General features: G+C 39.0%; 1 protein-coding gene and 2 pseudogenes across 1 annotated transcript; all 3 read right to left on the bottom strand.

Moving 5' to 3' along the window:
• Window positions 1-4,090: 4,090 nt before the first annotated feature.
• LOC129773824 (basement membrane-specific heparan sulfate proteoglycan core protein-like) lies at window positions 4,091-73,602 on the bottom strand. Its single transcript, XM_055777477.1, has 9 exons — window positions 73,554-73,602; window positions 73,137-73,334; window positions 18,148-18,769; window positions 17,922-18,084; window positions 17,501-17,655; window positions 6,273-6,302; window positions 5,757-6,110; window positions 5,290-5,421; window positions 4,091-4,248 (listed from the first exon to the last, which is right to left on the bottom strand). The coding sequence occupies exons 2-9, from the start codon at window positions 73,227-73,229 to the stop codon at window positions 4,091-4,093; spliced, it is 1,707 nt and encodes a 568-aa protein (XP_055633452.1). The 5' UTR covers window positions 73,230-73,334; window positions 73,554-73,602.
• Window positions 73,603-83,456: 9,854 nt separating this feature from the next.
• On the bottom strand, window positions 83,457-83,608 carry LOC129780870 (U4 spliceosomal RNA; annotated as a pseudogene).
• Window positions 83,609-91,266: 7,658 nt separating this feature from the next.
• On the bottom strand, window positions 91,267-91,418 carry LOC129780871 (U4 spliceosomal RNA; annotated as a pseudogene).
• Between the last annotated feature and the right edge of the window lie 52,761 nt (window positions 91,419-144,179).

A 144,179-nucleotide genomic window follows, 5' to 3' on the forward strand; every position in this document is an offset into this window, starting at 1 on the left:
TACTCTGACCGTTGGATTTTTAACTTTGCAAGGAAGGTTTGTCCCGACACCGTTCCTGCACAAAACGTTGTACGCGACATTCCACTTCAAAGCGATTATGAGAATTTTTCGATGGTGGAATTCTCAATTGCCCTTCTCTCATGTAACAATTCAGCTCCGGGGTCGGACAAGATTAAATTCAACTTGTTGAAGAATCTTCCCGACTTGGCAAAACAGCGTTTGCTGAACTTGTTCAACAAGTTTCTGGAGCTGAATATTGTCCCGCATGACTGGAGACAAGTGAGAGTGATAGCCATACGGAAACCCAACAAGCCGGCTAGCGATCACAACTCGTATAGGCCGATTTCAATGTTATCCTGTATTCGTAAATTGTTAGAGAAAATGATTCTACTTCGTTTGGACAAGTGGGTCGAAACGAACAATTTGCTGTCAAATACGCAGTTTGGCTTCCGCCGAGGTAAAGGGACAAATGATTGTCTCGCGCTGCTATCTTCCGAAATCCAAATCGCATTTGCTCGCAATGAACAAATGGCTTCCGTTTTTCTCGATATCAAAGGGGCATTTGATTCAGTTTCCATGGAAATTCTCTCAGAGAAGCTTCATAATCGTGGACTTTCACCAATTCTCAATAATTTCCTGTACAATTTACTGTCAGAAAAGCACATGATTTTCTCTCATGGCAGCTCGAAATCTTCTCGTTACAGTTTTATGGGCCTACCACAAGGCTCCTGCCTAAGCCCCCTCTTGTACAGTTTTTACGTCAATGATATGGATGATTGTCTAACTAGAGACTGCACGTTGAGACAACTTGCAGACGATGGAGTTATTTCCATCACGGGTACTAATCCCGTCGTTCTGCAAAAGTCGTTGCAAGATACCCTGAACAATCTGTTCACGTGGGCCCTCAAGCTGGGTATCGAATTCTCTATGGAGAAAACTGAAATGGTCGTTTTTTCTAGGAAGCACGAACCCGCACAATTCCAGCTTCACCTATCCGGCAAAACGATCCAACACTCTATGTTTTTCAAATACCTGGGTGTATATTTTGATTCTAAGTGTACCTGGGGGAGACACATTGCGTATTTGAAACAGAAATGCCAGCAAAGAATCAATTTTCTCCAAACAATTACCGGAACATGGTGGGGTGCCCATCCAGGAGACCTCATTCAGTTGTACAAAACAACGATATTATCAGTGTTAGAATATGGCAGTTTTTGCTTCCGATCAGCTGCCAGGATTCATATTCTCAAGCTGGAGAGAATACAATATCGTTGCTTGCGTATAGCCATGGGGTGTTTGCATTCGACACATACGACAAATCTCGAAGTTTTGGCAGGAGTACCGATATGCGATATGGTGCGATATATTACGCATTAGGGATCATTGAAACATTGCCCATCGACCACTATTTTATATTTTCAGACAGTCTCAGCTCAATAGAGGCAATCCGCTCAATGAAAGTTGATAAATGCTCATCTTATTTCCTAACAAGAATAAGACAACTATTGAGTGTTTTGGTCGAAAAATTATTCAAGATTACCTTAGCATGGGTTCCCACTCATTGCTCGATACCGGGGAATGAGAAAGCGGACTCGCTAGCTAAGGTGGGCGCTTCAGAAGGCACACTTTTTGAAAGGCAAATTGCTTATAATGAATTTTTCCACATTCCTCGTCAGAATACGCTCGTAAGTTGGCAGCGCATGTGGAGTGAAGATGAGTTCGGTCGTTGGTTACACACGATTATCCCTAAGGTCTCGACGAGTGCATGGTTCAAGGGATTGAATGTAGGTCGTGATTTCATTCGCGTGATATCTCGGCTTATGTCCAATCACTACAACCTAAACGCGCATCTCTATCGCATTGGGCTCGCAGCAAACAATCTTTGTGATTGTGGCGATGGCTACCACGACATCGAGCATGTTGTCTGGTCGTGTATCCGGTTCCATGCTGCTCGCTCTCAGCTCTCTAGAGCACTGAGAGCACAAGGCAGACAATCGGATATCCCCGTCCGGGATATCTTAGGTAGCCGTGATCCTGATCTTCTGCTTCATCTATACCTGTTCCTCAGAAACGCCGATGTCAACGTTTAATGATGTTTCCTTCGTTGTGTCCCCGTTTCATATCCCTCCTATCCGATCGATAAACTTTTACTTAGTCGCGGCAATACATACACACACTCTTTACAGATACACGGGCCAAAGGTTGTGCAGTCCACCGATCATTCAACAAGAGCCAAAGGTTGTACCGCTTATGACAACTCTACACGAGCTGATGATTGCGCCGGCTAGTGACCATTCTATCCTGGATTCCTCGAGTCGAGAAAGACGCACCACGCTAGATATGGGGTACAGACTAGGGGGGCGTTGCTGATTAATGGTCAGCTGCGTCCCAATAGCAGGTATCCCGTGTCGGGCACACGTACAGAGCATCGAAGACTGCAACATACCAATTATGAGAACACTTGTAATACTAACCTCGAGCCAACCGCGAGTAATCGGTTACATATTACTAACATAGTTGTAAGCAAACATTGTAGAAAAATTGAACTCCCGGCCCCGTTAGGCTGACGCCATATGAGCCTTAATAAAAATATATATTTTGGATAAAAAAAAAATCAATATAACGCCACCCTACGGTAGAACGATCGCTAACCATGGGTGCGCGAAGAAATAAATTGAACAATAAAATCAGTTGAAAACGGCCACTCATGAAGTCTGGTTTGAATACTAGATAATTAACTTCTGCCGTGTTCTTCATCAATCTCTGTCCCTTGGTTGTCTCGCAGAACAATAATCGATTTTGGAAATAACTTCTTGAAATTTGACATATGAGGCCTTCATTCGGTGTAGTGACTCAGCGTAGTGTGTGCTTCGCTTATGTTTAGACAATTGTACGACCACTCTAGAAGCCAGATCCAGGAAGTAAATGACCCATTCCAACGTGACGTGACAACGTTTTGACTCACTAAAAACAGTTTTTTTTTTCGTTTTTATGTATAAATCATACGATATCCAAATAGTAAACGATATTAAAATAAAATTGAGAAAATATCCTGCAAGAATCTTCAGTTGGAGAGTATTTTACAGATGAATTTGCTTATGTTGGGCTATCAGCCCAATACTTTTGTGACGTGACAACACCTGTCTTTTTGCAGATTCCGACTTTTGAACATTAATGCTGTATTTTCAGTTCCGTTTCAAAACATACAAATAAACTTTGTTCTATGATTTGTCAACAAAATATGCACGTGGATTCCTTTTTATTCAGTTTTCCAAAAAACTCACAAGAACATTGCAAAAATTGGCATGCATTTCATGACGTGACAACGCGCTCTGTGCGAAGAAACAGTCTCCACGAAGCGTTGCCACGTCACACAATCAATAAGTTGTATTAAATAAGAATTTCATCGAATTGTGGCAAGCTCTTTACTATTTTTCATGTTTTTATTACTCTGAATACTTCTCACTTTCCTCTGATATCTTCCCTTCGCCTTTCAAAGGTCCATCCTATAGGGGAACGTGGTCCCAATGCGACCGGTGATCCTACCCCATCTTTGTATCTCAGGAACGGTACTTCCTACCAAATTGTGTCAAATAGTGTCAAATGAAAGATGTCATAACGCTGACAATTTGATAATATGGTGACTTTTTTGTGGCTTTCTTTATTCTAGCGTTTTAGTCCATTTTGCGTTTTCATTGCTTTTAAAACAGAGAACAATATTTTTGTATGCAAAATGAGTTCAATGTTCGTTTAGATTGCGAAACATTACAAAATAAGGCAATTTTATTTGCTTATGGTATGTTCATCAAAATAAGCTGTATAAATAGAATCTACCTGTTACCTGTAGTACAGGGCATTCCGTTATTTGGGAAAAGTCGGGGTGGTCCTGAACCGACCCCCGGGTTTTAACACCGTGATTGTATATACGGTCATTCTGACGCTTTTCATCAATGTCTCACACAAGCCTGGTTCATCAAGTGGGGTTCTCTACCGGGGAAACGCATCTGATTTTGTTACCATATACTTTTGATAAACTCTTCGTTTGCATCCGTGTGCCTGTGTGCTTTAACTGTGACTTTGACATTGACGTTCATTTTGATCGTTGACCGTTGACCATCAGCACTTTCCGGAAAGATGGCCATGGATCCATCATCGAAGTTACCTTTTGCAGTATATGCATAATGATCACCAGGCGATCCGGTATAAAATCGGTGAACGAAATCACGTGATAGTATGAAGGACAACAAGCTGTGAGCGGAAGTGAAAGACGAATACGTTCGACATGGACCTTTTCGTTGAAGCACTTCGTCTAGATAGCAGAGTTTCAGACTGGAGCATAGAAAAGTAGACAGCTCTACTGGTGAGAGCATGAGAAGTCATCAAAACAAAAGCGGAGGGGTGACCGACACTACGCGGTAGTAAAGATCGACGCGTGCAATGCGTTTACTAGCGCTAACTGGGACGCCGTTGCCGAGTCCCTGCACCGTATGAAGGTTCCAGGGTACCTGTAGGAAGCTATTTCCAGAAGTGCATTCTAGTCTACGAGACGAGCAGAGGGCAGGTACCGATAAATATATCGGTCGGAGTACCACAAGATTCTAATCGGTACACGCCTCGACGGGTTAACGGATACTGGCATAGTTATAATGGCACGAAAAAAGAAAGAAAAAAAGAAATAATAACAGGTGAAGTGCATGAGCACAGCATGGGTCTTCAATGGTTTTGTTATTGAGTTTATTTGTATGATTTATATTCTCGTTGTCATGGTCAGTGTCCAGTCTTTACCTGGTTTGCCTGGATCACTATGGTCTCACCATTTTAAGATATCGGCTTTAATTCTGCGCAGGGAATTCTCATATGTTTCTTCGTCTGGTTGTGTACCACTGAAGAGTTGGGAATGACACCTCTTTTGATATTATCGCTCGTTACTAGAATGCCACTTAAGCATTCGGGATAATATAATGGAGGAGCTTAAGTTGCAAATATTTGGCTTTTCTCTGTTTTTTTCATTTGTGCCATTGCACGCACTGTGCTGAGCATACATTGTGCGTGCTCTTAGTACCTTCACCGAGTACATCAATCTGAAGCAAAAAATGTAGGCTCCAACGCGACATACTAACGTGCATAAAAGATTGAAGCATACAGGGAAAGCATCCAGAACATAGAGTAATAAGGTCTTGATGTCCTCTTCCAAACCTACATTCCGCCTAAGAAATTAATATAAAGAATTACAGGGTTTTTTTCGACATTTAATATATTTCATTATCCAAGTTTCACAAGAAGACTTACCTGTTATGGGAGGTAGTGTAGTTGGACAATTTTGTTCGTCAGAACCATCTTCGCAGTCACGGACGTTATCACACAATTTCAATTTAGATATGCACTTGTCTTGGTCACAGCTAAATTCATCATCCCGGCAGTCTGTAAATAGGTGAATCAGGAAAGGAAAAATAGTCAATTCATGACAATACAGTCAATCATTCATCACGGGTTATGGAAAATCTGTTTTTAGTAGGCAAGTAGTATGCGATGCAATGAGATGAAAACCACCACAATCGGACAACTTGTTTTGGTGAACGCAGTTCCCAATACCGACAGTGAGACGGTGAACTTCAAAAACGTTTTACGGGTATTACGCAACCGTTCAAATAGTCGATAAGCAGATATATAAAAAAGCATTTGTATGAAATTAAGCAATAAATGTTAGCCAAAAAAGAAACAAAAGACACACAGTAAAAATCGATGCTTAAACCCACTAGCAGAACAATTAATTTCGTCTTCCCCATTGGGGCAGTCCCGGTGTCCATCACACTTTTGCACCTCGCAGATGAGAACGTTACTGGTTTCGCACCGGAATTTATCGTCGCCACGGCATTTGTCCTCGGTATTTGGCACTTCGTGTGTTGATCTTTCTGTTGGTGCTTCGGTTTCTGTCACTGGCTTTTCTTCGACATCATTTCTGTCCGTTGGTTCACCTATATCGTTCTCATCCTCCGCCAGGTTATCATCGTCTGAATTATTCAAACTGGACAACGTGTAGGCACGCTCAGTGACAAATGACTTTTCGGTAAACGTTTCGAGTGGTTTGTCAGGACCTGCATCATGATAGTCTGGACAGAAAAAAATGTCATTTAATGCTTGGATCTTTGAGGCCACGGAAAGCGTCAAGCTTATTCAATTTTAGTACGCGTATGACATGTCGCTTTGTTAGGGTGCTTTGAATATGAAGTGAACAAAATGAACGACGTTGTGGGACAAGAAATGTTATATACCTGCATCGCCATAATCTTCGTCTGTTGCACCTAAAAATGCCAATAGTTTAAACAACAACGAACATTTTGTTTTTAAATAATACGAAGATTGAGATAATAAAGTATGGATAAAAAATGATACGTGACAAATCGACCAATAAAACAACAAATCACTTTATGTGGGGTTAAAATCTAACAATTTGCTTTTTTGCACCAGATGTCACTACTTTATAGTACATTGTCATTTATCAATTGAACATGATAAAAAGTAGTGTAGCGCGCATCTTTTTTTTTACATCATGAAAAGTTTTGTAAATTGTCGGAAAACAGGATTATTTTTCTTGTAAAGAAACTGCAGCTGAAAGTTTTTGCTTGTTTATGACCCCCAAAAACATTGAGATTCATTAAAAAAAACAGGGAAATTGTGTTCCACATAATTTGAAACTGAGAGACGTCAAAATGGTATGGAACTCTTATTGGTGACAATACGTGACGACAGCCCAATGTGTCAATAATTATGTGGAGAGGAGATCGCAAGCTGAACCCAATCACGTCTGGGTAATGGTTTGTCTCTAGTGGGATCAGAAGAGTGTCTCCCGTTATGAGCTGCTAGAGTCACAGTAAATCGAGGGAATTTTTTTTCGTTAACGAGCGCTGACCGAAAAACTATAGCAAACAGGGTGGACTCGGTTATTTCCTTTTTCCAAATTCATTTCACTGTATATAATCGAGTCAAAAAAATAAGATTTTAAAATTTGTAATTTGTACATATTTTTTTTTGTTTTTTGAATGTAAAAGAAGAATTTAATTTTTGATTCATCGTTGAGTCTCGAATCGTATTTTCTAGGCATTTCACTGAACCCGAATCAAGAGCCTTTGTACAAAATCACTAAAAAGTAGTCACATATCGTGAATCATCCGAAAACAAACAATTTTTTTATATTTACTTATTTGGTAACTGTCAGTACAGTGATCAGCGTTTTTCCAACGAAAAGCTAAACGTCAGTTCCTAGGGACCAACACGGAGCTCAACGTGTTAAAGTCAAAAAATACCTTTCTTACATAAAAAAAAATCCGAATTCTCTCAGGAGGAAATAGAGGATCATATTTTATAAAAAAAACATCCTTTTTCTACGTATATGTACGGATTTCAACAATGATAGAGTTATTTGACTTATTTATTGTTTCGGGCTCTATATGCCTTACACTGGCTCTACTTTGAAAAGGACGCAGATCAATTATGTTGCTTCCATTTGAAAGATAAGAGAATTTATTACAGGATATAGTTGTGGAACATCTGCAAAATAAAGCTCTCTAACTGCCCTACAATTTATCATTTGACACCCTACTTCTATCTTTCTTATTTTCCCTGTAATATAATTTTAAACAATTCCTTGTGATACTCCCATTGGAATCATCAAAAATCACGATTATTGGATTTAAATAACATTTTGGAAGTGAAAAACTTCAAAGTTAGTTGTTTTTAATGTGTTATTATTAATTTTATCCCAAACATTCTTAATAAACATGATTGTTTCTATCAACCAAATTAAAGCCCTCTAAAGGCTCTACAATTTGTCCTTTGACACCATACTTCTATCTTCCTTATCTATCTCTATCCCTGCAATATCACGATCCTTCCATTAAATTCATCCAAAATCGCTATTTTTACTCCACTGTATTTATAACAGCCGAAAACAAATTGATTATTGAAATATATAATGAATCAGTATGTAATCGAGTCCGACCTTTTATAGATTTTCAGGTGGAATGAACAAACTTTCAAAATTAAAAATTATGAATTAAAATTAAGTTTTGCGAATTTAATTAGTATTCTATGTGAAAGATAACCACTTTTTTCCGCAAGTGGTGAAAAAATGTTATACGAAACTTGTGTCTGAAGATAATTTTATATTATAATAGTAGGTTTTAGTGGGAATGACGAACAATTTAGAGAAAACAGGTGAATTTGATGAAATAAATGAAAAATTGACAAATTAAATGACACACTGTACTTTTGTCATCACTGATACTGGCTAATAATATACGAAGCATTATAAACAGTTTTACTGACATTGTATTGCAGCGCAGATCTCGCCCCTGCATACTACAACTTATTATAATCGATGCAGGGCTGTTTCTCTGGGATATGCTCTACTTTAGAAACCATAATCCGTTCACGGCCAAAAAAAAATTAAATATTGTAAGTAAACTTCGGTATGAAATACTTGAAAACAAAAGCTTCTCTATTCTCCCAAAATTGGAGGTTCACAAGCTCATAAGCCATTGATATTAAAATAACGGATGGCAACTAAAAATTTAGAATTTTGGCCGCGATTCGCTATAACGACGGTACGGTGTCGACATCTGGATACGACATTAGTTTGCATGAGGCAAACTATTCTCTATCAGATAAGTCGGCCGCAAAGCAGTTTTAAATTGCTAAAATTTGTATCAATTTTTGGCGTTATTTAATTACTTGAAGTACGTTGTACTGACCCTAATAAATAATAAATAATATTATTTTTAATAAATTTTCAGATATTCTTATTCATAATATAAAATTATCTATAGATACAATTTTTGCAGGCAAACGTGATTGTCATGTACATGGAGTACTTATTTGATTTGAGAAAATAATTTTCATTCATAATTTTTATTTTTAAAGTGTGTTCATTTCTTCTGCAAAACCATATTGTCACGCTCACTCCCTCAATTCGTAATACGAAGCTCAATGCCATCAACGCGAATGCTCAACAATATACTAGCGCCAGAGAGCAATGGGAGTGTGTATGTGTTAGCCCTCTCTCTCTCTTTCTCTCTCTCTCTCTCTCTCTCTCCTCTTTCTGCTAGTATTTTTTGTTTTGTTTATGCTTGCTCAGTTTTGCTCAAAATACTAGAGATGGGCAAAACAGTTCACTTTGATGAACGGTTCACTCATTAACCTTTCATCTAAGTGAACTAGTTTTTTGACGTAGGACTACGTCTTTCATTTCTATACCGGGGTGTAAAATCAAAGTTTCGAAAACGAAAGCGTTACGCCGGAGACCGAGATTTTGAGCGTTAATAGCTCCAAAACAACTGAACGAAATGGTACGATAAACACTTCATTCGAAAGATAAAATGTCTACGCGTTATATACTTGTTACTTTTTGATCCAAAAACTTGTTTCAATAGTCTTAAAATTGCTTTCAAAACAGGTTATTGAAATCACCAATCGGTATATAAGCGAGCGGCGCTCGGAAATCCACTCAGTTCTAATTGAACAGCGATTGGAGCATGTTGTCGCTGTTGCGGTGAAGCTCTTTATTTATCATGAAAGCGCGGATGAACGGTGTCACCAAGAGCCTGTTTGTGCACCCTAGGCCAGAAGGGAATCTATCAGGAGGAGAGTGATGCCACAAACGGTTCCCTGGGAAGACATCGCTACACACACATACACGCGCGGCTATTAACAGGTGGTTATCGAGTTGGCATTAACCACTGGTGGGCTTCCAGTATCGAGGAAAATGTGGAAATATCTAATCGTTACTGAAAATAATCTGCCAGTTCCTCTGGGAATTGTCAAAATATATTCATGTGAAAGAGTTTAATTGAATGTTTTCTATCCATGTAACACTGTGACCAAATACATTTGGTTTTGTGGTTTTTCAATCAATCGCAATTAACAGGATAGCTTCAGAAGATTATTCTTCCCCATCAGTAGGATATTTCCGTATCCAATATTGTATGCGCCCGCAATCGATTATTGCTCATTCGCCGAAAGTTCCGAGCTCAGAGAGTTCATTCCCCTCTAGTTTGCCTTCCAAATTGCCATCGTAAACCACACCTTCTCTCGATTCAATCACATACAAAAAGCATACTTAAGCGATATTCTGGTGGTGAGACACATTCATTTTTCGTGAGGACATCGACAAGACAACATCGTTGCCTAACGTGCTGGAGGAGGTGGACGGCGAAGGATCGACACATACACGCGCAGAACTCTTTCCGTTAGGATGCCATTCAGCATCGAGAAAGTTCCGGAAAGATCTAATCATTGCTGGAAAATAATCTGCCAGTTCCTTTGGGAATTTTCAAAATATATTCATGTGAAAGAGTTTAATTGAATGTTTTCTATCCATGTAACACTGTGACCGAATATATTTCAATCAAGTGCTATTAACAGGTGGTTATCGAGTTGGCATTAACCACTGGTGGGCTTCCAGTATCGAGGAAAATGTGAAAATATCTAATCGTTCCTGAATATAATCTGCCAGTTCCTTTGGGAATTTTCAAAATATATTCATGTGAAAGAGTTTAATTGAATGTTTTCTATCCATGTAACACTGTGACCAAATACATTTGGTTTTGTGGTTTTTCAATCAATTGCAATTAACAGGATAGCTTCAGAAGATTATTCTTCCCCATCAGTAGGATATTTCCGTATCCAATATTGTATGCGCCCGCAATCGATTATTGCTCATTCGCCGAAAGTTCCGAGCTCAGAGAGTTCATTCCCCTCTAGTTTGCCTTCCAAATTGCCATCGTAAACCACACCTTCTCTCGATTCAATCACACACAAAAAGCATACTTAAGCGATATTCTGGTGGTGAGACACATTCATTTTTCGTGAGGACATCGACAAGACAACATCGTTGCTGAGGATGCTGGACGGCGAAGGGTCGAGATCTGCCCTGAAACGCAAGCAGTTTGTTTGAAACTGTGAGGGAGCACAGAGAAACCGATCCTTCAGGAGAAGAGAAGGTGACCATCGAAGCAGCCGCTACACACACATACACGCACGGAATTCTTTCCGTTTAGATGCCATTCAGCATCGAGAATGATCCGGAAAATAATCGGCCAGTTCCTCTGGGAATTTAAAAATACATTCATGTGAAAGAGTTTATTTTAATGTTTTCTATCCATGTAACACTGTGACCAAATATGTTTCAATCAAGTGCTATTAACAGGTGATTATCGAATTAGCATTAACCACTGATGGACTGCCAGTATCGAGGAAAATTTGGAAATATCTAATCGTTGCTGGAAAATAATCTGCCAGTTCCCCTTGGAATTGAAAATTACATTCAAGCGAAAGAGTTTATTTTAATGTTTTCTATCCATAAAATATCCATATAATACATTTGGGTTTGTGATTTGTCAATCAAGTACAGTTAGTAGGAAAGCTTCTGAAGATTATTCTTCAGAACAAGGTTTTTCGTATCCTATATTGGATGCATAAAACCTTGTGCCTCCAACGTAACGCTCTCGTTTTCGAAGTCCCCCAAATATTCATTTATTCATTCATTCAGAATGGATTTAGATTCAACTTCAAACAAATGATCTCTAAATCAACGATAGTCCTACGTCACCCTTGCGGTTATACCATAGATATAACCCACTTCCTGTTTTTTAACCGTTCTTTCGCTCTTTCGTTCAGTGGTATTAAGAACAACATAGAATGTTAGCTGTAACCCAACATCAATAGACAGCTATTAATTAATATCGTTGGATTGGACAGTGTACGCATGGGATTTATATTTTTGAAATTTAGTGGGGAAAGATAGGCTGCTTCTTCTTTAAAAGTCGCAAACTGTATGTGAAAATATGTTTGTCGGTCGACAAAAATTTATGTAATAATTTGATTTGCACAAAATATGTGCAATTTTTCATATTCTCTTTTTGGACAACAAAAATTTTTGGACAAAATCAGCAGCGATTTTCACTAACAATCAATCATACAAACAATCACGATAACGCAACGCACGTATACGCAATAGGCCAAACAATGAATTGAAAGCAACGAAAAAACTTTGCCCTCACTATAAGATTTTATGTTTACCTAATACATGAATCGCCCCAGCTTCCCCCAGATTTTTTTTTCTGATTATCAGGAAAAATATGAATGTTACGCGGAATTGAAATAATACATGTAATTGAAAATATATAGTTTTGCTTTTAAAACTACGAAAATCTAATTTAATTTTTAACACAAAATTGAGTATACATTAACAAAATAAACCCTGCATTAGATGCATTTTGCTTATCATGACAATATCGTTTTATTTTCCTTACAAACGTTCTCGTTATATTTGTCCATTCCGTCCAGCGCAAATCAGTTCAGCTGCACTAGTTCGTTCGCAAACAGTTCGCCCGCAAACACTTCGACCACAAACAGTACGTTCCCAAACAGTTCACTCTCAATCAGTTCTTTCCCATACACTCGCAAACAGTTCGTTCTGAACCAGTTCGATCACAAGCAGTTCACTCTCCACCAGTTCACTCTCAAACAGTTCACTCGCAAACCGTTCTTTCGGAATCAGTTCGTGGGGAGAACTACCGTTCTTTGAAAAAGAACGACCGTTCGTTCACTCTTTTCGGCGAACTAGTTCGTTCGTACCGTTCGTGAACGGTTTGCCCATCTCTACAAAATACCATCGAAACAAGAAGTATTTCGCGAGCGCGTTATACTGTTCTACGAACTGTCCCAACAATTCTTTAAATATTTTGAGGTTAATCACCCACGATGCTCGAAACAAGTCGGTTCGATTGTCGCAGCTGCAGCTTGGCAAACAACATCGACGATATGGTGATTGCGAAGGGGCGTGTGGCGGATGGTTCCACTATGGATGCGTCGAATTCGACGACGGGATGAAACCGACGCACTGCACCTCCAACAATGTGGTTAATAATTCATCAGTGGGAAGCGGTTCAGCAGCGAGTTCTGCTTCAGCGGGAATTCTCCCGATTGGTTCACTGACGTCATCTGCTAACGTTCGCCGACAACGTCTCACGCGATCGGAAAACAAATGAGACTCAACCTCAACCTGCTGGAGAAACAGCATTCCGCTCATTCCTTCCGTCACGTATAACCAGGGAATTGGATCGTCATCGATGCTAGGCACTTTTCCCCAAACAATCGCCCCTACCAACATGAGCACTGCGACGATGTGAATCGAGTAGAGCTAAATGTGTCGACATCTCGTTACGCACGTTATGCCGGAAGACCTTCCTATGTTTGGTGGGAACCCCGAAGAGTGGCTGATATTGTATAGTGCATTTCAGACGTGGACAGAAGCGTGCGGCTACAGCGAAGTGGAGAACCTCGGCCGACTTCAACGCTGCCAGAAGAGCAATGCATTGGAAGCAGTACGAAACCATCTTTTACTTCCCTCTGCAGTACCGTAGCTGGTGCAGACGTTACATCTATTGTACGGACGTCCGGAGAAGATCATCAGTGCTCTTCTTACAGAAGTACGGGATGTTTCTCCGTCGAAAGCAGAAAATTTATGGACATTAGTGGCGTTTGGACTGGCAGTACAGAACTTCTGCGAGCATATAGTTGCAGCGGTTCAAGTGACCAGCCGGGTACTCTTTCAGGAGTTGGTCGACAAGCCCACTGACTTGAAGGACTGATCTTTGTACAAACGGAGGTTTCTGGTGGTGCGGGCATTTGGTGCATTCATGGCAAATCTGGTTTCTGCAGTGGTCGATGTGACTTTGACACTGGACGTTGGTGGATCGAAAGTAGGAAGAGTAGAGAAAGCGAAAGGGTTCATCAATGCTCACTCCAATACATCAGCAGCAACTGAGTCGATGAATCCGCTGCAGCAGTAGGTAGGAAACCGTGCCGATCCCAGATACGCTGTGAGATTCAGGAGTGTCAAATGCGTCACCACCCATTTCAGCAAAATGGTTCGGAGGTTTCGACACCCGTGGTTGGTCCGTCATTCGGCCGCAGTGGCGCAGAATTCGCTTCGAATCAAGTCGAAAGAGTGAACGATTACGTGACGGTCAGGATATGACGCTAATTCGCATTTTGCCAGTGACGATATTCGCGAATGGAAGAAGCGTGGACACGTATACCTTCATTGATGAAGGATCACCTGTCACGCTGTAAGAGCAATCGATTGCAGATGCACTCAATGTCAAGGGTATCAAGAAGAAACATTGCTTATCGTGGACCGGAAACGTCACCCGAGAAGAAAAGAATTCGTATCAAATTACGATCGAGGTTACAGGAAGCAATTCAGATCATAGGTATACACTTGAAGATGTGCGCACTGTAAATTCATTCCTTCCGACGCAGTCTCTGCGATACAATCAGTTAGCTCAGCGATATCAACATCTCCAAAAGCTTTCGGTGACGACAATGTAATGCCGGGAATTATCATCGGAGCTGGACATACTCCACTCATTGCCGCCAAACAACTCCGCTAGGGTCCGAAGGGCGAGCAAATCGATGTGAAAACCACACTTAGATGGGCAGTATACGGATCGGTCCAGGACGGGAGGCAGCGTTCCGGAGGATGTTTGGTTATTGAAGAAGATCGTCGAAGGAGTTGTCAACTCACGACCTTCGTTCCACTGAAGAATGATGCACAGAAGGCACTCACCCTAACCACTGCCTCTTGATCAGTTCCAGAGGCGTAACCCAATCACCCGAGCCTTTGACGGAGCGTACTGAAGCTATGATAAGTCATTGGGAGCTGATGAAGAGCATGGTAGATGAATTTTGGCACCGTTGGGTAAAGGGGTACCTCCCTACCTTACCACCCGAAGTGGACGGGCGAGTCCAAAGAGTTGAAGGAGGGAGATTTGACGCTAATTGTAGACGAGTCCAGTCGAAATGGTTGGCTGCGAGGACGTGTAGTATCCGTGGTGCACGGACGTGACGGAAGGGTTCGCCAGGCGATCGTCAAAACTTAGAGGGGAGTACTCCGCAGACCCGCTACTAAAATAGCTGTGCTGAACATCCAGGACAACACAAACCACCAGTACTTGAGTAACGCTGGACGACGGAGGCTCCTAATGAGCATTACGGGTCGGGGGATGTGGAGGATTCCTTTTCCAAAACACGCACTTTTATACAGGCCACACATTATGATTGACGTTTCCCATTCCCGCAAATTATTGTCATACAAACTCAAATCATTTTTCGCACGATACGAAGAAGATAGAGCTAATAGAAGATAGATAGATATTAGATAGATAGAATAAAATTTGTTAGAAGTTGTTGGAGGATGTTCAGGATTAAATATTATTCCGAAGACCAAAATGTAAATCTGTTACAATTATTATTGGTGTGCTTTATACAGGGTTTTCCATTTCAGGCTTCCGAAAGTATACAGCCCTGCGCTGACAACCGTTTGACATAGCTGTCAACCAAAGCGTCATATCGTTAGTTGAATGTCTACCATTTTACAATATGGATCGTTTTAGCATCGCACAACGTGTTAATTTTGTTAAATTATACTATAAAAATGATGAAAAACCGGCAAATGTTTTTCGAGCATTACGGACGTCATGGACGGCCTACAGAGCACACAATCGCTAATGTAGTACGTAAATACGAACAAACTGGATCCGTAGCGGATATTGTGAAACCGGTGCATCATCGTAATGTGCGTTAGGCCGAAAATATTGCTGCTGTTGCTGCCAGTGTGGAGGATGACCCGAATGTTTCGATTCCACGGCGTACTCAGCAATTGGGCTTGTCAAACACATCATTGTGGCGAATTTTGCATTTGGACTTGCACCTACATCCATATAAAGTCCAACTGGTACAAAAATTAGAGCGTGGTGACCATGGAATGCGTCGGGCATACGTCGATTGGGTGAACGAACAACAGCAGCAAAATGCTGAATTTTCGCATCAAATTTTCTTCAGCGATGAGGCACATTTCGAGCTCGGTGGCTATGTGAACACCCAAAATTTCCGTATATGGGGCTCAGAAAATCCACACGTGATTGTTGAGAGGCCATTGCATCCGCCAAAAGTCACTGTTTGGTGCGTATTATGGTCTGGTGGAGTCATCGGGCCGTATTTCTTTGAAAATGAGGACGGCGAGACGGTAACTGTGAATGGTGAGCGCTATGGCCGCATGTTAACCGATTTTTTTTGCCACAAATTGAAGATATGGATACACGGATGACATGTGGTTTCAGCAGGACGTGCCACACAGCAGGACCGAACATGGCCATATTGCGAACGAAACTTGAGGGACGCATAATTTCGCGTTTTGGTGATGCCAATTGGCCGTCCAGATCATGCGATTTGAACCCGCTAGACTTTTTTTTTGTGGGGTTATGCGAAAGACCGTGTCTATGCCAACTCTCCGCAAACTCTTGAACATTTGAAAGACAGCATTCGTGAAGTTATGAGCGAGATACCGCCCCATATGTGCCGAAAAGTCATCGAAAATTACCTGTTCCAGATCAAGGTGTGCGAGGAAGCACCAGGTGGACATTTGAATGATGTTGTATTTCATACATAATGGCATAAACCAAACTTTAATTTGAAATAAAAGTTTCATCAAAATTCGAATTCTAAGTGTGTTTTATTTCAATTTACTTTCGGAATTTAAAGTTGGAAAACCCTGTATAAATAAGTTTAAATGACCGCTTTTGAGCTAAGCCAGTAAAATCGGTTTGCTGAATCCTGAATCCGCTGAATTCGAAAACTATACACCTGCCCAACAGACATAATAAGCTCTCAATTAAGAACTGCCGAAGGGCACGAAGAACACTAAGCTGAGTGATAGGCAAAGCCCCATAGTATAGTGCACGTCTCATATATTACGAATCTCGCCACTGTTTCACTCAATTAAAATGTGTTTGTAGAGCTAACTTTTTTAGAAATTTTGATAATCAATGTAGGTACCCTCAAGGACTCAAAACCTGCCAAAACGTCAATTTTGATAAAATTGACATTTATGGGGTTTCAAAAACAAACGATTCATTATGTCTGGAGATCGTAGTTCGCCGGCACAAAATCCGCAATATTTAACACAACAAAAAAAAATGTGGCTGCATGAATTGGATATTGTTGATAGATGTCAAAAACATAAAAAAATTACGTTCGATATGACAAATTACGTAACGTGAAGATAATTCGATATCATTTTTCCGTTGCCATTGTCAATGCCAGTCAAAAACCGCAACGAAAAGCAAACTCAACAAATGGAAATGGTTGACTACCCAACTGTCTAATTCTTGGCCGTTTGAATGCTACGGAATGCGATAAATTATTTTCAAATTTGAGTATTTTTTTCAATATTTTCCAAGGCATCCTGCGATTATTTTGATGTTCATCGACATTTAATCTTTTTCTAAAGTTATGTCCCGTGCGCAGGAGTATCTACGGTTTTAAAATTCTCGCTGATGAACCATTCGTAATTTTGATCTCTGTTACATTTCAGATGCAGCGAATATATTTTTTACAATATTTTCAAAGAATATCCAATTCATTTTTTCAAATGAATTACCTTCTGCCGTGAGACTGTATCCCTTGATGTCGAAGTTTTCATATCCATTCTGGATCGCTGAGCGAAGGTAGTTATCAATAACGGCTCTAGTGATGCTTTTGTCGACATTTATTTCAAAAGTGACGAAAGTTTCCCGCGGATTGTTCGAATTTGGTCTGCAAGCAAAAGAAGAAAAGTTACATAAATATGTGAGCTACACTTTCTCTCTCTCTCATTCGTAACATGAGAGAACAAAAGAATTCATCTTTCAAGAATTTTCAAGAATTCACTTTTTTCTCTCTTTCATACAAGATGATTGAGAACCAACATTAAAATATTGTGTGCAAGTAGGATGAACACTGAATAACGAAAGATGACACTCAATTCTTCTGATGCCAGTATCATATCAAGATAAAAAACCTAGCATAGGAATTAGACTTACTCCAGTTTATGTACAGTGATGATAAAGTTTGCATCGTAATCCAAGTCACTGAGCAGAGCGTGCAGTTTCTCTGCAACATCTTTTGCAATTTGTTTGAACAGGTTACTTTCCTTATCTTCAAACTCTGGATCGTATGCTTCAAACACTGTTAAAGTTAATTTATCTAGAAAGAAACGAATGATAATAAATATTAACGATTTCAAACCACTCACAAATGGAAACTCACAGGCGTATTCAAATTCGAACCCATCAGTATGTCCGCCCGATCCTGATATCGTGTCTTCATCGTCGGTCAATCCTTCATACTGTCTTTTCAATCGAAGCATCTTTTGGTGATTCCTTTTTTTATTGTCATCGGTATGTGACACCTTTTTTGGTTTCTTTTCTTTCTTTTCATTTTTCACCTGATTCTCGTGCTTATTTTTACTATTTTTTTCATGTTTTTGTAACTTTTTCTTACCGTTACGTGGTTTTTTAGTTTTTTTCTCTTCATTTTTATGCACTGGAAGTTCACTACCATTGATTAAATTATCGATACTGCGTTTAATTCTATGCACGCTTCGCACCAACCAGCTCTGCCCTTCATCTTTGTGTACCGCGATGGTGGTCCCATCTTCGTTGACCATTTCATCATCATCATCTTGTTCATCGCCGAATGCGTCGATATCGTCATCCTCGACAGCTACGGTATTATCATCGAAGTTTCCCAAATCGAATAGACTATCATCTTCGATATTTCTGTTGATCGTCTTTTTTCTCTGAACTATATGGTGTGCTTGCTGATCACTAGCGCCGCTAGTTGAATTTGAGGAAGAATCATCGAACACTAAGTCTGCATCATGGAAGAGCTGCAAGTAGTCAGAGGAGAAGAATCGCATGTTAATAATTTTCAACTAGATTGTGTACTTTTTGTGATAAATCAAACATCAATATAGATTATAACCAGCTGCGTTTGCGGCTTTGCCTGCGCAGTTGTTCAAACATCCAGCTTGAAAGTTATTCATCGACATTGAGCAAATACTATTTTAATGAATTTTCTACTAACTGAATCATCCATAACACATCCATAACACAACAGTTTTACACTTTATTCGCATCAGACTAACCGCTTTACCGTTAATAGAAACAATTTTTCAATCAAAAATTCTTTCTTTCATAAAAAATCTGTGTGAAATCTTGCCTCAGTAAATTTGCGCTAGAAAATAGTCCAGTAGAAGTTGGAAAATATAACTAAACTATGCAGCAGCTTGAAATTACAATTTTTTTATTCAGATAACTTTTTCTTTCTTCTTTTTCTTTCAGAGGTCCCTTGAAATGTGTCTCAGGATCGGCTTATATTGGGTAATTGGAGGGTCTTCGCGACCAAAGTTAAAAAGTATGCTCGCATCTTTTTTTTAAATGTTTTATTTTTCCTGTTTTGATATTGGTTTCGGCGAGCTGTCCCTTGGTGGCGAGAGAGGAGCGGAGCGGATTATTTTAGGGCTAGGCGTAACGGCGGTTTTCTATGCAGAAGGATGTGCCGATCATCCCGGAGTTTGTCGATGGATCTACGTACAAGCTTTTCAAACAAATGCCTGGCACTACTCCTGAATTTAAAAAAATCTCATTTTTGATGGCGAATTTCTTCTCAAGTATTTGAATAGTTCAACGTTAACTTTACCACATGCTAAGGTGTCGACTCGCCACCATTCTCACCAGATTTCACATGCATGTATCAATTTCGTTTTCTTCCCTACCTAAGAAAAAATATTCACCACTAAAAAAAATTACAAAAAGGTGACAGTATTTATAAAAAAACTCAACAATCAATAAAAAAAAATAAGAAGACTATAACTAACGGTTACACTTTACATTTGCTGTTTTTTGTTTGCTCCATTTAGTTGTGAGTTACAGGGTGTTAACAACGCAAGGCCGCACATTTCCGAGAGCTTGATTGGGATTTTTAAGGATATCCACCATATAGTCCGGACCTGGCACCAAGCGATTACCATCTTTTCCTCGCATAGAAAAATTTCCAGAGTTAAGAAATAAGAAAATTGGAATCAAGAGAAGATTGTAAAAATATATTGCTAGAGTTTTTTTGCCAATAAGAACCAAGACCTCTATGATAGAGACAGTATGAAGCTACCTTTAGAATAGTAACAAATTTTATAACAAAACGGTGCATATTTGACCCAAATCGGGCAATCCAAAGTAATAGGAGTACCGGTAAGTTTCTTGTTTTTTTTTTTAAATTCATGCTTCATTCTGCAAAAATCGTTACAAATTTAATATTCAAAGTATTGCTCATCTCTAGTCACAACTTTTTCCCATCTTTCTGGAAATTCACGGATCCCTTTACGGAAATGATCGACCAGTTTGTCGGCTAACCACGAATCGATCCAATTTTTGACATCATTAAAATTGGAGAAGTGCTGGTCAACCAGACCATATTGCATCGATCGAAAAAAGAGGTAATCGGACGGAGCAATGCCTGGAGAATACGGCGAGTGGGATAGGACCTCCCATTTCTGCGTTTCCAAGTATGTTTCGACTGGTTTCGCGACTCGCGGCCGAGTATTGTCGTGCTGCAAAATAACTTTATCGTGTCTTTGCTCGTATTGTGGCCATTTTTCCTTCAGTGCACGATTCAAACGCATCAATTATCATAGGAAGAGGTCCCCCGTAATAGTTTCATTATGTTATAGCAGCTCATAGCACACCACACCCAGATGGTCCCACCAAATAGACAGCATAACCTTCTGGCCGTGAATATTCCGCGCGGCCGTCGATGTTGATGCATGGCCGGGGTAACCATACGTTGCCCGACGTTTCAGATTGTCGCCACTTTTCATCGCCAGTAAAGATTCGATGCAAAAAAACCTTTCTTCTATGCCGTTGTTCGCACGTGCTGAGCTACTCCAAGTGTATTTGCAAGTTCTAGTTGCGTTTGTGACGGATCTTGATCGAGCAAAGCCTCCAATTCTTCATCTTCAAACTTTTTTGGCGGTCCGGAACGTTCTTCGTCTTCCAAGTGAAAGTTACCACTTTTGAACCGTGCAAACCATGTCTGACACGTTCGCTTAGTTGGAGCATGGTCGCCATAAACTTCCAAAATGCGATGACTTTCCGCAGCTTTTTTCTTCAAATTGAAGTAATGAAGTAACACTCCCCGCAAAAACACTCTCGTTGGTACGAAATTCGACATATTCGAAGTGGCAGAAAACTGTGTTGTTTACGCTTCAACTTTTTGACATATACTGAAAGACGCGCAATGACAATAGCTTTCCAACGAATGTATGGAAATTTGATTCACTGGAATAATAATCAAGTTACGCCATCTGTTGTAAAACAGAAAAAACCTACCGGTACACCTAATACTTTCGTGACAAGACAACACCCGACTTTGGCGGTTTCCTTTGTTCCATGATGTATCAACAATATATGAACGTAAATTCCAATATATTCCGTTTTCAAAAAAAAAATTTTGCGAGAACCTTGCAAATATCGGCATTCATTTCGTGACGTGAAAATACGCTCTGCGCAAAGAATCATGATAATCTTAGACTTAATGCAACGATGTATCAGTTTACTCTATTTCTAAACGAATCTAAAGGGGGTAGTACATTATGGGAACTTGAAAAAATAAAAAATAAAAATTCTGGCTTAAGATGTTCACTGAATGTCTTCTTTACTGTAGTTTTTGTCCCAGATTTGCTCGAGGCTGCGTTCCGAAGTTACAAGCCAATAAGTGAAATGTGCGAAACCATGTTTTGCAAACTGGTGAAACGATCTTGTTGAATTATTTTTTCACAGATTCTGCACTAAATTTCTTGTCGTCGTTCATAGATTTTTTTTATATTTTTAAAAATTAAGTTTTAGTGAATATTTTTGTCTCTATTTTTGAGGCAAAAACGCATTTTTTTTACAAAAAATGTCGCCATTTCGTCAAAAATCAACATTTCGAAAAAAATCTACATACGATGATAGGAAATATATCCAAGATTACGTAAAAAAATGCTTGAAATCGACCCACTAGAAAAACTTGTCGAACTCTATGCCAGTTTACAAGATTTTGGCTGCAAGGGTTCCGGTTGCGGATATTGAGAGGACAGTCCAATTAACACTAATTTATTTGGTTTGTTAAGTAATATATCTATATAAATAAAAATGTAAGGCAAAATCTGTTGGTAAGCGGAAAACCCGAAGAAGTTATGGTCCGATTTTAGCCTCCTGTATTTTGTTGTATTCGTCTCTTCCCGTAGATCAATATAGTGAAGAGAAAAATCGGAAAATTTTCGGAAAATTCTGAAGGAAGGTCGGAAAATTCGGAAAATTTAATTTCCAAATGTTCGAAAATTACATCATAATAAGGGTTGTTAGTCCATTCGATGATTGCGCTATCGAAATTGATCTTTGTTCGTAAGTGGAAATGGATTTTCAGGCGAAATAACGCATTTTCATATCTTATATCTATATAAATAAAAATATAAGGCAAAATCTGTTGGTAAGCGGAAAACCCGAAGAAGTTATGGTCCGATTTTAGCCTCCTATATTTTGTTGTATTCGTCTCTTCCCATAGATCAATATAGTCGGAAAATTTTCGGAAAATCCTGAAGGAAGGTCGGAAAATTCGGAAAATTGAATTCCCACATGTTCGAAAATTACATCATAATAAGCGTTGTTAGTCCATTCGAGATTTGCGCTATACAAATGAAACACAAATTTCTAAATTTCTCTAGAATTAATCAAGCGAATGAAATGAAATTTGCCGTGTGGAGTCTTCATGGTTCAATAAATGATTCTATGGTGGTTAGATACCCCTCCCCCCTCTCTTAGGGGGAGCTGCCATACAAATGAAGCACAAATTTCTGCATTACTCGAGAATTAATCAAGCAAATGAAACCAAATTAAGCATATGGAGGTTTAAGGGTGCAATAAATTATTCTATGGTGGTTAGACACTCCACCCCCCTCTCTAAGGGGGGGCTGCATAAATTTCATAAACATAAATTTCTGCATTACCCGAGAACTAATCAAACAAATGAAATTAAATTTGGCATGTGAAGGTTTTAGGGTGCAATAAACTCCTCCGGGACGGGGCTGGTTCTGCCATACAAATGAAACACAAATTTCTGTATTACTCGAGAATTAATCAAGCAAATAAAACCAAATTTGGCATGTAACGTAACGGAGAAACATGTTATTTGTAAGTAGTTAAAAATCTTGAACGAGAATTGTGTCTGAAAATAATCTGATATTATAATGTTGGGTTTTGGTAGAAGTACTAGGAATTTTATAGTAAAAGGTAATTTTAAAGGGTAGATTAGAAGATCAATCGATGAACAATTCTGCGATTGGACCCATGAACAGCGCTTAGTAAGAAAACGTGGATGTGATAACGAAAAATAAATTTTGGGCGGGACGAAGTTTGCCGGGTCAGCTAGTATCTAATAAAACTGTGATATCAGAATAGTCATACCCGTTTAATGTCTAGTGAACCTGTTCATTGGATAATATGGTATTATAGATAACGGTACTCAGAAATATGCGAGAACGGTACTATGAATTATAGAAAACGGTATTCAGTATAAATAAAAGATTATTTGCGTGGAAAGATGCTGAGTAGCTACGATACATCGGACAAAACAACTATAGTAAAAAGAATGAAGCGAGCCGGCACCGTTTACGTTAGCAAACCAAATTTTAATCTAAATTACTATATAAATGTGGGAGGAGTACGAAAATTATTGTGGAAAGTCTTATAGGTGATTCTCGTGTTATATACATGGAGGTGGATTATGAAATATATCGTGTATTTAAAACACATAAAAGCACGTTCTTCAGTAAATACATATCTAAATTTTACAAAAAATAAACAGATCTTAGCTTTCATAAAGTTACATGATACATGCAATGAAACATGTTCTTTCAAGGGAAATTAATTCCGACCAGTACGACACTAATAGACGGATTTCGCGCCAACTCGACCAGATGTTGGCATGACCCTCTCAGAACTCAATTAGAAACTTTTTGAGCGTGAAGACCTTACCTAATTAAGCAACTTGGCATACTTAGTTTTCGAAAATTTATCTAGAATGATATTTGGGAAAAGATGAATATTTTTGATCATTTTTCATAAAAAATTTTTACTAAAAAATGGTAACTTCTACGAAAAAGTGATCTATGGAAGATTTTTAGGAAAAAAAATCATTTTTCAAAAAAAAAATACTGAAAAAATATTTTTTTGAAATTCTACACTGTAAAAAAATCAGTTTCAAAAACTAAAACTCGATTTTCTCAAAATAGTCATCTCAGATTTTGATTAAATGGTAGATAAATTGTAGATAAATATGTGCCCTACAACTCTTCCATACATCTCAACTTGTACATATTTAAGGCAAAAAAGTCCTAACAAAAAATTTTTCAAGATTTTTTCTTGAAATTTTTCGATTTTTTTCCGTACAGCTATAGAAAAAATCAACAACAGATAAAAATGGATTTATGGTGACCCTTGGATGCTAAAGTACAGTTTTCATCTTGTTTTTGTAGTCAAATATATATTTCAATTCAGAGAGCAACGACAGCTCTCAAGCAATAGCCGTCTGCCAAAAATCTCTTGATCGCTCAGTCTGGTATCGAATAGATGTTGTAGATTTATACATATATCTATTAAGAGTCACTGTAAGTCACTGTATATATAATAAATGGATCGTATAGATACCTGAAGGATGAATAAAATGGCTCTGCTAAGCAACTTGGCATACTTAGTTTTCCGAAAATTTATCTAGACTGACATTTGGAAAGGGCTAAATATTTTTGATCATTTTTTTATAATTTTTTTTTACTAGAAAATGGTAAGTCCTATAAAAAAGTGATCTATGGAAGAGTTTTAGGAAAAAAGAATTCAGAAAAAATATATTGAAAAAAATATTTTTTGAAATTCTACACTGAAAAAAAATCGATTGACCGGCAGCAAATGTAAAGTGACGGAAAGGAAATGCATTATTTCGTTTCTGCATAGTTATCAGAATTCAACAAAGTGTGACATTATTTAGCAACATGAGTCAATTGCAAATGCAGTGCTGATATTAACCCCCTCCCGTATTATTTAATACGTCACACATCAAGTGATTTCACTACTCTGCTGAGCGTTCTAGCGCCGGGAAAGGGTTAGCAACTCCAAGTGTAACCGTAATAAACTACGTCGGTTAACATTAACAGTAATAGAGGAAATACGTTTACTGAGATATACCCATTCGATGGATGATAAAATGCGAATTTGTGAAACTTGTTTGGTAGTGATTTAGAACAATAGGTGTGTTCCAAAGAAAAAACGACATATAGATGAGAATAAAACTAACCAAAAAATTGAAGATTCACAAGCTCCATCAAATGGTCTGGGGTTCTATAATTCATACGTGTGGTAGTGTTGGCAATAGTTAGAAAATGCATCTGTTTTGGCTCAGTATACTGGAGTGTGCCAAAACTGATACCATTGTACTTATGAGAATGGTGCTAATGCTGATGCACTTGCCAATACTATCACACCTATCCTATATTGATTTTACTTCCTAACAGTAACCGTACAACTCAATATAACTTACTTATTATTCAATGTTATATTTCAGAAGTGGTATTGTCCATGCAAAGTCTTCAAAATCTTCAACCATCGACAAGTAACCGTGTAAATACACAGATCATTTGATGGGGCTTGTGAACCTTCAATATTTTGGTTAGTGTTATCATCTATACGTCGTTTTTTCTTTTGAACACACCTATAGTGCCAAAACATTGCCAAACAAGATTCACAAATTCGCATTGTAGCATCCAACGGATGGATACATCCCAGAAAACGTATTTTCTCTATTTATGTTAACCGACGTACGACGTTACGGTTACACTTGGGGTTGTTAATATCAGCACTGCATTTGTAATCCTTGCAAATCCTGGAGATCACGGCTTGACTTATGTTGCTAAACAATGTCAATGACATTGTTTGACTTTGTTAGAATAAAGATTATATTTTCCGAACACCAACATTGATAACTTTGGTTAAATTCTCAAACACAAAGGAAGGTATTCTGCGTGGTATGTAAAATACGTAATCTCCTTGTTCGCGGAAAATCTTACATAAGTCAGTAAATGTTTTAAATATGAAATAATAATAGAATAGTTTTTGTCTACTTTGTACAAGTACGTTTACCTGGTCCCCAAGAATTTTTTTCTTCGATTATTTCGAAAACTTCAATTTGAAATATTTTGTTTATGATAGAGTTTGGTTTGTATTAGGCTGTCAAAAATGTCCTGCGGTATTTTTTTTAAATTTTCATTTGTTCATAAAATTAGTTACAATCATCTGTTTTAAGTCAAATATGCGTCGTTTTGTTCGGTGACTTGTTCCCAACGAGATGCCAACTACATAATACCCTTGTTATAGAAGCTCGTTTCCTTATTGGCAAAAAACTCGGATAGTCAATTTTCACAGGCCTCTTTTGTGGCTAACTTCTGACTACCTAGCTCGTTCGCCATGGACAAAAACAGGTGGTAGTCACTTGGTGCAAGTTCCGGACTATACGGCGGATGCAAAAGAACCTCCCATTCGAGCTCCCGGAGCTTCTGGCGCCTCACCAAAGAAGTGTGTGGCCTGGTGTTGTCCTGATGGAAGACAATGCGGCCTCTGTTTATCAAAGATGGCCTCTTCTTCATGAGTGCTACCTTCAAGCGGTCCAGTTGTTGGCAGTACAGGTCCGAATTGAGCGTTTGGCCATAGGGAAGCAGCTCATAATAGATTATTCCTTGACAATCCCACCAAACACACAGCAGAACCTTCCTGGCCGTTAATGAGGGCTTGGCCACCGTCTGAGCCGCTTCAGCGGGCTTCGACCACGACCGTTTGCGCTTCACGTTGTTGTAAGTGACCCACTTTTCATCGCCAGTCACCATCCGCTTCAGAAACGGGTCGATTTTGTTGCGATTCAGCAGCGATTCACATGCGTCGATACGGTCAAAGATGTTTTTTTGCGTCAACGTGTGTGGTACCCATACATCGAGCTTCTTTGTGAATCCAAGCTTCTTCAAATGGTTAATAACGGTTTGATGACTTATCCCCAGCTCTTGGCCGATGCTACGGCTGCTACTATGCCGGTCTTTCTCGGCTAATTCAGCGATTTTGTCGCAATTTTCGACGACAGGCCTTCCGGAGCGTGGCGCATCTTCGACGACCTCTACACCATAACGAAAACGTTGAAACCATCGTTGTGCGGTGGAAATGGCAACTGTATCGGATCCATAAACTGCACAAATTTTATTGGCAGCTTGAGATGCATTTTTGCCTTTGTCATAGTAGTACTGTAAAATATGTCGGATTTTCTCTTTATTTTGCTCCATATTTGCGACACTATAACTCACGAACGACTTAACCAAACAAAACACTGTCAAGGACTATATTATAGCGCGCAAAAATACCTTTCCAACAAGCTATAGTATGACTCGATACAATGAATACAATTAGAACTACGCGCTTACAACGACACCTCGCGGAAATACCGCAGGACTTTTTTGACAGCCTAATATCACACCGACTACTGAGTGAAGCGTTACACAAAAAACAAGGCTGTTGTTTGAATAATGTAATTCTATGATAAGTAGATACGTCTCTTTTATATGAATGAGTATAGGAACGATAAATTTAGTATCGGAGAGAATAGAACGTTAGAACCATATTACCTTTATCTGGAGTGTTACCCGAACGATTGGCACTTCGTTCTGCATGCAGGCAAATCACTCCACTATCATGCAGCTCGACATCAGATAACGAACGAGACTGGGCTGAAGCTGGTTTCACGGCCTGTTAGCTTCAAATTGATTTTGTCTACACGGTCCATTATCGTCCAATAAAATTGTGGGAAGCGAAAATTGGAAAATTATAGTATGCAGGTTCGAACAAGAGCTTCGTAGGCTTTGTGCATCCACCTTTCGCATACTTTTCATTTTTTTCTCGCTTGTGAACTTCTTCTCAATTTAATTGAAGACAATTTTCCAATTACTACTGGTACAAAAGAGTTATTAGAAATATTCCAAAGTAACAGTCACAACAGACCCTCTCCTCCTTCCATTGCTTGAAATGACAAGAAGTAAATAACACATCACGTTCGCCGCGAACTCATCTCCACCACAATTCAAACATATACAAATCGTTTCACACCTCTTCTCACAAGGTCTGAGCCATTCATTCTCGCATCATTTAGAAAAATAAAAAGAAGCTCAACGATGGTTCGACTGGGTTTAGCTTGTCCAACTTGAAATATTTTGCCGTATATGAACAACTAACACTTAATCAAATATTCCAGACACACGTTGGCAATTTCAACCGCTCATCATCATAGCTTTTAAGGTGGGGTTTGCAGTCTCTCTGGTCTGTTTATCTGCCACACTGCTCCGTCTCGTTTGCCAGCTAGCTTCCATAACACGGAGGGGATATCGTTTATAGGTAAGAATACACTGATTTTCGTCTCAATTTTCTTATATCTGGGAAAAAGTATAATATTAAAAGTGGATGTAGGGAAGAAACCTTAACGACGTGCAGTTGTGTCTACAAACAACGAATATTGGAAAAAACACAATAAAATTGTAGGTATTATTTCGATTATGAATCAATCCATAGTGCTGTGTTGATACGAATTATGTTCAATAATATGTTTCCGCTATTGATGGGGTATAAAAGGACTAATTTATTCATGGCTTTTATTCATTCTAAAATGTGATATTTCTAAGTAAGATCAAAGACATATACTGAGTAATTGCATTTTCGCAAATCCGTTCATTGTTTCCTAATATAATAAGGTAAATGATTTTGGTTTGTCCAGTCAAAAATATGATCATGGTTTGTCCACTATTTGAAATGCTTTAATTCACCCCACCTGTGTTAAATCAGGTATTCGAATGTTTCCAAACATATGAATAAACTTGTCTTTTTCATGATTCACAGTAGTTTTATAGCATATTTTTACGGATTCACATGTTTTAAAGAATTATAAAATCCACCTTCTATTGGTGTCAATGCGCCCCTCATTTGAGCTAACTTTCATTCAATCACCAGATGATTATTTGGCACGTATTCAGATCTTTTCTGGATTTTAGCACTTACAAATATTGTAAACATCATGTTTGCATCATAAGCATTCCAAGCCCTTACGTGTTAGTAATTGTGCACTCTCGGACATTACTAAAACTTACGACAAGGTGTGATGACGCCATATTCTGAAAACGCTTGCGAACTGGGGTTTGCGGGAAGAATGAAGGAATGATATCTTGCTAGTTTTTAAACCGGTAGAATTTTCAAAGTAGCACTTGGGAATTGCCTCTCTGGATATAAAATCGCTGAGAATGGAGTTCTTCAAGGGGCAATCCCGTCGGTCACTCTTTTCCTGGTATCGATGAATTCGGTATTCGAATTAGTGACATTGCGACCTTACGTGCCCGAACCGATGTAAATATTGCCTGAAGCAGCCATGTCCAGACAGGAGCTGTGTCGGGTAAAAAATCACCTCTCCGTGCTTCCTGTTCAACCAGTTCGATAGTGCCGCCGCCGTCTACCGTTCTCTGCCGTGTCCTATTCTTGCTGCCACTTCAATAGTGATTCTGCTCTCGCTGTTTTCCGGATACCACTGGTTTCATTCCGTCTAGAGCACTCGCCGTCTTCTACAAGGGCTCAACGACGGACTGCAAAAGGTGACGCCGATGATAGATTTGCGGCCATTTTTCCGGAAGAATTTCCCGAGCGTATCCAGCAGGCATATTGGCGTATATGATGTTGGTACTTCCGGGGGCTTTCCTGGTTTCGACAGCAACACTAACTTCTATATCTTCCATTGTTTAAGAAAGTAACCATCGTCCCAACATTTCTGTAGCACTATCCTGAAAATGTTCGCTTTCAAGGCCACATTGGGGATTCTGTAGGAGCCGGAGGTTTTTCTCACCTGCAGTCTTTTCGCCACTGCTACCAGTTCCTCGTTGTAGACTCGTGAACGTTCAGCAGCATTCTCTCCGTACAGTGTGGATGGCCAAGTCGTTGGACCATGCCTCGGGGATGAACCCTCCACAATGACCTCCAGCTTCTCAGGACACGATTCGACGGGCGTCACTGGCCTCTGATCCTCCTGATTAAACTGGGCGTCGTTTATTCCTATTTTCCTCGACATGGTAATGACGCATGCTCTCACCAGACAATTTGTCAAGTTTTCCGCGTTCCAGTTTGAAGCTTCGCTAATTAGACGAAGTACTTCAACGAAAAGGTCCTTGTCGAAAGCATTTGTCTTCCCCTTTCGCTCACCTCTTGTTGTCCTCCGTACTGTCACATGGTTTCGTTGACCGATTCTATACCGGATCGCCTGATGGTCACTATGTGTATACGATTCGCACACTTTCCACTCCGTGCTCGCCACTAACGACGAACTGGAAAAGGTGATGCCGATGATAGATTCGCGGCCATTTCTCCGGAAGGTGCTGGTGGTACCTTCATTGAATAGCGTCACTTTCAGCTTTTTGTGAGCTCCCTCTCCCAGGATACACCTTTTAACAGGATTCATCTTCTTCCCCACTACACCGCCCAAGCGTTGAAGACACCTCTAACGACCTCTAATTCCGCGATCATTGCGTCTAGCATCTGGCGGGACTGCTCGTTTGTCCATCTCGGGGGTGCATAGCAACAGCACATGAAAATTACATTAGCTTTGGCGATTACGAAACCTTCATATGATAATTATTTCGATTTGATAACTGCGTTGTAGCGTGTAGCGAGACGGTTTCAAATTTTTGTTTTGTTCGCCTTATATTGCGAAAAAATACGATATCTATCACTACTATATTTGACACATTTGACAGTAGCAAAAATAGTTGAGTTCAGTACTGTTTGAATTGTCTGATCGAGCATTGTAATCGTTGCATGAAGGGATCAAATATTTAAGAATTAGTGTATCTTGTTACAAAATCTTGCAGATTTTATACTGCATGGATATCCAATAATCTGTAATCTGTATATACAGATTTTTGGTTAAAAAACATGCCGAAAATCTGTATCATTACAGAAAAATCTGTATATGTGGCAAAACTGATGCCGTGTCTCGACAAGCGTTCATTTTCATGCTGTCGAGCACAGCGTGCTTTAGTGATGGCTGGCTCATAGTTGCAATGTGGAAGGGGCGCACGTGGTTTGTGTTGTGGTTTGCAAATTCTGCATGCCGCGAAATGTTTTCGCTTCAGTTCGGTTGGCGTGGAATTGAACATTGTTCTTAATGACGCTGTGAACAAAATAAATGACAGATGGCGCTCAAAACTGACATTAAGACCATTAACGGTAGTACCAAGTAGTTGAAAAAATAAATAAAATAATAATTTTTAGTGGGAAGATCTTTGAAACTACAAATTCCCGGTTTGTATCTGTAGGAGATGAGATGAAGACAAGAGAAGAAATGCGAAACAATTGAAATATAGGTATATGTAAATATAAATCGATTACAAAATCGTTGTGTTTCATCTACTCATGATCTATGGTAAAGCTTTGGCTTTGTATGCAAGTGAATTCTTGGATTACCCATACACGTGAGAACATTCCTCCACAAATAAGGAGAGGAAAATAATATAAGAGCGAAATGAGAAAAAGCTCTAATCTGTCTCTGTTCCGATCAGCGTTGCCAAATGTCTTATACGATTATCCGGATGCATTAGAAGTAAAAGGAACATAATTCGGAAACATTGGCACCATTTGTCCGGAAGAGTATCAGCTAATAAGAATGAGAAAAATGAGCAATTAAAATATCTCTTTGGCTGATGCATGCCACTAATTCGATGGAACGTCAGTCTCTAGAATAAAGTTAGCAGAAACGGTCACTGGAATTCAACGATGCTTAAACGGGAACACGACAATGGCGCAGACGGTAGTTTTATTTTATGTGAGTATAGTGAAAAAATCAATGGAATGCAAAAGAAAAAAGTTGCAAAATGATTGTGGGACGAAAGATCATTCTTTCGTCGGCATTAGAAGTCGTGGGATTGGTAAAACCCATTGGCCATGCAATTGAACAATGAAAATGTCGGCCATGTTGAATCGTGGGACATGTAATTTTACTGGAAACGTGAGACGAAAAATTAATTCGTCGGCCATGTAAGACGTGGGATAGGTTGTACCTATCGGCCATGCATTCAATAGAATGTCGGCCATGTTGGAAACGTGGGACATCAGTGAATTATAATCGTGGGACGAAAATGAGTTCGTCGGCCATGAAAGTCGTGGGATAGGTATTACCTGTCGGCCATGCAAAATGTAATCGTGGGACGAAAATGAGTTCGTCGGCCATGAAAGTCGTGGGATAGGTGTTACCTATCGGCCATGTAAAATGTAATCGTGGGACGAAAATGAATTCGTCGGCCATGGGAGTCGTGGGATAGGTTTCACCTATCGGCCATGCATTAAATAGAATGCCGGCCATTTTGAAAACATGGGACATTATTGAATTGTAATCGGTGGGATGAAAATGAGTTCATCAGCCATGAAAGTCGTGGGACAGGTATTACCTATCGGCCATGCAAAATGTAATCATGGGACGAAAATGAGTTCGTCGGCCATGGAAGTCGTGGGATCGGTAATACCTATCGGCCATGCATTAAATAGAATGCCGGCCATTTTGAAAACATGGGACATTATTGAATTGTAATCGGTGGGATGAAAATGAGTTCATCAGCCATGAAAGTCGTGGGACAGGTATTACCTATCGGCCATGCAAAATGTAATCATGGGACGAAAATGAGTTCGTCGGCCATGGAAGTCGTGGGATCGGTAAAACCTATCGGTCATGTAAAATGGAATCGTGGGACGAAAATGAATTCGTCGGCCATGGGAGTCGTGGGATAGGTTTCACCTATCGGTCATGCATTAAATAGAATGTCGGCCATTTTGAAAACGTGGGACATTATTGAATTGTAATCGTGGGACGAAAATGAGTTCATCAGCCATGAAAGTCGTGGGACAGGTATTACCTATCGGCCATGCAAAATGTAATCGTGGGACGACAATGAGTTCGTCGGCCAAGGAAGTTGTGGGATAGGTATAACCTATCGGCCATACGATAAAATAATGAAAAATATCGGCCATGATAAGATCGTGGGACACTAAAATGAGGAAACAGATTGAGACTCAGTTGATTAGTTCCGATTCGGTCCCATCGATTGAGGTAAGGGCAGTATCGGCTTATGAGTTTGTTCCGAGAGCGATGATTATTAACGTGGCTATTAGATCACAGTTAGTGTTCAAAGGCTCCAAAGGGTCATATGAAGAAGACGAGGCTAAGAGCGCGGAGGTAGAAGCGGAAACAATTAACGACGAAGGAAAGAGTAGGAAACGGTCTGTGGTAAAAGAGTAGCGAGATCGTTTGGGATAGGAGGAAGCTAGTGCTCATGTTTCGGAAAGCCGATCTTCAACTTTCGAACGACCGAAGGATATTACTATCGATGCACCGGAATTGCTTTGAGAAAAATCAATCGAATTTGGTGTTGTCAAGAATGATTTTGATTAGAGATTTATACTTTGAGTGGAATAGAATTGACTAATTGACTGATTGTGTTCAAGTACGGTAATTCATTTGTTTTTAAATACATTCCAAGTTCTGATGAATATGAATATAAGATTGATGAATATCACCAACTGTGTATATTTAGTTTATTGTTTACAGTATACATTTATTACATGAGAATAAATTGATTGTAACGTTGATTATATGAACATGGAATCACTGGAGGAACTAAACGTCACTTAGAAAAAGAAGTTCCAGAAGAACTCCGAAGATTGTCAGATTATTACGGGCTTCCTGAAAAGTTCTAAGGTAATGTTGAAGACGATTCAGTTACATGTAAAAAGATTGCAGAAAATAAAGAAAAGTCACTTTAGAGAATAAAATATCATATAGCAGTAAATATGACATCAGGAAACCTTTTAGATATGACGATTAATTTTTATATAATATTTATCAGTAGTATAGAGGCGGGGGATAATGTAGGAGATGAGATGAAGACAAGAGAAGAAATGCGAAACAATTGAAATATAGGTATATGTAAATATAAATCGATTACAAAATCGTTGTGTTTCATCTACTCATGATCTATGGTAAAGCTTTGGCTTTGTATGCAAGTGAATTCTTGGATTACCCATACACGTGAGAACATTCCTCCACAAATAAGGAGAGGAAAATAATATAAGAGCGAAATGAGAAAAAGCTCTAATCTGTCTCTGTTCCGATCAGCGTTGCCAAATGTCTTATACGATTATCCGGATGCATTAGAAGTAAAAGGAACATAATTCGGAAACATTGGCACCATTTGTCCGGAAGAGTATCAGCTAATAAGAATGAGAAAAATGAGCAATTAAAATATCTCTTTGGCTGATGCATGCCACTAATTCGATGGAACGTCAGTCTCTAGAATAAAGTTAGCAGAAACGGTCACTGGAATTCAACGATGCTTAAACGGGAACACGACAGTATCGTTCTGAATCATATTTCGGACGCTTAAGGCATATGATGCAGAAAACAGATCTAAACGTTATGCACAGTTATTATTTGGTTGATATTTTTAATAAACTAGTTTAATATGCTTTTAAGCTTCCTACTTTGGTACCTATTTGATGGAAAACATAAACAAAAATCATCGAATAAAATACTTTCCAAATGAAGCGAAGGGGGGGTCTCCGTAGCCACATTGGTTGCGCATTCGTTTAGTAAGCGATCGATCGTGAGTTCAAAACTCTGGGCCCTCATTGACCATCTTTGTGTTGTTACAGAATAACTACGTCCACGCAACAATCATCAGCGATGGAGATCGATCCACGGTCGAAATAAGATCGATTCATTCATACAATTGCTCTGCTCTGCAAGACACATCGGGCTGTTGTTCTATAAATAACTCAACAATGATTAATCAACGCTGTCCGGTCTAACTGGATAATGGATGAACAGAAGGAAAACTCTTACGCCTAAATGGCTAGTGTTCAAATGTGTACCATATGCAATGGTATAGAAGGAAATACTCCAACACCGAAAAATGGCAACTTGTGTAATGTGCTAATTATAGTTATGATAAACATGTGACATGTACACTATTAAAAATTCGGCCCTGTTACAGCTAAAATGCTAATGAGCCTAAATTATTTTTTGTTTATACAAAAGGGATAAAAAAATGAAGCGAATAAGAATCAAACTTCGGACACTAAATCAAATTTCGGACACTTTATTTTGTAATTTTTTGGACGAAAATTACATTACACTTGATTATATTTTATAGTCAACTGCGAAACACTTACCAAGCAATCACAGTAAACTGTTAACGGTGATGAGAACTGATGAAACACGGGAGAAATTTAAATATTTATGAACGGGTTTGCTTGCTCACGCTAAGCAAACGTCAAACACAAACGATATTGAGTAGTGTTGATAGATTTTTGCCGATTATATTATAATTCAAATGTAGTTCTCATATGAAATGATAGTGAAACCAAGGGATTACTCTAAAGAAGGAATTGTGACATCAATTTTATAGTTATATCATCAGTGCATTAAGCATTTCAAGATATTAGAACAAAGTGTCCGAAATATGATGTTGTCCGAAATATGATTCAGAACAGTATAACACTGAGAAGATGTGGGAAGAATACTTCGGTAAAAGTTGTCGTAAATCTTAATTCAGTGATTTCAACAGAATTGAAATGAGAGTCATGAATGTAGATGATAACAGTAGCATTAATAGAGAAAGATTCAGAGCAATGATCTCGAACTATTTGTATGAATACTGTGAAGCTTGGGGTGTGACAATTCCAATGAAACTCGATTACCCTGCATAGACCCAATCGCCACTGTAAAAAGATACAAAAAGCTGACCAAATGCAGTAAGACATCCGGAAAAGATGAAATTGTATCCCTCTCACAGTGCTGTAGATGGTGCAAATTGGCCCAATTTGTTTACACATTTTGCCGGACATACAAAAGATTTCTCCTAATGAAGCGTAATTGAGCGCTGACAACGATGATGAATTATGTGTATAAACAAATGTATGAAAGCTGTGCTGCATTTCTATTTTTACGGTGGGATGAAAGAGACCTTCCAAAAAATGGCAGCTGTTGGATAGATAGATCTGAATGGATAGTCAATCTCAATTATGAATCAAGTATCAATGTTTTCGAAATATTTAGAAATTATTGGCATGATTGGATACTCCCATGATTTCCGATAGATTCTTACGATTCAACTGAACACACACACACACAGCTCCATTGCTAAACGAAATAACGCGCTGTTTGAACTGAGAGGAAATATGATAATTAGCATCGTTTACAGCATCACTTTCATTATGTCGTACACGAGGTGGATGTGTTGCTTACATAGAGATTTTATGAGCGCTTAATAAGAATAGCTTGAAACCTACACAATGTGCCACTGAGTTCAGCTCTCCAATTGTTATCCCTCAATCTTAGGTCGCTCGTGTGAATGTAATCTTTTCACTGTCACTGCCGAGGAATACTGTATCTTGCAAATACAGGTAATGATGTCTAGGGCAAGTCTATTCAGTCTAAGATGGAATAAGCATGGTTCATGATTTGTTTTTTAAAATTTTGTCTCTGTTTTGATCAGTAGTATTATCGTTGGGATCTTCTGTGATAGATGTTGAAATTCGTTCGTTGTTTATCTTTGGAAGATTCATATCGTACATTTAGAGTTGTAGTTTTTTCTACGTTTCCCGAATCGATTTGTTTACAAAAACATTATTGTTCGAGGCATCTTCAAAATTGAACAATTTACCACGAAGGGTGTTTTGAAGATCAGGGATCAGATGGACGTCTGACGGTGTAAACATTTGTTTGAAAGTTTGTAGCAATATTTTGTTATATGATGATACTTTTGATGTTTTGAGAGGAATCTAATATTGTTTTGTTAGACGATGTGTTATTGTGGTCGAAATGCACAAAATGTCCCTACAAAAATCGATCAAAAAATTATCTACTTCTAATCAATTTGCATGAATAAAACCACCAAAATAAAAAAAACATTTCATTGACACAATGTATATATCACTCTTTAGTCCATACCATGCCTATGCTACGTAATTAGCAATAGTATCTGCTCATATTGTCTTAAAACCCGTTATTTATAATCATTATTACATCACCCAGTCTATTTATATGCAAAAATGACACCCTCTAACTTTCCGGAGGAGCAAATGCATTATGTCGACAAGGATTCTAGTGGCTCTATCAGCCAACCATCATTCTAACTAATAGATCACCGAAAACAAGACTTAAGCGCTGTTTCAGAGGCATTAGAATCCATCGAAATTTTCATCACGTATTTTCCGTTAAGTTCCCAGCTTACCGCACAGAACCCAACTTGCATATCTAGACGCTGGTACGATGTGGGGCGAACCGCGAAAAAATAACCACATTGTTATTCACCACGGTCGAAAATGAGGTAACGGGATGGCGCGAAAATTTTTTCCGCTCTCCCTCACGAATGGTGTGCCGGTATCATGTATGTTACATGATGGGCCAACTCTTTGTCGAAGGAGACTTTTTTTTTGTTCAACTTTTCCAAAGTTTGGGCGAAAATGGCTCTTCTCACTAATAAAGATCTCAACGATGATTATAGCTATGTCTTCTGGAACAACCAAGGAAGCAAACACTGAGAGTCGATGGACAGTGAGCAGAATGAACGGACAATAGACATCATAATTTCTTATTTCGCACTTGAGGAGTTGAAGCATGATTTGCTTTTAAGCTCTTTATAAGTGCTCTTGTGATGTTAACACTAGTGCCAATTATGTTACAGAAACGGTCATTGCATTTGTTCATTATTATTTACTGATTGAACATTTACATTGACATTAAAATATTATTTTTTAATTTTATTGAGAATTTGTCCATGAACTTTGAAGTATATATTGTATATAAAAACATATCAAAAATGAAAAATGAATACTGCACACACAGTTTGCAGGCACCGTGAAGTTGGGACACATAATGCACCCGTCTGCTCCTATTTCTAGCTTCCAGCGGAAGCGGATGAGCAATCAAAACTACACGTTTTTAAATCTTTCCAAATCTTCTCCATTTCCCCCCACTAACCATAGTAATCAAAACGTATCTTTGCTACACTCGCGGAATAATCAAGTACGAAAGAAAGAGCCCTTCTCCTACTCGCTCTAGTCCTATATATGAATCACGGAACCATCCAGCATCCTTCATGCGACTCTTTCCCCGTCTTCTTGAAATCTCAACAAGTCAAATAAACATCACATCGTTTTGCGGACAACGGTGTCTCCACAGCACAGCTGTGGTATCCATATTTATGAAATATTTCTTTCGTTCAAGTGCTCATTAATCAAGAGCTGATGCCCTGTATTTCGTTTAGCACTTTATTAACATTTGTTAGAATTTTGATAAATGTGATAGTGAAAGTGAGCCATATCGAATAAGAATAATTTCAATCTGTTGCAGAATTTTCCTGTATGGCAAAAGGTGTGTGTCTACAAAATGTTTCAGGAACAAGCCAGTAATCGGTCACAATTAATAAACATTCATTGCAATTCTATAATAACTATAATAGAGATAAGTTCATGTTTCAGCAACGTTATAATGTTTTCCGAATCAGGACGAACAACTTGGGTTTCCGCAAAGGTAAGTGATCGATTGATTGTCTATCGTGACTTTCACCTGGAATTCGAGAATAACATTTGCGAATTAGAACCAATCTGGTCTCTATTAATTCCAATGAGATATTTTATTCAGTTTTAAAGCAGTTTCTAAAATAAATTCAACATCAGTATCCGTACAATTTAGTGAAAGAAATCAAATAGGATTTCGTTCATGAAAATTCATAAAATCAAGAATTATATTCTATAGCACGAATGGCAGGTAAGACGGTCAGGCAGTTCATTTGAATAAAGGGTGGAACGATTAAAATTTAATCAATGTAAATTTGACATATTTCTTTTAAACGTACATTAACAAAACCTGAACAACTTTTATTTTGTAGGTGTGTACATGCAGAATGATTTCTCTGTTTTGATTTTTGAATTTGATCTTCAGTTTTTTTTTATTTTTTTTATCCAAAATATATATTTTATTAAGGCTCATATGGCGTCAGCCTAACGGGGCCGGGAGTTCAATATTTTGACAATGTTTGCTTAGACTATGTTAGTAATATGTAACCGATTACTCCCGGTTGACTCGAGGTTAGTATTACAAGTGTTCTCATAATTGGTATGTCGCAGTCTTCGATGCTCTGTACGTGTGCCCGACACGGGATACTTCCTATTGGGATGCAGCTGACCATTAATCAGCAACGCCCCTCTAGTCTGTACGCCATATCTAGCGTGGTGCGTCTTCTCGACTCGAGGAATCCAGGATAGAATGGTCACTAGCCTGCGCAATCATCAGCTCGTGTAGAGTTGTCATGAGCGGTACAACCTTTGGCTCTTGTTGAATAATCAGTGGACTGCACAACCTTCGGCCCGTGCATCTGTAAAGAGTGTGTATATGTATTGCCGCGACTAAGTAAAAGTTTATCGATCGGATAGGAGGGATATGAAACGGGGACACAACGAAGGAAACATCATTAAACGTTGACATCGGCGTTTCTGAGGAACAGGTATAGATGAAGCAGAAGATCAGGATCACGGCTACCTAAGATATCCCGGACGGGGATATCCGATTGTCTGCCTTGTGCTCTCAGTGCTCTAGAGAGCTGAGAGCGAGCAGCATGGAACCGGATACACGACCAGACAACATGCTCGATGTCGTGGTAGCCATCGCCACAATCACAAAGATTGTTTGCTGCGAGCCCAATGCGATAGAGATGCGCGTTTAGGTTGTAGTGATTGGACATAAGCCGAGATATCACGCGAATGAAATCACGACCTATATTCAATCCCTTGAACCATGCACTCGTCGAGACCTTAGGGATAATCGTGTGTAACCAACGACCGAACTCATCACCACTCCACATGCGCTGCCAACTTACGAGCGTATACTGACGAGGAATGTGGAAAAATTCATTATAAGCAATTTGCCTTTCAAAAAGTGTGCCTTCTAAAGCGCCCACCTTAGCTAACGAGTCCGCTTTCTCATTCCCCGGAATCGAGCAATGAGAGGGAACCCATACTAAGGTAATCTTGAATAATTTTTCGACCAAAACACTCAATAGTTGTCATAAAGGGTGTGTCACATCAAATTGCATCACGGAAAAAACGCTGTAGAAATTTAATTTTTAGGAATTATATCTTCAGCTTTCGCTTTAAAATCAGATAAGAGTGTATAGATCACGTTGGCCATGCTTCACTGTCAATTTTTCGTAAATTTGGAAAAATGTCGTCGAACGAAAAAGAGCGTCGTGGATTAATCCTGTACACTCATTTCGAGAATCCGGAGTTGTCACATCGGGACATCGGTAAGATGCTGGGAATCGTCCAATCCAAGGTCAGCAGAGTAGTAAAACGATACTTCGAGAACCTAACCATCGACCGGAAGGTGAAGAACGGCAAAAATGGATGCTCCGTCAGTGAAAAAGATCACAAGCGCGCAGTTAAGCAGTTTAGACGTGATCCGAGAAGTTCGGTCCGGGATTTCGCCAATAAGCTGAATTTGTCAAGTTCATTCGTCCAGCGGACCAAGCAGCGGGAGGGCCTGCGTACATATAAGGTTCAGAAGGCTCCTAACCGCGACGAAAGGCAAAACATGGTGGGGAAGACGCGAGCCCGGAAGCTGTACACCGAAATGCTGACGAAGCCGCATTGCCTGGTAATGGACGATGAAACCTACGTCAAAGCGGACTTTCGTCAGCTGCCGGGCCTGTTATTCTTCTCCGCAGAGGACAAATTCAGCGTTCCGGAGGAGATTCGCATACATAAACTATCCAAGTTTGCCAAAAAGTACATGGTGTGGCAAGCGATCTGCTCTTGCGGAAAGCGGAGCGCCCCCTTCGTGATGACCGGCACGGTAAACGGGCAGGTTTACCTTAAGGAGTGCCTACAGAAGCGCTTACTACCACTATTGAAGCAGCACGAGAGCCCGACCATCTTCTGGCCGGATCTCGCTTCGTGCCACTATTCAAAGGACGTGTTGGAGTGGTACGAAGCCAACGGGGTCACCTTCGTGCCAAAGGAAATGAACCCGCCCAACGCGCCGGAGCTTCGCCCAATAGAGAAATATTGGGCGATTATGAAGCAGGCCCTTCGGAAGAACCCAAAAGTTGTCAAATCGGAGGCGGACTTCAAGAGAAAATGGATTTCTGTTCAAAAAAAGCTACAACCTGACGTTGTACAGAACCTTATGGACGGGGTAAAGAGGAAGGTACGAGCATACGGGCTTGGGCTCGAAGTATGAAAAATGGAAAATGCCAAAAGTTGTTTAATAGTTTTTATTTTACTGTCTAAAATTTTCAAAAGGATCGGTCTACTGGGCGAATTTCTACAGCGTTTTTTGCGTGATGCAATTTGATGTGACACACCCTTTATTCTAGTTAGGAAATAAGATGAGCGTTTATCAACCTTCATTGAGCGGATTGCCTCTATTGAGCTGAGACTGTCTGAAAAAATAAAATAATGGTCGATTGGCAATGTTTCAATGATCCCTAATGCGTAATATATCGCACCCAGTTCAGCGACATACACGGAACAAGGATCTTTGAGTTTGAAAGAGGCACTGGAATTTTCATTGAAGATGCCGAAGCCAGTGGACCCGTTTATGAATGAACCGTCAGTAAAGAACATTTTATCAGATCCAACTTTCCCATATTCTGCCGAAAATATCGGCGGAATAGAATCGGAGCGTAGGTGATCTGGGATTCCATGGATTTTTTGTCGCATGGACAGATCAAAAATGACAGAGGAATTGCAGAAGTAAGGGAAGCAAACTTGGTTGGAGATGCCTGGTGAAGGGTGCACGTCGTGTGTAAGGTACTCATGGTATAAAGACATAAAACTTGACTGAGGAGTCAGTTGGAGTAGATTTTCGAAGTTATCAATTACCAATGGATTCATGATCTTGCAACGGATGAGAAATCTGTAGGATAATTCTGTGAACCGAAGAGTAAGCGGGGGTACTCCTGCCAAAACTTCGAGACTCATCGTATGTGTCGAATGCAAACACCCCATGGCTATACGCAAGCAACGATATTGTATTCTCTCCAGCTTGAGAATATGAATCCTGGCAGCTGATCGGAAGCAAAAACTGCCATATTCTAACACTGATAATATCGTTGTTTTGTACAACTGAATGAGGTCTCCTGGATGGGCACCCCACCATGTTCCGGTAATTGTTTGGAGAAAATTGATTCTTTGCTGGTATTTCTGTTTCAAATACGCAATGTGTCTCCACCAGGTACACTTAGAATCAAAATATACACCCAGGTATTTGAAAACATAGAGTGTTGGATCGTTTTGCCGGATAGGTGAAGCTGGAATTGGGCGGGTTCGTACTTCCTAGAAAAAACGACCATTTCAGTTTTCTCCATAGAGAATTCGATACCCAGCTTGAGGGCCCACGTGAACAGATTGTTCAGGGTATCTTGCAACGACTTTTGCAGAACGACGGGATTAGTACCCGTGATGGAAATAACTCCATCGTCTGCAAGTTGTCTCAGCGTGCAGTCTCTAGTTAGACAATCATCCATATCATTGACGTAAAAACTGTACAAGAGGGGGCTAAGGCGGGAGCCTTGTGGTAGGCCCATAAAACTGTAACGAGAAGATTTCGAGCTGCCATGAGAGAAAATCATGTGCTTTTCTGACAGTAAATTGTACAGGAAATTGTTAAGAATTGGTGAAAGTCCACGATTATGAAGCTTCTCTGAGAGAATTTCCATGGAAACTGAATCAAATGCCCCTTTGATATCGAGAAAAACGGAAGCCATTTGTTCTTTGCGAGCAAATGCGATTTGGATTTCAGAAGATAGCAACGCGTGACAATCATTTGTCCCTTTACCTCGGCGGAATCCAAACTGCGTATTTGACAGCAAATTGTTTGTTTCGACCCACTTGTCCAAACGAAGTAGAATCATTTTCTCTAACAATTTACGATCACAACAATCTTTATGTTTGTGGCCAAGGTTACCACGACATCGAGCACGTTGTTTGGTCGTGCGAGCTGTATCTTGTCGCCAGATCGAATTTAGAAGACACCCTTCGGGCCCGAGGAAGGCAGCCCATGGTACCGGTGAGAGACGTGTTGGCTCGGTTAGACCTTGATTACATGTCCCAAATATATGTATTCCTTAAAGCTATCGATCTTCGTGTGTGATTGTCCTTATACCCTTAATTTTTCCTTTTCCTTTTCCTTTGTGAGAGATCGGATCCCTTCTTAAGAATAAGATGAAATGTAAATACATATTAGATATAAGATAGGTTTAAGAATTGAGTGTGATGAGTGTGAGTGTGATCATTGTCAACATATCCTCATATCCCCTCCTTTCCCCGAAGAAAATATGTCACCCTTCTAAACTCGAGTAGACCGCGAGTAATCGGTTTCCTATATTATTAACATTAGAATTAAGGAAAAATGTATATATACTAGTAACAATACAGTAAGGAGTTCGGCTCCTTTAAACCTATGTAACTGAGCCTGTAAAAATAAACGATTTAAATTTAAAAAAAAAACAATTTACGAATACAGGATAACATTGCAATCGGCCTATACGAGTTGTAATCGCAAGCCAGCTTGTTGGGTTTCCGTATGGCTATCACTCTCACTTGTCTCCAGTCATGCGGGACAATATTTAGCTCCAGAAACTTGTTGAACAAGTTCAGCAAACGCTGTTTTGCCAATTCGGGAAGATTCTTCAACAAGTTGAATTTAATCTTGTCCGACTCCGGAGCTGAATTGTTACATGAGAGAAGGGCAATTGAGAATTCCACCATCGAAAAATTCTCATAATCGCTTTGAAGTGGAATGTCGCGTACGACGTTTTGTGCAGGAACGGTGTCGGGGCAAACCTTCCTTGCAAAGTTAAAAATCCAACGGTCAGAGTATTCCTCATTTTCGTTTGTATGGTTCCAGCCACGCATTTTCCTATCCGTATTCCAAAGAGTGCTCATAGCGGTCTCCCTTGACAAACCATTGACGAACTTCCGCCAATATCCACGCTTTTTTGCTTTAATCAAACCTTTTAGTTTGGCTTCTAGAGCTTGGTACTTTAGAAACCATTCCACTAATCCAGTTTTCCTGAATTTTTTGAAAGCGGATGATTTTTCAAGGTAGACCTTTGAACACTCCTTGTCCCACCAAAGTGATGGAGGTCGACGTCGGAAAGTGGTAGCCGGTACACGTTTGTTTTGAGCTTGAAGTGCGCTTTCGTAAATCAAACTCGATATAAAGTTATACTCTTCGAGTGGAGGAAGTTCATGCATTGAAATAATTGCTTCAGATATTATTTCCGCAAATGTTCTCCAGTCAATATTCTTCGTGAGGTCATACGAAATATTGACTGACTCACGAGAGCTTGATTCATTAGCGATCGATAAAATTATTGGTAGGTGATCACTACCGTGGGGATCTTGGATTACCTTCCACATGCAATCCAGGGATAACGAAGAAGAGCATAGAGATATATCTAGCATGCTTGCCCGTGCAGGAGGGTTGGCTATTCTGGTTGCTTCCCCAGTATTCAAAACTGTCAATTTGAAGTTGTCGCACAGATCATAAATCAAAGTGGCACGGTTGTCATCGTAGAGTGATCCCCATGCTGTTCCATGGGAGTTAAAATCACCTAAGATTACCCGCGGCTCCGGCATTGCCTCGATAGTATCAAAGAACTGATGGCGGCCTACCGTAGTTCTGGGAGGGATATATATCGAAGCAATGCAGAGGTCTTTGCCATTGATTTGTGTCTGGCAAGCAACAACTTCAATGCCTGTCATCGATGGGAGAGTGACTCTATAGAAGGAGTGACATTTTTTAATCCCCAATAGTACGCCACCAAACGAGTCATTTCGATCGAGGCGAATAATGTTGAAATTGTGGAAATTCAGCTCATCGGCTGAAGAAAGCCATGTTTCACAGAGAGAAAATACATCACAGTTAGAGCTGTGAACTAAAAATTTAAACTGATCTAGTTTAGGAATAATGCTTCTGCAATTCCACTGTATTACAGTGGTCAAATCCTTGACCTCTTGCACTGAATCAGGCATCGAGGGATATGAACGCTGCCAAAAAACCACATTTTTCTTTCAAAAATGTTCTCACAATCGGAAGCAAACATAATACTATGCTTTTAAGAGGGTCGTTTATATTTAAAGCATTTAAAATGTTATCCACCAGGTCAGAAAGCGCAAGCAAGCCAGATTGTGGCTGTTACTTCGACCGCGAAAAAGGAGCAGACGTGTTGGGTGCTGCTCCGGGAAGTGCTGAGGACCCCTGGTGCGTAGAAGAACCGCTTAAACCAGGAGGTACTTGCTTCGGTCTATTCTCAGCACGTTCGATTCGAGTTTTCATTCCAACTTGGGAAGTTTCGGTTTTCTTTCTGGGGAGTGATGGAAAAGAAGTAATTTTTCTTTTCCTGATGGCACCCTGCGATGTACCGGAACTGCATTGGGAGCGTCAGCAACAGGCTCGTCGTTCTGCAGAATGGAGTAGGGATTGTCCTGAGTCGTTGGAACGGGACTCTTAAGCATTTCTGCATAAGTCCGCTTGGAACGTTCTTTTAAGGAACGCTTGATTTTTTCCCCTCGTCGTATGTACACCGGGCATTGAGTAAGATCATGAGGAGTCCCGCCGCAATGAAGACACTTGCGCTCTTTCGGGCAAGGATTCTCATCATGGCTCTCCCCACAATCTGCACAACGTTTTTTGTTGCAACAATAGGCGGCCGTGTGACCGAGTTGCATACATTTGTTGAATTTCATTACCCGGGGTACAAACAACCGAACAGGTAAACGAAGTGCACCTATTGCAACGTAGTTAGGAAGGGCGGAACCCTCAAATGTCACACGAAAAGAGTTTGTCCGATTGAGGACTCGTTTGTCATTTTTAAGTGACACAGATTTCAGTCGATCGCATGCAAGAATCTTCACACTTTTAAGTGAAGAGTTCTTGAAGCGACCGACAGCATCGATAATCTCTTTTCGAGTCAAACCCTTTTCGGTTATTACACCGTCTATTTCAACGTTGCAACAGGGTACATATACGCGATACTCGATCGCAAAGAGATCACAGCGCGTTATTTCATTCGCTTGGGTTCTGCTGGAGACGACAACTCGTAATTTGTCTGGCCCCATCCGAGTAATCTCGGTAACTTCGGAAAATTTCTGTGTCAACTCTTTTGAGATGCGAATGACGTTAAGAGGTTTGGATTTTCGTCTAAAGTATACGATAACTGGGCCTTTGGCGCTATCAGGGTATTCTTTTAGACGAAAATCCTGCTTCTCGTCTTTTTCCTCATCTTCAGAGCTTTCTATCTCGTAAACAGAATTTTCCTCCTCATCTTCTGTTCTCCCCGCCCTCTGCCAAATCATCTTCAGTTCTCAAAATGGCGTCCAAGCAAGAGGAGCGACGCTTGAAAACATTGTGCAGCGATCTCGTCGACTTTGTTTGGTGCGAAACGCCAGTTTGCTTTGAATTGTTTTTCCCTTCGTACCTTCGCGGACCTCAGAGGCTTTAGGACGATTGTTTAGGTATTTCATGATGTATATACCCTAGTTGATAATCCAGGTATCGATGAAAATATCGATTTTCATCAGATTTTTTCACACTGCACTTAGCCCTTCTGATCTGATAGAGAATAATTTACCTCCCAAGCACTAATATCGCCACCAGACGTCGACACCGTAAATTTTTCATCGCAAATATAAACAAATCAAACTATATAGCGCACACCAACAAACCACCACATTTGTTTTTTTTTATTACAAAGTCAGTTTGGCACTAACTAAGTTTTAAAAACGAATTCGCTATACGATTTACTTATGTACAAATGCAGACAGAAACAAAACTAGCGGCAGCTACTGAGGGGATGTACTTTAACCAGTTGCGCATAGGATCACTGAATCTGATGTTGACATCAATTACAGGCGAAAAGTTGTTTTTTTAGAACTGGCCCCAAAATCAAGAATCGACACATATAGACTTATAGACATATATACTTCATATAAAACAAGAACATAACTCGACAAAAAGCTTTTAATTTTTTAACACTTAACATACCACGAGTGGTCAAATGACCCTTTTTCAACTTTTAGTCAAAATTTTCTTGCAAATTATATTGTCACAACATCATTTGCCTACACTACTTTTCCTAAAACATACAACGAATATATTTTTCAATGTTTACTCCTCTCTTGTTATTTTTTTTACTGAGAAATATATGTAATCTGCCCTAACTACCACAACGGGTCATTTGACCCTTGCAAACATTTAGAGCCCCCGCCGTAGACGTACTACGTCTTACATTAAGGATGCCAAATCAGAAAACAGGTCACGTTTTTATGAAATAAAGTTATCGTTAATAACTATTTTTGCTGCGAACGGATTTTAACGATTTGCATACCAATCGAACCGACTTTTTCCAAGATTTGTTTGATACACTACACATTACATTCCCATAGTATGTACATAATTTAAAATGATGAAAATTTGAAACATTTTCATTTCCCCATACATTTGTACTGTCCATTTGTGTGCTTCCCCGAGCAGAGCTGTCAATAACGGCAAAATATGCAGCCGCTAGAATAGAAACATAATAACGAAAAGAGAATTTTTGCAAAGTAAACTCCACCCATGCATAGTAAGTAAGCTGTCGCTAGCGTATGAGTATTGCTACTCCTCTGAGGAGAATTCTCAAAATCTTTGCGTGCCCGAAACAACAAAGTTCGCTTATTATGCTCGTTTTGTGTTGTATGTTTCCCCTCGAGCTGTGAACGCTAGCGAATATTTCACTTGAAGTACATCTGGCATTGCAATTACACTACCATCCAAGCCATGGCAAAGCAAGCGAAAAAAGAGAAGAATGCAAATGTTTATAGGTTGTTGCTTGTTTTCGTTGCACGAAACTTAGACAGTAACCATTCCAAGCTACAGTGATATTTTGCGTGTCAGAAATTGTAATTTCAATATTTTGATAATATTTGTTATCCCAAAATGTCAAAATATACAGGAGAAATGTGCTACACTACGTGTCTCAACAAAACTTGATAAATCGAGTAATTGTTCACTAACTATTTATAAAGGGTCACTTGACCTGTGTGGTAGGAATGGGTATACATTAAACATCGGTAGGTTTAGTGTTAAAGATCTATTCGGCAAAGATCGATTCTTTGGTACCGATTTATTCAGTAGATCGATCCCTACGCCTCCACAAAACGTCATGGATACCAAGGTTATTTTTATCCATCCAGAATGGTCAAATAAATTTGTGCTGCGTCTGCATTACAAATTTCCAGTTTATCATCACAAGCGATGCCGTGGTACATCATAGCCGAGGTTAGTTCATTCTTTGATGGCTTTCGACAAATGATCTGTGTAACGAGACGAACGAAATCACTTTTGTGAATACAATCAATCGCGAAGTTCCACACTTTGTATTTACTTTTTGCGAATGGTACGTGCTAATTAATTGATTATACGGATGAGCTCGCATACGAAAATTCGAATGTAGTATCTGAAGCCGACTGAAACGAATTAATAAGATTCTCATTCTAGATTGATTTCATAAATAAAAAAAAACTTCGTGACAAAGCTACCTATACCAATCAGAGTGCGTTAGCCGGGAGGAAGACGTTCCAAGAATTGACTACCATCGATCATTCCGACGGTGTGCTACTGGTAGGAGTCATTACTCGGAGACCTCGAATCGCCACCGATAGAATGATGTCAGATTATATAATGCACACATAAGAGTCATAACTTTGTAAATTCATCATGCGTCGTTCTCTTTAAGCTTACGAATGAGATGCATACTTGCAAAGTAGCGTGAGCATATTAAACATGGCGGTGAGATCATCCGTTATTCGGAAATTTCAACTGAAAGCGATCGAAGGTTCTCAGAGCATGGGTCGTTCGGCGCTTGTTTACATGGAAATAAACCATATGACTTAGAATTCAGGTTAACTACAAAACAAACGATTTAGATTTTTCCGAAAAGGTATGGACTAACTCCGTGTTGTGTCACATCGTCTCAGAATGCTTGTAATTTTTGGTGGATAGGAATCACAAAAATAATAAGGTTAACAAAAGCTGACATACATATAGGGAAAGTGGGGGTGACCACTCTAAGGAATATTCCCATTTCCAGTGTTCACATACCGCCTCAATTCACGTTTATCGAAAAATATTATAGTTCAACTCATTGTTGTTCAAGATAGCAAACGGCTTCTACTATAAAAATTCAAAATAGTACACTTTTCATCATTAATTTTTATAAGGCAATTTGGAAAATCGAAATTTTATTTTCGATGCCAAATGACTTAAAAATACATGAAACGTCGAGATATGGTGTGATTTCAAAAATTTTGGCCGAAAATCGACCTTTTGGGACTTGAGCCTTTTGCCTGAGAGGCAATGAAGGTATGAAAGCAAAATAATTATCGAACTTGAAGCACCGACCACATAAATTTTGTTCATAGGCCCAAAAAAATGACCTGTGCAAAGTTTCAGCCCAATCGGACATGATTTAAAGGCGCCTCAAAGCACTCAAAGTTTTGATTTTTTTACCACTCAGACTATGTCCCAAAAAGTCGATTTTAGGCCAAATTTTTTTTCGAGATGACACCAGATTTCGACGACGAAGTCATTTGGCATCGAAAATAAAATTTCGATTTTCCAAATTGCCTTTACCTCCCAACCCCCGAGAAATTTCTTAGATACCATACGCACAGGACTACGGCCTAATGGATATCGAGAGAGAAATTTCTGTTTTTATTTATATTTTTACATGCGATGGTCCTACTGGAGTACAGGGTGACTCCAAAGTCATTAAAATCTTCAAACATAAGGTGATTATCACTACGGCATCTATAGTCAATAGTTATACTACCAAACAAACAGGTGACCACTTTGCCCCCCATGACCAACTTGCCCCCACTGCCCCTATAGTAGCATTGAGTGTTTCAACAAGAGTTATGGGATATGTTTTTTATATAAAAAAGAACAACGTCTGTTTGATTTTGACTGTCTGACAAAGTAGAGACATAAGGATTGTGTATAGAAATTTTCGAAATGCCCGTCTCTTCCTTTTTTGCCTTGATGTTCCTTTTCTCGGAATGGCCTGGCTGGGTATGGAAGTAAAAAAAAAATTGACTAGATTTTTGAACCCCTATGAGGTTCAACAAAGGATCTATAATAAAAAAATACTTTTCACTTTTTTTTTAAGAATTTTCACAGTGTTGCGCGGTACAAAAAAAAAATTTTTTCTAAATTTTGAGTTTTTTAGAATTTTGAGACCAATTACAGATTCAGTATATATTTGGATATGTATATTTATTTGTTTGTGTATTTATTATATGTGCTGATCAATTTTCAGAATATTTCAATAGCTGCTCAGTACGAAATTATCTAATAAATTTTTAATATTTTTTTATTTCCGTTTTTGTGAATTTCTAGCATTCCTTTTCCTAAAATCTATTATTGTATTGTATTCGTGTATTCGTAAAAAGAGCCCCAAATCTCATCACCAGTGCTATGAAAAGTATTGTTGCAAATTAGAAAATTAGATAACTTTTCTGAATTTCTATAGGGTTCACTATAAGAGGTATGGCTAAAAAGTTTTTTTATTCACAACACTCTCGATAGCTTGGAAAAAGAATTATTGAAAAAATACTCAGTGTATCATAGTATGCTCATAGTATTTTACTATGATGAAATTACCATCGAAAAGTAAAAATAAAAAAAAATAATGATTCCAAAATTTCTTATTATTAAAAAATTATACCGCAAAACCCTCTGAAATTCTGAAAAAAAACACATCAAAAGCAGGCAGATTCTAATGAAAATTATGTTTCCATGGATCTAAAAAAAATAAAACAAAATTTCACCAAAAAATTACTTTAATTTTTAAAAAAGTATTTTCTATAGAATTTTTATAATCTTTCGTTAACTTTCGTTAACTTTCGGTACATTAAAACAGACGTACTTTGAGTATTTTCTCGAATTTTCATTTCCAAGTCTATTGAGTACGGCGTGAAAAAAAGAAAAACTATGTTTTTGACCACAGTTCTTATAGTGAACCATGAGGGATTCAAAAAAATTACTTAATTTTGCTAATTTAATACCTTATACAACACTTTTCATAGCGCTGTTGATAAGATTTGGAGGCACTTTTCACGAACACATGTATACAATACAATTATAGATTTTATGATAATAACAAAATATTAGAAAATGAACAAAATAGATTTTTATTTAATTATTGGAAATTTTTGCGCCGCACAGTTCTCGAAATTTTCCGAAAAAACAAAAATCACAAATATCAAAAATCACATTCGAACATATTTAAATAGGAATAAAACCAGTAAATGTCAAAATTCAGAAACAAATAAAAAAAAATTATAAATATATATTTTTTTTGTATCGCAATTCTGAAAAAAACCACACATATCTAGAAAAGACATAGAAACACATTTAAATACGAATTAAAGTAGCAGTGAATCTCCAAATCTTCCAAAAAAAATTCGAATATTTCAAAAAAAAATTTAGTACTTCAATTTTTGATGAATTTTTTTCAATAATATTTCTCGATACATCATAGTAAGATGCACTTTCAGTATTTTTTTCTTCAAATTTTTACCTCGAAGGTATCTAGAATGGCGTAAAGACCATCGAAAAGTACGTTTTATACCATAGATCCTATGTTGAACCTCCTAGGGGTTAAAAAAATCAAAACTTCTTTTTAGTACCATACACAATATTTTCCATAGAGCGGGTGATTTGGTTTGGGGGCACTTTTTACTTGCATACCCGCCCAGGTCCTTTTCTGTCATTTTTTCGCACTAATGGGGTTCAATATAGGCGATACGACAAAACATTCTAATGATGTGAAATCACTAAATCTGGGCGGTGAATTGTTGTCTCCGAAAAGTTTTTACAAAGCAAATTGACACATTCCCATAATATGCACTGATCAGTGACTCATTGAGAGTGCATTGCAATCTCCTGAATTTCTCTTGTATCTTAGTATCCCAGAAACATCAATCTTGCTTGTTCACGTAACCACGAATAGAAAATGAACCTCATCTGAAAACACATATTACAAAAATCAACGTCAATACGCATGTTTTCCAAGACTCGAACACGGCGCAACTGGTGGTCGGACGGAAACAAATTCCCGTGTCAATTGCACATTCGTTTTTGTAACATGTGCAAAATTCATTCTGTATACAGTGGAATATGAACTCAAACTTTTTTCTAAAAACGATCTCTAAGAACTCTTATGGAAAACTTTTATATTTTATTATAGCATATTGCTACAACAAAATGCAAAATGTTTGAAATTAATAGTAATAAATATAATTTCACTGTATATTTCATGCATTCCTCGTACATATCGCGCCCCATACGCCTCTGTGATGATACAATCAGCATATCCTGCGCAAATGCCGTCTACTTTACCGAGCCACCGACAAATGGATGAAGAAACAAGATGATGACATCGTTCCAAGTATTAACGCTTTTGCTGTTCCAAAACGGTCCGCAGAAGAGTTAAACAGACCATGTTCGCATAAATAAATATCGCTTCCCACGAGCGCCGGCTCATATGTTTTCTCCGGTCAGTTTGATAGTCGGTTTTTGTGACACATAAGGGCCCTCTGAATTAATCCCCATCATTAAGGTTTGCTCGCATGGCTATATTCATAATAAGAATATAAACACATGCGCACCCCTATTCCAATTGGTGACCTCGTCTGGCTTTTAGCAATCAAAGAGCGGAAGAATAACAAAAATGTCCCAAACACACAGCTATCTCACACTGTTGGGACATTTATGCGTTCAACGTGGAGACATATAGCACAATACGAAGTTATACAGCCGTAAAAAAAAGTGAACAAGTGATCAGCAGTAAACCATTTATCTGAAACGCATCTCGTAGATTGTTTGGATTAGTGTTTGTGCAACCAAAACAGTGCTATCAAAACGAGATGTTGGCTTCGAGACATTCGGCCAAAATCACGACTATGTAGGGGCAACGTGTTGATTTTTTCGACAGGCTGCATTTTCCCGGCGCCGCACAAAAAACATTGGTGTTCAACAGTGATACGTATTTTATTTCCGATAGACTTTCACGACACGATGAAGAACACATTTCTCTGTTCGAAAGTTTGAAATGCAATATTTATTAAATACAGTATTAACAACACGACATTAAATACAGTATTGGACGAAACATTTGAAGCTAACGTTCAACAATTGGAGAAATGTGTCACTAAACTTTAATGTTCTATACGGTGTATCTAATAAAGTGAAAATGTATATAAAACTGATCTGGTCGGTGAGCACAATAAATAAAAATCCCTTTCAGAACGCCATAACGCTGGGTTATTCTCCGCCAGATTTTGTTGATAAACTGGTCAAAATCATACTACAAAGATGCGTTGAGCGTAATTGCATTTGTGCAGTTTGAGATGGAAATTAATCCCCGTAAGTTGAAGGAATACTTATAACATTTCAATATAGGAACTCATTTCAACGGGTAGAAATGTGAAAAATGGCATGTAGCGTCGAGGAAGAGAGAGAGTGAGAGAGAGAGAGAGACACGAAAGTTTTCATCCTGGATATATTCTTATCCAATGTCCTCAATCGACAAGCGACCACTTCCGTGCTGCATCTGGGTACTTCTACAGAGACGGTCATCAGTCAGCTCAAACAAAATTACTATCGTGCCACATTTAAATCTGTAAAATTTTCTAAAAAAAACCTTCTATATGTATTCTTAACAAATAAATCTGTATCGAAAAATTGAGTAAAAAAATGAAAATGAAGGTTTGTTTCCATTTTTGATTTATTTTTTTTATAGATGGGTTATTGAAGTCGTATCAATGCAACAAAATAAATCATTTTCTTGTTCATTCGTTATCGAAGTCGTATCAATGCAACAAAATGAATCACGAAAAGGTGTTCTTCTAATCCTCTGAAGATGTTTATGCATGGTTTGGTTGAAGCTTTCAAACTTTTCATCAATTTCATCCTTGGAGCTCCTCCTTGAGCCGATACATAGTTTTTCGCTTTCAATCGAGTCTGTAGTTGTGGCGGGAACCGATTTCCAGACTTTGTTTTGTTGACATTGTAAAGCGAAAATATTCCATCAACACACGCTGCTGAATGTTATGGGTCTTACAAATAACCTTAGCAATGGATACAAAAATTCGGTGGATGCGGATGCAATTCGAAGCCCAATTCATGCAATTTTGCCATAGTTTTCATTGATTTGCGATTTTCCCATTTTTTCACAATAACAAAAGTTGCTTACTTCACTCAATGCTGTAACTCACGAACCAATGCTTTGTGACAGTCAAGTAGAATTTTGCAAGAGGTGCGATCTAGACGTCAACTTTATGGACTATCAGCCGAACTGTTACTTGTCTCATTAACAAGTTCGCAAAATTTAAAACTTTCTGATTGAAAAGGCAATAGACCTAATTGATGAGCGCTAGAACAAAGTTTAGGAACAGCATAATGGATTTAGCCATAGGATCGTTTCAATGAGTCAATATACGATTGGCGGTTTGATTATGGTTATACTTAACTTGGAACGAAAAGAATAGTTTAAGCTATACAAATCGCTCAAGATTTCGCTCAACAACTGCCTCCAACGAAAGCCATCTCGTTGCGTTGCGTTCAACTTTTTTATAAATCAAGGTATCTATGTATGCGCTTCAATAAATTCAATATTTAAAATTAAATTTAAAAAAGATCTTTAAATTCTGTATTTTTGCTGAAAATCTGTTATTCTGTATCTGAAATTTGGCAAAAAAACTGTAAAATACAGAATATTCTGTATATATGGCCACCCTCTCTGGTATACAACTTGTACCAAGTAATCCATTATTCTTGAGATAAGTCCAAAACATTATTCAATATGCTTCGGATTGTCCGATTTGGGTCAAACATGTACCGTTTTGTTGTAAAATTTGTTGCCATTCTAAAGGTAGGTTCATCATATCTCTCTCATAAAAGTCTTGGTCCTTATTGGCGAAAATCTCTAACAATCTTCTCTTGATCCCAATATCTAATTGCTCATTAAATTTTGCAATGCGAGAAAAAGATGGTAATCACTTGGTGCTAAGTTCGGACTGTATGGAGGATACATTAAAACACCCCAATCAAGTTCCCGAAGTTTCTGGCTAGTCACTATAGACATGTGTGCTGACGGAACACAAAACCTCCTCTGTTTGTAAATTCTGGACGTTTCTGATCAATCGCTGGCTTCAAAAGGTGCAGTTGTTTACAGTAGAGATCTAATTTTAATCATTATCAACACCCTGTAACCCTCAACTGAATGGAACAAACAAAATACATTGAAAGATTTTTTACAACGAGCATAAACTTGGAATTACATGATCGATATTACGCGAGATATTGATCAATAAAGCCAGCTAGCGAGAAAATAAAAAAAAATAATGGATTAAAAAAAATATATCAGAAAATATTTTTCTGATAGAGCCTTCCAGGTGTCCATGTACAATACCTGTTCACAAACTTTCAATAGCTTTGCGGGTGTGCCCAAAGAAACATTCTTGGGTCGATTTTGTATAAATTGTATACATCAGACATAGTGGATTATTCCAACAGTTTGCGGCCAACACAGCAATTTTGTAGACAGACAACTGATATTCAGGTCTCATATTAAATTATATCAATAGATGCAACAAACTCATCAGGTTGTAGTTTCTGTTGACATATAAATCATCTAAACTGAACCTAAAGCATCAGAAAAATATCTATAAACAAATTATTTATCCCGTAATAGAATATGCGGGTCCCGTATGAGATGAATTTAATGCCAACTCGACTGGCATGCATGCATGCGAAAATCTACTTGAATATCACAAATCACCATCTTTCAATGGATACGTGTCGAAATTTTACAGCAATAGGTCGATTTGTTCGTGAGTTACATCATTGAGAGTGAAGTAACTTTTGTTATTGTAAAAAAATGGAAAAATCACAAATCAATGAAAACAATGGCAACATTGCAGGTATTGGGCTTCGAATTGCTTCCGCATCCACCGCATTCTCCAGATTTGGCCCCCAGAGACCTAAAGAGAATGCTCGCTGGCAAGAAAATTTAAGACCGATGATGAAGTGGTTACCGAAATTGAGGCATATTTTGAGGAAAAACTGAAAGGAAAAACTATGAAAATGGTATCAAGTTGCAAGATCGCTATAATCGCTGTATCGCCCTCGAAGGCGATTATGTTGAATAATAAAATTGAATTTTGCAAAAAAAATAGTTTTACTGTGTTACCTTATAAACTTTTCAGCCGAACTGTTAGGAATATCGTATCTCAAAAGCAAAATGTAATTAAATAAAAATACATTTATTGAAAAAAAAATCGAATATCAGGTAGCGATCAGCTAGTTTTGGCGCATTGGGAATAATGCCTCGGCAAATTAACGTTTAACTACAAAGCGCAAAAAGGAACAACAAAGAACAAAAATAAGATGAAACCAAAAGGAAGTGAGAAATAATTGAGAAAATGTGTAGAAATAAAATAAAAACTCATCAAAATCCAATGAAAAGCTTTCCAGCATCTCCAGTGCCAGCGCATAAGACATCATCCCGTAACACCAACGACAACACAAAAATGATGATCCATCAACACCAACATCAATGAGAATACAATTATTTGCAAAATTCGAACAAAATGAAAATAAAACGATATATTTAAATTGGTGTAGTCCTACATCGCTCCGGTTATATCCCCGATATTACTCGCCCGTCTTTTTTTCGATGATATCAGGAATTGCAGAGTTCAAATCAAACATTTTTGATTAAACAACGCTGAATTTACAATTCTCTAATGAGCAGTGTGCCTAATTGGTTGAAAAAAATTTGTTCAACACTGTCACCCAAAAAAAATGCATGCTTTTTGAAACTGAGTAGGTCGAGAAAACATGTTCTGAAAGATAGAATCGTTCAAACGTTACTCTCGAAATTGATTTTGAAAGAAGACATTTTGAATTATAGCTTTCATTGGAGACCGTGGTAAAATTAATATCTGCAAGGAATGCGAGAATTGCAACACCTCGGAACACATATAAATATCAATGTTGTTCTGCCGACGAACAACGGAAGCGTTGCCCTCGTCGCAGAGGAAGTCATTTGACTGAGTACACTCAATCAATGTCATAATGTACTTGGGTAGTCATTCTCAACATTGCTGATTGCTGTCTGTTGGCCAACATAAGTACATTCCACGTCTTCGCGTTGTATATCCTCGTATTACCATGGTTGGAATTTAGGTCCAATCATGAAATCCAACGTATGAGATAGTCGGTTTTCTTGAAAAAAAAAAAAGATTTTCTTCATTATCGAGCATCGACAGCGTTGGTGGTTGGGTGGTTAGCGTGATAGTCGCAAACCTCTACAGGTCTGAGTTCAATCCTAGTAGACATCGTTTCCGCCCTTTAAAAAAAAGTAAAGCTACGTGCTTCAGCTTGTGTATTAATGGGTTTGGTAGGTTAGGGAACAGGTGGACTCGTCGCACCATTATTATTTATAGGAACATCCGTATTTTTTCCAAAAGAACATATTCATCAAGGAGATTACGTGTTTGTGTCGCTATTCCGAGTCATCATTCCCGTGTCTTGCATGGCTCACTCAAGAAGTATTTATAACTGACACGATTTATGGCTGGTGTCACGCATTCATTCTTGTAGCATTTCTTGTTTCAGCATATTTTTCATTAGCAGCTCGAGATCTCAGACAAGGTCTGGTCTCAGGAATATCTGAAAGTAAACTCAACATAAGAAGACGTATTCACGGTATCAACACACATTCCAAAAATTCCCGGTTTCGCAAAATGTGAACGTGAATACAAGCTGTAATAAACCATGAACTATGTTTTATTCTTGTTATTTTCAGCTTGTTTGTTTTACCATGTTTCTCCTCCATTCAGTTCGACCAACTTTTCTACAGCTTTGCGTTACTTTTCCTGTTTTTCTTAGCACGGCAGTATTTTCAGTTTTCCTCCTTCTTCTGTTCCATGGGTTATGTGGTTTATTTTTAACGAGATTTTTCTTTCGGTTTCGGTATATGCGCTTAAGCCAAATGCTATCACTCGAACGCTGTCGATCAACAACGAAAAGCACTAAGCCAAACAGGGCAGTATGTTAGCAAAATGTCTATCGTTGGAAGAGCCGAGTGTTTGCTTAAGCGACGCGAATGCGGCATGGAACCACCCTCTATATATTCGGCAATATGTATTACTAATCTGTTTAAGCTGTTTAATGACATCATTCTCAGATTAGCTCGGGGACCCGGAATGAATATGCAACGTATGAACTCATTCACATCAGTTCTATGTAAACCAAATCAAGGTTTCTGATTTTAAATATTAGCTTAGATCATCACACGTCATATAAACACCTGTATGTATTTAATCGATACTAGAAACAAAACTTTGCATGAATACCAACGAGGCGATGTTTATGTTAATGCATTCATCGATCACCACGTGAAGCATCATTCAGAAGACTCGATCGGTTTATTATCGCCTAGGAACAAAGTCATTATGCGAGTTTGCATCGTGAAGCTACTGAACATATATCGTTTATCGTCTGATGAAAATCGAAAACATTGAATGGTAAACACCAGAATGATGATATCAAGTGTTCCTCGTCTAATCAAACAGCTCTGTAACAAGGATTATCATCAGAGAAAAAATGTGGCCAACACCTTGATCTCCATCTAGTCACGTAACAAGGACAAACAGTGGATAGAAAATATCACGTTATTCCCGTTGGTATATGTCGAATTCTTGTTGATTATTTGTCGAGATTCAAGAATGAAGGTTCAAGAAAATTTCAGAAAATAAAATAGAGTAGGGTAACGAAATATAGCCAATGAATTAAAAAAAAATATTTTCAATGTTCAACCAATACTATTAAATTGAACTCCAGGAATGAATATTCAAGAACATTTCAGAAAATAAGATTTGATTTCAACTTGTTTACTTTACATATTCTGAACATTCGATATTCGTACGAAGTTCGTCAATCATCGTTGGCTTGTTGGCATAGACCATAGACTTGACGTAGCCCCACAGGAAATAGTCTAACGGCATCAAATCGCACGACCGAGGCGACCAATTGACTGGGCCATTTCGTGCGCTAAACAAACTTGGTTTTCAATAAATCGATTGTTAAATTTGCAGTGTGGTTTGTGGCGCCTTCCTGTTGAAACCATATATAGTCAAAGTCCATATGTGGGTAGTGATCATCACGGGAGAAGTACGACCTTATGACGCCGCCGGACCATAAACCACACCAAACCGTAATTTTTTTGGGATGCAATGATAACTCATGGAGTACGTATGGTTTTCTGCCTGACCAATAACGCATATTTGGTTATTGAGCCTTCAGCCAGAGATGAGCCTCATCACTGAAGATGATTTTTCGATGATAATCCGGATCATTTTCAAGTTGTTGCTCAGCCCAATTCACGAACATACGATGCTTCTGGTGGTTAAGTGGCTTCAGTTCTTGCGTCAATTTAATCTTGTAAGGATATAGGCCAAGATCTTTTCGCAAAATTCGCCACAACGACGTCACAAAGATGCCCAACACTTGAGAACGACGTGTGAGTGACTGATTTGGGTCTTCTTCAATTGATGCGCTAGCGGCAAGAATATTCTCGACACTACGGGCACTTCTTTGTCTCACTGGTACTGGAACATTTTGTACTGTGCCTGTTGTTGTTGTGTTCATCTGGCAGGACGATTATGACGACCATAAATTGGACGTAGCGTTCTTAAAGTTGAGGCAATTGACTCCGAATTTCGGTAGTAAATTTTAATAATATCAACTCGTTGTTGGATCGTATATCTTTCCATTATGAAATGGCAAACCTTACTGAAGAAAATGTCAAGAGAACGGGAAAAAATATGGCGTTTGTTTGCTGTCCCTATCGGTCTACTTTTGTAGCGTCCCTATTGAAATACCCGTTACAACATAGATTTTTCCATTACAAAAAAAACTGTTTCGAATATATCACGTTTCCATTATATCACGCGATTTTTTTCAGTGTAATATAATCGAGACGTTACTTTTAGTTTATTTCCTTTGATTTTTTGATATTTTAACAACTACATATCACACTGGTCAAAATAATCGGTTTGATAGAAAGAGATATATAAAAACTGTCGGTCTAGTGTTAATTGGCTTATGAATAAATAGATACTGTAGTTTTTCTCAAACTATTATTAAAATGAACGAAAAAAAAAGTGGTGTTATTGATTTGTCTGTCTCGTTACATATTCGCTAATATTTGAAATATCGACCTAAACACAAATACAAAGTTGAAGTCTTCATACCTGTAGCATTCTATTGCCATTTCACAACCGGTATTACTTGTATTCAACTAAATGTTATAATGATACATGAATTATCAATTTGAAGTCTCTCTGAAGAAATAAAGAAAACTATTTTTCATTTAGTTCATAAATCCGTCATAGTCCCACAAAAATATATAACTGAACGAACAATAATAACTACATCACCAAGTGCTTAGATAGCTCCCCCTGGCCACATTGTGATTATGTCTTCATTCACCTTTCACGTTCAGTGGGGGAGAGATGGTACGGTGATGAAGATAAAATTAACTTTAAGCTCGACAAATTAGAAAAAATTAGAGTTGAAATGAAAATTTAATTAACATTTGAATAAATAATGAGGCCGCCTCAATCTGGTTAAACGCGATTATTTATAACCATAGTGTTCTTGGTACAGGCACTGAAATTGAACTTGACATGCTACTTTTACTAAATGTACGTGAAGAAATAAAACGTTTCATTTTTATAGAATATGAACCATTACTTTACACGTTTATATTTCCCCCTTTTATTACATCCAAGCGTAAATGCTGTTTGATTTTCCAACGTGATTTGTAGTAGCGTTGAAAGTCTGATAGCTACCTAATCGAGTTAACTCGTTCGTGGTTTTGTGTGACACACACAAAAAAAAATGTTTACAAACAAATATGATCTTCAAGCAACACTGGAAACAGCTGTTGTCTCTCGCTTCAAATTGTCAGACAATTTTAGAGCAACACTTATCATGTAACTGATACCATAATCGTTGGATATCTAAATTTTGTTACCGAAACACAACAAAAAGCTCAAATTAGTTTTTATGGTGTGTAATGTTAGTAAACAAATTCGAAAACTTTTATTCTGATAACTTCAGTGCATCTGTGCATCAAATTTTAAAAAGATTTTCTAGAGACACTAACATATTTTTCTTCATCGTCTGCATCATTATTTTTATTTTTTTGAAATCGATTATTTTATTGTATTCGTGGTTTCAATTGTAAGATAAAAATAAAAAAATAAAAATAATTCGGATTTTTTTAAGTGTTCTTCTCATTAATCCGAATGATCTTTCAACAAGGGCTTTTTTCTCGCAGAGCTCCATCGTACTGCTGACTCCTATGAATGTGGTAAACCATCTAAATCCAATGTAAAGATAATTTCATATATTTTAAGATAAGAGAAAAAAAACTTTGTACAGCGCAATGCTCTAAATATACCGACAAAATTTAGACATATAAAAAACAAAATTTAAATAAATATTAGAGCAGTACTGGGTCTCTAAATAAATTAAATTCAAAATAAATTAAATAGGCCCAAAGGACAAACAATTTTTCATTTTTCGCGCAATCCTATTGAAAATTCAACAAAAAATTATCCTACATGAGATGTATGGTACTACTGCCAAAATGTTTTATTTAGTACCCTACACAATATTTGCCATACAGCTGGTGATTTGGTTTGGGGGACTTTTCACTTCCTCACTCAGCCAGACTCTTGAGAAATATAAGAAAAATATTTTTTGTACCGCGCAACACTGAAAAAAATCTCACATATCTAGAAAAGCTGTAGGAACACATTTAAATATGAATTGGAGTAGTACTGAATCTCTGAATCCCAAAAAAAATTGTTTCTAAATTTCAATACTTTTTTTAGTATTTAAATTTTTGATAAATTTTTTTTCTGATGATTTTTCTTGATACACCGTAGTAAGATGTACATTCAGTATTTTTTTCAAATTTTTGTCTCGAAGCTTTTGAGGATGGTGTGAAATATATGAAAAAGTACATTTTCACTATAGATCCTATGTTAAACCACATACGGGTTCAAATGAACCGCCAAAATTTCTTATTTAATATCCTATACAATATTTGCCATACAGCAAGGGATTTGGTTTGGGGCACTTTTTACTCCCTTACCCGGCCAGGCCCTTTGGTAAAAAACGGTTCAATAGAACTTGAGATTCGCCAGTTCAAAAAAGCTAATTTCGAGAAAAACGCGTTTGAAGTTTTATGTGTATGCCGTACTTGATTAGATACCACATCACTAAAATGGCTACAATTGGGTAGAAATGAAGAGTTCTTTCTAGGGTATATTCTTCAATGTATAAACTTCAGATATTCCAAACAGTCTCAAATTTCTAACATGATACTAGGCATTTGTAAAAAAATGACTGTCAAAACCAGTGTTAGAATGTTTGCGTTAGCAAATTTCGTAAAAAACAAACATCGTGAATTTTTCAATTTTTGTAGTTCTTTCAACTATCTTGTTTGCTATTTTCATGTTAAGTGCAAGAAAAAGTAAGAATCTACTATAAATGGATGAATAAATTATCTTCAATGAGAAATCTATATTAAAATTAGTATTTAAATAGTGTTGGGAATTTGAGCCAGTGACAAAAATTCCCTGTTCAATTTTTGTTTTATTGTTAAAAGATAGATGAATAAATAAGGATATAATTTTGTTACTGAAACAGTCGCAAGATATGGTGTATTTGATCGAATTCGTTTCGGCCCTGTGTGCGGTTTTGATGGAAGGGTCTTCCAGCCTGCTCTATCAGGCAAGTACGACAATTATAGTACGCATTTAGTGTTTGATGCAGACCTAACTTTTAGCTTGAATGACGACAAAATCAATAACATGACGTACCTCGAACTGACTCCACCCATATACGGGAACCAGGACGCACCACACAATGCAGTAAGGAAGCCTCCGATCCCTCTGACCCAGTCCCGCCTTCCTCCGAATATATTCTTCAAAGTCGCCCCGGCCCTGCGGTCGGATACGATGAGGAGGTTTTCCGACCTGTTCGACAGGGCAAGTACAATCCAACTACTGAACATTCGCAGTCTGATGTACATTCACGTTTCAGTAACTGTAGCACCACTCTCTATTTGAGTGATCGGAAACCAACAATAACCCTTTTGATACCACAAGCTTTGACATCTACAACAACTTTTTTAATCATGACGCATTCATCCCGGGACGCAACGCTTTCTAGCAATTTGGAAGCCCCTAATGCCCCCATCACAGTCCAGCCTATGCGTCATCTGACCAACAGTCGTCCCGGTCCTGTGTTTGGATATGGAGACGGGGACTTCCGCACTTATGCCACAGGCAAGTACACGTTCGATATTCGTATGCCGTTGATTTTTGTACCGGATACCTCAAACGATTTCAGCAGACTGACACCGTCTATTGGTTCTTTTTCATCATCAGATTGGACACCGAAAAGCATCTCCGAATCGACTGATCATTTTTTCTCGGTGTATTACCAGAACGTACGAGGTTTACTGTGTACACACTTTGGGGTGCTGATAGCGGTGAAAAAGCACCTGAATTATGAACTTGTTCCTCTACCGAATTGCGATCGGATTGAACAAGTCGCAGTACGTGTGAAAACTGCACATCGCTCGATGTATATTGTGGAGATGTATCTCCCACCGTGCTTCAGTCCGGATTTGTATTCCACTCACGCAGACGCAGTGCAACGCATAACAGAACGTTCTTCTGGGGCCGACATCATCATATTGGTAGGCGACTTCAACCTCCCTTATCTCCGGTGATAGTTCGACGATACCGTAAATGGTTACATTCCATCAAACGTTTCATCTGAGGCCGAGCAGTCTCCTGTAAAAAATATGTTTGCCACTGGCTTCCAACAAATCTGCAATCTCATGAACACAAATAATAGGCTGATGGATTTAGTGTTTGTTAACCGACCAAATGAATTAGATCTCATAGCACCGTCTACTTCAGTTTTACCTGTGGACAATCGTCATCCACCTTTTATTTTATTACTCAATGGAATCGTGAAGGACTCAGAGACACCTGAAGACTGCAATTAAAATGTGTCATACAATTTCCAAGCTTGTGATTTCGACCGATTGAACGACACATATGACTGGGACAGTATAATGAGCGGCGGAACTGTGGATGAATTACTTTCGACTTTCTACGATAAGTTGAATCAAGTTTTAACAGAATACGTACCTCGGAAAAGACGCAAGTTATAGAGAACTTCTTCTGTTCTCCTACGAAAACTATATTTCTATGGTACAGACGAATATGAAACGAAAACCTCAACTCTTCTGAAAAAACGGAGATCATCTACCCGTATCCCATCCAATGTAAAATACGGAGAATCTGATGCAAGTTCGAATGCTCTTCCAGCTAGGCGGGGCCCATCGCTCTTATATTCATCCGCTCTCTGCGCGGCCGATCAAGGTGAGTCTATTGTTTCGATCCATAAATCCGGAAACTGCATCTATGTCAGCAATTATTGTGGAATATCAATACTGAGTTGTTTGAGTAAGGTCTTCGAAAAGTTAGTACACAGTGTATTGTACAACGTGTCATCTTCGATCATCTCTGATAGCCAACATGGCTTCATGGAACATCGGAGTACCACGACTAACCTGATGTGTTACGTTACCGCTCTATCTCGTGAAGTAGAGCTCAGGCGTCAAGTAGATTCGGTGTACATTGACTTTTCGAAGGCATTCGACACTGTTCCGCATATTATTGTCATCAACAAAATGAAGCACATGGGCATTCCCGATTGGTTTATGGAGTGGCTATGGTCGTACTTGACGGATCGTTCCGCGTACGTAGTGGTTAATTCTACAAAATCTAGACCGTTCAGTATCACATCTGGCGTACCTCAGGGTAGCGTCCTTGGTCTTCTGATCTTCAACCTCTTTGCCAATGACCTGTCTTCCCTGCTCTCTTCATCTAAGCTTTCTTTTGCCGACGATCTGAAATTCTATCAGAGCATCACCTCGCCCCTGGATCACGTCGCCTTGCAAGAAGATATAAATACAGTGCTGACATGGTGTGGCGATAACGGCATGCAGGTCAATATTAAGAAGTGCAAGATCATATTCTTCAGTCGCCGTTACAAACTTGCTTATCAGGAATATTTCAAGGAAGCGGACTCGCTTGAGGAAAGAGGCGAATGAACTGAAAAGTTTAAACCCTCTTAAAGCCAAAAAGAAGAAGAAGAAGGACTCGCTTGACCGGGTCAAATCCATCTGCGGTCTGGGAGTGACCATTGACGCCAACCTCAGGTTCAACGAATACGTAGTAATCACGACCGCCAAAGCTTTTTTTACTATTGGATTTATCCGTCGGCACGCCTCCGATTTCACCGATATACACGCATTGAAAACGATCTACTGTTCTTTGGTGCGCAGTATAGTATGCTGCTACTGTCTGGGGCCCAAACTACATATCGCACATAATTAGTATTGAACGCATACAGATTTCCGAATTCTTTGTTCTTTATTGGAGGGAAAAGCCCACAAAGTGGGCGCAAAACCTCATCTTTTACGATGAAGTTCATACGATTTGTACTACGTCAACTTCCATGGAATGATCCTATCGTTTTGCACTACGTCAACTTCCATGGAATGATCCTATCGATCTTCCTCCATACTCCGACCGTTGCCAATTGATCGACTTGGAGACCCTATCGAGCAGGCGGGTCAATATGCAGCGCCTATTCGTCTTCGACTTGCTACGAGGCAATATTGACTGTTCTGTTCTGAACTGAAAAAAAATCTCGTTCTACCTCGACGTTTCAAGAGTTCGTCTCTGTTGGCACTTCCCCGTCACATGACCAACTATGGCTACAACAATCCGTTCGACTCGTGTCTTCGTGCGTTTAATAAAATCAGTGACGAATTTAATCTGAATATGTCCAAAGGCACATTTAAAATTAAGATTAAGAATATTGTATGGTTTTTTTTAACCATTATTCGTTATTGTGTACGTCTATGACGAAGATGGTGATAAATAAAAAATGGATAGAAAAAATATATTTGTGTTATTTTTACGGAACTCAAAAAAAAGGTCCGAAATTCGTGTCTCTACACTAGAATTAAGGGACATAGGGGGTAGTGTTCGGAATTTGAGACAATACGGTGCTCCCTTAAAAGATGAAATATGTCATAAAATATGCTGCATTATTCAACTTGGCATGCTGTTATCGGGAGAAAGTATCGAACAGACTACTACCAGGAAATTTTTTTTTGTAATCGGGCAAGAAACACTATTAGAATCAATACTCTTTTTCATTAACCAATAATGAGTCTGTTTAGCTAGAAAGAAAAGAAAGCATTAAAAATCGTTTTTGTCTAGGCACATTTCTAGCATAAACCATTCCCATCTATTTACTGTCTCGGAGATGAACGTTTCCGATTCCAAGTGTATTTCAAAAATCCTAAAACAAATATTTACTTGTAGATTGTATTTCTCGCTCGCAAAGTCAGTAGTAGGTGTGTTAGGTATGTTTCATTTCTTGAACGTTTCACTGCGGCCTCGAAAAGTCGTAAAAGCATAATAATCGTTCTTCGAACATCATCTGCATGGCGCGGTTCAAGCATGTGGCAATATGCAACAAGTTTATGGTACTAACGTGTTCGTAAACACATTGAGTATTTTTGCAGTGTGTTTTGTGCGATCCATTATCAAGCGGTAGTGGTTGAACAGCATCACTTTCAACCACCAAAGATTTCATTCTATTCTATTTCATTCATTCTATTCTATGAGATTCTAAATATTCTTATTAAATTTGAACGGACCCATCCTTATGAAAGATGAAACATATATTCAATTGGATATCAAATAGCTCCCGGGACTAAAGTTTCATGTAACCAGGAATTTCGAATATGTTTCCAAGTTTCTGCGAACAGGTTTGCCGTAAGCTGATGATTTGACAGGGGATCTGCAGCTGTGACCGGATGACTCCGATTTACACCACATCCAACGTGTGAACAAACCGCCATGTGAACTTTTGACACTTTGTTTCACCGTTCGTTGTTTTGTTTTGTCAGAATATGTTTATTTGTCTTCTAGAAAACTTGTCTTCTAGAAAAACTAAGAAAAAAAAATCCAATCCAGATTTTGGATTCATTTAAACGGTTGAGCGTCTCCTAAGATTTGATTCGGTTAGAATTCGGCATCACTGTTCATTTTATAGCAGTGTTTGTAATAGGCGTATCTGAGATCTCTTGACTGCAAATTGTGTGAAAAAAATGTATCTTTCGACGGTAGAAATTTCACGTTTAAAAAATTCTGCAGAATGGAAGACGAGAGAAGAAATTTGGTCTTGAACACCCATGTTGAAAATCCGTTGTGATCCGGTGCGAAATCTCTCTGACGGTGGCTGAATCGACCATGTGATGAAACGTGAACGTTCAATTATTATCAAAACACAACTATAACCAAGTTCCCATCCGGAGAATCAGTATGCAAGGAGGTTATCATAATTTCCGTGCCTGCGCGCAACCGATCAGGATGCCAAAGTAATATCTAGTGGCGCTCGATAGTTGTACAACAAAGGTTATGGCGAAGTACTGAGTCTGATGCATGCTGATGGATGACGAAACGTACCTGAAGATGGATTTTGGACAGCTCCCTGCCTTGAAATTCTATAAGGTCACTGCCAGGAGAGATTTCTCCACCAAATTCAAGTTCGTTTTCGGAGTCGATCTGGCGTAGTGGTAACATCCATGCCTCTCACGCTAAAGGTCACGAGTTCAATTCTCACTCCCGACATTCTTCCAAAAATGGAAGTAAAAGTGACGAACCAGCCAAATGAGTTGAAAATCACTATAATACAGATATAAAAAAAAAAAAGTTCGTTTTCGCTGTTAAATTTGCCAGAAAGTTCTTGATTTGGTAAGGGATTTGCAGATGTGGACAGAAAACCAAGGTTCTCGTAACAAACAAGACAATGGACTCGAAAATGTAAAGGAAGAGTGCCTGCAGGAACATCACTTTCCGTTCAGTGAGGCTCACTTTGATATTAAAACTTTTTTTATTTACCTTTAGTCAATCTCGAGGTTTTGCATTTTTAAACAAGCATCACACAAACCTTCCATTTCTAAATGTATTCTAACGCAGTATCGAAAAAAAATCCACAGTAAGGTTGCCAAATGTTATTCAGTAAAGTCTGGATGCGGGTGAATAAAAATCTGAATTCGTCTGGATATTTATGAAATAGACGTACCTTTTTTTTACATTCCAAGTGCAAGAAGCCCATGAATTTCATCAAATTTGCTACTTTGGAACGGACACAGCTTAGGTTGCTATAAATGCATGTCATTGAGTCATTGTTGGAAACTCATCAACTTTCACGAAATTTGAAACCAGTTAGATGAGTTAATCCCCCTTATTCCACGCGGCGAGTGACGTGAGAAAGCAAAGTTTCTCGCTTCACTGTGGAAGCTACCTTACTTTTCAACTTCTTTTTGATATCCGAGTCGATAACATATGAGGACACGACTTCAAATCTCACCTAGTGACAAACTATAGTCACGCCATTCGCCTACGGGAATGCAGTGACTTGAGCCATCTCACCTCATTCGCCGCGCGGAATAAAGGGGAATGTTATATTATTGCAATAAATCTGGAGAAATCTGGACGAATCATAAAAAGTTTGGGCTAGACAAAAGACAATCTGGATGTGTGGATACTCCATAAAAGTCTGGAAGATTCCAGATAATTCTGGAAGGCTAGCAACACTGTTCCACAATCTTTAGAAATTTACATCTCTTGAACCTTTAAAACTTTTAAGAATACCTCACAAGTTAATGGTTTATGTTGAAGAATTATAATAAAATCTAATCATTACTAGCAACTGTAGTGACAGATACATCGTCAAAAAGGCCAATAACTGTTTGAAAGGTCTGGTAAAAACTATGGTTGAAACATGGGGTTTCAAATAAATAGTATAGTACAACGGAACATTTGTGGTGAGAAACTGGGCTCCAATTTCCAATACCAATACGTCAAAAATACTAAAAATCCTCTCCATAGAAGGTCCAAGAGAAATGAATCTTTTGTTATCATGCTCAAGCAATTTAGCATAATGTTCGTAATTTAGCATAATGTTCAATCACAAATAATCGATCTGAACAAATTGTGTGTGTTCTGAACAAATCATTGTCGCATTGGAGGTGATTTTGACCAGTAATTGGACATTCGCAATGACAGTGTCGGCTTTCAATGTGGGTCCATTATTTGGGCCCCGAACTCGATGTTTACAAAAAAGTCTAATTATAGTTAGAAATGTCCAATTAAACGTGTCGCATTATAGGTCTGTCCAATTACTTAGATGTCGAATTAGATGTAACTTGCTGTATTTATAAACACACATACACACAGCGAGACTTCAGATATAGATTGCCAAATACTCGATTGGATGTTGTAGATGTTCATTCAAAAACAATATATTTAAATATAATGTGCTATGTGCTCCCGTGGCCGAATGGTTAGCGTTACACCTAACATGCTGGGGTTCGGTTTCAATTCCCGTTCTGGTCGGGGAAATTTTTCGTCAAAGAAATTTCCTCAGACTTGCACTGTGGACACGCGTATTCTAGAGCTTGCCACTCAGAATGCACTCAAGGCGTGTTATTTAGCATAAAAATCTCAACTAAGTACTAATAAAAATGACCCAAGTAATACTACGTAGTTACATGTTACAAATACTCGATTGGATGTTGTAAATGTTCATTCAAAAACAATATATTTAAAAATAATGTGCTATGTGCTCCCGTAGCCGAATGGTTAGCGTTACACCTAACATGCCGGGGGTTCGGTTTCAATTCCCGTTCTGGTCGGGGAAATTTTTCGTCAAATTAATTTCCTCAGACTTGCACTGTGGACACGCGTATTTTAGAGCTTGCCACTCAGAATGCACTCAAGGCGTGTTATTTGGCATAAAAATCTGAACTAAGTACTAATAAAAATGACTCAAGTAATACTACGTTGAGATGGCGAAGTTCCACTGGGAACGTCAGTGCCACTTAAGAAGCCGAAGGAATAAATATTTTATTCTCTATACCCAAAATACGGTACCAATTGATGAAAAGGCGGGACAATCAAAAATGGTCGAAAGAACGGTACGTTTGATCCGCCTAGTCAATACCTATACTGCCGTTCTACGCATAGTTGTCCCATGTTACTTTTTGACGATTTTCACTTTTCTTCATAAAACGATGTTTTTATGCATAATCTTCCGGAAGAACACGAAAAAACTTATTGTTTGTTCCCAGTTGTAGCCCCACCATGTATTTTTTGTAGATTTATAATGAATGAATCAGTTCAAACACAATAATTTCATGTCACACTTCCAGCAGGGCCAATGCACTCATTTTTGGCTTGGAAGAACGAACTAAACATTTAAAATACTACATCAAAACTGTCTTCGAACGATTTGCAGCGCTTATCAACACAAACATTTTGCAAAAACTCATGATTTCAAATTTATTTTGCTCAAATCCAAAAAATATAACATGGTTTTGAAAATCTCACATTTCATAGAGTCAAATATGTCCTTTCAAATGCTGCCAATAAACATTTTTGGTGTTTGATTCAGAAAGAACGACGAACAAATGGAAAGAAATATAATTAACTCTGAGTAGGGTCAAGCTATTGACAAGTTCTGTATATTTGTCTTGGTAAGCTCTTAAAGTTTTATAAAGACAGTTTGCATGTAGAATTCGAAATATAAAAGTTAGAGCAAAACCCAGTTTTGTTCATGATGACGCTAATGTAACTTAGAACAAAAGCGCTAAATCGGTTGTATTGAAAGATAGAAAAAAAAACTTTGTTCTACAAAGTTCCTTGAAATAACCGTAGCTACAACTTTTTCGAACTTGATTACCTCTATCTATAAAGATAAAAGAGTTGGATTTTCTTTTTCATTTAAATCTTTGTATTTTTGTATACACTTGTATACACACTCTATTTTTACAACAATAAAATGAGTGCTTCATTATATGTAACAACTTTGATGAAGACAGTTTTTGTCTCTAGATGCAAATTTCCACTTAAATTCGTTCCCTGGACCATTGTGCAATGAGATAGAGAACTTCAAGAAGATGGGTGATAACCATGAGGATCATAATCAAATTTTCAATTAAAACACCCAATCCAGCTCAGCTACCATTCGCCAAATGACAAAATAAGGGAGTTTTATCAATCTCGCGTTTATAAGTTCAATCGTCTTGACGGCGTTTTTTCATTGAAAAATTAGAACTTCAATCCTCCACAAATATAATTGTATATTATAGGAACTTGCAGGTTATTCTGAGATTAATTCAAATGTTGTTAACTATTTTATTTCATAGAAATGAAAATGACAATGTTTGTCCAGACTTTCCAGCGAGGCGTTGACTTAATAATTTCCCTAAAACTAATATTGAATAAAAATTTTAACAAATACATATGTTTCTTCTAAATCTTTCACCGTGGCTTATTTGATTCTTGCACATATTTATTTATTTTATCTCGACCGAACACTCTCATACGCGATTGGTTCTTGCTGGTCTCCAAGAACTATGCTATTTTGTTTATGAAAGTATTCACCCGCTTCATCATTCCGTCATTCCGATTGTTTTGATTTATTAATCTCGCAACCGAGTTAGTGGTCTGCGCTTCATTTCGTACCTCACGACGAACAAGAAGAAAAGTGCTGCTACACGCGCACAGTCATAACTTGATCGAGCAACCCGCGGCCAGACGTCGTCGCGACTTGGTCAGTAACTGGGCGAGGATGTTAAGTCATGCCGAATCGAGAAGCAGACATCTGAGACGCGAAGAAGCGGGTAAGAGCTAAAGAACTTCTCAAAAGATGGCAATTTTTTCGTTCACCTTTGTTCCACATTTAATCTTTCTTCGGACCAGTAGGAAAGTCTGCGTTCGCTGGTCGGATCAGCGGCTGTGCAGTTTGCCGATGTTTTATACCGCGTTCTTGAATAGCAGGAACTTTGCACATGTGTTAATTGAAAACTGGTTTCTAAGGCAAGGGTTGAACGATAAAACTCTGCAACATTCGAAAAATATGAACAGTGTGGAAGAATGTTAATTCAGTTCCATAATCCACATCCTAAAATGAATGTTAGATGAATTAACAATGTTTTTGAATCATGTTGTCGATTAGTGTAACCATCTTTGAGAGATGCCCACCCTGAAACAGCTTCTGTTCGAAGGTATTGTTGTTTTATTGCTACTTTAGAAGAACTATTTCTTTATATTTATTTCAACAATCCATTAGATTCACAATCGCAAATTCATAGTATATTTAAACACCAAACATTGTGCACCATCAACATTTCACAATAATCAAACAAAAATGTTTGCTGTGAAATTGAAATGAATAATTGTATGAAAAATTGTAATGAAACAGTTTTCAAATGATATAAAATCACAATAGATGTATTGAGCGAAAAGGAAAAATTACGGTTAGAATAAGAATAATAATTATTTACCCTCAACCATCATATTCAACAGTTTTTAGACCGCCAAACAAAGTTTACAGCGTCACTAAGCGCCATTTACGTTTTTTCCATATCAGAACCGCCGCCGCGATAGACACCTAACAAAGATTTAGTTCAAGCTATCAGTATACGGTGTATATTACATCACCGCAAGGTATTCAATGAGTCTTATCTTTTTTTTTTCACCTCTTCTGTTTCCCGAAAATGTATTGGTAAGGAAAATATGATGAGGCTATAATGTAGACACGTTTATTATTTTTATTTGACTAAACATATTTTAGTCGCGCACACAATGCACACGATGCTGAAACCTACACTTCGGGAGACTACAAATTCCAAGTGAACCATGCGGTGCATTTTCGCTCCATACAGAAGCATCACACATTTCGTATCTCTTGCTTACCTTTGAGTTGAAAGACTGTATTCCAATGATGAATGTAGATAACAACAACAAGATGTGCAGACTTCCTCCGAGAATTCGGGTCTCGGACCCCATTTTCTAAGCACTTGATTATACAACTATGAACACCTGAACTAACAATGACGATATACAAACGTACAAGTCTTGCCTAAAATCTCTGAATGAAATCGTCACTGATCACTAGATAAACCAAAAGAAACAAGATTTATATGCTTTTTGCAAAATTTTATATTTTTTCCTCCAATTTTTTATACACAAACCGATCACATAAACAACCAATATTATAATCACACCGCGAACTCACGCATGTTAAATTTAGACAGAAGAATATGTTCCACCAATTCTGCACCACACACTCTATGGACACGCCTTGGTTGTGAAATTAAAATAAACTCTGACAAATCGACTCAGGTCAAGCCCGATCTTCTTCAAGGTACGAAACGTTTTCGCTGTGGCAGAACATGTCTGCCCCAAAGATCAATTGAGACTGATTGCTGAGCAGCAAAAGACTGACTCACTGCTAATCAACTGAGACGAATTCCAAGTCTTGACTCGACTCACCACCAAACCAGCACAGAAGAATCGAAAATTGCGTCCGCACAAGTCGACGGCGCAACACCAAGTGAATGAAACTTTTATTATAATGAAATATTTTTAATTTCGTGGCCATTCCTTCAGTATTATTCTTTCTTTCTAACACATATTTGGGTGAGTTTTCACTGCTACACGCTGACTATCACGGTTCCTTTTCATTTGCCGTAGCACTGCTTGCTACAGCTGTTTGCTTCATTTGTTGTTTTGATGTCACTCTTTGGTAGTATGCGATGCTACCAAACATATATCGTAAAATGTCGCATGGGATGGATCTTCAAAACGCGCCTCCAGACAATATAAGTATCGATGCCCCAAGGGCCTCGCGTCAGCACAACACAGCAAACCATATTATTTATATTCACGCGCACATTGCACTCATTTTCCCCTAGTGCCGCCTTCGTGCCTTCGTGTCTTCGTGCCAATGATATTACAATCGGCAAATATGAGAACGCAAGCATGTACTTTGTGCACTCACTTCGTGGTCGGCTTCTACACACCGGCAAAATTTACCAGCGTGTTTTTTCCTACGCCACCCTCTCCTTACGCTAATCGCTCTCACTCTTTCCGCGATGCATTGTCCCATGTGCCAATTTTAGCACAGTCAAATCATGAATGTTTAGTTATAAATTATTCTTTCTGTTCCTTTTAATTGGTTCCGTTCTTTACTAATTTCAACATTTTCCCCTTCTTCTTGGATGGCACTAACGTTCCCAACGGAACTTGGGAACTTGTGAACACACCTTAAATATATTCTGAAGTGGCAAGCTCCAGAATACGCGTGAGTTCAGTGCAAGTCGGAAGAAAGGGCCTGGCCGAGTAAGGGAGTAAAAAGTGCCCCCAAACCAAATCACTTGCTGTATGGCAAATACTGTATAGAATATTAAATAAGAAATTTTGGAATATATAATATTAAATAAGAAATTTTGGAATATAGAATATTAAATAAGAAATTTTGGCTGTTTATTTTTTTGAACCCCTATGTGGCTTAACATAGGATCTATAGTGGAAAACGTACTTTTTCGTTTATTTTACGCCATGCTCAAAAGCTTCGAGATAAAAATTTGAAAAAAAACTGAAGGTGCATCTCAAGGTGTATCAAGAAAAATGATCAAAAAAAAAAATTCTCTGATGAAAAATTTTACGCCGTTCTCAATAGCTTTGGGACAAAAATATGAAAAAAAAGTACTAAAAGTACATCTTGCTAAAGTGTATCGATCAATATTTTCAAGCAATTTTTTCCTCAAAAAATAAAATACAAAAAAAAATAATTTAATTTTTATTTTTATTTGAAATTAAATTTTATTTTATTTTATATTGAGATTCAGTACTACTCTAGTTTGTATTCAAATTTTACCTACGTCTAATTCAGGTATATGTGATTTTTCAGAATTTTTATAGTGTTTTTCGCGGTATAAAAAAATACAATTTATATATATACATTTTCTGTCATTTCGAAATTTTGAAAAAAAAATTACTTTGAGACCCACCTTAGCTCTAATTATTATTCAAATGCGTTCGTATGTGTTGTTTTTATCCAAATGTAGCGTAATTTTTCTTGAAATTTAAGAGGATAGCGCGAAAAAAAATACTTTTTTGGCCTTTGGGCATTTTTATTTTATTTTGAATTTAGAGGCCCAGTACTGCTCTAATATTTATTTAAATTTTATATGCCTAAATTTTGTCGGTATATTTAGAGCATTGCGCTGTACAAAGATTTTTTTTTCTCGTGTCTTAAAATATATCAGACTAGCTGACCCGGCAAACTTTGTCCCGCCCAAATTTTTTTTTGATATCAATACCTCCAAACATTCACGTTTTCTTACTATGAGCAAGTTCATGGGTCCAATCGCAGAACTGTTCATTGATTGATCTTCTAATCGACCCTTTAAAATTACCTTTTAATAAAAATTTGCTAATATTTCTACCAAAACTCGTCATTATAATATCAGATTATTTTCAGACACAATTCTCGCTCAAGATTTTTCAACCACTTGCAAATAACATGATTCTCTGTTACATAAATGTTTGATACAGAAGATACGATAGAATTAAGACAGCTCTAAATCGGACAATTCCTTTCTCGAGTTTTGCTCTAATCAACACATTCGGCGATCCATTTTTGTTTATCCGTTTTATCACCTGAAAATCCAGTTCCAGTTTCGACGAAGCTCAATTTCGTTAGGGCAAACATCAAATGGACTAGCAACGCTTGTCACTATTTAATTGTAGAACATATGCAAATTGAATTTTCCGAATTTTCCTATTTTCCTTCAGAGTTTTTCGAATATTTTCAATTGTCATGTTTGGTTGAAAAAAGTGAAATATTTTTGAGGGACCCTCTCTACATTCCAGAAGAAGAGGGGTGTCATACCACCATAGAAACATTTCTCGTACACAAAAACCCTCACACGCCAAATTTGGCTCCATTTGCTTGATTAGTTCTAGAGTTATGCAGAAGTTTGTGTTTCATTTGTATAGCAGCCCCCTTCCACTTCGATAGGGGGAGGAGTGTCGAACCACCATAGAAACATTTCGTGCCCTCTAAAACCACCACATGCCAATTTGGTTCCGTTTGCTTGATTGATTATCGAGTTATGTAGATCCCCTTAGGGAGGAGGGAGAAGTGTGTATTCACCATAAAAACGTTTCGTGCCCCCCAAAACCTTCACAAGCCAAATTTGGCTCTATTTGCTGAATTAGTTTTCGAAGGGTTCTAGAACTATCATAAAAACCCTCCTCGGCCCCAAAAACCTTTGCATACAAATTTTCACGTCGATCGGTTCAGTAATTTCTGAGTCCATAAGAATCAGGAAGACAGACAGAAAGACAGAGATCCAGGTTATATTTTATAATTCTCCGTCACTTGATACCTTTCGGAGCAGTCCCCAACATACAATCCTGGTTTTTTACTGCATGTATCGTAAAAATAATTAGTTTGGTGTCTCCCGTCTTTTCAATTCTATTCAATCCAACATAACAACCCTTGCATCTAAACAGATCTGATCACAATCCAAATGAAAACTTATGAGGAGTGATCGTAGGAAGAGTAGAAGCAGCTAACAAGCAGTATGAGAGTTTTGAAGAGGTGAAACAAGCAGTATACTCGCGTAGATCGAGCTTGATCGAAACCACCCCGAATAGGTTATTTGAACTAATTGAGAAAGAAAGATTACCTACGAATTATAACCTTATTGTAATTCATGCGAAATTGATGTTAAGTTTGTAAAGAAGTGAGCCTTTTTCATCTGGTTCTATAGTTATAAAACACTGGCGTTGTTTGTAGTTAAATGTTTCGCTCCAGAACATAACAATCACTATTCATAAGTTCTCGATTGTCAGGATTCATATTCTCAAGCTGGAGAGAATACAATATCGTTGCTTGCGTATAGCCATGGGGTGTTTGCATTCGACACATACGATGAGTCTCGAAGTTTTGGCAGGAGTACCCCCGCTTACTCTTCGGTTCACAGAATTATCCTACAGATTTCTCATCCGTTGCAAGATCATGAATCCATTGGTGATTGATAACTTCGAAAATCTACTCCAACTGACTCCTCAGTCAAGTTTTATGTCTTTATAGCATGAGTACCTTACCCACGACGTGCACTCTTCACCAGGCATCTCCAACCAAGTTTGCTTCCCATACTTCTGCAATTCCTCTGTCACTTTTGATCTGTCCATGCGACAAAAAATCCATGGAATACCAGATCACCTACGCTCCGATCCTATTCCGCCGATATTTTCGGCAGAATATGGGAAACTAAGATCTGATAAAATGTTCTTTACTGACGGTTCATTCATAAACGGGTCCACTGGCTTCGGCATCTTCAATGAAAATTCCAGTGCCTCTTTCAAACTCAAAGACCCTTGTTCCGTGTATGTCGCTGAACTGGGTGCGATATATTACGCATTAGGGATCATTGAAACATTGCCCATCGACCACTATTTTATTTTTTCACACAGTCTCAGCTCAATAGAGGCAATCCGCTCAATGAAAGTTGATAAATACTCATCTTATTTCCTAACAAGAATAAGACAACTATTGAGTGTTTTGGTCGAAAAATTATTCAAGATTACCTTAGCATGTGTTCCCTCTCATTGCTCGATTCCGGGGAATGAGAAAGCGGACTCGGTGGGCGCTTTAGAAGGCACACTTTTTGAAAGGCAAATTGCTTATAATGAATTTTTCCACATTCCTCGTCAGTATACGCTCGTAAGTTGGCAGCGCATGTGGAGTGGTGATGAGTTCGGTCGTTGGTTACACACGATTATCCCTAAGGTCTCGACGAGTGCATAGTTCAAGGGATTGAATATAGGTCGTGATTTCATTCGCGTGATATCTCGGCTTATGTCCAATCACTACAACCTAAACGCGCATCTCTATCGCATTGGGCTCGCAGCAAACAATCTTTGTGATTGTGGCGATGGCTACCACGACATCGAGCATGTTGTCTGGTCGTGTATCCGGTTCCATGCTGCTCGCTCGCAGCTCTCTAGAGCACTGAGAGCACAAGGCAGACAATCGGATATCCCCGTCCGGGATATCTTAGGTAGCCGGGATCCTGATCTTCTGCTTCATCTATACCTGTTCCTCAGAAACGCCGATGTCAACGTTTAATGATGTTTCCTTCGTTGTGTCCCCGTTTCATATCCCTCCTATCCAAACGATAAACTTTTACTTAGTCGCGGCAATACATACACACACTCTTTACAGATACACGGGCCAAATGTTGTGCAGTCCACTGATCATTCAACAAGAGCTAAAGGTTGTACCGCTCATGACAACTCTACACGAGCTGATGATTGCGCCGGCTAGTGACCATTCTATCCTGGATTCCTCGAGTCGAGAAAGACGCACCACGCTAGATATGGGGTACAGACTAGGCGGGCGTTGCTGATTAATGGTCAGCTGCATCCCAATAGGAAGTATCCCGTGTCGGGCACACGTACAGAGCATCGAAGACTGCAACATACCAATTAAGAGAACACTTGTAATACTAACCTCGAGCCAACCGCGAGTAATCGGTTACATATTACTAACATAGTTGTAAGCAAACATTGTCGAGATAGTGAACTCCCGGCCCCGTTAGGCTGACGCCATATGAGCCTTGATAAAAATATATATTTTGGATAAAAAAAAAGTTCTCGATTGGATTTTGATTCTGGAACCAGTCCAGAATCTGACAGTTCAAATAGCCAGTCTTATAAACGAAAATAGTTATTATATCTTACATTCATTTGATTCATTTCGCAACGCGGCAGCGCACAATATCCCTGGGTAACCTGAGAAGCTGAAAGAACTTCGCACTTTCGCTTCGCTTCGAAGAAAACTGATTTAAGGAAATGCACTCCAGAAATGCTCAAATGGCCCGACAGAGGCGGCAGACCTCTATATTTCTAAATCAGCTCTGAGGAAGAGGCTCATTTTTTGATTCTTCATTTGAATCTTCTTTTATTGACATTTTTATTTTTGCTGGGATGTGCCAGCGAGCATCTAGGGCGGTTCGGACAAGTATTTACGAGTGAGCAGTCTGAGGATCTGGCGGATCACTGCAAAGCACTTGACAAAGCTTTCTATGGTATGACTCTCAATAATTCACGTCGTCTGGCGTTTGATTTTGCGGAAGCCAACAACCTCTTCCTGCCAGTTTTGCAACTCAATCAAGTTGCAAAACTGGCAGGAAGAGATTGGGATTCTAGCTTCATGAGGAAACATCGTCTATCTCTTTGAACCCCACAACAGCGCAACGAAGCAACAGCGCTCCAAGGCAAAGTGTCGGAATCCTCAGAACCGAAAAGATTCTGGTTCTTAGGTTCTTATGATAGTTCGGGAACCCTCCCCCCTCTCTAAGGCGGGGGCTGGTATACAAACGAAACTCAAATTTCTGCATTACTCGAGAATTGATCAAGCAAACAAAACCAAATTTGGCATGTGGAGGTTTTAGGATGCAATAAATGTTTCTATGGTGGTTAGACGCTCCTCCCTCCTCTCTAAGAAGGGGGGGGGGGTGCATTACTCGAGAATCAATCAAGCAAACGAAACCAAAATAGTACATGTGAATGTTTCAGAGGGAAGAGTGGGGGGCTAGTGGTTGGTTTGCATAACCCGAGAGTTAATCAGGCAAATTCAACCAAAATTTACATATAGAGGTTTTAGCAATAAATGATTCTATGGTGATTCGAAACACCTACCCCATCTCTAAGGGCAAGGGGACTGCCATACAAATGAAACACAAACTTCTGCCTAACTCGAGAACTGATCAAGCAAATAGAACGAAATTTGGGATGTGGGGGTTTTTATGTTCGAGAAATTGTTCTATGAAAAAAAAAATAAAAATAATACACATATTCCAACCAAACATGACAATTGAAAATTTTCGGAAAAATCTGAAGGAAAAAAGTAAAATTCGGAATATTCATTTCGCACATTTTCTACAATTACATATTGACAAGCATATTAACAAGCGTTTTCAGTCAATTTGATGTTTGCACTAACGACATTGATCTTCGTTCGAAAATGGAAATGGATTTTAATGTGATAAAACGGACTCCTATATCGTCTATATAAATTATATATATATATATATATATATATATATATATATATATATATATATATATATATATATATATATATATCTCTATATAAATAAAAATGGATCACCGGATGTGTTGAAAAGAGCGAAACTCGAGAGAGGAATTGTCCGATGTAGGGTAGTCTTTATTCTATCATATTTTCTGTATCAAACATTTATTCCATGTAACGGAGAAAGCAAGTGGTTGAAAGTGGTTGAAAAATTTTGAACGAGAATTGTGTCTGTAAATAATCTGATATTATAATGACGAGAAGAACTAGGAATTTTATGGTAAAAGGTAATTTTATTTATTTTCAATCAATGAACAATTCTGCGATTAGACCCATGAACAGCGCTTAGTAAGAAAACGTGGATGTGATAACGAAAAATAATTTTTTGGCAGGACGAAGTTTGCCGGGTCAGCTAGTATTTGATAAAAATTGTTTCACTATTTCTTAGTGTAGAAGATGAGAGGTTCAGAACATTAATTTGGAACAATTAAAATGTAAAATATGAGGTAAAATGCAATTACAAGATTACAAAAACAGGAAGTGGGTTATATCTGTGGTATAACCGCAAGGTAGACGTAGGACTATCGTTCATTTAGTGATCATTTGTTTGAAGTTGAATATTGGATAAATCTTCAGAAGCTCTCCTGTTAATTGCACCTGATTGAAAAATCACAAAACAAAATATATTTGGTTGCAGTATTATATGAATGGAAAACATTTAAATAAACTCTTTCGCTTAAATATCATTTTCAATTCCAAGGGGAACTGGCAGATTATTGTTCAGCAACGATAACATCTTTCCGGATTTTTCTCGATGCTCAATGCCCGCCAGTGGTTAATGCTAACTCGATAATCATCAAACGAAAAGAGTTGCGCGCGTGTATGTGTGTGTGTGGCGGCCGCTCCGATGCACCAAACTGAACCAATTTTCGATTATGGTACTCTCTTGGTCACCTTGTCTTCTCCTACTTATGGATTCCCTTTTGGCCTAAGGGGGAATTTAACTATTCCGACGTAAAAATCGGCTCTTCTGCGCTCCCTCACAGTTCGAATCATACTGAATGCATTTCACAACCAGAATATCGCTTAAGTATGCTTTTTGTCCGTTAATGAATCGAGAGAAGGTGTGGTTTACTATGGCAATTTGGAAGGCAAACTAGAGGCGAATGAACTCTCTGAGTTTGAAACTTTCAGCTACGGTGGAAAATTATATGAAAAGTTACGCTCTCCGGCGTAACGCTTTCGTTTTCGAAACTTTGAATTTACACCCCAGCATAGAAATGAAAGACGCAGTCCTACGTCAAAATGTGTTCCATCAATGAGCAAAACATAAACTTTTGTTCTACAAAATTCATGTTATTTTAAATTTTTTTTGAAATTGTCCTAAGCATTCAAATTTTGAAATATGATCATTTGTTTAGCCAAACTAACGTTTTTATCATTTTTTTTTGCGCTAGACATTAAAATTTTCAACGCAAAATTGTTCTAAAAAGTATATCAAGAACTTGAATACAAGTTTTCTTTAATAAATAGCGACATCTTTTCATACATCATGATCAGAGTAAAAATAAAATCTACCTCGCAAAAGCAATGTTTTATAGTGTTCCACAGTTCGCATAATGCTTGGTTAGCAATGACGCAAACCAAAACGAGTGTTCAGTAATATCCAATACAGGCTCACAATTTGTTCGCTAGATGTCACCGAAACTCGCCTGAAAATGTGTTATGGTAAATAGCTTGTTTCCAACTGATTCCAGTAGGAATATATTTCTTTTTATGTTTTAAATTATAGCAACTTTAAGCTTTGATGTTTGAGCAATATACTTGGTGGTACGTATTTAGTACAATCAATTTGAGCAAATGAAATAAAATTGTCTGAAAATAACGTGTTTTTTTCAATATTTGATTTCCCATGAATATGTCAATGTATTACAAATCAAGAAGTGTTTCTAGGACATGTTTTAGGAATGACATTCATTCCATTTGGTGATTTGATATTTGTCATTCATATTACAAGGCGGACTCGATTATACATTGTATCAAATATATACCGGGAATTTGTGTTTTTGGAGAAAATGATTTATTTATCATCTAAATTTATATTATCGCCTTCAAAATAGGTCCCTTCTGAAGCAATACACTTTTCCCAACGAACGATCCAGTCATCAAAATATCATTTATAGCTGTATTCAGAAATTGTCTTCAGTTCAAGCAGCGAATTCGTTTTCATGTCATCAATGCGGTTTCGGAGTTTCTGAAATAGGAAAAAGTCACACGGGGCCAAAACTAGTCCACGCTGATCGATCTATGAACTTGTGCATTATCGTGGTGCAAAATCCAAATCCTTCCACAAATTTGGCCGTTTGTGACGAATTTTCTCTCTCAAACGCCTCAAAACGCCATAACGTCTCTATTAACCGATTGACCCTCAAGAAGGAATTCCGAGTGGAAATTTAACATTTAACATTCCGAAATCAGAATTAACATTAAGACCACTGATACCAACTTTGATATAAAAAAAACGAATGTTCAGCGGGAAGATTTGAATTACAAATTCCCGGTATATATTTTACAGAATGTATACAGTCTCTAATATTTTCTCAACGAATCGAAAAAAATCGATGTTTTTATATACATGCATTTAGTGTTTTTTGAAAAAAGATTATTTTTTTTATTTTCATCCCCTTAAAGTCTGAAAAACACTTTTCTTACACAAAAAAAAAAATAAATAAAGGAGTTTCAATTGAGCAGTCATCGTGTGTGGACGCATTTTCTGCAGCTCCGCGCATGGTTTGTGTGCGACTCAAACGAACATATTTTGTTCCATTCTCGTTTTTTTATTTTTATGCGAAGTTTTAAAATAATAATCGCGAATATACGTGAAAGTGTGCAAATTGAAAAAGTGTTTTGATTTTCAATCGCACCGTTGAACATTAGTTCGAATTCGCTGTTTGCATGTTACAACAAGTTTTTTCTTTCGTCGCGTGAGTTATCGTAATTTTTTTTTCTGCGCTGGAGATGCTGAAACATAAAACGAGATTCGAAATTTAAGTGCTTCTTGTGGTTCTTCTTGCTCGGAGTGATTTACAACTTATCGCATTGTGAGATCACATGCAAATAGATTTTCAAAACAAAAAACTATGGACGGGTTATACCTATGATATAACCGCAAGGTTGACGTAGGACTGCCGTTGGCTTAGTAATAATCTTCAATTAGCAATAATCCCACCTCGGATGATCCTCATTGGGTACGATATCGCCGCTGCGCAGTGCTATCTATTGTGTATTGATTAAATTATTGATTAAAATATTGAATAAATGAAACTATTTACGAATTCAATTGCAAACAAATCTCAATTTAAGTCAATTCATGCATTATGGTAGTAGTTATCGCAACAAATAGTTATCAACATGTTGCCTAATCATCAAACGGTATGCGTAGAAGGTCTGTGAGCTGGCGACATGAAGGGATATCTTCCAATGCAGTCTTGAATAATCGAGCCAAAGCGTTGAATTTGTACCTGCTTTTGTAGACCGTGATAGCAAAACAAATTTTGGAGTGTAAAAATGTTTGGGGATATAAAAGTATTGCCGACTTGAATGTATCTACAATGCCGATTCTCCCAACTTCTTGGTTTCGGAATCTGTTTTGGGAAAACACATTCCGGTTTTCGAAAATGCAAGCGAGTATAAAAGTACTTGTAGTTTGCATCATTTCCCAGGCTTCATGGTTTTGAAGTCTGTGTTAGGGAAACATTCCAATTTGCAAAAACGCAAATGAGTACGAATGTTCCCACTGCTTGCATCTAAATTTCTATGCCGATGTCCACAGGCTCCATGGCTTTGAAGTCGGTGTTAGAGAAACATTCCGATTTCCAGAAACGCAAGCGATTACAAAAGTACGCGCAGCTTGCATCAATTTTGCAATGTCGATTTCCTCAGGCTCCATGGTTTTGAAATCTTTGTTAGGGAAACACCCATCCATTCCAGCGATCGTACCTCAATCATTGCGCAATCGTAACTGAGTGGATTTCCGAGCGGCACTCGCTTATATACCGATTGGTGTGACTTCAATAGCCTGTTCTGAAAGCAATTTTAGGGCTATTGAAACAAGTTTTTGAATCAAAAAGTAACAAGCATATAACGCGTAGACATTTTATCTTTCGAATGAAGTATTTATCATACCATTTCGTTCAGTTGTTTAGGAGCTATTAACGCTCAAAATCTCGTTCTCGGGCGAAACGCTTTCGTTTTCGAAACATTGAGCATACACCCCAGTAAAGAAATGAAAGACGTAGTCCTACGTCAAAAATCGAGGGGATGTATTCGAGACACGACCGCTTAGGACGTAGGACCACGCAATCTTTTTGTTTTGAAATTTGTTGGTTTATCGTTTCGGATATTATTTGCGAATACGTCGAAATTTCATAAATAACTCTTTAGTAAAAAGTTCCGGGGACCCTGAAAAGGTTTAATGGCTTGCGTGGTTTTGTAGAATCATTTCGAGAAGCAACGATTCTTCCTTGCCTTTGCGATTACAATACACTAATTGATCATTGGTCGCAATTTGTTTCTTTATATCAATGAACGCATTGCACTGAGTATTTAACGTGAGGCATCTTCCGTGCATCGCCATTCAACAAGCATCAAAAACGCGTCTAACAGATGCACACAGTTGCATCGATAAAAATGAAACATCGCGAGAATGACCGTTTATGAAAAATCGTTTCTCGACTCTCGGTCAAAACCGACAACAAAGCTAGGAGCTTGTTGCATCAGAACAGAGCCGATGCGCACGAGAGCAACAACGAAAGGCAACTAAAAGTATCGAAGGTATGCTATTCACATGTACAGGAAATGAACAAGTTCTAGGTTTCGCGCAACGAAAACAAGCAACACACACAAAGCCAAACACTGATGGCTAGAGGCGACCTATAATCCTTTACACTCTTCTCTTTTTACTTCGCAAGTATTCTCATTTCGCTATCCCCCTTCGTTGTTTCTATTCTAGCGGCTGCATAGGTTACTAGTTATTGATAGCTCTGTTCGGGAAAGCACACAAATGGACAGAACAAATGTATGGGGAAATGGGAATGTTTCCAATTGTGATCAATTTAAACCAATAAACAATTCTTAGAAAATTTCCGATTCGAAAATAGTTATTAAGGTTAACTTTATTTCATAAAAAACGTGACCTGTTTTCTGATTTGACACCCTTAATGTAAGACATAGTCCTACGTCAAAAAAAATAAATAATGAATCTAGAACGAAAAAGTTATTGTTGTTTTCAAGTTATATGTGATTGTAAAAGTATGCGTGCATGTTCTCGTACTCTTTCTTCCGTTCTCTCGCATTTCACTCTCATGAGAAGGAATAAATAAAGTCGAAGTGACGCCGAAAAGTCCCGATGACTGCATGATATTCTCACCATGACTGGAGGCATCGTAGCTGTGTGGCACCTTTATGGATCATTCATATTCCATAGCCAAGGATTGAAGCGAGAGCCTGCGGGAGCGGCACGATGCATCGAAAAAGCTAAGTTTTAAAAAAATCTTCTTAAAAAAGTGACTTTGGCATAACGATGCAACATTATCCATCGATCTGAAATAGAGAATGTGGGTCTGATCACGAGCGCTGCTCGCGGTGGGGACGAGATAAGGTGTATATAACCTTGCACCCGAAATCTTAGACTAGAACTGCTTCGGTAGTCGCCCACAACAATAAGTGACTTGACTAGAAAATGAATTGACTAGCGTTGACTAGCGAGGATGACTGGAGAACTAGTCCAGTCAGTAGTTATTATCTAACTGACTCGACTAATGAATAGAAATCAACTGACCTCAATCCACACTTCTATTTCCCCCTGACACTAATTTTATACCCGCGTACGCAATCTTATTTTTACGTCCATATAAAGAAGAACGAAAACATGATTTTTGATGCAAAAAAGAAGTTACCCCATCAATAGACGGTTATTGTCTACCCGTCGCGAACTCAAACCAATGAACTTAGACATTTATCAAGTATGCTATAAAGGTCCCCGCGTTAGTATTAGTAAATAGCGTGCAAAATAGCATACACGCACTGCACGCTATTTTATACGTGTGAGTAATTTTCGTGTACGATACAAAAGAATCTAACTCACCTGTAGCGTATGTCAAACCACGTTGAACTCAAACATCGATGCATGCACTCGTACAAGGGAAAGAGAAAGAGAGGAACGAATTCGTTTTGGGGGAATTCACTTCAAAAAGCAATGAGGACATTTTGACTGGGAAGAATGAAATGATATAGTCGAGTCGGTAGAAGGAGATAGCGACTAAACGCCCGACTGACTGTTTAGTCGTTTTGAAAGAGAAACAGCGTGAAGTAGCCAAGAGTCATTACTAACTAAATACGGATATAGTCAATCAGATAGTCAGCTGACTATCCTCAGTTGACTATGACTATCCAGAGCCCTGGCTGCAGTGCATGGATCAATAATTTCAGGTACGAGACGTTTGTATTTGTTGAGATGTGTACCTCGATAAATGCGAGGTGGCAGAATGAAGAACCGCAGTGGCAGCACTTTGTGGTTTCTATCGACCTTCACTTAAGAAAGTAACATTCCAATGATAGCAAAGGGGAAAACAACGGATTACAAAGGGGTTGGGGACACATGCAGATGAGGCCAGAAATGTCGTATGCACTTATTATGTTCACCAATTGACCACTTGTTGGATTCAAAGTTGTTAGACGTTCAATAATAGAATGGCCACCCGGGAGTATTCGGATGCAACCGGAACAGGTCCGCATCTGGCCTATGACGACCTAGACACTAGATATGACCACCAATGGGCTAGTTTTTAAATCTCGAGTAATTAGAGGTGTCACACGATGGGCATAGTACGGTTCTAAGTACTGCTTTGATCATGTCCATTATATTACCGGAACATGTTCCGGCCATATTTCGGAACCAGTCGAACGATTCCAGCCATTTATATTGACAACATAAAGGATCATATTATCTCTCTATCGTTGAGCTTAAATTGGTTGAATGAAGGACGAGAAAACTAAAAAAATATGTGCCAGAATCGAACCGTGCCAGAAACGAAACGTGCCAAAATCGAACGGGGTCTGTACAGACTCGATTATATACAATTTTGGACTAGATTATATACAGTTTGAGAAAAAAAAATTATATTTCAAATGTGACTTGTTTTAAGAAAAAAGACGAATAGGTAAAATGCAATTACAAGATTACAAAAACAGGAAGTGGGTTATATCTGTGGTATAACCGCAAGGTAGACGTAGGACTATCGTTCATTTAGTGATCATTTGTTTGAAGTTGAATATTGGATAAATCTTCAGAAGCTCTCCTGTTAATTGCACCTGATTGAAAAATCACAAAACAAAATATATTTGGTTGCAGTATTATATGAATGGAAAACATTTAAATAAACTCTTTCGCTTAAATATCATTTTCAATTCCAAGGGGAACTGGCAGATTATTGTTCAGCAACGATAACATCTTTCCGGATTTTTCTCGATGCTCAATGCCCGCCAGTGGTTAATGCTAACTCGATAATCATCAAACGAAAAGAGTTGCGCGCGTGTATGTGTGTGTGTGGCGGCCGCTCCGATGCACCAAACTGAACCAATTTTCGATTATGGTACTCTCTTGGTCACCTTGTCTTCTCCTACTTATGGATTCCCTTTTGGCCTAAGGGGGAATTTAACTATTCCGACGTAAAAATCGGCTCTTCTGCGCTCCCTCACAGTTCGAATCATACTGAATGCATTTCACAACCAGAATATCGCTTAAGTATGCTTTTTGTCCGTTAATGAATCGAGAGAAGGTGTGGTTTACTATGGCAATTTGGAAGGCAAACTAGAGGCGAATGAACTCTCTGAGTTTGAAACTTTCAGCTACGGTGGAAAATTATATGAAAAGTTACGCTCTCCGGCGTAACGCTTTCGTTTTCGAAACTTTGAATTTACACCCCAGCATAGAAATGAAAGACGCAGTCCTACGTCAAAATGTGTTCCATCAATGAGCAATAACATAAACTTTTGTTCTACAAAATTCATGTTATTTTAAATTTTTTGACGTAGGACTACGTCTTTCATTTCTATACCGGGGTGTAAAATCAAAGTTTCGAAAACGAAAGCGTTACGCCGGAGACCGAGATTTTGAGTGTTAATAGCTCTTAAACAACTGAACGAAATGGTATGATAAACACTTCATTCGAAAGATAAAATGTCTACGCGTTATATACTTGTTACTTTTTGATCCAAAAACTTGTTTCAATAGTCTTAAAATTGCTTTCAAAACAGGCTATTGAAATCACCAATCGGTATATAAGCGAGCGGCGCTCGGAAATCCACTCAGTTCTAATTGAACAGCGATTGGAGCATGTTGTCGCTGTTGCGGTGAAGCTCTTCATTTATCATGAAAGCGCGGATGAACGGTGTCACCAAGAGCCTGTTTGTGCACCCTAGGCCAGAAGGAAATCTATCAGGAGGAGAGTGATGCCACAAACGGTTCCCTGGGAAGACATCGCTACACACACATACACGCGCGGCTATTAACAGGTGGTTATCGAGTTGGCATTAACCACTGGTGGGCTTCCAGTATCGAGGAAAATGTGGAAATATCTAATCGTTACTGAAAATAATCTGCCAGTTCCTTTGGGAATTTTCAAAATATATTCATGTGAAAGAGTTTAATTGAATGTTTTCTATCCATGTAACACTGTGACCAAATATGTTTCAATCAAGTGCTATTAACAGGTGGTTATCGAATTAGCATTAACCACTGATGGGCTTCCAGTATTGAGGAAAATTTGGAAATATCTAATCGTTGCTGGAAAATAATCTGCCAGTTCCCCTTGGAATTGAAAATTACATTCAAGCGAAAGAGTTTATTTTAATGTTTTCTATCCATAAAATATCCATATAATACATTTGGGTTTGTGATTTGTCAATCAAGTACAGTTAGTAGGAAAGCTTCTGAATCCTATATTGGATGCATAAAACCTTGTGCCTCCAACGTAACGCTCTCGTTTTCGAAGTCCCCCAAATATTCATTCATTCATTCAGAATGGATTTAGATTCAACTTCAAACAAATGATCTCTAAATCAACGATAGTCCTACGTCACCCTTGCGGTTATACCATAGATATAACCCACTTCCTGTTTTTTGAAATTGTCCTAAGCATTCAAATTTTGAAATATGATCATTTGTTTAGCCAAACTAACGTTTTTATCATTTTTTTTTGCGCTAGACATTAAAATTTTCAACGCAAAATTGTTCTAAAAAGTATATCAAGAACTTGAATACAAGTTTTCTTTAATAAATAGCGACATCTTTTCATACATCATGATCAGAGTAAAAATAAAATCTACCTCGCAAAAGCAATGTTTTATAGTGTTCCACAGTTCGCATAATGCTTGGTTAGCAATGACGCAAACCAAAACGAGTGTTCAGTAATATCCAATACAGGCTCACAATTTGTTCGCTAGATGTCACCGAAACTCGCCTGAAAATGTGTTATGGTAAATAGCTTGTTTCCAACTGATTCCAGTAGGAATATATTTCTTTTTATGTTTTAAATTATAGCAACTTTAAGCTTTGATGTTTGAGCAATATACTTGGTGGTACGTATTTAGTACAATCAATTTGAGCAAATGAAATAAAATTGTCTGAAAATAACGTGTTTTTTTCAATATTTGATTTCCCATGAATATGTCAATGTATTACAAATCAAGAAGTGTTTCTAGGACATGTTTTAGGAATGACATTCATTCCATTTGGTGATTTGATATTTGTCATTCATATTACAAGGCGGACTCGATTATACATTGTATCAAATATATACCGGGAATTTGTGTTTTTGGAGAAAATGATTTATTTATCATCTAAATTTATATTATCGCCTTCAAAATAGGTCCCTTCTGAAGCAATACACTTTTCCCAACGAACGATCCAGTCATCAAAATATCATTTATAGCTGTATTCAGAAATTGTCTTCAGTTCAAGCAGCGAATTCGTTTTCATGTCATCAATGCGGTTTCGGAGTTTCTGAAATAGGAAAAAGTCACACGGGGCCAAAACTAGTCCACGCTGATCGATCTATGAACTTGTGCATTATCGTGGTGCAAAATCCAAATCCTTCCACAAATTTGGCCGTTTGTGACGAATTTTCTCTCTCAAACGCCTCAAAACGCCATAACGTCTCTATTAACCGATTGACCCTCAAGAAGGAATTCCGAGTGGAAATTTAACATTTAACATTCCGAAATCAGAATTAACATTAAGACCACTGATACCAACTTTGATATAAAAAAAACGAATGTTCAGCGGGAAGATTTGAATTACAAATTCCCGGTATATATTTTACAGAATGTATACAGTCTCTAATATTTTCTCAACGAATCGAAAAAAATCGATGTTTTTATATACATGCATTTAGTGTTTTTTGAAAAAAGATTATTTTTTTTATTTTCATCCCCTTAAAGTCTGAAAAACACTTTTCTTACACAAAAAAAAAAAATAAATAAAGGAGTTTCAATTGAGCAGTCATCGTGTGTGGACGCATTTTCTGCAGCTCCGCGCATGGTTTGTGTGCGACTCAAACGAACATATTTTGTTCCATTCTCGTTTTTTTATTTTTATGCGAAGTTTTAAAATAATAATCGCGAATATACGTGAAAGTGTGCAAATTGAAAAAGTGTTTTGATTTTCAATCGCACCGTTGAACATTAGTTCGAATTCGCTGTTTGCATGTTACAACAAGTTTTTTCTTTCGTCGCGTGAGTTATCGTAATTTTTTTTTCTGCGCTGGAGATGCTGAAACATAAAACGAGATTCGAAATTTAAGTGCTTCTTGTGGTTCTTCTTGCTCGGAGTTATTTACAACTTATCGCATTGTGAGATCACATGCAAATAGATTTTCAAAACAAAAAACTATGGACGGGTTATACCTATGATATAACCGCAAGGTTGACGTAGGACTGCCGTTGGCTTAGTAATAATCTTCAATTAGCAATAATCCCACCTCGGATGATCCTCATTGGGTACGATATCGCCGCTGCGCAGTGCTATCTATTGTGTATTGATTAAATTATTGATTAAAATATTGAATAAATGAAACTATTTACGAATTCAATTGCAAACAAATCTCAATTTAAGTCAATTCATGCATTATGGTAGTAGTTATCGCAACAAATAGTTATCAACATGTTGCCTAATCATCAAACGGTATGCGTAGAAGGTCTGTGAGCTGGCGACATGAAGGGATATCTTCCAATGCAGTCTTGAATAATCGAGCCAAAGCGTTGAATTTGTACCTGCTTTTGTAGACCGTGATAGCAAAACAAATTTTGGAGTGTAAAAATGTTTGGGGATATAAAAGTATTGCCGACTTGAATGTATCTACAATGCCGATTCTCCCAACTTCTTGGTTTCGGAATCTGTTTTGGGAAAACACATTCCGGTTTTCGAAAATGCAAGCGAGTATAAAAGTACTTGTAGTTTGCATCATTTCCCAGGCTTCATGGTTTTGAAGTCTGTGTTAGGGAAACATTCCAATTTGCAAAAACGCAAATGAGTACGAATGTTCCCACTGCTTGCATCTAAATTTCTATGCCGATGTCCACAGGCTCCATGGCTTTGAAGTCGGTGTTAGAGAAACATTCCGATTTCCAGAAACGCAAGCGAGTACAAAAGTACGCGCAGCTTGCATCAATTTTGCAATGTCGATTTCCTCAGGCTCCATGGTTTTGAAATCTTTGTTAGGGAAACACCCATCCATTCCAGCGATCGTACCTCAATCATTGCGCAATCGTAACTGAGTGGATTTCCGAGCGGCACTCGCTTATATACCGATTGGTGTGACTTCAATAGCCTGTTCTGAAAGCAATTTTAGGGCTATTGAAACAAGTTTTTGAATCAAAAAGTAACAAGCATATAACGCGTAGACATTTTATCTTTCGAATGAAGTATTTATCATACCATTTCGTTCAGTTGTTTAGGAGCTATTAACGCTCAAAATCTCGTTCTCGGGCGAAACGCTTTCGTTTTCGAAACATTGAGCATACACCCCAGTAAAGAAATGAAAGACGTAGTCCTACGTCAAAAATCGAGGGGATGTATTCGAGACACGACCGCTTAGGACGTAGGACCACGCAATCTTTTTGTTTTGAAATTTGTTGGTTTATCGTTTCGGATATTATTTGCGAATACGTCGAAATTTCATAAATAACTCTTTAGTAAAAAGTTCCGGGGACCCTGAAAAGGTTTAATGGCTTGCGTGGTTTTGTAGAATCATTTCGAGAAGCAACGATTCTTCCTTGCCTTTGCGATTACAATACACTAATTGATCATTGGTCGCAATTTGTTTCTTTATATCAATGAACGCATTGCACTGAGTATTTAACGTGAGGCATCTTCCGTGCATCGTCATTCAACAAGCATCAAAAACGCGTCTAACAGATGCACACAGTTGCATCGATAAAAATGAAACATCGCGAGAATGACCGTTTATGAAAAATCGTTTCTCGACTCTCGGTCAAAACCGACAACAAAGCTGGGAGCTTGTTGCATCAGAACAGAGCCGATGCGCACGAGAGCAACAACGAAAGGCAACTAAAAGTATCGAAGGTATGCTATTCACATGTACAGGAAATGAACAAGTTCTAGGTTTCGCGCAACGAAAACAAGCAACACACACAAAGCCAAACACTGATGGCTAGAGGCGACCTATAATCCTTTACACTCTTCTCTTTTTACTTCGCAAGTATTCTCATTTCGCTATCCCCCTTCGTTGTTTCTATTCTAGCGGCTGCATAGGTTACTAGTTATTGATAGCTCTGTTCGGGAAAGCACACAAATGGACAGAACAAATGTATGGGGAAATGGGAATGTTTCCAATTGTGATCAATTTAAACCAATAAACAATTCTTAGAAAATTTCCGATTCGAAAATAGTTATTAAGGTTAACTTTATTTCATAAAAAACGTGACCTGTTTTCTGATTTGACACCCTTAATGTAAGACATAGTCCTACGTCAAAAAAAATAAATAATGAATCTAGAACGAAAAAGTTATTGTTGTTTTCAAGTTATATGTGATTGTAAAAGTATGCGTGCATGTTCTCGTACTCTTTCTTCCGTTCTCTCGCATTTCACTCTCATGAGAAGGAATAAATAAAGTCGAAGTGACGCCGAAAAGTCCCGATGACTGCATGATATTCTCACCATGACCGGAGGCATCGTAGCTGTGTGGCACCTTTATGGATCATTCATATTCCATAGCCAAGGATTGAAGCGAGAGCCTGCGGGAGCGGCACGATGCATCGAAAAAGCTAAGTTTTAAAAAAATCTTCTTAAAAAAGTGACTTTGGCATAACGATGCAACATTATCCATCGATCTGAAATAGAGAATGTGGGTCTGATCACGAGCGCTGCTCGCGGTGGGGACGAGATAAGGTGTATATAACCTTGCACCCGAAATCTTAGACTAGAACTGCTTCGGTAGTCGCCCACAACAATAAGTGACTTGACTAGAAAATGAATTGACTAGCGTTGACTAGCGAGGATGACTGGAGAACTAGTCCAGTCAGTGGTTATTATCTAACTGACTCGACTAATGAATAGAAATCAACTGACCTCAATCCACACTTCTATTTCCCCCTGACACTAATTTTATACCCGCGTACGCAATCTTATTTTTACGTCCATATAAAGAAGAACGAAAACATGATTTTTGATGCAAAAAAGAAGTTACCCCATCAATAGACGGTTATTGTCTACCCGTCGCGAACTCAAACCAATGAACTTAGACATTTATCAAGTATGCTATAAAGGTCCCCGCGTTAGTATTAGTAAATAGCGTGCAAAATAGCATACACGCACTGCACGCTATTTTATACGTGTGAGTAATTTTCGTGTACGATACAAAAGAATCTAACTCACCTGTAGCGTATGTCAAACCACGTTGAACTCAAACATCGATGCATGCACTCGTACAAGGGAAAGAGAAAGAGAGGAACGAATTCGTTTTGGGGGAATTCACTTCAAAAAGCAATGAGGACATTTTGACTGGGAAGAATGAAATGATATAGTCGAGTCGGTAGAAGGAGATAGCGACTAAACGCCCGACTGACTGTTTAGTCGTTTTGAAAGAGAAACAGCGTGAAGTAGCCAAGAGTCATTACTAACTAAATACGGATATAGTCAATCAGATAGTCAGCTGACTATCCTCAGTTGACTATGACTATCCAGAGCCCTGGCTGCAGTGCATGGATCAATAATTTCAGGTACGAGACGTTTGTATTTGTTGAGATGTGTACCTCGATAAATGCGAGGTGGCAGAATGAAGAACCGCAGTGGCAGCACTTTGTGGTTTCTATCGACCTTCACTTAAGAAAGTAACATTCCAATGATAGCAAAGGGGAAAACAACGGATTACAAAGGGGTTGGGGACACATGCAGATGAGGCCAGAAATGTCGTATGCACTTATTATGTTCACCAATTGACCACTTGTTGGATTCAAAGTTGTTAGACGTTCAATAATAGAATGGCCACCCGGGAGTATTCGGATGCAACCGGAACAGGTCCGCATCTGGCCTATGACGACCTAGACACTAGATATGACCACCAATGGGCTAGTTTTTAAATCTCGAGTAATTAGAGGTGTCACACGATGGGCATAGTACGGTTCTAAGTACTGCTTTGATCATGTCCATTATATTACCGGAACATGTTCCGGCCATATTTCGGAACCAGTCGAACGATTCCAGCCATTTATATTGACAACATAAAGGATCATATTATCTCTCTATCGTTGAGCTTAAATTGGTTGAATGAAGGACGAGAAAACTAAAAAAATATGTGCCAGAATCGAACCGTGCCAGAAACGAAACGTGCCAAAATCGAACGGGGTCTGTACAGACTCGATTATATACAATTTTGGACTAGATTATATACAGTTTGAGAAAAAAAAATTATATTTCAAATGTGACTTGTTTTAAGAAAAAAGACGAATGGGTAATGTCGGGGACATAACCAGAGTGACGTAGGACTATACAAAGGGGACAGCTTTAGCTAAATATATATTTTAAATATATTGTTTCATTTTCTTCTCCTACGTGAATACCTAGCTATCTCACTGAAAAATGGATTAGTTTACTGTTTACTCTTTATGAACATGTTGAAGGTTCTGAAAAGAACCTTTGATGTTGTGTTTTTGCGTTTTTTTACAAACATTCTCAATTTTTTCTCACTATCTTATAGTTGCTTCTTGATATTTTCTGAAGGCTTTGTACTTATTCAATGTTCAACGCCGGGCATCTTTTGGCGTTTGCACATATAGTGATCCTCAGCTCATTCACTATCATATATTTCACTATTGAGCACATTACCGTACCTTAAACTGTGGTTTCGGAAACGAATGAATTGTAAGATTTGTAGTCTCCACAAACAATGTAAATAAAAATGAAATGGAGACGAACTTTACGATCTGTCGAGAAATAGATGAGCTATAAGCGTTCTGAAAAACCAACAGTGAATACAGGGACGGATGACCTTCGGATTAAAGTCCTTTAAAATAAGAACAGAGCAGCAGGAAATACATAGCTCATCATGTTGCTCCTTAGTTATGTTCCTATACAATGCAAATGTAACCTCAGTCAATTTTCAACATCAGTTATCAACCAAAGAAAGCAGTTCTTGCTACCGAGAAAATCGTGAATGCCATCCTGCATACAATGTGTTGTAATTTGAAGCCACTTTCAATTCGGGAACCATGCATGGGTTTGTGAAAACTGAATGATCAACAAAGACCCCAACCACCAATAAGTTCAAAAACAAGCATAAACAAAATGAATCAGTTCATATTATATATCATATTATGTCACTTTAGAATGCATTGGTATTGTGAATAACTTTTAATAACTCTTCTTTAAAAGGTTTAATGGCTCTGAAAAGCGCCGTGTTTTACGGTGGCTGGTTTTGCCACCAAAGCAGTCTGTATAAACAAACTTTTTCCTTTTTCTACCTGCTGCCGTTTTGCGATTGCGTTTGCCACTCGATGCCATACAACCACACTGATTTACGGTTTGATAGAGAATGATATATTTTTCAGCGGATCCGCGCGTTTCGTACTTTAGCGGTACCCGCTCACAGGATAAAGACAAATCGGCAGACTCAGCCAAAGGGGCGAGTCCAACGAGACGAACGAATGAGCGTTAAAAGGCAGCGATGGCAAAAAAATACATTCATTACGATTTGTTCGCTCGTTGGATTCACATGCAGGCTAAAAAGGGTCCTTTTCAGGATCACAAAATTATCTTTAATCTAAAGAGTTTATTGTTTTGTTACCACTCGATATCCTCATCTTGTTCGGCTAAACCTTCCTGTTTAGCGATTTCTTTTGCGACTCGCCATAGGATTCACAGTTGGAAAATTTCTTCCCATCCAGCTTGGGACATGTTGTACTGTAAGTTACATTTAATGCGATATGCCGAAGCACATCGAAGTGTCGCATTGGAGGCGATTTTAACCTGTAATTGAACATTTTCGATGACAGTGGTACAGTGTCGACTTTCAATGTGGGGTCATAATTTGGACCCCGAACTCTATGTTTACAAAAATGTCCAACTAAATATGTCGCATTACAGGTCCGTCAAATTAGCTAAATGTCGAGCTAAATGTAAATTACTGTACTTTCAATCTGGAAGCAATTTAATTGGTGAAAATTGAATAATCGAGAAAGTCCCCAACCATCAATAAGCTCAGCACAACTGCCAAATTCTCATACTCATCATATCTTGGCAAACAAATTATGAAAAAATGAATTTGTGTTTTATTATTATTTTGGATAATATTTTAGAATGCATTGAACTGTATTTCGTAAACTCTTTTTTGAAAGGTTTAATGGCCCTGATAAGCGCCGTGTTTTATGGAATGGATCCAATTTAGAAAATTTAGTACTCGTGGTTTTGAAAAAAAACTATTTCGAACGCCCTCGACGCCGCCTTGTTCTGGATTTGCCACCAAAGCAGTTTGTATAAAGAACAAACTTTTTCTTCTGCTACCTGCTGCCGTTTTGCGATTGCGTTTGCCACTCGCCACTCGCTGCAACTGCCTGTTGTTGGCTTGGTGTCCACGGAACCGATTGTGGTCTATTCTGAATGCGGATTTTCTTATCGTCGCGAGCAGCTGTGCCAGCTAACTCGATAACTTCGGCGGCCGAAACTATAGGCTGATTTAGACGATGCCAGTCAGCGCTCTAGTTGAAGTATCCAGTGAACAGAGAATAGACACTCTGTTCAAGTTACTTGTACCAGTATCGAACAAGTAATTGGCCTCGAACTTGAACAGAGTGTCTGTTCTCTGTTCACTGGATACTTCAACTAGAGCGCTGACTGGCATCGTCTAAATCAGCCTTATATATCGCCGGCTAGGTGGACTGGTGCACTGGTACTAACGCGCTCGGCCTAGCTACCCTTCGGGAGCAATTGGCGGATACACATACGGGGAACTGGAGACCAACACGGTTCGAGCGGGATTTTGCCCTTCCCTTCACTTTTCCTCCTTTGCCATGGCCAACCATGGCTGCTTGTGTTGGTTTGTTGATCTGATGTGATGTGAAACGATGTGGTGTACGGTTTCGATGAGAATGATCGTTACGGCAGCGGAGCGGGGATTTTTAAGCTGACTGGCTGGCTCGAGAATTACGCATGTGTGAGACTGCGACCAATGGTTCGTTCATATTTTTTCTTTTTCCTTTCCAATCGTGCTTCATTGTATTTCTGCTGCTCTGGTTGCCCGCTTTGGTCGGTACGATTTGAGAAGCACAAAATGGACCAATAAAAAATGGGCACATAGTGCATTTCACAATTATTCAATTATTTATCTCAAGAAAAATGAAATGTTATTCGTTATGATAGATGCGTAGATATATGTCCTATCAATTGATGCAAAAACCTTTGCGATCTATTGAGAAATGCTCGAGTTTTATACGTTCCAAATCTTGCATTTTTTCCTACTTGTACAGTGCCTAGATTTTCATTTCACCCCCTATATCTTCCGGTTAGACGTAGTCCTACGTCAAAATGTAACCTTTTAACGTTAAGATTAAATTTAAGCGACTATTGACGAATGTCAGGCCAATTCGTCTTAGGAATTGGCAGCACCATCTCAGATAGCAGTGAAACGTTGTGGGTATAAACACATGGGTATTTTAAGTAACTTTGCATACTCGAAATATTCAAAAAAGAATTAGACTACTTTTTTGAAAGAGCAAAAAAAAATCTTTTTTTTTGCAAAGAATTGTAACTCAAAAACTATAATACCTACCAAATTTGGGTCAAAGGATGAAATGTAGAAAATTGTTTAAATTTTCATAAAAAAAATACCAGATTTTTTTTGAAAAACAATTTCGCTAAAAAATTAGTTTTTGAATTGTCCAAGATACGACCGCATTGTTGACGTAGAACTACGCTGTTATTTTTTATAAATCGCTTGTTTATACCTTCGGATATTATTCTATAATGCGGTGAAATTTTAGAAATAACTGCTTAGCAGAAAAATCTCTGAAATGCTTTTTTTTATTGTAGAATTAGTTGACGATAATTCATAGATGATTCATTCTCGCCCTCGCAAAACAATACACTAGCTGTTCGTATGTCGCAATTTATTTCATGTCAATGCATTGAGAGTTTACCTCGAACGCTATTCTCGGCCTTTTTCGCAATTGACATAGACTCGGCTACAGTCGATTATAAACATGTTGCACTAGCACCAATATTCCACATCTCATAACTATACAATATATCTTTGGCACCGCGTGGAAACAACAACAATGACAACCCTTGCAAGTATCAAATATCATGCTACATGTTATTTAGTATTGGCTCAAAGGAATCGCACCTCTAGGCATCGTACAACGTAAACCAAGCGCCAAATAAGCGTTCGCCATAGCATGCATACAGAGCCATACATTGGTAGCTTGAAACTACTAGGAATATAAACACTTCTCATAATTTTGCGCTATTCTTAAAAGAAACGCTTTTGTTTATATTACTGGCCTCGAAAAAAGTTGCATTACTTTCTCATGCTCGAGAGAAGCGCAGCTGTTACCCTTAGTGGAGGAAGTTTTGCTACTGGCAAGCGAAACCTAATCACATACAAAATTCCATAACGACATTTACTTTCTTGGTGACTAAACAAGCGAATTAATCTCTTTTTGTTAATAACAACCCCGAAAACAGTAGCAATGCTTCATTGTGATCAATATTAGCTCAAATACAAAACTAGTTGAAGGCAGTTTTGCGACTGGCACGCGACCAAACGATGATCCAAGTTGGATTACCACTGGTGGGGTCCAATCTTAGATCGAAGCGCAGCGAAAGCAAAGTGAACTGGATTGCTCAACAGTCCCATGCCGAATGAAGGTTTGCCTCAGGGAGATTCACTGTTTATTCTCTAGGCAAGTATTCCCCTTCATTCTTCTACTTTTCCTTTGTTCTTCTTCTTCTTCTTCAATGGCACTAACGTTCCTAGAGGAACTTCGCCGTCTCAACGTAGTATTACTTGCGTCATTTTTATTAGTACTTTGTTGAGATTTCTATGCCAAATAACACGCCTTGAATGCATTCTGAGTGGCAAGCTCTAGAATACGCGTGATCACAGTGCAAGTCGGAGGAAATTTCTTTGACGAAAAATTCCCCCGACCAGAACGGGAATCGAACCCGAACACCCGGCAAGTTAGTTATGATGCTAACCACTCGGCCACGGGTGCACACGGGTTTCCTTTGTTCACAGAGACTTTATATCTTGCGATTTCCCCTTCGTTGCTCGTCGATAAGTTACTCTATATTGACAGCTCTGTTGGGGAAAGCACACAAATGGACAGAACAAATGTATGGGAAAATGGAAACGCTTAAGGTTTTCATGAATTTTAACCATTTACAAACCAGGGGATACTAATGTATAGCATATTAAACAAATCTTAGAGAATTTCCGATTCGTTTAGTATGTAAATCGTCAAAATCCGTTCTCGGCAGAAATGGTTATTAACGTTAACTTTATTTCATAAAAACGTGACCTGTTTTCTGATTTGGCACCCTTAATGAAAGACGTAGTTCTACGTCAAAATCAACAATAAAATTTTGGCCCTTTTTTTTGAATATTTCAAGTATGCAAAGTTATTTAAAAGATCAATGTGTTTACACCCACAACGTTTCGTTGCTATCTGAGATGGTGCTGCCAACGGTCAATCGAGTTGACATAAAATTCGTCTATTATAAGTAAGGTGGGGTAAAATTTTGAAGATTCTGCTTGAATTTCCACCAGGAATTGATTATATCGATATTACAGCGAAATTAAGAAAGATAGAAGTTGGGTGTCAAAGAACAAATTGTAGAGCGGTGAAATGCTTTAATTTAAATGATAAAAAGAACAAATTTAAAATGTTTTTTTTGGATAAAATTAATAATAACATATTAAAATTCAGTAACTTTTAAGTTTTTCACATTCAAAATATTATTTGAATCCACTGATTCAGATGTTTCACTACTATATCTTGTACTAAATTTTCTCATCTTCCAAGTGCTACAGAATCGTCTTCCGTAGTGTACTTTTTATTGTAGAATTGAGGCAACAGAGTCCGAAAAAAAAAAGTTCTATAACTCATCAAATAGAATCGTCTATCCTGAGAAATTTTGGATAGATTTATTATTTTCCATGTGAGAAAAGTGTTTTATGGCTTTAAGGGGATGTATCAAGTGCAATTCTTCTTTTATATTCAAAAAACAAAAAAAATATGTATAAAAACCAAATTGAGAAAAAATTCTTATTCGATTACATACAGTGAAAAGAAATCGGAGACTGTATATAATCGAGTCCGCGCTGTATGTCTACATGGTCGATGTGATCTGTCAGGAAATCGAAGAGGAGTAATCGTTAAAGAAGTACTTGTCTGCTTGCAAACGTTGCCAGGTCAATCGACATACATCGACTTCGTTTACCAACAGATTCGTCCTATCCCTCCAGTTGATACCCCGTATATATCGAATAAAATGCTTTTAGACATCATATTTGAAAAGATGCATCAATAACAAAAAAAACATAAGTAATTAAATTGAAAAACTGTTCCTAACAGCTACAATTGACGATAACAGCGAAAGTGTCACATAAACTTCAAATGGTCAATTTTACTATTTCGAAATGTCATAAACTATGATATTTGCGTCACTCAAATTGACTATTTACATAAAAAAAGTCCGTATAAAATATGAAACGATGAAACTCTTCAGTATAAATGTCATATTACATCACGGTGTACAGCTGTGTTGGTATGTATTGCCTATATACTCCTCCTACGTGTTCGGGAGCGCTTTACATTCGTCAGCTTAACGCTTACATCTTTTCCGGAATCACGTGTTCGCCCAGAGCATCATGTCTACGGTGCACGATTTTCCGCTTCCTTTGTCCATTCGTGTCCATTCGGGTTCGGCATGTTTAGTGGGGCATAATTTTGAAATATAGGCATCGTCTTCGTTTCTCAACTGGTACGAAACTCAGGCTTCATCCGTTCTCCTAGCCACAGCCCCAGCTAAACAACTGTGAACAAGTTTTAACAAAAGAAAAGCTTCGAAGCAAACAAATGAATTTACGTAAACGTTTCATTTATGTCACTCTCGATATGAGAGGGTGAAGGTGCAGTACAATTCCGCGCTGTGGAACCAGCTTGACAAAAAGTGAGCCGTTTACCTCTTTTGAATTAGACCTAATTTATGTTAGAACTTTTATGGATTTGTCACCACTTCTTATCGAACAAACGAGCTAGCCAATGGCACTATGTATTTGATGAAAAGAATTCGTAAATGAATCGCCCAACACGATGACGTGTAAGCGTTCCTCCGAAAAATGATAACTTCAATGATATCCGGCACTATATTTATAAACAGGCACCGACACATTATTAGGCAGAAACGATGATTCTGTTCAACTTTGAGAACAGATACCTCAATTTGTGAGTTTTCATTCCGTTTAGCATTTAATGGCTTCTTACTGAACGATTGGACAATAAATTTGATTATATAAAATTTATAAGTATGGTATATGTTTTTCGGTCCATATTCAGAACAAATTTATCGATCTACTAATGATCGATTCTTATCTTGGTATGCGGAATAAGCGTTAATTTGAATTTGCTACAATGATGCTGATGGGAACAAAACACCGTAACAGAGTGGATATCGAAGACATGAGGTGCTTTTCGACAATGTTCTCAGGAATTACGATTTCGGTGGAAAGCGTTCAGGCACAGTTGTCATATTGACTTGCCAAACTTTATATACATTTTTTGTAATCAGATAGAAATATAAAATCAAATTTGTTGCGAATATAACTTGAAAACCGTTTGTATTCTTACATTACTGTACTGATATGCTGTCTTACAAAATATTCATAGAGGTCAGTGGCGTAGTGTAGTGTGGGGGCGGAGGGAGTGGTCCGGAGGAGTTCAGGTTTTGTAGGGAAAGCAAAACAAAAAAGCCGTATTCTAGGTTTGGAAACCATTTTCCGAACTTATGAGGACAACATACTGGTAATTTTACTTGTTGTAGAAAAGAGCATTGATCGTTTTCATCGAGAATTACAAGAGCGATCAAAATCGCCAAATAAGTAGCCGTAATTCAAGCAAGATACATGTTAGCAGTACCTGACAGCAATTCTCAAATTTGCAAAGATTAACGACGAATTTTCGGAAAGCGAGTAGTTCTAGAGATTTCAAGAATCTGTGGACATTTCAAGGCCGCTGGTATTAATATCCCTCCATCTTTTACCGCGAACATTTTATGAGGTGTTTATGCTAACCTCAATAGAACATATTAGAATAGATATTTCTTCATTGAAGTTTCCGTTTTATTATTTTCTTTCAGATTGCTAGTTATTTAATATTACCACAACCAGTTGTTCGACCATAACTTGTAATAAATAAAAATATTGTCACTAGGAACAATTTCAGCAATATTTTCTCCAGGCATATCATTTGTTAAATGACCAATTGGAGATGCTTGAATCATCCGCTTCGAAAATCAATAAAAACTATTTTTGACGTAGGACTACGTCTTTCATTTCTATACCGGGGTGTAAAACCAAAGTTTCGAGAACGAAAGCGTTACGCTGGAGACCGAGATTTTGAGCGTTAATAGCTCTTAAACAACTGAACGAAATGGTATGATAAACACTTCATTTGAAAGATAAAATGTCTACGCGTCATATACTTGTTACTTTTTCATCCAAAAACTTGTTTCAATAGTCTTAAAATTGCTTTCAAAACAGGCTATTGAAATCAAAAATCGGTATATAAGCGAGCGGCGCTCGTTAACCCACTCAGTTATGATTGAACAGCGATTGGAGCATGTTGTCGCTGTTGTTGTGAAGCTAATTTCGTTTATCATGAATGCGCTGATGAACGGTGTCACCAAGAGCCTGTTTGTGCACCTAAGGCCAAAAGGGAATCCATCAGGAGGAGAGTGCTGCCACGGTTCCGCTTGAAACATCGGAGCAGCCGCCACACATACACACACACACATACACGCGTGGAATTCTCGTTGCTATCATCGTTGCTGAAAAATAATCTGCCAGTTCCCCTGGGAATTGAAAAATACATTCATGCGAAATAGTTTATTTTAATGTTTTCTATCCATATAACACTGCAACCAAATACATTTGGTTTTGTTATTTTTCAATCAATCGCAATTAACAGGAAAGCTTCTGAATATTTTTTTCCCCATCAGTGGAAATTTTCGTATCCAATATTGGATGCATAACATGAAAAACGGAAAATGTTTCACATCGCGAAAATCAAGTCATTTTCGAGCGATTATTTGCTTTCTACTCATATAATGCTTCGACCAAATACATTTCGTTTTGGATTTTTTCAATCAAGTGCGATCAACGTAAGACCACGTCTTTCGGCAATTTATTAGAGGTGCAATGAATCTTTAGGAATTCCCGCTCTACGCGCACTAGCAAACAATGTTTACTCAACAATTTCTCAAACTAGAAATGGGTGTTGTGAGAGAGGATTAGCGAACGCGAAAACGACAAACGGGAGAAAGATACGTTTGGAGGTTGAAGGAAATTGGCAGAAACTTCTTCATTCTATCATTCAAATAATGTGATTCATACCACATCGTTTTGCCAGAAAGAGATTATTAATGCTCAAAGGATGAATCGAGTCCTCCGAGGAAATTACCCAGCGCAAATTAGAGTCGACTATCGATTGCGGCATTCGTACACAAATAATTTTATAATGCAGTTTCACCAAAGTGATTTCTTCGGATATATTCACTACATCATGTCATGTATTTCATATTCTTCATAAGGAAATCCATATCCATGGCACCTATCGGTAACGAATTATTATCGAAACCACGATTTTCGCTAAATGCTCCTTTCAGTTCGGCCTGTAAAAAACTTTTCTGTACTCTAATCCATCAAATTTGGAGCCCTGAAAAGGGCCGTTGATTATATGCTAAGCTAATATAGCACGCTCTCCTCGGATACGATGGGCCAGCTGGATGTCCTTGGGCATGATGTGACGCGTTTTGCATGGATAGCACACAAATTGGTATCTTCGAATAAGCCTCCTGCAGCGTCATAACCGCGGAACTTTGGAAGCGCAAGTCGGTTTTGAAGTCCTGAGCAATTCCACGAACCAAATGCTGCAAAGGTAGCTTACGGATCAGCAATTCGGTCGACTTCCGATAGCGATGAATTTCACGCAAAGTTCCCGGTCGATAGCGATGTGGCTTCTCCACCTATCCTGCTACTGGTGCGCTTATCCGAGCTGACTTCGTGTGTCTTACCACCGAATGACTAACGAGCTGTCTGCGAAAGACTAACGAGCTCGAGTCCTCACGGTGCGAGAGTAGAGTAAGAAATGAACGAAAGCAAAGGAAGTGTCATTTTATAAACCATAAAAGTATAGAATCTAAATCCCACCCTTATTATATTCGTGAGTATACAGTAAGCTTATACAATAAAGAGGGTGGGGTTTACATTCGATTCTTTTATGTTTTATGAAATGACACTTCCCTTGCTTTCGTTCAATTCTTACTCTACTCTCGCACCGTGAGGACTCGTTTCATCGGGACTAAGCAGACAGCTCGTTAATCTTTCGGTGGTAAGGCACCACGAAAGCAGCTCGGATAAGCGCATCAGCCGCAGGAAGCGTGAAGAAGCCACATCGCTATCGACCGGGAACTTCGCATGAAATTCGTCGCTATCAGAAGTCGACCGAATTGCTGATCCGCAAGCTACCTTTGCAGCATTTGGTTCGTGGAATTGCTCAGGACTTCAAAACCGACTTGCGCTTCCAAAGTTCCGCGGTTATGACGCTGCAGGAGGCTTATTAGAAGATACCAATGTGTGTGCTATCCATGCAAAACGCGTCACATCATGCCCAAGGACATCCAGCTGGCCCATCGTATCCGAGGAGAGCGTGCTATATTAGCTTAGCATATAATCAACGGCCCTTTTCAGGGCTCCAAATTTGATGGATTAGAGTTCAGAAAAGTTTTTTACAGGCCGAACTGAAAGGAGCATTTAGCGAAAATCGTGGTGTCGATGATAATTCGATACCGATAGGTGCCATGGATATGGATTTCATAATGAAAAATATGAAATATATGACATGATGTAGTGAATATATCCCCATATCGAAGAAATCACTTTGATGAAACTGTTTATCGTTTGTCGTTTTTAATTGTTGGGAAAGGGCATTATTTCTGCTGACTAAATTCCAAGAAAAAATCCATTCCTTCTTTAAGCGTGATTCATTCTGCTTCGGATCAACGGAACAGTATGATAATCATTTCATACAAAAGATAAAATGTCCAAGAGTTATATGATTGCTATTTATTGAGTCGAAAAATTGTTTCAATAGCTTAATGATAGCTTCGAAAACAGGTTATTGAAATCATTCGTATCCGTATGTAGCGCGCCCACTTGGAAACCCATTAATCTTATTGGAATGTGAGATGGGGAAGCTCATACTTACGTCTATGCATTATGCTGTACACTACAGACTTTTTTCTCCGTACTGATTAAGAAGCCGACCGAACTATCGGTCGACAAGTCAGTCTGCAGTCGGCGGGGGCTCTTAATTTCGTTTTTGCAGGTCGAACCGAAAAAATTTCAGTCGAGTTAACTCTTTTTTACAGTAATGCTTTTGAATCCGGACACTTTGCATTACATTCAATATCATACCACAGCCATAACATTTTTTTCATGTTGAATTTATGCGATTAATAGTTGCTAATATAGTTACTGATAGTTTCTTGATAGTTACTTATCAATCGCATTAATTCAACATGCAGAAAATGTTGTGGCTGCGGTATGGTATTAAATGTAACGTAAAGTGTCCGGATTCAAATACATTACTGTATACTTACTTCGATGTTATTCGTTTCTCTCTCAGGGTAAGCAACGAATATAATAAGGGTGGGGTTTAGATTCTATACATTTATGGTTTATAAAATGACGCTTCCTTTGCTTTCGTTCATTTCTTACTCTACTCTCGCACCGTGACGACTCGTTTGTTTGGGACCAAGTAGATAGATAGTTAGTCTTTCAGTGGTAAGGCACACGAAAGCAGCTCGGATAAGCGCACCAGCCGCAGGATAGGTGAAGAAGCCACATCGCTATCGACCGGGAACTTTGCGTGAAATTCATCGCTATCGGAAGTCGACCGAATTGCTGATCCGCAAGCTACCTTTGCAGCTTTTGGATCGTGGAATTGCTCAGGACTTCAAAACCGACTTGCGCTTCCAAAGTTCCGCGGTTATGACGCTGCAGGAGGCTTATTCGAAGATACAAATTTGTGTGCTATCCACGCAAAACGCGTCACATCATGCCCAAGGACATTCAGCTGGCCCATCGAATCCAAGGAGAGGGTGCTATATTAGCTTAGCATATAATCATCGGCCCTTTTCAGGGCTCCAAATTTGATGGATTAGAGTTTAGAAAAGTTTTTTGCAGGCCAAACTGAAACGAGAATTTTCGTTTGGATGCCATACAGCATCGAGAAAATTCCGGAAAGATCTAATCGTTGCTGAAAAATAATCTGCCAGTTCCCTGGGAATTGAAGAATACATCCATGCGAAAGAGTTTATTTTAATGTTTTCTAATTATATGGCGAACACAGCGACCAAATACATTTGATTTCGTAATTTTTCAATCAAGTGTAATTAGCTGGAAAGCTTCTGAAGATTATTCTTTCCCATCAGTAGGATATTTTCGTATCCAATATTGGATGCATAACATGAAAAACGGAAAATGTTTCGTATCGCGAAAATTATATAATTTTCAATCGATTATTGCTCAGTCGCCGAAATTTTCATACTCAGAGAGTTCATTCTCCTCTAGTTTGCCTTCCAAATTGCCATCGTAAACCACACCTTCTCTCGATTCAATCACGCACGAAAAGCATACTGAAATGATATTCTGGTGGTGAAACCGATTCATTTTTCGTGAGGCATCGTGCACAAATTACGTAACGCGATAAGGGGGGAGGGGGTAGATGTTGCGTTACTTTCTGCTTATTAGAGATAGGAAATTGCGTTACGAAAGGGGGGGGGAGAGGCGGTTCAAAATTCGGATTTTTAGCGTTACGTAATTTGTGCACGACGCCTGAGGACATCGACAAGACAACATCGTTACTGAACGAGCTGAACGGCGAGGGATCGAGGGATTCATTACCTGGCCTGACCTGACCTGAAATGCAATCAGTTTGTTTTAACTGTGAGGGAGCGCAGAAAAGCCGATGCTGATACTCTCGTGACCAAGAGAGTATCAGCATCGAAATACGGTTCCTCGGGAAGACATAGAAGCAGCCGCCACACACACACATACACGCGCGCAACTCTTTTCGTTTGCTGGTAATCGAGAGGAAACCTGGAAAGAAATGATCGTTGCTGAAAAATAATCTGCCAGTTCCCCTTGGAATTGAGAATTACATTCAAGCGAGTTTATTTTAATTTTTGACGTAGGACTACGTCTTTCATTTCTATACCGGGGTGTAAAACCAAAGTTTCGAGAACGAAAGCGTTACGCTGGAGACCGAGATTTTGAGCGTTAATAGCTCTTAAACAACTGAACGAAATGGTATGATAAACACTTCATTTGAAAGATAAAATGTCTACGCGTCATATACTTGTTACTTTTTCATCCAAAAACTTGTTTCAATAGTCTTAAAATTGCTTTCAAAACAGGCTATTGAAATCAAAAATCGGTATATAAGCGAGCGGCGCTCGTTAACCCACTCAGTTATGATTGAACAGCGATTGGAGCATGTTGTCGCTGTTGTTGTGAAGCTAATTTCGTTTATCATGAATGCGCTGATGAACGGTGTCACCAAGAGCCTGTTTGTGCACCTAAGGCCAAAAGGGAATCCATCAGGAGGAGAGTGCTGCCACGGTTCCGCTTGAAACATCGGAGCAGCCGCCACACATACACACACACACATACACGCGTGGAATTCTCGTTGCTATCATCGTTGCTGAAAAATAATCTGCCAGTTCCCCTGGGAATTGAAAAATACATTCATGCGAAATAGTTTATTTTAATGTTTTCTATCCATATAACACTGCAACCAAATACATTTGGTTTTGTTATTTTTCAATCAATCGCAATTAACAGGAAAGCTTCTGAATATTTTTTTCCCCATCAGTGGAAATTTTCGTATCCAATATTGGATGCATAACATGAAAAACGGAAAATGTTTCACATCGCGAAAATCAAGTCATTTTCGAGCGATTATTTGCTTTCTACTCATATAATGCTTCGACCAAATACATTTCGTTTTGGATTTTTTCAATCAAGTGCGATCAACGTAAGACCACGTCTTTCGGCAATTTATTAGAGGTGCAATGAATCTTTAGGAATTCCCGCTCTACGCGCACTAGCAAACAATGTTTACTCAACAATTTCTCAAACTAGAAATGGGTGTTGTGAGAGAGGATTAGCGAACGCGAAAACGACAAACGGGAGAAAGATACGTTTGGAGGTTGAAGGAAATTGGCAGAAACTTCTTCATTCTATCATTCAAATAATGTGATTCATACCACATCGTTTTGCCAGAAAGAGATTATTAATGCTCAAAGGATGAATCGAGTCCTCCGAGGAAATTACCCAGCGCAAATTAGAGTCGACTATCGATTGCGGCATTCGTACACAAATAATTTTATAATGCAGTTTCACCAAAGTGATTTCTTCGGATATATTCACTACATCATGTCATGTATTTCATATTCTTCATAAGGAAATCCATATCCATGGCACCTATCGGTAACGAATTATTATCGAAACCACGATTTTCGCTAAATGCTCCTTTCAGTTCGGCCTGTAAAAAACTTTTCTGTACTCTAATCCATCAAATTTGGAGCCCTGAAAAGGGCCGTTGATTATATGCTAAGCTAATATAGCACGCTCTCCTCGGATACGATGGGCCAGCTGGATGTCCTTGGGCATGATGTGACGCGTTTTGCATGGATAGCACACAAATTGGTATCTTCGAATAAGCCTCCTGCAGCGTCATAACCGCGGAACTTTGGAAGCGCAAGTCGGTTTTGAAGTCCTGAGCAATTCCACGAACCAAATGCTGCAAAGGTAGCTTACGGATCAGCAATTCGGTCGACTTCCGATAGCGATGAATTTCACGCAAAGTTCCCGGTCGATAGCGATGTGGCTTCTCCACCTATCCTGCTACTGGTGCGCTTATCCGAGCTGACTTCGTGTGTCTTACCACCGAATGACTAACGAGCTGTCTGCGAAAGACTAACGAGCTCGAGTCCTCACGGTGCGAGAGTAGAGTAAGAAATGAACGAAAGCAAAGGAAGTGTCATTTTATAAACCATAAAAGTATAGAATCTAAATCCCACCCTTATTATATTCGTGAGTATACAGTAAGCTTATACAATAAAGAGGGTGGGGTTTACATTCGATTCTTTTATGTTTTATAAAATGACACTTCCCTTGCTTTCGTTCAATTCTTACTCTACTCTCGCACCGTGAGGACTCGTTTCATCGGGACTAAGCAGACAGCTCGTTAATCTTTCGGTGGTAAGGCACCACGAAAGCAGCTCGGATAAGCGCATCAGCCGCAGGAAGCGTGAAGAAGCCACATCGCTATCGACCGGGAACTTCGCATGAAATTCGTCGCTATCAGAAGTCGACCGAATTGCTGATCCGCAAGCTACCTTTGCAGCATTTGGTTCGTGGAATTGCTCAGGACTTCAAAACCGACTTGCGCTTCCAAAGTTCCGCGGTTATGACGCTGCAGGAGGCTTATTAGAAGATACCAATGTGTGTGCTATCCATGCAAAACGCGTCACATCATGCCCAAGGACATCCAGCTGGCCCATCGTATCCGAGGAGAGCGTGCTATATTAGCTTAGCATATAATCAACGGCCCTTTTCAGGGCTCCAAATTTGATGGATTAGAGTTCAGAAAAGTTTTTTACAGGCCGAACTGAAAGGAGCATTTAGCGAAAATCGTGGTGTCGATGATAATTCGATACCGATAGGTGCCATGGATATGGATTTCATAATGAAAAATATGAAATATATGACATGATGTAGTGAATATATCCCCATATCGAAGAAATCACTTTGATGAAACTGTTTATCGTTTGTCGTTTTTAATTGTTGGGAAAGGGCATTATTTCTGCTGACTAAATTCCAAGAAAAAATCCATTCCTTCTTTAAGCGTGATTCATTCTGCTTCGGATCAACGGAACAGTATGATAATCATTTCATACAAAAGATAAAATGTCCAAGAGTTATATGATTGCTATTTATTGAGTCGAAAAATTGTTTCAATAGCTTAATGATAGCTTCGAAAACAGGTTATTGAAATCATTCGTATCCGTATGTAGCGCGCCCACTTGGAAACCCATTAATCTTATTGGAATGTGAGATGGGGAAGCTCATACTTACGTCTATGCATTATGCTGTACACTACAGACTTTTTTCTCCGTACTGATTGAGAAGCCGACCGAACTATCGGTCGACAAGTCAGTCTGCAGTCGGCGGGGGCTCTTAATTTCGTTTTTGCAGGTCGAACCGAAAAAATTTCAGTCGAGTTAACTCTTTTTTACAGTAATGCTTTTGAATCCGGACACTTTGCATTACATTCAATATCATACCACAGCCATAACATTTTTTTCATGTTGAATTTATGCGATTAATAGTTGCTAATATAGTTACTGATAGTTTCTTGATAGTTACTTATCAATCGCATTAATTCAACATGCAGAAAATGTTGTGGCTGCGGTATGGTATTAAATGTAACGTAAAGTGTCCGGATTCAAATACATTACTGTATACTTACTTCGATGTTATTCGTTTCTCTCTCAGGGTAAGCAACGAATATAATAAGGGTGGGGTTTAGATTCTATACATTTATGGTTTATAAAATGACGCTTCCTTTGCTTTCGTTCATTTCTTACTCTACTCTCGCACCGTGACGACTCGTTTGTTTGGGACCAAGTAGATAGATAGTTAGTCTTTCAGTGGTAAGGCACACGAAAGCAGCTCGGATAAGCGCACCAGCCGCAGGATAGGTGAAGAAGCCACATCGCTATCGACCGGGAACTTTGCGTGAAATTCATCGCTATCGGAAGTCGACCGAATTGCTGATCCGCAAGCTACCTTTGCAGCTTTTGGATCGTGGAATTGCTCAGGACTTCAAAACCGACTTGCGCTTCCAAAGTTCCGCGGTTATGACGCTGCAGGAGGCTTATTCGAAGATACAAATTTGTGTGCTATCCACGCAAAACGCGTCACATCATGCCCAAGGACATTCAGCTGGCCCATCGAATCCAAGGAGAGGGTGCTATATTAGCTTAGCATATAATCATCGGCCCTTTTCAGGGCTCCAAATTTGATGGATTAGAGTTTAGAAAAGTTTTTTGCAGGCCAAACTGAAACGAGAATTTTCGTTTGGATGCCATACAGCATCGAGAAAATTCCGGAAAGATCTAATCGTTGCTGAAAAATAATCTGCCAGTTCCCTGGGAATTGAAGAATACATCCATGCGAAAGAGTTTATTTTAATGTTTTCTAATTATATGGCGAACACAGCGACCAAATACATTTGATTTCGTAATTTTTCAATCAAGTGTAATTAGCTGGAAAGCTTCTGAAGATTATTCTTTCCCATCAGTAGGATATTTTCGTATCCAATATTGGATGCATAACATGAAAAACGGAAAATGTTTCGTATCGCGAAAATTATATAATTTTCAATCGATTATTGCTCAGTCGCCGAAATTTTCATACTCAGAGAGTTCATTCTCCTCTAGTTTGCCTTCCAAATTGCCATCGTAAACCACACCTTCTCTCGATTCAATCACGCACGAAAAGCATACTGAAATGATATTCTGGTGGTGAAACCGATTCATTTTTCGTGAGGCATCGTGCACAAATTACGTAACGCGATAAGGGGGGAGGGGGTAGATGTTGCGTTACTTTCTGCTTATTAGAGATAGGAAATTGCGTTACGAAAGGGGGGGGGGAGAGGCGGTTCAAAATTCGGATTTTTAGCGTTACGTAATTTGTGCACGACGCCTGAGGACATCGACAAGACAACATCGTTACTGAACGAGCTGAACGGCGAGGGATCGAGGGATTCATTACCTGGCCTGACCTGACCTGAAATGCAATCAGTTTGTTTTAACTGTGAGGGAGCGCAGAAAAGCCGATGCTGATACTCTCGTGACCAAGAGAGTATCAGCATCGAAATACGGTTCCTCGGGAAGACATAGAAGCAGCCGCCACACACACACATACACGCGCGCAACTCTTTTCGTTTGCTGGTAATCGAGAGGAAACCTGGAAAGAAATGATCGTTGCTGAAAAATAATCTGCCAGTTCCCCTTGGAATTGAGAATTACATTCAAGCGAGTTTATTTTAATTTTTTCTATCCATATAATACTGCTACCACATACATTTGGTTTTGTGATTTGTCAATCAAGTGCAGTTAGCAGGAAAGCTTCTGAAGATTATTCTTCAGAACAAGGTTTTTTGTATCCAATATTGGATGCATAAAACCTTGAGTCTCCAACGTAACACTCTCGTTTTTGAAGTCACCCAAATATTTATTTATTCATTCATTCAGGATGGATTTAGATTCAACTTCAAACAAATGATCTCTAAATCAACGATAGTCCTACGTCGCCCTTGCGGTTATACCATAGATATAACCCACTTCCTGTTTTTGGAGAAAACTTCGTCTATGAAGACTGCGAATGCGAGTTTTAATGAAGTATTGATAAGTAATGCGAATCAACCTTTTCAATACGGCAGTGTGCTCGACCGGAGTGCTACCGCTGTACGGAGCACTGTGTATGTGTATGCACATCGCGCTGGTGTGATCGATGTGCAGTATCACTTTCGTGTCGTCTAAAGACGACACTCGTACACACAGATCGTCGCGCGGATGTCGTCTAAAGACGACGCTCGTAGCGAAAGGGTTAATAGTGCAAATTTCTTTTAAGAAATATATTCATGAATGGCTTGATTATTATTTGAAAACGAATAATTTCGAATTTAGGCAGCTCGTACACCCTTTTAAAATCGGAACAGTGAGAAAATGCTTCCGAAGAACAGTGCCTTCCTGAACGAACCGCAACGTACAATGGACCACTGTATCCAACTGGTTGAGCATGACCAAGGTGTCCTAGCTTTATTTAGCATTCTGCGATAATAGATGGAAGTTTATGTTTAGCAGCCATGACATGATCCGGAAAGATTATTGCGTTATTCGAGATGCATTAATCAGTGCCTGTTTACTTGCTGTTGCTAAGCCTATTACAACACATTCTTTAACGGGTGAGAGATAGAAACTGGGACTAATTGAAAACACGTTCGGTGAGATTTTTTTTTGTTGCATATTCCCAAATCCATATAATGTGCGTTTGAGGTTAGAAACAGTTAGACAGATGGTGGCCCTTCATTTTAAATCTTCCTCAAGATTCCCGGAGACCTCGCAATCATGGTCTGGACCACCTTAAGGTCCACTTTTTTCGGCACATCTGTTGATACGGGATTTAAAATGTTGAGTTGTGGTGACTTCCCAGCCATTTTAGTACACCGACTGGGACAGTATGCTCTGATACCACTCGATTGGCAAACATTTTGACGTAGAACTACGTCTTCCAGGAAGGGTGACAAATCAGAAAACAGGTCACGTTTTAATGGGAGGTTCCGATAGATGAGATTCTGACCTAGGGGTAGTGGGGGCAAATTGGTCATGGGGGGCACCTGCTTGTTTGGTAGTATTACTATTGACTATTGACACCGTATTGATAGGCACCTTATGTATAAAGAATTTGACGAATTTTGAGTCACCCTATACTACACGCTTAAATCTTTCCCATTTAGCCTGATATGAGCCCCCACTAGGTGACCACTTTACCTCCAAGCAAAAAATAATCAATTCAATTTTTCACCTTTTTTTCAATGATGAAAAAAGTAATAATTTATCGAATGATGAAAGTCGAAACCAGATGCTAATCTGTTGAACAGACGTTGAAGGCCTAACAGTGCTGAATTGTATCCATGGTTGTTACGACGGAAAGGCACTCGGAGGAATGCGTGGTCCCGTAGAGCTCGAGGTTGAATCGAAAGGTTGATGTTCTCCAATATCACTGGGCATTTTGTCCTAGCCAATAAAGCATCATACATAAATAATGCGCGGCTCACATCCCTTCGCACGCGTAGCGTATCAAGACCCATTAGTTGGCACCGCCTTTCATTGCTCGGTAACTGATGTGGATTACTCCAAGGCAATCGCCTTAGAGCGAATCGAACAAATTGAGATAGTGCGGATTCCAAATTACTGCAAAGTATTCCAGACTTGAGCGAACTAAAGCACTAAACATAGATCTAAGGCATTATACATCGGTGAAATCTCTCGCGGTGCGCATGATGAATCCAAAACTACGCGAAGCTTTTCCAACTACGTAGTTGACATGTATTTTGAAGTTGAGTTTGCAGTCTAAATACACTCCTAGATCCTTCACGCAGTCGAGTTTAGTTAGCGGAGCATCATCAAGAGAATAATTGTAACGAAAATGATCTTTTCTTCTTGTAAAAGTAATCGTGGAACATTTGCTTGGATTCAGCGTCATACGATTATCCACGCACCATTTTTGGAAAGTTTCTGATTGTCGCTGGAGAAATAAAGCGTCAGCTACCGACTTAACGTGGAGAAATAGCTTCATATCATCAGCGAATGAAAGATGGGGGCACTCCAGCACTAAATTTACGTCATTGCAGTAAATAAGAAATATCAGAGGGCCGAGATGACTCCCCTGGGGTATTCCTGATGTAGCAGAGAATTCTGCGGAAAAGCACTCGCCAATTTTGACCGTGAGGGAGCGACCGATCAAGTATGATGTGAGCCAATGTAAAACATTGCCGCTGAAGCCTAGCTTGTCCAATTTGCGCACTGTAATATCGTGGTTTATTTTGTCGAAGACGGCGGAAAGGTGGGTGTAAATAGCGTCCGTTTGGGTCACACCACTAAACATTCCGTCAGCAATAGCTGTCAAAAAAGTCCTGCGGTATTTTTTTTTGAATTTTCATTTGTTCATAAAATTAGTTACAATCATCTGTTTTAAGTCAAATATGCGCCGTTTTGTTCGATGACTTGTTCCCAACGAGATGCCAACTTCATAATACCCCTGTTAGAGAAGCTCGATTCCTTATTGGCAAAAAAACTCGGATAGCCAATTTTCACAGGCCTCTTTTGTAGCTAACTTCTGACTACCTAGCTCGTTCGCCATGGACAAAAACAGGTGGTAGTCACTTGGTGCAAGGTCCGGACTATACGGCGGATGCAAAAGAACCTCCCATCCGAGCTCCCGAAGCTTCTGGCGCGTCACCAAACAAGTGTGTGGCCTGTTTTGGATTCATGTGGCCTGGAAGACAATGCGGCCTCTGTTTATCAAAGATGGCCACTTCTTCATGAGTGCTACCATCAAGCGTTCCAGTTGTTGGCAGTACAGGTCCGAATTGAGCGTTTGGCCATAGGGAAGCAGCTCATAATAGATTATTCCTTGACAATCCCACCAAACACACAGCAGAACCTTCCTGGCCGTTAATGAGGGCTTGGCCACCGTCTGAGCCGCTTCAGCGGGCTTCGACCACGACCGTTTGCGCTTCACGTTGTCGTAAGTGACCCACTTTTCATCGCCAGTCACCATCCGCTTCAGAAACGGGTCGATTTTGTTGCGATTCAGCAGCGATTCACATGCGTCGATACGGTCAAAGATGTTTTTTTGCGTCAACGTGTGTGGCACCCATACATCGAGCTTCTTTGTGAATCCAAGCTTCTTCAAATGGGTAATAACGGTTTGACGACTTATCCCCAGCTCTTGGCCGATGCTACGGCTGCTACTATGCCGGTCTTTCTCGGCTAATTCAGCGATTTTGTCGCAATTTTCGACGACAGGCCTTCCGGAGCGTGGCGCATCTTCGACGACCTCTACACCTGAACGAAAACGTTGAAACCATCGTTGTGCGGTGGAAATGGAAACTGTATCGGGTCCATAAACTGCACAAATTTAATTGGCAGCCTGAGATACATTTTTGCCTTTGTCATAGTAGTACTGTAAAATATGTCGGATTTTCTCTTTATTTTGCTCCATATTTGCGACACTATAACTAACGAACGACTAAACCAAACAAAACACTGTCAAGGACTATATTATAGCGCCTTTCCAACAAGCTATAGTATGACTCGATACAATGAATACAACTAGAACTACGCGCTTACAACGACACCTCGCGAAAATACCGCAGGACTTTTTTGACAGCCTAATATGTCGTGAACGATAGCAGATTCGTTGAGGTGGATCGCTTCGGCATGAATCCATGCTGATCGATCTTTAAAGATGAGGATGAGAATAATGTTGCTGACAATGGTGATCGCTATTGTGCCGAGTGGTTATTGTCACACATATAATGTTGTGGAGATGTTATGTTACATAATAATTAAAAATTCCAAGCGCTTACGATTCACTACTGAAATCTGAATAATCTTAGTGAAATTGATTTCTTCGAGGGCTCAGCGTATTCAACCAAATTCAATAAAAGCGATAACATTATATAGAGCACGTCTACGTGAAGCATAATGAAAGACGCTTGTATAACAATGTTTTATAAACCCACGAGACAAAACGTACAAACGAAACAGGGAAGCTAATAAAAAATTAAAATCAATTTTCGTGGTGGCACAGCCGTAACAATAGTGTGCTCTTAAAGTATCCGAAATATAAGAACAGAATTCTATGTGACACGAACTTCAGCATCTCAGGGTTTTAATGTACTTTCTTATATCTGTTCCACTATATTAACATGAATCGTTTCAAGATTGAATGTGTGCTGTGAACAAGCGTAATAGATCTCATTCCTCATTCATCGGATTCAATTTGAATTTCCCTCGGGATTTCGCTGATGCGAATAAGCAAAGTTGCAGTAACCAGTTGGCAGACAGCTAGAACGAGAAAGTATGTTTTGAACATCAAATTTCCTTGTTTGTTGATTGCGCTTACACCCGAACTTTGTGTTAAATTTAATATTAGATATTTTCAATGATGAAGTAGATTGATCTCACATAAAATTTATCACCAGATACATTATTTCCATAACATTTTTTTAAACGAAACACTAATTGTTTTGATTTTTGCCTACAATTGCCAGGTAACAGAAGGCGCCGCATCGTGGAACTGGCTGAGAAATCAAAAATGCTCCACCGTCAGGAGACCGTTTCAACAACTCTGCTCGACTTGTAGAAGTTGGTTGTGTGACAGATTCGTAAATAGGTTTTGTGCCGCTTCCGTCAGTCATTTCTCTTCCGAGGCTCGGCTGAAATATAAAAATTGTTATTAATTTTCTTAATTTGTTTTAAACATATCACCGTTAGATGTGTAGCATTCAAAATATACCCCGCCGGGGGTTTCTGATCAAATGGTGGCAATAGTGTACCCTCCTCACAATTTCTTGCCAGATAAAACAGAAAATCATTTCTTAGCTTCGCTTCTTCCAACGATTGATTTGCGATGGAAAGTTTCTGGACCCACGCTTCAACTGTTCGTCGTTGAGACAAATCCAATTTGCGCATGGCAGTTCGGATTTCATGTACTAAATAGTTGGAATCATAGTCCAGCTCTTTTAATAATTCATCCATTGTATCAGTTGTTCTATACGAAAGTGTCAAACTACAATCTGATGAAACTAATAATGGTTGGATAGCCTACTATTTATTAGAGGTGGTTTGAAACTTAACGACAGACATACTCCTGAAATATAGATAACTGAAATAGCGGATTACTAAATAAGTAGATTATCTATTAGATCATACAAAAATATTTATGCTTGAATACCTACAATGGATGTTAATGGGACAGCGAATCAATTATTGCAATCTTATACCTTAAATTCCACATTTAAGGAAGATGAAGTACCAAAGTTTAGTTTTAAAAAGTTCAAAAACATGTTTCGGGTTGACAGATGTACGTTTGTTTGTTGGTCAAAAAATTACACCGCCTGCAAAGAGAAGATAGTCTTTAGCGGTCTGCTATTCAGTTTTAGAAACGCATTCCCTATATGCTCTCGGATCGTCAGCGAAATATCTCTATTCGAAGTAGGTGAACTGGTCGTTGAAATCTGCAATGCGGTCACAGATGTTGTGCAACACGAAGTGTTTAACGCATACTCACCAACCTCGGAGACGATATCAGAAATAGTCGAAGGCATCGAGAAATTGGGTTTTCCACAATGGTACGGTGTCATCGATTGATGTCATATAGAAGTCAAAGTACCATAAGATCACCGTTCATCGTTGCCTAAATCAGTCTTGTGAACTTTCGGGGAAAGCCGCGTTCGTCCATTATTCTCTATAGCGGTTGTCGGTCGATTGTTTCGTATGCGGTCGATTGTATCATATGCGGATTTGAAGTCGACAATGATGGCACTTTTGAAGGATCTGCCGTAGTGTAAGAATCTGGTTCGTCGTCGAGCAACCGGGCATGAATCTGGCCTGATAACAATCCACAAATCCTGATTGGTGGCCAATCACCCGTTTCTGCATCTGTCCCATCACGATGAAAACTGTACCCACCTCGTGTGTATTGCCACAGCTCTTGTAGATGAAAACTGTAAACTACATTGAAACGATCGCATCATCGAACCTCTCCAGCACACCTCCTGAAGCGCTACGATGCTGAAATTGTGGGCTCTAATGTTTCCGAAAGAATTCGTGAACTCGCAAAAAGTTGAGAGACTTGTAGTTCCCCCAAGACTAATTCTAGTCGATATTTCAGGTCTATTACTCCACGTATCCCAAGGCATGTCAAGATGATTTCGAATCCAAAAAAAAAATCCTTGACCGATCAGGAACCCAACACCTATGTCAGCATTTGCAAAAATTTACGAAGGAATTTCCGCTTTACTAGATACACGACAGTGGTTTGCTAATGTGATCGTTTTCGAGTCTAACGGGTGTTAAATAAAAAATGAGAATTTTTTCAATCATATATAAAAAAAATATTTTTTTTTGACGTGGGACTACGTCTAACCGGAATATATGGAGGGTAAAATGAAAACCTAAACACAGAACATGCAGGAAAAAATGAAAGATTTCGAATGCTTATAGCTCGAACATTTCGTACTGGATAGGAGAGATGTTTGCATCACTTGATAGGGAATATTTCTACGCATCTATCGCAACTAACAAAATGTTGTTTTTCATTAGATAAACAATTGAATAACTGTAAAATATTAGGCGTTATCTAAACGCCCTAACTGCATCGTTTTGATTGGCCCGATTTACGGTTTCCCTAACACAGCCATCAAAAACAAGCAGCCTTGGGGAAATCGGCATTGCAAATACATGAAAGTAGGGGGACTTTTGTTCTCATCGAAAAATGTTCCCTAACACAGACTTTAAAACCAAGCAGCGAAATCGGTATTGCAAGCACACCTAGAGCCTAGAGGCGAGTGAACTGAAAATTTTAAACCCTCTTAAAGCCAAAAAGAAGAAAAAGAACACACGAAAGTAGGGGGAACTTTTGTTCCCACCAAAATGTGTTCCCTAATAGAGATTTCTAAACCAAGGTGCCTGGAGAAATCGGTATTTCAAATTCATGCAAGTCGGGGGTATTTTTGTTCCGACTGGAATGTGTTTCCCTAACACAGACTTCAAATCCATGAAGCGTGGAGAAATCGGCATTGCGAATTCATACAAATCGGGGGTATTTTTGTTCCGATTGAAATGTGTTTCCCTAACAAAGACTTCAAAACCGTGGTTTCTGGGAAAATCGGCTCTGCAAATAAATGCTAACTGCGAGTACTTTTGTCCTCGCTTGCCTTTGTGCAGAGTGGAATATGTCTGTCCTAACATGATCTTCTAAACTTAGGAACCTGGGAAAATCGTGCAGCCACTAGAAGCGAATGAACTTCCCAGTTTCAAGCAAATTCGAGATTCGAGAACACTTTTGGATGTAAACTTCAGAGGGAAATGTAAAATAAAATAATCGTTTGATAATTTTTTTTTGTCTTTATTGGAAAGATTTTCAGCCTTAGGCTGGTTCATCAAACGTTTGATAATTCTTCCGTACATATATTTTGTTCTAGTCATCATACCAAACGTAAAAGGTCCGTCATTAAATTTACTTGTAACGAAGAACAATCAATCACAATAAATGAATTGACTTTACACGGCATTTGTTCATTTTTTTCACTCACAGAGCAAATATATTGAACTCAATTGAATTTGGAAACTGTTTCATTCAATCAAGAATTTAATCAATACAAACGAATGATTGCTTAGCTAAGGTAGTTCCACGTGAACCTTGCGGTTATATCATAGATATAACCCACTAATTTTTTTCATCTATTTCAGTATTTTTTATTAATAACATAATGTATTTTCTTCAAAAAAATGTCAGTGAATGTTTGAGTAAGGGCCGTGGTCTGCTGTTCGACGCAACTTTGTCGCGATGCTCTCACAAGAACGTTGTACGGCACTTACGTCCATTTTCTGGATACAATTTCGGATTATTGTAGTCAGTTGCTTCTTGTCCTTGGCCCTCCAATTGTTTCTATACACTAGGGCACTGAGTGAGTCAAAGAAATCCTCTATTGGGCGGCACTGGGGCAAGTTTGTTGGTTTACGATCTTTCGGCACGAACGGTATCTTTTTCTCCTCAAGATACGCCAGCTTCTTCTTGGTGTAATGGGAAGACGCCTTGTCCGGCCAGAAGACGTACTTCCCATCCGCGTGATGCTCGTTCAGGAACGGCGGCAGGATTTTATCGAGGCACTCTTCTCGATAGATTTGTTGGTTGATAACCAGGCCGCTCGGCTTAAACCAAGGCTTTGAAATGCCCCGGTCAGAAATAGCGATGTACAACATAACATTTTTTTCAAACTTGTGCTTAAACTTGTATTTCACTTCAGGCGGTATGGATGACTTGTCGCTGGAGTAGTAATTATCATTTCCTGGAATATGCGTTTTGGACAGCGGAAAATAGCTTTCGTCGTCCAGAACGAAAGACATCCCGCGGTATTTTTTGGTCATCCACCGACACTGTGATTTAACCGTCTCAATCTGCTCCTCCGTGTACTCCGGCGACCTCGTCTTCTTCCTGCAGACGATTGCTTCCATCTTGAGGGTCCGATGGATCAATACGTGGGAGCAGCCATATTTGTGACCGGCGTCACGCAGGCTGGTTGCGTCCTTGTTGTCAAACAGCTTCTTTAACGATGTCTTCCTCTGCTTCGTCATAATCGTCACCGGACGACCACTTCCGACCTTCCGCTCTACGTTCAGGGAACCAGGATACGATATACCGTACTGACAGGTACATTTTCTTTCTTAAAATATGCCACCGTGAACTTTTTTCCTTGCTGGAAATGCGTTTCGTAGAACCGTACAATGCGTTCGCGGAGCACGTGCTGTTTCGACACCATCTTTGCTTTGACTAAATTCAAACTAGCAAAACCAAACACGCCTACTGTTTCTAGGGAGCCGAAAGAGCAATTTTCTTGGAGAAAGAAAATTTTACGCTCTTTATTTGAGTTACTGAAAGGTATTGAAAAAATTCTCATTTTTTATTTAACACCCGTTAGATAGCTGAGCAAACCTAAGTCTAATTCCAGTCGATTTTTCAGGCCCTACATTCAACCTAGGTCCAATTCGACGTGTGACATTGCGCTTCATCCTGATGTAGGAAAACGTATTGATAATCATATAAGTTGGCCTTCACCCAAGGAAACACTTGGTCCTTCAAAATAACGTTATACACTTCGGTATTGATTTTAACGGTTCCCGGAATAAATCGCTGCAAAAACGACTGCAACAGAATCAACCACTCAGAAAAAGTGTAGTAGGCTAGAAATATTGTGGCGCGATATTGTATTTCAAAACAAAAATTAACCCGGTAAACGTAACGTCCCGGGCAAACGTATGCCGTCCGACGCTCGCTAAAGTTCGGTTGGACATTGCCAAAGGATCGTATCCTATGTTTCGAACTATCCGGGCAACCAGTGGATCACACGTTTGCGTGCGAGACACCGCCGCTTCCGACTTTTTTTATCTGACATGTTCAATAATCAGCTGAAGATTCTTTTTGACGTAGGACTACGTCTTTCATTTCTATACTGGGGTGTAAGTTCCAAGTTTCGAAAACGAAAGCGTTACGTCGGAGAACGAGATTTTGAGCGTTAAATGCTCCTAAACAACTGAATGAAATGGTATGATAAACGCTTCACTCGAAAAATAAAATGTCCACGCGTTACTTTGTTACTTGTTACTTTTTGATCCAAAAACTTGTTTCAATAGCCCTAAATCTGCTTTCAAAACAGGCTATTGAAATCACACCAGTCGGTATATAAGCGAGTGCCACTCGGAAATCCACTCAGTTATGATTGCGCAACGATTGAGGTGTTTCCCTAACACAGACCATAGAGCCAGAGGAAATTGGCATAGCAAATTAGATGCAAGCAGTGGATGCTTTTGTACTCGTTTGCGTTTCTGAAAATTGGAATGTTTCCCTAACACAGACTTCAAACCATGAAGCCTGGGGAAATCAACATTGGAAAATAGATGCAAGCTGCGAATACTTTTGTACTCGCTTGCGTTTCTGGAAATCGGAATGTTTCCCTAACACAGACTTCAAAACCATGGAGCCAGAGGGAATCGGCATAGCAAATTAGATGCGAGCAGCGGGTACTTTTGTATTCGTTTGCGTTTCTGGAAATAGGAATGTTTCTCTAACACAGAATTCAAAACCATGAAGCTTGGGGAAATCAGCATTGCAAAATAGATGCGAGCTGCGATTACTTTTGTACTCGTTTGCATTTTTGCAAAACGGAATGTGTTTTCCCAATACAGATTCCGAAACCTAGAAGTTGGGATAATCGGCATTGCAGATACATTCAAGTCGGAAATACTTTTATACCCCAAGCACTCCGTTATTCATTTTGCTATCACGATCTACAAAAGCGGGTACAAATGCAACGCTTTGGTTCGATTATTCAAGACTGCATTGGAAAATATCTCTTCATGTCGCCAGCTCACTGATCTTCTACGCATACCGTTTGATGATTAGGTGAAATGTTGATAACTATTTGCTACGAAAACTACTAAATCGGGATTTTTTTGCAATTGAATTCGTGAATAGTTTCATTCATTCACTAGTTTAATCAATAATTTAATCAATACACACAAAAGATAGCTCTGCGCAGCGGCGATATCATTCCCAATGAAGAACATCCGAGGTGGGACTATTGCTAATTGAAGAAATACAATCAATTACTATGCCAACGGCAGTCCTACGTCAACCTTGCGATTGTATCATAGGTATAACCCATCCATAGTTTTATCAATGGCTCTCAACGAATCACTTATTAAATTGCGTGAAAATCTATATTTTTCTGAATAGTATTTTCGTTTCCATTTTTAACTAAGGTAAAGAAAAATGTTTTCAACACAACAACAAAAATTGTTATAGACGCAAACATATTAATTCAATCCTAGCCGATACTTTATGAGTTGAATAGTAAGCAAATACTTGTAATTACTATTGAAACAAGTGAGAAAAAACTATTTTACAAAAAAGCATCGCGAAAGACCAGAAGACCAGATGATATCGATCATCTTGGTTTGTCGAAACTAGCTCATTGTTGACCATTTTGAAGTGTTTTGACCACATTAGTATAACCCGAATTGAATTCTTGTATCCTCAAACCCTTGAATTATCATTCAAATGACGGTATGTGAAGAAATCAACAATTCTGTACATTTATGTGCATATCACAGATTGATCCATTTCACCCCGAAATCACGTTTTGAATTTTTTTTACTGAAATTTTTATAAATTAGCGCTTAAATATTTTCAACAAAACTTTGTATAACGTTTTGTGGGTTTAGCACCAGTAGATAAAAAGCACCAATAGAGGCAAAAGTACGCGATTTTTAACAAACGGGCATGAAAATTCGGTAATAGTGTATTCGTTCGACACATTATTACACCAGCTGCTCACACATATAAACATGATACATTCCATGAAAGTGGCAAAAAGTTATGAGGTAAGAAGAGTTTTGCTTCACTTGATCTACTTTTTTCAATTTTTGGGATGGTTACCCAAAATAACTGGAAAGTTCGAAACTAAATTGTCTAGGAAACCTTTATTCTATACTAGATAATAGTGCGTATTAGCTTTTGTGGAAAAGTTCATGAGATTTTTTTTTTAAATTAGATTAGTTCAAAAATTGCTTGTGGGGCAAAAGTGCGCACCGTCGTTTTACTCTCAGAAAAAAACTAAAAAACCAAATTTTCAACGGGACCGACAAGAAGAGACAATCGAGTCGTCGGGTGCGGACGTATTTTCTTTCGCTCCGTGCATAATTTCTAGGAAGTGTTTTTTTCTGTATAACAAAAATATGTTTTCGTTCCATTCTCGTAGTTATTTTTGTGTGTGGTATTCGGAATATAATCGTCAATATGGGACGAATTTGTGGAGTTGGGAATTGTTTTATTCGTTTTGACGTAGGACTACGTCTTTCATTTCTATACCGGGGTGTAAAATCAAAGTTTCGAAAACGAAACCGTTACGCCGGAGACCGAGATTTTGAGCGTTAATAGCTCCTAAACAACTGAACTAAATGGTATGATAAACACTTCATTCGAAAGATAAAATGTCTACGCGTTATATACTTGTTACTTTTTCATCCAAAAACTTGTTTCAATAGCCTTAAAATTGCTTTCAAAACAGGCTATTGAAATCACCAATCGGTATATAAGCGAGCGCCGCTCGTAAACCCACTCAGTTATAATTGAACAGCGATTGTAGCATGTTGTCGCTGTTGTGATGAAGCTAACTTCGTTTATCATGAAAGCGCTGATAAACGGTGTTACCAAGAGCCTGTTTGTACACCTTAGGCCAGAAGGGAATCCATCAGGAGGAGAGTGATGTCACGGTTCCGCTTGAAACATCTGAGCAACCGCCACACACACACATACACGCGCGGAGCTCTCGTTGCTATCATCGTTGCTGAAAAATAATCTACCAGTTCCCCTGAGAATTGAAAAATATATTCATGCGAAAGAGTTTATTTTAATGTTTTCTATCCATACAACACTGCAACCAAATACATTTGGTTTTGTGATTTTTCAATCAATCGCAATTGACAGGAAAGCTTCTATTATTTTTCCCCATCAGTAGATAATTTTCGTATCCAATATAGGATGCATAACATGAAAAACGGAAAAATTTTCACATCGCCAAAATCATGTAATTTTCGAGTAATTATTTGCTTCCTACTCATATAATGCTGCGACCAAATACATTTCGTTTTGGATTTTTCAATCAAGTGCGATCAACGTAAGAACGTAGGATTTCCCGCTCTACGCGCACTGGCAAACGATGTTTACTCAACAATTTCTCAAACGAAAAATGGGTGTTGTGAGAAAGGATTAGCGAACGCAAAAACGACAAACGGGAGAAAGAGATGTTTGGAGGTTGAAGGAAATTGGCAGAAAACATCTTTATTTTATCTTTCGAATAATGTGATTCATAGCACTTCGTTTTGCCAGAAAGAGATTATTATTGCTCAAAGGAGGAATCGAGTCCTCCGAGGAAATTACCCAGCGCAAATTAGAGTCGACTATTGATTGCGGCATTCGTACACAAATAATTTTATAATGCAGTTTCATCAAAGTGATTTCTTCGATATGAGGAAATATTCACTACATAATGTCATGTATTTCATATTCTTCATTATCAAATCCATATCCATGGCTCCTATCGGTATCGAAATATCATTGACACCACGATTTTCGCTAAATGCTCATTTCAGTTCGACCTGCAAAAAACTTTTCAGAACTCTTATCCATCAAATTTGGAGCCCTGAAAAGAGCCGTTGATTATATGCTAAGCTAATAGCACGATCTCCTCGGATACGATGGGCCAGCTGGATGTCCTTGGGCATGATGTGACGCGTTTTGCATGGATAGCACACAAATTGGTTTCTTCGAATAGGCCTCCTGCGGTGTCATAACCGCGGAACTTTGGAAGCGCAAGTCGGTTTTGAAGTCCTGAGCAATTCCACGAATCAAATGCTGCAAAGGGAGATTGCGGATCAGCAATTCGGTCGACTTCTGATAGCGACGAATTTCACGCAAAGTTCCCGGTCGATAGCGATGTGGTCACACTCCCACAGCTGCTACATTTATCCGAGCTGCTTTCGTGGTCCTTTACCACCGAAAGACTAACGAGCTGTCAGCTTGGTCCCGATGAAACGAGTCCTCACGGTGCGAGAGTAGAGTAAGAAATGAACGAAAGCAAAGGAAGCTTCATATTATAAACCATAAAAATATAAAATGTAAACCCCACCCTCTTTATTATATTCGTAGCTTAGCCTGAGAGAGAAACGAATAACATCGAAGTATACAGTAATGTATTTGAATCCGGACACTTTGCGTTACATTTAATATCATACCGCAGCCATAACATTTTGTGCATGTTGAATTAATATGATTGATAAGTAACTATCAAGTAGCTATCAGTAAATATATTAGTAACTATTAATCGCATAAATTCAACATGAAAAAAATGTTATGACTGTGATATGATATTGAATGTTATGCAAAGTGTCCGGATTAAAAAGCGTCCGGATTCAAAAACATTACTGTATAAGAGAGAGTTAACTCGACTGAAAATTTTTCAGTTCGGCCTGCAAAAACGAAATTAATTGGAAGAGTACAGCATAATGCATAGACGTGAGCATGAGCTTCCCCATCTCACATTCCAATAAGATTAATGGGTTTCCAAGAGGGCGCGCTACATACGGATACGAATGATTTCAATAACCTGTTTTCGAAGCTATTATTAAGCTATTGAAACAATTTTTCAAGTCAATAGATAGCAATCATATAACTCTTGGACACTTTATCTTTTGTATGAAATTTGTATGAAATGATCCGAAGCAGAATGAATCACGCTTAAAGAAGGGATGGATTTTTTCTTGGAATTTACTCAGCAAAAATAATCCCCTCGTCCCAACAATTAAAAACGACAAACGGCAAACAGTTTCATCAAAGTGATTTCTTCGATATGGAGATATAATTCACTACATCATGTCATATATTTCATATTCTTCATTATCAAATCCATATCCATGGCACTTATCGGTATCGAATTATCATCGACACAACGATTTTCGTTAAATGCTCCTTCAGTTCGGCCTGCAAAAAACTTTTCTGAACTCTTATCCATCAAATTTGGAGCCCTGAAAAGGGCCGTTGATTTTATGCTAAGCTAATAGCACGCTCTCCTCGGATACGATGGGCCAGCTGGATGTCCTTGGGCATGATGTGACGCGTTTTGCATGGATAGCACACAAATTGGTATCTTCGAATAGGCATCCTGCAGTGTCATAACCGCGGAACTTTGGAAGCGCAAGTCGGTTTTTAAGTCGTGAGCAATTCCACGAACCAAATGCTGCAAAGGTAGATTGCGGATCAGCAATTCGGTCGACTTCTGATAGCGACGAATTTCACGCAAAGTTCCCGGTCGATAGCGATGTGGTCACACTCCCCGCGGCTGGTGCACTTATCCGAGCTGCTTTCGTGGTGCCTTACCACCGAAAGACTAACGAGCTGTGTGCTTGGTCCCACACAAACGAGTCCTCACGGTGCGAGAGTAGAGTAAGAAATGAACGAAAGCAAAGGAAGCATCTTATTATAAGCCATAAAAGTCCAGAATGTAAACCCCACCTTCTTTATTATATAAGCTTACTGTATACTTACTTCGATGTTATTCGTTTCTCTCTCAGAGTAAGCTACGAATATAATAAGGGTGGGATTTACATTTTATACTTTTATGGTTTATAAAATGACGCTTCCTTTGCTTTCGTTAATTTCTCATTCATTCTGTGTATGTCATTCGTTTCGACAACACGTGATTTTTTCCACTCTCGCTTATAGCTAAAGACAGGTAGTTTTTAATTTTTGGTTTTTTTCCATTCTTTTTTTTACCCGCATTGGAGGTGGAATCGTCGTCACACGCTTTGGCGTGCTTGGTGGATATCGCCAAGAAAAGGAATATGGGGCGTCAGCGTTCCAGTACTTCAGCCACAGACGGCCCTTCGAAAAAGGTCCGGACTCAGTCCGCTGCCCCAGCGGATGCAGAAACAAATCAGCTGCTACAGACCAACCAATATTCGGTGCTCCCAAAGGACACTGGAAGCAACGATGCCGTCATCAAAAAGGAGCGCGTTCCCCCGCTGTTCACATCTAGGATGGACTTAGTGAAACTCGAGTCTGAGCTTTCCCAACAACATCTTAAGCCGCGATTCAAGCTGTGTAGCGTGGGCATCAAAATCGTATGCTCCAGCCTAAAGGAGTATCAACAAGTCGGGGCCTACCTGAAAACCGAAGGCGTGCAGTTTTACACACACGATATGCAAGCGGCGAAACCTCTGAAGGTGGTTTTACGTGGACTACCGCCTGTCGGCCCGGAGGAAGTTAAAACTGAGCTGTCCAATCTTGGTTTGAAACCGGAGAACGTCTTCGCGATGACTCGTCGCCCAAACAACAACACGTGGAACCAGCTGTTCCTAGTACACTTCGCCAAGGGCACCACCAACATCAGCTCGCTCAAAAACATCAGTGATTTATTCCGCGTCATTGTATCATGGGAGCTGTATCGTCCCCAGCACCGAGATGTCACACTGTGCACGAACTGCCAAAGGTTCGGACACGGTACCAAAAATTGCTACATGCAGGCTCGCTGTGGTAAATGTGCTGGGAATCATTCCACGGCGTCCTGTGGTCTGGCTGATGACCAAAAGTCGAAGTGTGCTAATTGTGACGGTGAACACCAAGCATCCAACCGATCCTGCCCTAAGCGAGCTGAATTCATCACCATCCGACAAAAGGCGACAACATCCAACCAGCCTGGTAGACGCAAGCGTAACGTTCGTCCCCCACCGATTACCTCGGATGCGGAGTATCCAGCTTTCCAGCAACGCCATCAGGTCCCAAATTTACACCCGCTTCCCCTCAACAGTCAGCGTAACACCAATACATCTCCTGCTACTAATCAAATCGATGAAGCAGTCCGCAATCGTCGTTCAGCACAGCCCCGCCTCGCAGCTGCTGCCACTCAACCGAATCAAGGGCACTCCTCCACCACTCGTATGTCATACGCTGATGTGGCCGCTGGTGCAACCACGAACAGTACGCTATTCACCACACAGGAGATGCTAACTCTCGTGTCAGAAGTCATCACAATAATGCGTACTTATTCACTGATTAGCAAATATGTCCCGTGAAGCTGTCAGCATTGCAAATTGGAACGCTGAGAAGCAAGCATATCGAGCTACTAGATTTCCTCAATAACAAGGAGATCGATGTTGCTGTCATCACCGAGACGCACCTTAAACCGGAAATCAACATCTTTCTTCCGGAGTTTCGGCTCCTAAGACTCGACAGAACCAGTGCAGATAAAGGGGGAGTGGCCGTTGCGGTGAGACGAAACATCGACTGCCGCCTGCTGCCGAACATTCAGCTCAAAACCATCGAAGCCATCGGTATCGAGGCTCGTACATCGATTGGGCCAATCATCATCATTGCGGCATACTGTCCTAAGCAAGTCAACATCAGGGACGGTTCAGTCGCACTGCTACGGAACGACTTGGCCAAGCTTACACGGCGGCGGGCGAAATACATCATCGCAGGAGACCTGAATGCTCGGCATGCGATTTGGGGTAACCGAAGGCAAAACCGGAACGGGATCATCCTTGCGGAGGACTTGGAGAGTGGTTATTACAATATCTTGGCGCCGAACAGTCCAACAAGAATTTCCAGATCGGGAGTTCACTCTATTCTGGACATTTTCCTGACCAATATGGCCATTTCCGAGGATCCACTCGTCTTCGAGGAACTGTCATCCGACCACTTCCCGGTGGTGCTTAAGTTGGGTGCCTCTGCTGATACGGTGGCCAATCATTCCCGACGAAACTATTACCGAGCAAATTGGGGCGAGTTCCAACATGTTGTTGATAACAACATCACTCCCAATCAGCCTTTAGATTCTCCGAAGAATATTGACCTGGCGCTGGAATCCTTTCAACGAGCGATTACCACAGCTCGTGACAGGGCGGTTCCGCTTCAACAACATCAGGTGAGTACCTCTCTCCAAATAGATAGCACAACCAAACACATTATTCGTTTACAAAATATGTATCGACGTCAGTACCAGCGTACTGGCGATCGGAACAAAAAGATAACGTATACCAATCTGACTAGGGTAATCCAGGATAGGATTCGAGAGCTTCGAAATAGAGAATTTCGTGATAAACTCCGTCAAATTCCTCCTCATTCGAAACCCTTCTGGTCTTTGACTAAAGTTCTAAAAAAGAAACCAAAGCCTGTGCCTCCGCTTTTCTCATCTGGAGGTCCACATGAAGGTAACATTTTATTAACACCCATAGAAAAAACGAATGCGTTGGGGCAACAGTTTGTGTCGTCCCACAACCTCGGGCATAACATCATCAGTCCTCACGAGCATGACGTCATTGAGGGAGTCTCTGTGGTCGAACGATCAGAAAGTTTTATTCCGGAGGGGTCAGAAGTCACTGCTGATGAACTGATTGGTCTTATCAGAGGATCAAAGAACATGAAGGCCCCCGGTTTTGACAACACTTTTAACATCGAGCTCAAGCATTTGAGCCACGGCTCATTTGCTTTTGCAGCAAAAATTTTAAATAGATGCTGGGAGCTTAGCTACTTCCCTTCTGTGTGGAAGTTAGCAAAAGTCATCCCAGTCCTGAAACCGGGAAAAGATCCTTCTGTCCCCAAGATTTACCGACCCATCAGTTTACTCTCTGCCCTCTCCAAGCTTTTCGAGAAGTGTATTCAATCCCGAATTCTTTCTTTCGCAGATGAACAATGGCACTCTTGAACATTGAAAAGACCTTCGACAACGTATGGCATGATGGTCTGGTGTTCAAGCTACATCAATACAATTTTCCGATGTATTTGATAAAGATAATTAAAAATTATCTCACTGATAGATCATTCCGGGTGTCCCTGTATAATGTGTGTTCAGAGCAATTCAACATAAATGCAGGTGTGCCCCAAGGAAGTATCATTGGGCCCATTTTATATAACATATACACTGCAGACATTCCACCGCTTCCCGGTGATGGAACACTGTCTCAATTTGCTGATGACACCGCGATTATGTTTAAGGCTCGTATAATCAGCGCTCTGACTCGCAAACTACAGTGCGGTCTGGATGCTTTAACAGAATATTACACAAGTTGGAAAATTGTAATCAATGCGGGGAAGACCCATTGGACGCCATTCAGCATCAAGAAAATTTCGGATTTCGGAGATCTAATCATTGCTGAAAAATAATCTGCCAGTTCCCTGGGAATTGAAAAATACATTCATGCGAGAGAGTTTATTTTAATGTTTTCTAACCATATAACACAGCGACCAAATATTTTTCAATCAAGTGCTATTAACAGGTGGTTATCGAGTTAGCAATAACCACTGGAGGGCTGGAAAGAATCAATCATTGCTGAAAAAAATAATCTGCCAGTTCCCCTGGAAATCGAAAAATACATTCATGTGAAAGAGTTTATTTTAATGTTTTCTATCCATGTAACAGTGCGACCAAATATTTTTTAATCAAATGCTACTAACAGGTGGTTATCGAGTTAGTATTAACCACTGGTGGACTTCGAGTATCGAGGAAAATCTGAAAAGAATTAATCGTTGCTGAAAAATACTCTGCCAATTCCCCTGGGAATTGAAAAATACATTGATGCGAAATAGTTTATTCTAATGTTTCTATCCATATAACACTGCAATCAAATACATTTGGTTTTGTGATTTTTCAATCAATCGCAATTAACAGGAAAGCTTCTGAAAATTATTCTTCCCCATCATATTTCCGTATCCAATATTGGATGCATAAAACCTTGTGCCTCCAACGTAACGCTCTCGTTTTCGAAGTCCCCCAAATATTCATTCATTCAGAATGAATTCAGATTCAACTTCAAACAAATGATCTCTAAATCAACGATAGTCCTACGTCACCCTTGCGGTTATACCATAGATATAACCCACTTCCTGTTTTTAATCGCAGTGTTGAGCAGTGGACATGAGCAGCGTACTGTACAAGATGTGCGCGTTTATTTTCTGTGTTGTTTATTATACATGGATTGTGTGCGAAATGAGTCCCCTGCTTTAGTGATTTTGAAATCAGTTGAGCTAGCTTGAAGCGGTGGTAAAAATTAACATGGGTCGAAGAAAAAAGTTGTTGCGCCATTTTTGTTTTTCGAAAGTGTAGTGCGCGAGCGGTTTGCTTGGCTTCATATGCCATATGAACGCGTAAGTTTTTTGACGTAGGACTACGTCTAACCGGAAGATATAGGGGGTGAAATGGAAATCTAGGCATTGAACAAGTAGGAAAAAATGCAAGATTTGGAACGCTTATAACTCGAGCATTTCTCAATAGATCGCAAAGGTTTTTGCATCAATTGATAGGAAATATATCTACGCATCTATCATAACGAATAACATTTCATTTTTCTTGAGATAAATAATTAAATAATTGTGAAATATCAAGCATTGTCCAAATGCACTATGTGCCCATTTTTGATTGGTCCATTTTGTGCTCCTCAAATCGTACCGTCCAAAATGGGCAACCAGAGCAGCAGCAAAATACAATGAAGCACGATTGGAAAGGAAAAAGAAAAAAAATGAACGAAACATTGGTCGCAGTCTCACACATGCATAATTCTCGAGCCAGCCAGTCAGCTTAAAAATCCCCGCTCCGCTGCCGTAAGGATCATTCTCATCCAAACCTTACACCACATCGGTTCGCATCACAACACATCAACAAACCAACCCAAGCAGCCATGTCTGGACATGGTAAAGGAGGAAAAGTGAAGGGAAAGGCAAAATCCCGCTCGAACCGTGTTGATCTGGTGTTCCCCGCAAGAGTAGCTAGGCCGAGCGCGTTAGTACCAGTGCACCAGTCCACCTAGCCGGCGTTATATAGTTTCGGCCGCCGAAGTGATCGAGTTAGCTGGTAAAGCTGCTCGCGACGATAAGAAAACCCGCATTCGGAACAGAACACATTCGGTTCTGTGGACATCAAGACAACAGGCAGTTGCAGCGAGTGGCGAGTGGCAAACGCAATCGCAAAACGGCATCAGGTAACAGAAGAAAAAAGTTTGTTCTTTATACACACTGCTTTGGTGGCAAATCCAGAACAAGGTGGCATCGAGGGCGTTCGAAATGGTTTTTTTTCAAAACCACGAGTACTAAGTTTTCTAAATTGGAACCATTCCATAAAACAAGGCGCTTTTCAGGGCCATTAAACCTTCCAAAAAAGAGTTTAGGAAATACAGTTCAATGCTTTCTAAAACATTATCCAAAATAATAATAAAACACAAATTGATTTTTTTATAATTTGTTTGCCAGGATATGAGTATGTGAATTTGGCAGTTGTTCTGAGCTTATTGATTTTCACCAATTCTTAAATTGCTTCTAGATTGAAAGTACAGTAATTTACACTTATCTCGACATTTAGCTAATTGGACGAACCAGTAATGCGACATATTTAGTTGGACAATTTTGTAAATATAGAGTTCGGGGTCCAAATTTTGACCCCACATTAAAAGTGGACACTGTACCACTGTCATCGCAAATGTTCAATTACAGGTTAAAATTACCTTCAATCCGATACTGAGTGGTGGTAATGCGACGTGCCATTGAATGTAATTTACTGTAAAATATGTCACAAGCTGGATGGGAAGAAATTTTCCAACTGTGAAAGCTGTGGCGAGTGGCAAATGCAATCGCTAAACAGCAAGGTTTAACCGAACAAGATGGGGATATCGAGTGATAACAAAACAATAAACTCTTTAGATTGAAGATAATTTTGTGATCCTGAAAAGGACCCTTTTTAGCCTGCATGTGAATCCAACGAGCGAACAAATCGTAATGAATGTATTTTTTTGCCATCGCTCCCTTTTAACGCTCATTCGTTCGTCTCGTTGGACTCGTCCCTCTGGCTGAGTCTGCCTATTTGTCTCTATCCTGTGAGTGTATACCGCTAGAGTATAAAACACGCGGACCCCAAATAAATATCTTATTTTCTTTCAAACCGTAAACCCGTGTGGTTGTACGGCATCGGCATCGTGGACGTAACAAAGGAGGACAAGTTAAGGGAAAGGCAAAGTCTCACTCGAACCGTGCAAGTCTCCAGTTCCCTGTTGGTAGCATTCACTGATTGCTCCGCAAGGGTAACTAGGCCGAACGGATTGGTGCCGGAGCACCAGTATACCTAACAGCGATTATAGAGTTTCGGCCGTCGGAGTGCTCGAGTTGGCTCGCAAAGCTGCTCACGACAATCAGAAAACCCGCATCAAGAACAGAGCAGCTTCGGTTCGGCGCTCATCAAGGCAACAATTAGTTTCAGTGAGTGGCAAAGTGTTTCTCCGGCACGTCGCATCAAATGTAATTTACTGAACAACATGTCACAAGCTGGATGGGAAGAAATATTCCAACTGTGAAAGCTGTGGCGAGTGGCAAACGCAATAGCTAAACAGGAAGGTTTAACCGAACAAGATGGGAATATCGAGTGATAAAAAAAACACAACACCAAAGGTTCTTTTCAGAACCATCAACATATTCATGAAGAGTAAACAGTAAACTAATCCATTTTTAAGGTAGATAGGTAGGTATTCACGTAGGAGAAGAAAATAAAACAATATATTTAAAATATATATTTAACAAAAGCTGTCCCCTTTGTATAGTCCTACGTCACTCCGGTTATGTCCCCGACATTACCCACCCGTCTTTTTTCTTGTGTTTACGATTGCGAAGTTTGTAGTGAACGTATCACAGGCTGGGAGCGAAACCGAATTCAACAGAATGTGCTTAAAATTAATGAATTCGGAAAATTTTACAAGTAGAGATTTCCGTTCGGCACCATTCGTATCAACAAGTGTAGTAATGACAGTGTGGTTCGTTTTGCCGGCTGTGTGTGTCAATTTTATTTACACGCGTGTGATACATTTGTATGTGTTTTCTCGATTCTCTTGGTGTAGGTTTGTGTCAATACAGTGAATTTTTGTGCAGTATTGGTGGAACGTTCCGGATAGTGAGGTGAAAGAGAGAAGATCAAAATATGCACTCAAGAAATTATTCTGTGTTGGATTCCTTTAGTGAGATTGTACCATATCATCAGATTTAACAGATTAAGGAAAATGTGAATGTTTATGCCATCGTAAAAAAGATGGTGATAGGTGTAGAGTAGTGAAATATAATAGTTTCACTTACACACTTCACAAGTTAACTTTTTTTTTGATTCATTATTTATTTGTTTCTTTAGTTGTTTGTTTCCTTGATTATTCAATTCTTGAAGAAGTTCAAGAATTGAATAATTAGGGGGATAGATGGTTGAAGGGATGAATGAGTGATGAATGGTAAAAAATGTTAACTTTAATGGGCTAACAACCGATCGTTGTGATTAGAGTTAAATAAAGAGTGCGCTTGGTGATGAACAGAAAATGACGATTGATTTCAGAGGAGTTCTCAGGTTTCCATACGAAAACCATCGTGATTGTTGTTCGATATGGAGTACGCGCAATAAATAAAGAAATACATCATTGGTTGATTTGTGAGGAGTTTTTCCGATTACGAAATTTATCGCCAGTCCGATTGGCTTGCAATAGAAGTTCTTTCGGTTACCTTCTCAGGTTTCCCAAAAGTTACTTTCCACAGTAGCGATCCGATTTCTATGAAACGAACGGTCAACGAATAACGAAATATATCGTCGGATTGATTGATTTCAGAAGAATTCTCTTGGTAACCTTCTCAGGTTACCTCGCGATTGGGGTAGATTCTACGGTAGAATAAAGAATACGTGCATTGAGCTACGGAATATATCACCGGTTTCAGGTTACCCATGAATATTTATTTATTTTTTATTTATTTCACTTCGTCTTAGATTTAAAAAAAACATCTCACAGACTGACAAATCTTAAATACTACCTAATATTCTACGTTTAAAAACACATTTAGATACATTAAAATCGAAGTGACATTGAACTTCATTAAACGCACGGAAGCAGCTGGACAAAGGACAGTTTTGCCCGTACGACGTTGTATGCGGCCGTATCGCCAATAGCTGTCTTTCGCGGAGCTGTCTGGTGGGAGCGTAAAACCGTATCTCGCTGATTAACTCCGCACAGTCGATGTTTCCGGACAGTAAATCGAAGACAAACAGACGTTGAATTTTCTTCCGCCTCGCCGAAAGCGTTTCTATGTCAATAAGCATGCAGCGACTTTCGTAATCAGGAAGATGAGCGGGATCATTCCATGGCAATTGTCTTAAGGCGTAGCGAATAAAACAGCGTTGCACTTTTTCGATCCTGATGATGTACGTTGTGTGGTAAGGAGCCCACACGCATGCTGCGTATTCAAGGACACTTCGAACCATTGAGCTGTACAGAGCCTTCAGCGTGTACGGGTCACGGAAGGACTGCGTGTTCCGCCGGATAAACCCTAGAACAGCGTATCCTTTTGCGATGACGTTGTTGATGTGTTCGGTAATCTTTAGTTTGATGTCGAGAATTACCCCGAGATCTCGAATGGAGGTAACGCGTTGAGCATCAGTTATGAACGAACGAACCGCATTAAAGAGACTCCGGTGGACGAGTTCTTCAAAAACTTTAGCAATGCAGCATAGTATCGAGATTCCTCGGTAGTTACCAATGGCGTGAACACTACCAGACTTGTGAATTGGAGTGATCGATGCCATCTTCCACACCTCTGGAAACCTACGCTCGCTCAGGGAACGATTGAAGATTGTGCTGATAGGAGTTTTCAATGCATCTGCACATTCCTTTAGAAATGCTGGAGGTAGACAGTCTGTACCGGCTGGGAGGTTTATATCAAACGATGGAATGTTTCGACCAGCCGCTGATAAGCTGGGAGTGTCACGATTGTGCACGCTACTAAAAAAGACGGGTGGGTAATGTCGGGGACATAACCGGAGTGACGTAGGACTATACAAAGGGGACAGCTTTTGCTAAATATATATTTTAAATATATTGTTTTATTTTCTTCTGCTACGTGAATACCTACCTATCTACCTGAAAAATGGATTAGTTTACTGTTTACTCTTCATGAACATATTGGGGGTTCTGCAAAGCACCTTTGGTGTTGTGTTTTTGCGTTTTTTTTACAAACTTTCTCATTTTTTTTCTCGCTGTCTTATAGTTAATTCTTGAAGTTAATTCTTTTCCGAAGGCTTTGTACTTATTAAATGTTCAACGCCGGGCATCTTTCGGCGTATGCACATATCGTACAATCAAAATGATGGCTGTGATACGGGATGCATAGGTGGTCATCAGCTCATTCACTATCATATATTTCACTATTGAGCACATTACCGTACCTTAAACTGTTTCCGTGTTTCGGAGACGAATGAATTGTAAAATTTGTAGTTTCCGCAAACAAAGTAAATCAAAATGAACTGAGGTTTTGGAGACGAACTCTACGATCTGTCGAGAAATAAACGAGCTATAAGCGTTCAGAAAAACCAACAGTAAATACATGGACGAATGACCTTCGGATTAAAGCCCTTTAAAATAAGAACAGAGCAGCAGGAAATACATAGAGGCGAATGAACTGCAAAGTTCAAAGCCTCTTAAAAACAAAGAAAGAAGAATAAGGAAATACATAGCTCATCATGTTGCTCCTTAGTTATTTTTCTATACAATGCAGATGTAACGTCATTCATTTTTCAACATTAGTTATCAACCAAAGAAAGCAGTTCTTGCTACCGAGAAAATTCGTTAATGCCATCCTGCATACAATGTGTTTTAATTTGAAGCCATTTTTAATTCGGAAACCATGCATGGGTTTGTGAAAACTGAATGATCAATTTAAAAGACCCCAACCACCAATAAGTTCAAGAACAAGATAAACAAAATAAATCAGTTTATATTATATGTCATTCTCTTTAGAATGCATTGGTATTGTGAAAAACTTTCAATAACTCTTCTTTGAAAGGTTTAATGGCCCTGAAAAGTGCCGTGTTTTACGGTGGCTGGTTTTGCCACCAAAGCAGTCTGTATAAACAAACTTTTTCCTTCTTCTACCTGCTTCCGTTTTGCGATTGCGTTTGCCACTCGCTGAAACTAGTTGTTGCCACCGAACCGAATGTGCTCTGTTCTGTTCGGTTTTGCGGGTTTTTTTATTGTTGTGAGCAGCTTTGCAAGCCAACTCGAGCACTCCGGCGGCCGAAATTCTATAACCGCTATTAGGTATACTGGTGCTCCGGCACTAATCCGTTGATGCGATGTGATGTGAAACCATGCCACACAACCACACTGATTTACGGTTCGAAAGAGAATGATATATTTTTCAGCGGATCCGCGCCTTTTGTACTCTAGCGGTACACACTCACAGGATAGAGACAAATCAGCAGACTAAGCCAAAGGGGCGAATCCAACGAGACGAACGAAAGAGCGTTAAAAGGCAGCGATGGCAAAAAAATACATTCATTACGATTTGTTCGCTCGTTGGATTCACATGCAGGCTAAAAAGGGTCCTTTTCAGGATCACAAAATTATCTTTAATCTAAAGAGTTTATTGTTTTGTTATCACTCGATATCCCCATCTTGTTCGGCTAAACCTTCCTGTTTAGCGATTGCGTTTTCCACTCGCCACAGCTTTCACAGTTGGAAAATTTCTTCCCATCCAGCTTGTGACATGTTGTACAGTAAAATACATTTAATGCGACGTGCCGAAACACCACTCAGTGTCGCATTGGAGGCGATTTTAACCTGTAATTGAACATTTGCGATGACAGTGGTACAGTGTCGACTTTCGATGTGGGGTCATAATTTGGACCTCGAACTTTATGTTTACAAAAATGTCCAACTAAATATGTCGCATTACAGGTCCGTCCAATTAGCTGAATGTCGAGTTAAATGTAAATTACTGTACTTTCAATCTAGAAGCAAATTAAAAATTAATGAATATTGAATAATTGGGAAAGTCCCCAACCATAAATAAGCTCAGAACAACTGCCAAATTCACATACTCATCATATACTGGCAAACAAATTATGAAAAAATCAATTTGTGTTTTATTATTATTTTGGATATTATTTTAGAAAGCATTGAACTGTATTTCCTAAACTCTTTTTTGAAAGATTTAATGGCCCTGATAAGCGCCGTGTTTTATGGAATTTTAGAAAACTTAGTACTCGTGGTTTTGAAAAAAAAACCGCTTCGAACGCCCTCGATGCCGCCTTATTCTGGATTTGCCACCAAAGCAGATTGTATAAAGAACAAACTTTTTTCTTCTGCTACCAGCTGCCGTTTTGCGATTGCGTTTGCCACTCGCTGTAACTGCCTGTTGTTGTCTTGATGTCCACCGAACCGAATGTGTTCTGTACTGAATGCGGATTTTCTTATCGTCGCGAGCAGCTTTCCCAGCCAACTCGATCACTTCGACGGCCGAAACTATATAACGCCGGCTAGGTGGACTGGTGCACTGGTACTAACGCGCTCGGCCTAGCTACCCTTGCGGGGAACTCCAGATCAACACGGTTCGAGCGGGATTTTGCCTTTCCCTTCACTTTTCCTCCTTTGCCTTGGGTTGGTTTGTTGAAGTGTTTTGATGCGAACCGATGTGGTGTACGGTTGGAATGAGAATGATCGTTACGGCAGCGGAGCGGGGATTTTTAAGCTGACTGGCTGGCTCGAGAATTACGCATGTGTGAGACTGCGACCAATGTTTCGTTCATTTTTTCCTATTTCCTTTCCAATGGTGCTTCATTCTATTTCGCTGCTGTTCTGGTTGCCCGTTTTGGTCGGTACGATTTGAGGAGCACAAAATGGACCAATCAAAAATGGGCACATAGTGCATTTGGACAATGCTTGATATTTCACAATTATTCAATTATTTATCTCAAGAAAAATGAAATGTTATTCATTATGATAGATGCGTAGATATATTTCCTATCAATTGATGCCAAAACCATTGCGATCTATTGAGAAATGCTCGAGTTATAAGCGTTCCAAATCTTGCATTTTTTCCTACTTGTTCAGTGCCTAGATTTCCATTTCACCCCCTATATCTTCCGGTTAGACGTAGTCCTACGTCAAAAGTCCGCGAAAAAGTCAGCGATATTCTCGGGCGAGTCCGCAGTAGCTCCATCATGCGTCATTCCTGAGGGAATTCGAGTAGTATTTTTCAGGTTCCTAATGTAGGACCAGAAAGATGCTGGATCAATTTCAAGTTTGATTCGGTGCGGTTGTTGTAACTTCGAAACGCGTTTTCTTGACATTCATTGTAGAGCGTTTCAAGGTGTTTTAATCTATCCCTGTTGCACGAAGATCTTTCGCGGAAAAACGTTTACGTGATTTCCGAACGATATTACGAAGGTGTCGTAGTTCTGGTGTCCACCAAGGGAGTTTTGAGTGAATTGCGGAACTCCTGTATTTTCGTGGAACTTGATCGTCGAGTATGCTAAAAACCTTTTCATAGAACAGTGCAGCTGTCTGGTCTGTGGATGCGTCGCCGAGTATAGCATCCCAGTCAACCGCCGCAAGCAGGTCATTAAGCGCTACGAAGTCACATCGTTTAAAATCGAAATCATCAACATCACTTACGCCGATAGGGTTTTGATTTCCAGCCACGATTTCAAGCCGGAGAACAAACGGGTTATGGTGAGGATCAATTTTTAAAAGCGAAGATGCTGGATCAATGAGCTCTACATAGGTAGATTCACTCACAAACGCCAGGTCAAGAAGACGTCCGTTTGCGTTACGAACTGAGTTGATTTGGTGAAGTCCGGATGTGAGGATGGATTCTGCAAATGCAATTTCAGATTCGGTAGAGGCGTTGATTGGCAGGTAACTGTTACAGTCGTCGTCGAAACACCATGATAGATGTGGGAGATTATAGTCGCCAAGTACAACAATGACGTCGTTTGCGGAGGACAGGTCGCAAATCTCTTGAACAGCAGCTGCGTGCGATTCATAAATATCAGGACGAGAGCTCGGGCGAATATAAATTCCGCAGACGTAAATAGTTGTCCCGGGAAGACTAATAGAAACGACCGTTTGTTCGAGATGAGTACAGTTTGTTAACGTAAACGCACAACACCGAATATCGGATTTAACGGCGACCAAAACGCCACCACCGCGTTGTAGAGTGCTTGTGTTAGCATTACGATCACAACGAAAAATGCTGTACGTCTGGGCGCAACCACGTCTCGGTCAGAACAATTATGTCGTAGTCACAACTCGTCGTTTTCCTACGGAACTCGCTAGTTTTGGTACGCATGCCTCGAACATTTTGATAATTAAGTGTCAAATGTTTTGAGAATAATGTCGCCGCAGTGTCAAGATTGGAAGGGCAGATGATTTGATCGACAACGTGTCAAATGTTTTTCTACCCATGCTCAACTCACGGTTGTCATCAACTGTTTTTAGTTCACAAACACGGTCAACATCAAATAACTTCTATACACTTTATTTCTCATTTTGTTTTTTTTTTGTACCAAAGACACGATACTCTTTATATTAAATTATCTGAAGAAAACTCAACACGACCTATCGCGTGGCGTGAGTCTCTAGAACTCCCTTAACACTGGTTACTAAAGTCCTAAGCTAGTAGTTACAACAATTTGTGTAGAGTTTCACTGGGAGGAGCCAAGTTGATTTCAAAGGGGAATAGCCAATCAATCGAATGCAGTGTTCGATGTGAATGGGGTCAAGAAATAATAATGCTTACTGCACTCGTAAGCGCGCATATCGATTTCATGGGAAATCGTAAAGTGTCACGACGACTTTGTATATGGTCGCGTATTTCATCAGAATAGAACTAGGTTTGTTTTGGCTACTGGTTTATTGCCTTTAGCTGCGCGCGATATGATGTAAGAGTACATTCATATCGTCAGCGCACGTTGGCTTGTTTCTATGAATGAATGTGGAGAAAAGCAATTAACTAAATAATGCAGTTGTGCTTGAGGAATGTTTCATGGGAATTGTAAATCGAAGTGACTACGCATGAGTCATTTATTAAGAAACAATCAACTGCTTATGAGGATGGGTTTTGGGGATGGATTTAAAAAAATGGGTTATGGAATGATATATGGCCTATGAAATATGGGATTTGAAATGAGATTTGGAAATGGGATTTGAAATCATACTACACCATCCCTCTTCGGGAGAATGATGTAATAAAATGAAATCATTCTTAGTATTCTGGTTTTCAAATAATTGTTCCTTGGCTTCTCTCAATGTTACAAAGTTTGATACATATAGTTTTTATTTCATTGATATAAATTTTATTCTAAAGTTCATGTGAATATTTTTAAATATATATATTGGATTTGTAAGATACTTAATAAATAATGTAATTTTAAACAGTTACCAAGATATTAAGGATAATTAAAAGTTTAACTAACTACTATACTCTTGTAATTGAAATATTTTTGAAATTATAGGGAAAAAAAAAAATTTTTTTTTTGTTAAAAAAATTCGTTTGGAATGGAATACAAATTGTTTGTCATATTTCTTGTTTATGTTTTTATTAATCTATTTTTGTGTACAACTTTTTCATGGTTTGTTCTAGGGTTTAAAATTTTACAATTAGGATCTAATAGTTCCTGCACTATGTATGGTCCATCGTAGAAAGGATCTAATTTCCTTCTGTTTTCTATTTTCAAATAAACTTTATCGTTTATATTTAAATGAATTGGGTTACAATTGTTTTCAGTATTGGTTGCTCTTTGAACTTTCTGATTTATTAACTTATCTCTTGCAATTTCGTTAGAACGTTGTATTTTAAATTTCAATTCTTTGCTATATTGTTCAAAATTATATATTGGTTCTGTTCCATTTTTGAATAATTCCTGTGGTAGTTTAGCTTTATTTCCAAAAACGAGTTCATGTGGTGTAAAACCATGGTCTGAATGTGGGGTTGTATTATAGTTGAAAGCATAGAATTTTAACCATTCATCCCAATCAGTTTGATGTTCATTAACGAAAGATCTCAGTTATTCATTTAAACACCTGTGATTTCTCTCTAACGATCCAATCGTCTGAGGGTGATAAGCTGTACTGAACTTTTGTTCGATTTTAAGCATTTTACAGATCTGCTCAAAGACTTCGTTATTATACTCAGTTCCTTGATCAGAACGTAAAGTTAGAAATGTTCCA

This window comes from Toxorhynchites rutilus, chromosome 3 (assembly GCF_029784135.1).
Source record: "Toxorhynchites rutilus septentrionalis strain SRP chromosome 3, ASM2978413v1, whole genome shotgun sequence".
NCBI lineage: Eukaryota > Metazoa > Arthropoda > Insecta > Diptera > Culicidae > Toxorhynchites > Toxorhynchites rutilus.

Coding starts and splice junctions, on each gene's coding strand:
- LOC129773824 (XM_055777477.1), bottom strand. CDS start 73,229: ATGGGGTCCGAGACCCGAATTCTCGGAGGAAGTCTGCACATCTTGTTG. Junction 6,111..6,272: donor CGAAGATTATGGCGATGCAG/GTATATAACATT, acceptor TTTTCTGTCCAG/ACTATCATGATGCAGGTCCT. Junction 4,249..5,289: donor TACACTACCTCCCATAACAG/GTAAGTCTTCTT, acceptor TTCCGCTCACAG/CTTGTTGTCCTTCATACTAT.